Below are 144179 nucleotides of genomic sequence, written 5' to 3'. Positions count from 1 at the left end.
TAGTTGTGTTACCGCATTTCTTTTAATTCTTGATTTCTAACTTATAAACTTCACGTGTATACCTTAGATTCTATAGTAACAATCTTCTCCCTTACACTTTCAATATATCACTATTTATACATTATGGTCGTAGGGTTCATTTGCAGTGTCTCTTGTCCATAATACCTAATATAATATCTTTTTACTTGAAGTGTTTCACTTCAATCCTTTTTCATTCTTTATTCGTTTACTTACAGTTATTATATATACATTAGCATTTGATTGTTCGTATTTGGGCGTTCGTCATACACTGGTGCGCAAAACTTAAGGATCAGCACTATTTCTAAAGGTTACAACCACAAAATCGGCCCGTGGCGATTTGCATAACTGTGGCTGTTCAGTAGAAAGCTGGTGCACATGCAAAAATTTGAATCGTGATGAGAGCTCACATAAACAGAAAAAAGTAGCAGTTCAGCAGTTATGTGCAAATTACCGAATGGTGAGCACGATTGTTACAAACGTTCGATTGGTTTCATACAGTGCTACAGACAACGAAATGGCCAGTAGACAACATCTTGATGACTTTACCCGGGGTCGAATAACTGGGAAGATCGAAGTGCGAGGAGTGTGGCTAAAGAGTTGGGTATCGCCCATAGCATCGTCTCACGTGCGTGATCGGCCTTCAGAACAACAGGTACGGCTGTTCGAAGGACCAGTGGTGGTCATCCATGAAAAACAACGCTCAATGATGACCTCTGTATACTCCTACAGGCCAAGAGGGACCGACACCAGACAGTGAGATCCATTGCAAACCAGCTGTACAGGACATCGCGGTTTACTGTGGCCAGGCGACTCCACAAAGGTGGACTGTTTGCCCGACGGCCAGTACCCTGTTCCCTTTAACACCTGCCCATCGGAGACACCGTTTACAGTGGTGCATCGAATACAAGGACTGGACAGCAGCGCAATGGGGCAAGGTACTCTTTACTGATGAGAGTAGATTCAGTCTCAGCAGCGATTCTGGACGTCAGCTAATCTGGCGAGAGGTTGGCACACGGTATCATCCCGCAAATATCACTGAAAGGGATCGATATGGCGGTCGAGGTGTTCTCGTTTGCGAAGGCATTATCTTGAATGGACGTACACAACTCCAGATACTGGAAGGCGGTACTGTAACCGGTGCACGCTACTGTAATGAGGCAATCCTTCCCCATGTGCGTCTGTTCCGATGTGCCATTGGCCCCGAGTTCGTGTTTATGGATGATAACGTCGTCACACCCCATCGCACTGCAGCTGTTGATATGCTTTTGGAAAGTGAGGACTTTTTTTCGTATGGATTGGCCTGCCTGTTCCGGCGATCCAAATCCCATCGAAAACATATGGGACGCTCTGGGGAGACGCCTAGCGGCACATCCACACCCACCAGAAAATGTTCAACAGCTGAAGATGGCGTTGACAGAGGAATGGGCGATGTTACCGCAAGAACTTATCAATAACATTGTTCTAAATATGGACAGGCGGTGCAAAGCCTGCATCGACATTAGGGGTGGCCATAGCTCCTACTGTGGAACACCTCTTCCCTTTGTTCCCTCTTTGGCAGTGATGCATCTGTATGATGGCAGCCAGTGCTGTGTTGCCATTTTTGAATAAAATCCCTCTGTACCGTTTTGTTTCTGTTGTTGTATCGGTGTTGTTTCCTTCATCATTTCTTGTACCTCACGAGGATTTTGGATGCTTTTCCCATATCTAGGCCACTCCTACGAGAAGCTACAGGTGAAAACCTGACTGGTCCTTAAATTTTGCACACCAGTGTATTTTTACGGTTTCTTTATGCAGCTTTTCCTTTTCATAACAAGTTCATATGATAAATACAATTTCAAAGGAAAGAACGAAGACAGTGTTGGTTGCAGCTTCGAAGTACGAACAGCTGGCAATGTCAGACATTGTCAGCAGTTCCAGAAATAGGGGGTTATTCAGAAATAGAAAAAAGTGACAGTCAGATATTCACATCATACTTGGACATCGGATTCTTGTATTCTTGTGGAAACTACTTAATTATTTCAATTATCAGTAAGGTTATAAAACTTTCTCTTTGTTTTAATTTATTCATTTTGGTACCCTGTATTATAATGAAAATGTTTTTTTTTTTCAGAAGAAAAATTAATACAGTATTACTTTCTCTTTACAATTACTTCTTTATTATTCGGAAATATGTATTTGAATAAATATATATATGTAATTATTTTTAATTTGAAATGGAGCTTTCTAAATCCAGCTTTGCATCTGGGGACCCCAGGTACTCTTGTATGGCCCTGTCTTGTAGTGGTGGTTAGAATGCTGACCTTCCACCTCCTTAATAACATGATTGATTTAATCGGTTTCGGGCTAAAGTTACATTGTTTTTCTTTTTTTCCTCCACCCTGGGGGCTTAGGTGTTTTCATCCAGAAAACCGACCACCTTACAGACAGAGTGCACTAGCTTTCCATTGCTTTAGTTACCTTATCGAAAATTCAATGTACCACAAGTTTTTTTTTTTTTGAAGAAAAATTAGTTTTTTTTTTAAGTTGGAAGTATTTTAAGAAAAATGAGCGTATAAGTTTTCAAGTTTTTTTTTTTTTTTTTTTTAAAGAAAAGTAATATAACAGTAGAATATTTACAAGACCCTTTATAGTTTCCCAAGCACCTCTTATACTTAAAAAAAAAAAAAAAAAAAATTTTTTTAGTAACATTAATATTAAGAATTATTAAAGTTCTAAATTATTAAAATTATTAACAATCAAACGGTTGGTTTCAACTGTTTGTTATTTATTCAAGATACAAAACTTCTACTAGCTCCATTCCAAAAAGTCGCCATAAACGCATTTTTAAAACAATAAATAAAAATTAGAGTACCATATGTTTACTTCGCAGCACATTCTCTGCCTATCTGGAAGGACCATTTCACTGTGTTGAGGAAATTGGTGATTAAATTATTCTTATTCTGTTGGATGAAAGTTGTACTTGAGACTGAAAGGAGGAAGTGCGTAGTTAGTTATTCTCATGCTCTCAGATGGTGTAAATTCAAGTCTCATTATTCACTTAGAACTCATTATTCGTTATAATAAAATTCACGAAGCTATGTCTTTAGGTGAAGGCCAAGCTGAATGTCGTTCATTGCTGTCATGATTACCTTATAGCAGTTAAATGGATCACATACGCAGCAATAATTAACATCAAGGACTACAATACTTGCTTATTTCAATATGTCATTGGATTCTCGGCCTTTCTGCTAAAGGAGCATAAATTCTTTCGATAATGTTTTAGAGGCCAACGTTAGACGATATTTGTTCAACTTTTACTGTTGCGATCTCAGTTTTCTTTCAAGAGATTGTTTTTTTAAGGTAAAAGGGCTTGCTATCAGTTTCATTTTTTGGAATCGTAAGGGGTTGCTTTTATTTAATGTCTAAGACAGTGGTAATCAAAAAATGATAAGTAAAAAGAAATAAAAGTATTTTCTGATGAACTTTCTGACACACACACAAACGCTTGCACAGACTTGAACACAGCTTCATAAGCAAAAACGTTAAGGTTGAATCGCCCTAAGATTGTTGAAATTAATGAGTGCAAAAGTGGGATTAATCACATAATGAACCATTCAAGAAAATCATAAAACAAAATGAGGTTCAAATTCGTAAAATATTTACAAATAAAAACAAAATATTATTAAGAGTTTTAAGGCACATTGTAGGCGACATCAGGTGAAGAAGATAGTAAAAAGCAATAACAATAATTGTTCACCTGAATTGTCCTTGAAAGACGCATTGTATATATTTTCAAAATTTCAAGGGATGAAGTTTCACCGCGAAAAATAAGTAAGTGTTGGACTCAGACTGGACTTATCGAAAAAGATCATTTGAATGAAATAGATTGATTCCATTCAGATGAGGGCAGTTAGGTTAATTAATGATTCATCTCTAACAGAGTTTCTCCATTCGCTGTCTCATAGACGTACTGTTTCTGCTGCATGCTTCTTCTACAGATACTTCCATGGGCACTGTTCTTCTGAATTGGCTTCTATAATTCCCGCTCTCTCTTTCAACAGTCCGAACACGTGCAGCCACCAGCCAACATCCATTTACTGTCTAACTTCAAACTCACAGAACCAACTTTTCATCTTCGTTGTTTATTCATCCAACAGCCGTTTTCTGGAACAACCTTCCTTCGTACGGATTTCCTGAAAATTAGTCTACAGAAGCTCAAGAAGTACTATAGGTTCTAATACCTCTCGTGTTTAGAATGCACATAAAAAGAAAAAAAAAAAAAAAAAAAAAGGACAATCCTATCCAGGAGTTGTTGCAATGGATGATCTTCCAATTGAATGGGTGATTGCATTTATGTCTCCCGAAATATTTCTTGCAGTTGATTAAGAAGAACCTGCTTTTGGAGAAATGACAACCGAGGAAACTGTGGAATTAATACAAAGAAATGAGCTTTCATTTGACAGTGATAGCGAAGAAGATGAGATGGAAGTTTGTGTTGTTGTTGTTGAAGTAGGATTTTAGGAGCATCAGCGACTGAGGCCATATTGTACATTGTCTGTGAATTGCGTGTGTTCTATGGTCAATTTGCTGTTTGCCGGACAAAAAAACCGAGTTGCTGGGAGAAAAAATCACGCTACCCACTCCCGAGACCGAGTTAGTCGGTCTCGGGGGGTTGGTAGCGTGACGCTTCTGGGCTTGTTTAATTGAACAAAGTGTAGCAATATGTGGTTCGACAGAAGATAGTCTTAAATCTGGATCTACATCAAGTTTGTTGTGGTATTTAGATTTTAAGGAAAATGGCAAAGAGGATTTTACAAGCTTTGTCTCTAAGTGATGGATATTCATTTTTCAGTTCAAGCCAAAAATTGATATGATTTTTATTAGTCCAAAATCCATTGAAATATCACTAAGATTTTCTTTTTTGGTCCGTAGTTAAGCATCAGCCAGAGTGTCCTCATCGAATGGATTACGAATCTAATTTAATTTATTAGAAATTTTAGGAAAATATTCCCTAAAAGTCACTTCTAAAAATTTGAGATGGTTATTGATATCTTTCTTGACAGTTTGGTCCAAAGTTAGTTATTTTTTTGTCAAAAAAAATTATATATACTAAACGCACTCGGTACTCGTCTCAATTGTGTTTTTCCAAAATTTTAATTTCTTTATCATGCTTTCAGCCATTGTCTTCAACATTGAACCTTGTAATGACAGATTTAAGTTAGTTTATTTTTGTAAAGATATCTACTAAATACGGTAATCTTTGTAGCTGTGTTCTTTTTTTTTTCCCTCCCATCTGTTGTACACCCACTAGGTGAAAAGGATGATCAGTGAAGAAAACTACTAATTCTCGTCTCAACTGGAATAAAAGTAATTACTTTGCCACGAGAAAGCCACCCAGGCCGCGCGCGCGCATGTGTGTGTGTGTGTGTCAAAAGGATAACAAGCTCGCTGATAATTTCTTTTCATAAAGTAGTAAATAATCTAAAAATATTCCTTGGCTAAATGCTAAGAGTATAAAGGAGTTGGTTTATGCGTGGGTACTGCACTTCATCATTTCTACTACCCAGGTAGTGTGAAAAACCAACTCCTTCAAGTAGTAAATAGTCAAAAGAGTTATTTGATCTTATAAAATTAACTATTTTGATAGCATCATCTAGCATACTTTTCAATTATTGTGGCATTCGTCTCGATGCAGAAGCTTGCCAATGTAAGAGCTGCAATATGTCCATAATATACAGTATTTGAATTAATATTTTTTATGCGAGTAACTAAGCCTACAAATTTTGGTCCGTCTGTGCAAATCCCACAAAAAAAAAAAAAAAAAAAAAAAAGACTAATTTATTTGTTTTTCTTCAGAATACGAATTAATTAGATTAAAAATCTTCACCAGTTGTACATTTGGTTCAAGGGCGACAAAAGAGCATATTTTCCCCACTTTACCATCATTCAGGTATCTTATAAATACAATTAAAATTGCCAGATTATAAACGTCAGTGGTCATAGAAGAAGAACCCTCTATTGCATACAAAAGGCACACACCTACACAATACTCTTCTCTTCATGGCTACAAGACAGGGGTTTACTCGCCGGGAGGAACTAGACCTTGCTCGGCTACGCATAGGACATTGTCACCTTACACATTCCTATTTGCTGAGGGCTGTCCTTTGTGTAGACATTGTAAAGCAACTTTAACTATTCCTCATATTTTAGTAGAATGTACGTCTTTTAGTAATGAACGCCGTTTGTTTTATCCACCTGTCTGAGCCTTATACACTCAGGCAGATTTTAATGCAGTATTGTTAGTTTTAGATTCCTTGTGTATGTTGTGTAAGACTCGTGAACTCGTATGCTGCTTTTGAAGAGATACAGGGTTGCCTCAAAAATATTGGTACAAACGTTTAGTGGAGTGTAGAGTGTATTTAGTGTCAAGCGGCACCAGGAGTTTCCCCCATCTCCGCGTTGCTTTCATTGTAGGTGTGTCAGTTCACTGGAAAGGCCAGAGATTTAAAAGTGTGTGGATATTGTATACGTATAGTGCTATGTACCGTTGTTCTTCTGGCCATTTAGCCACTGGACCTCTGCTGAGGCCCAACGTTGTCCACACTCAGCCCAGTGGAGGCAGGCCAGGTATATCAGCATTATAATTAATTACTCTGGCAGGTCCTGCCACCTAATTTCCTGAGATTTCAGTGGCTAGGACCTAAAAAAAAAAAAAAAAAATTTTGATCTTTCGCGTGGCGGGGGGTAAGTGTCCTAGGATTTGAAAGGCCGAAACTATTGGCAAACAGTAATTTGGACATGATTAAATTTGGACGTGTAGGGCAATCGCTTGTGTATAGATAGAGTAGGGGAGTGAGACTGAAGGCTGGGGGTGAGAGACAGAAATATGGAGTCAATAGGGAAGGCGACCCCAATAGGTGTCAGTGGGGCATGCCCATGCCCCACAAGAAGGAAAATTGGGGTTGGCGAGGAAGTATGTATGTATGTATGTATGTATGTATTTAACTGTCGAAGGGTGGCACCCGGACATACATCCATCTCCACCAATTTATCATATAACATATTCTCATAATGGCCTGTTAGTGTAAGTGTGTGTACACGTGTGTGTAATGTGTTATAAGTGAAACAGGCTACTCTGTCACCAGGTGATAGTCCATTGGGCAATTACCACCTGGTGCCCATCCCTGGCACGAGGAGCTATGCCTGGATCTATTAGCTCTGGCTGTGCATATTGCACCTAAATCCCGCACCCACCAGTAAGGGTGCAAGACTGGTGGGTGCCAGCAGTCCCGCTCCTGGGGTGCCCACACCCAAAAGCCAGCAAAAAAAAAAAAAAAAATGCACCAACTAGGAGAATACATCTTACTAGTGAGTGCAACAATCCCGCCTCATGGTCATTCCACAAGGCCAGCCAAAAAAAAAAAAAAAAAAAAATTTTTTTTTTTTTTTTTCCCTTCCTCTCCCCGCCTCCAAGACAGAATGCCTATCCATCCAGAGGAGGGGAAAAAAAAAAAAAAAAAAAGGTCTTTAGTCAGTATTAGTAACAACATGTATACTCCTTTTATTAAATGTCAACCTGCAAAACCGTTGAAATTCTACAAAATTCCTTTCATTAGACAGCCAAATTAATTCAGAACCCCTAATAAAATTAGGTACCAAATTAAATAAGTCTAATCTAAATTCATCATACAAATTGCATTCATATAAGATATGATCCCATGTTTCCAACCTTCCACAAACACAGTAAGGATCTTCCACTAAACTAAACTGATGCAACTTACTTTTTAAGGAACCATGCCCCGTAATCAAATATGAGCATTCCATACTTGGATAAAACCAGCGATGCAATTTGTTATTAAAATTAAATTCAACACTAGGTATAAATAAATAAGTTACTCTACCAGTACTACTGGAATCCCAACGGTCCTGCCATAATTTAATTAATTTCACCAAAATTTCTTTCTTCTGTTTGCTGACTGCAGAAGAAACTTCATTAGTAATCCCCAGAAATGTAATTTGTATTCCTTTTCTTATAAAATAACAAAAAGCTCTATACACAACTGTTAAATCCAAAGGCAATACCCCCGCAATCACCTGTAGAGCATTAGTCGAAACAGTCTTACAAACACGCAAAATAGTTAACAACATTATTCTTTGTATTGATAATAGTTTTTGTTTAAATTTTACATTGACAGTACGAACATACCAAATTGATGCAGCATACGACACAATCGGAATAAAAATAGCTTTATAATATAGATACAAAATGCGTTTACCTAATCCCCAATCTTTTCTGGTAACCCTAACTATAGAAGCAGTGTAATTTTTTATTTTCCTACTTAAATAATTCAAATGTTGGAAAAATAATAACTTGTCATCCAAGATAACCCCTAAATATTTTACCTGGGAAACAAGAGGAATTTGTTTACTGTTTACGGGTTGGCGAGGAAGGGAGGAGACAAGAGGACAGGCACCTTTTCCCCCTGCCAGGGAAGTGGAGTGGAAAGAAAGCCAGGAAAGAGTGCCCAGCTCGGTCGCCAATTGGCGCATTGGCAGAAAATCTGCTGTTCAAGGTGGGGAAAAAGATATGGGTCCAACGAAGCAGTCGGAACCAGTTCCCCGATGTCATTCATTGGCTGTGTCCATCCAGGTAGGTTGAGGTCAGTCACATTTATGGGTTACATACACGACCAAGGTAGTCTCGTGGAGTGTCTATTTTGCATCCCGGATGGGTTTGGTCCGTTGATCCTGTTTCCATCATCAGGAAGGGTGGTCTAGTGCTGCTTATAGTCCGGTGTTGTGGAAGTTTAATGTCTGCTACAAGGCATACTGTGCCCTTAGTTCCTGATCGCAGAACAGGTTCTTCTTCTGGCAAAGAGTTCCTGTGCAAATCTGGTGAGGTTCTTATATTTTCGCTTGTGTCCAAGAGATGATGCTCCTGGCCTCGCGGCCAGGAGCATCATCTCTTAGTGGAGGTAGGTAACATCTAAACAGGTAGGTAACAACGTTTAGTGGAGGTAGGTAACATCTAAAGGAATGTGAATTGCATAGGAACCATAACCGGAAACGTCACCGTAAGTCGGTAGACGGCGCGGTAGTCGCCGCATGAAGAGCATGCATCGATATACGAACTGTGAGCTGGCAGACATGCACCTAGTGTATGGATTAGAAGAGGGCAATAAACGAGCCAATCAACGAATTTATGGAGAACGCTTCCCAGACAGACATGTATTTAGGCCTGACGGAGCCCAGTGGTCAGGAGCGAGAGTGCATAGCATGCGTTCCTTGAGTGGACCGGGATTCAAGCCCGCGACTACTAAATACGATAAATATTTAAATATTTGTATTAACGATTTATTGTAAACTCTACTGACTTGGTTGTCGTGCCGGAGTATAAACAGAAAATTTAATGTACCGGACCACCGTTTGTTTGCGCGTATGCATCAAAATTTGTGCGATTATAGGTCATTTAGAGGTAACAGGAGTAGTGCGGGCAGACCACGTTCGACGCGAACTCCCGCCATGGAAGAAAGTGTGTTGAATGCCTTCCAGAATAATCCTACTACCAGCACACGTGCCTCTGCCTTAGGAGTGTCTCGTTGCAGTGTACAGCATGTCTGGCATGACGATTCCTTACACGGCTTTCATCGCCAAAGGATTCAGTTACTGCTCCCCCAAGATCATCCTGCACGTGTGGCTTTTGCGCAGTAGATTCTCCAAGAAAGTGTTCAAGACTTGAATTTTCCAGCCTATGTTTTGTTCACGGATGAGGCTTATTTCACTCGGGAAGGCTTATTCAATCAGCACAATGCTCATATGTAGGCTCACGACAACCCGCACGGTGTGCGGCACAACATCGCTTCGTAATAAATGTGTGGGCAGGTATGGTCGGTGACTGCTTAGTTGGCCCATACCTGTTACCATCCCGCATGAACTCCGCTAAATATCGGATCTTTCTTGAACGAGTTCTACCAGGGTTACTTGACGAGACAATCCCCAAGTTTCTCACTCAAGGAATCACATATCTGAAGCCTAAAGACGAAGATAAAAGAAACCCGGAGATATATAGGCCAATCACCTGCCTCCCAACAATGTACAAGAACCTGCCATCTGCATAACCAGGAAGATATCAGACCACTTAGAGAGCCAGAACATAATGGCTGAATAGCAGAAAAGATGCAAGGAAAAATTAACCATAGATGTCGCGGTTATGGAGCAAGCCTACAAGAAGCGCTGCAACATGTACATAGCCTACATCGATTACCGCAAGTCCTTCAACTCCGTGCCTCATAGCTGGCTAATAGAGGCGCTGGACATCTGCAAAGTCAATCCTATAGTGACAAACTTCCTGGGAGAAGCTATGGCGAAACGGACTATTAAGGTCGAAAACATCACAACCAGGCTAATCCCCCACCAGGAGAGGAATCTTTCAGGGAGATGCCCTGAGCCCACTGTGGTTCTGTCTAGCACTTAACCCGCTATCCACCATGCTCAACGGTAGAAAGTACGGATATAACCTCAAAGAAGGAAGGAAGAACCTGTACACCCTCACCCACCTGATGTACAGGGATGACATCAAGCTCTACGCTGGAACCGCGTAGAGCACCTCCAGAACTACTCCAGATCACCTAAGAATTCAGCAATGATATGGAATTTGGTCTAGACAAATGCAAGACCCACGGATTGCATCAGGGAAAATTAGTAAACCGTAACTACCAGCTGCAGACTGGTAAAGAGATCGAAGCCATTGCAAAGGGAGAGGCCTACAAATAATTGGGGATGATGCAGTTACAGCACAAGGAAATTAAGGCCTGCCTGACTGAAAAATACCATCAGAGACTCAGAAGCCTGCTGAAAGCGAATCTGAACGGAGGGAACACAGTTAAAGCCATAAACACCTATGCAGTACCAGTGCTAACATACACCTTTGGGGTCATAGATTGGACTAACACCGAGCTGGAGGATATCATGAGAAAGACAAGGACAATGATGACCAAGAGCCGCCAACACCACTTGAAAATTGCCTGGAAAGAAGGAGCTGCTAGACCTCATTCAGCAACAGAAGACAGCGGTAGTTAACCTGAAGGATTACTTCCAGAAACACACAGCAACACTCCAGTAGCCATAAGGAAGATAGGCAAGAGGTATATCCCACTCAAACCAAAGCGAGGAGTCCCCCCCCCCCTCTTCCAGAAGGCACAAACCAAGCTAGATAAATAGAAGACACTCCTTGGCAGACACTACAATGATCTCCATCAAGCTCACATAGATAAAATTGCTTCCAATGCATGGCTCACGAGCGGGACGCTCTTCCCCGAGACTGAAGGATTCATGCTCGCCATCCAGGACCACGTAATCAACACCAGGAACTATAGAAAATACATCACCAAGGAACCTGGAGTGTTCGATGACCCATGTCGACTATGCCACCTGGCCTCAGAAACTATCCAACACATCACCGCGGGATGCAAGGTGATCACCCAGACTGAGTACACTCTGGACACGACCAGCCAGCCAGTTTAATACATCAGAAGCTAGCAAGGAAATACTAGTTGATCGAAGAAAGTGTTCCGTTCTACAAGTACGAGTCCCAGGTAGTACTAGAGACCCAACCCACAAGCTGTACTGGGACCGCACCATAATAACGTATAGGACAATCCCGCACAACAGACCAGACATAACCCCTGTGGACAGAAGGAAAAGGTTACTTATCTGGTTAACATAGCGGCACCCAACCCTGGCAACTTGAAGAAAACCCATGGGGAAAAAAATCAGGAAGTACACGAACCTAAAACAGGAGATCCAAGAGATGTGGCATATGCAACAAGTAACGACCATCCCGATCATCGTGTCAACCACAGGTATGGTGCCAAAGACCCTACATAACAGCTTAGCAGCAATAAGTCTCTCAGCAAACACCTACAAGGAACTCCAGAAATTTGCAATCCTGAACACCTGTAGGATAATCAGAATTCCTCGACCAACAATAACATCAGACATAACAACAACCACTCTATGTACTTGGTAGCAATACTCGCCACGATGTGGAACCCCCGATCAGGGAGAAATAATATAAGAGTAATAATATACATAAGTGCTTCAACTACAATATATCATATATGGAAAGTGATATGTATGAAAAAAAAAAAAAATAATAATAATATTTGCCGGATTTCTATATGTCCCATTTTAATGAAATTTGGGAAGGGTTAATGAAACGTTCTAAAGAGCGAAATATGAAATATAACGAAAATCCATTCACTGAGAGACGAGTTATTACATAAATAAATTAATTTTCTGTTTATACTCCAGGACGACCAAACGGTCAGAAGAGTTTACAGGATACACAGAATACAAGAAACAGCACCGTATTCAGCAGTCACGGGCTTGAACCCCGGTCACTGCTGAATGCGGAGTCAGAGACAAAGAAATAATAATTGTCGATTTATATTGATTCGATTCGATTTGAATGAAATTTGCAATGGCTCAACAAATCTTTTTTGAAAGAGCCAAATATAAAATTTTATGGTACTCGATCCACTACGTCTACGAGTTGAGTTTTTACAAGTGAATGGACGGACAGTAGGCGCTTTACGCATGCGTGTTGGCGTGCTTAAAAAAACGAAGTCGACGTACCTCACTGACTGAAATTTCCTTTCAATCAACAGAATATTTGTACGTACATTAAAATGTTTCTCCACAAATGCTTTGTTAAATTTAGTTGTAATTTTTGAAATACATGTACGTATATAAACATTTGGTACATTTTTGTGAAAATTTCACATTTTATTTGTAGTTTATAATAGACTGCACAAATTTAAATATAATTTGTTTAGCGAATCATAGCACCCTATTTCAATGTGACCGATAACACAGATAACGCGAATTATATACTGTATATATTTTTTAAAAATTGACAAACATTACGTTAGCTTGAAGGATTGACGTGGATAGAGAGAGAATGCGCACCACGTTAGATGATGCATGCAGTACGCAGTAAAACAGCTGAAGGAAGGACATTCTTTTCACAGATGGCTCCATTATTTACTGATACTGTCGTTCGTTCTTCCCAATTAAAGTCAGAACAACGAACGACACGTGTTCATTGTTTCAGTGGGTCATAGGACAGATGGTAGTGTACTGGTGATGACTACCTCTGAATTTTCGTTTAATTTATTTATTTGATTATTAGTTGTCTGCGCTTAGTAAATTCATGTTAACAGTTAATTAGTATCAGCACTCATGCATTTATTTTCAAAATGCGAAGCCACCTTAGGAAGGAATTTGCAATTAGTTCTTTTAATTCAGTAGTTAATATTTTCTCCAAACCTATTTCAACTTAATGCATCATTTGCTTTTCATAGATTGAAAGCGCAAACAGGTTTTTCGCCTTCAGTTTCTTTCTTTAATGAAGACAATTGGAGAAATTCTTCTTTTATAAATTATACCGAATCCACCAGTCGAGTAAATTGAGTGAAGTTAAAAGGGCAAAAACACTCATAAAGAGTAATTGTTAGACCGATAATCAGTTCTTACTCGCATTTTCTTCGTACACCTCAGTCATTTCCTTCTCAGTTCACTGCTAGATGCAAACTGCTGCCGTACTAGAATGTGTGTTCATCAACTCATTTACTAACCAAGCGAATGGGGAAACTGATGTATTCCAAAGTTCCTGAAAATAGTTGGGACTATTTCAATGCTCAAAATATTAACTAGTTAAAGTTAAAATTTTGCAACATTAAAGACCGTTAAATTAATTTAGCTGTTTAAATTAGGTTGCCAGATGTGCTTTAGAATGTGCTCTAATTTTAGAATAAAATTAAAATATTCTAATTTTAAAATTATTTGTACCCAGAATATGCTCTAATTTTGGAAATTCTTCAATCGACGCTATATATAGTTAGCCGATTTCAAACGGGAGGGAAGCAGGGTTTTCCAGCCCGCACAACATGTAAAAGAACACATTCTTTTACAGATATAATACACTTATGTCTGTAGAAGTTATGCTTGGGAGCCATCAACACAATTGTTATTACTCACAATGACTGCAAACTATCGCGTATTTCCGACTACTTTTTAGCAGGTTAATATTCCACACGTGGCATCAGGATCACTCTCTTTCTCGCGAAACGTTCAACGATCATATACAGTACATTCTCTTATCACTACTACTACTATTGCTGTGCGTACAGTGGCGAAATTACCATAGCACCAGGTTCCCCATCATGCGAGAGTCCACGACTGCTCGTCCGGCATGGTTGTTAAAGATCACCTGGGGACGTTTGCAATCGTGCCGGTGAGGGTAGGGCTTAGAATTTACAGTTTCACCTTTGTGCATGACTGTGAACTTCAGGTAGTGTAACTAGGTTATGAAAACTGTGGTTATAAGAGTCATAAAATGGAGTTATCGAAAAGGCCCAGGATAACAAAATTTATGATTTATTTTAAAAGTATAACTACAGTTTTTATTATCCGAATTTGTTATTATAAAGGTCTATAGTTTTCTTTTATATTTTTTATAAAAGAACTATAAAAATTAGAATTTTTTTATAAAAATTATTATAAAATGAAATAGCTAATGCTATTTGGCCATATTGAAATTATATAGTTAGGCGAACTGTCCTAGCCTTGGTTATTCATTAATTTGATTTTATTATATATATATATATATACTGTGCTGCCACTTTATTGGGTACACCCCTGCTGTGCAACAAATGGTTTGTCCCACAACGTTGCAAGTCACATGACCACAGTTATGGATATAAATGCAGCAGAGCAACCTCTCTAGTATCAGTTAAGCATACAAACCGTAGCAAGAATGGGAAAAGGAGTGATCTAATGGACTTCGAACGTGGCATGGTAATAGGTACAAGACGTGCTGGACACAGCATCTCTGAAACGGCAGTTCTCCTGAACTTTTCACGCACCACAGTTTCAAGGGTGTATCGAGAATGGCGCAACGAACAGAAAACATCCTCTCAACGGCACTCCTGTGGAAGAAAATCGCTTGTTGATAAGAGAGGTCAGAGGAGGTTGGCTAGAATTGTGCAAGCAAACAGACAGGCCACTATGTCGCACATCACGTCAGAATACAACCCTGGTGCACAGAACAAAATGTCGCAACGGACCACTAGTCGCACTTTGTCGCGAATGGGCTACAACAGCCGACGGCCACATCGTGTACCTTTGTTATCAATTGTAAGATGTAAAATCTTACAAATATAATATTTTGTGGAAGAGGGAGATTTATTTAAAGTAAAACTTATAATAAAGCAATATGGAGGAGCAGAACATTACAAGTCAAGAGTATTACTAAGATCACTGGCAAGGATTAAATTAGACAACGTCTATACAAGGGGAGCGGTAAGTGAAAAGCTATTAGCAACCTAGGGACACTCGACTCTCAGCTCACACAAACAAACCAAACAATAGAAACTAGTAGCAACTGCTATTAGTAGAAGGGTCAACTCTGGTAAACAATAGTGCGGTGGACCATGTGTTGTCGGGACATTTCTTTAATCGGTGACACCTGAAGAGGATAATAAGGTGGTAAAAACGGAACAAATGCTGGGAATTAGATTTAAGTCTGTCTGGCTGGAAGTGATGGCAAGTTTTATAGATCGTGGGAAATTAGTCTGCTACAGTATAACTATAAGCGGCTGACGTCAAAGGTACTGACAACCACGTTCTGCTACCAGGGTTAGTGTGAGATGCCCTATGAGTTTTCCTTGTGATAGGTTTTAAGAAGGTGGAGAGAAAGGGAGCGAAATCCGCAGAATCAGTAGCTCGAGAGAAAGGAGCGAAAATGCGAAATTAGTAGCTCTATGAGTAGGAAGGAAGCAGCGAATGGATGGTAGCCCGAATAAGGTGGAGAAAGAACGCCAGTCCCAGTGCAGCAAAGAGTTCCTAAAAATCATCTGTAGCAAATTCAGGTGTAGCTGATGAAAGAGATCCCCAGAAGGTACCCTGAGAGCCAGGAAAGCTTGGAACCTCCCCGGAAAGGAAAGAAAAAAGATAGAAGTAGGTGAGATATTATTAAGTACTGTAAGTTAACAAGGACTGTTAGTGAAACAATATAGTGATTAATTAATGAAAAACTGAGTTTAATTAATACAAGAAGGTTATTGTAAAATGCAAGAGAAACGAAAGATAAGTAATAGAGTAAATTGTTGTTCAAATGATTATAATATGTTAGAAGGATAATTGAACTATATAAAAAACCTTGAATGTTTTAAGGACAGATAATTGAATCCTATGAGAAGTTTTGATTATGTTTTAAGGATAGGTAATTGAATATAGTATTTGTATTAATGAAGAATTGTTGGTCCAACTGAAAGACTAATAACAAACAGAGACTTTAGGAAAGTTAAGATTGGTCTTCAGTGTATTGTAACAGAATGGCGAGAACACAGAGTATAATGATGAAAATAGCATATTGATTGTTAATATAAGAATAATATATGCAAGGTATCCTTGACTTAACCTTGTATGCATATTACATGTTTTTTTTTTTTCAATTGTATATTATGTTGTATATATAAGTGTAAATAAACTATGTTATGTTATATATTAATGTGTGTGTTGTTTGTCATTCCTGAACACTCAGCCTTTCCGAAGGGAATTATACACAATTGAGAAGTTCCCACGAATCTGGAATTCTCCTGTAAAGCAAAGTCAGATGTGTACGTGGGGGTGTAAGAAATAGAGGTCTATAGTTATAAGGGAACAGAACAAATGAGGAATATTTAATATAGCATTATTATTATACATATTAAAAATAAAATTTAAAGAAAAGTGTAAAGACATATTTACAAGCATATGTATATATATTATGTATATAAATTAAGGACTCTTTTTCCACCCCCCACAACTGGCGAGCCAGCCAGGAATTGCAGCATGGCTATTAATAATAAAATCCGCCTCACCACATTAGTTTTCCAAGTTAAGTATCACAAATAATCTTGGAGTGCTTCACGTAGGGAAATTGTGTAGTAAGGTTGAAGGTAATATTTTCGCAAAAACTTTCCGTCCTCGTGGTAATACAGTTGGTAGGATCGCCGTCCTCCCCACATGGAATGCAAATTATGACGTATATATGACTACTTTTTTCAGGTTAATATTCCACACATGGTCTCTCTCGATCTCTCTCGAAATGTTCAACGAACATTTCGGAAAAAGACCAGAGTTTGAGTCCCGTTGATCACGGGAGGAATGTTTATGAGCCTTTTTCACAACGTGGCTGAATTAGTCGTTAGGTAGCGTGGATTTTTTCCCTGGAAACTGGGTTTTTTTGTCCAGCAGACAGAAAACATTCACGGCTTGTTTCACTCTCGTCGAGAAGCCACCAAGAATGCTGAAACAAGACATCCTCTTCAAAGCAACTTAAAAAACCTGGACAGCCCAAGTCGCTTTTTTCCAGCAAACACAACGGAACTCTTCAATCAACTAAGAATTGAACCGGATAAGCTCTGTAACGAAAAAGCCTACAGATTGAAAGTCTTTGCCGACTCCTATCATCTTGTGCAACTGTAGTGCACAACCACTCGGCTCAAAAACTGCATTTAATTTTGATCCCTTTTAACTATATATTCTCAGTATTCTAGATGTCAAAATTTTAAATATTCTATTATAAAATCATAATTCCTCATGTATTTCAAAATTCTGTATACAGCCTTTCAGGGTGAACGTCCCATGTACTTTGTAACCTTTTGCTCATGGGGTCCTCTTCACACTTTAGAATTGATAATAGAGAGCTATTAAGTGCTCGATAATTCCTATATTGTATTATATTATGAAACAACAGGGATTACCTTTTATTTTAGATATAGGAAGCTTCTTTTCCAACCAACTCCCCTTGTCCAACGCGCTAATAATTCTTTGGGAAGGCGATATCAATTTCACAAAACATGTCGGACATCTTCCCCACTGTCAGAACCGTAGTGTTCAGACCCCTCGGTCTCAACCTTGAGCGCTCAAGACTTTTGTCTTCAAACACCATACCTCTGGCAGCAAGGAAACCATTACGCGGATTGACATAAAATTAAATTTTGAAGGTCTAAACCCCTTAATAAATATGGACCGATTATTTTCTTCGGTCCAGTAGCTTGACATTAGAGTTAAATTTAGGGGTATAAAAAGTTTAATGGATATGGGGGGGATTATTCTCTACATTCCTTAAGTCGGACTAGAACATTTCGGGGCGTCATGTTCACAGGAATGAAGCAAGCAACTCACAATTAATCCGAAACTTTTGTCTTATGTTGTAGTGTTTGTTCTTCACGCATGCATATAAGTGACCAATCGTCGGACAATAGGAATGGTCTACGGATATTGATTGAAGTTTCATCTCTAAGGTTTCCGCAGTAAGTAGTTTGTGGTAGTTGTGTTGAATATTTATAATTTTTGTTTCATTAAAGCCGAATGAATGTCGTTCATTTATTGCGTGGAACGAAAGTTCCGATGCATTTGAACGACCCGCCCGCACCGAAGCTTGGTGTTGTTTTGCTCGAAGCTGTGCCACTCCCATGGTAGATCCTACTTAAACAGCGTCACATTTTTTGCATGGGATGCTGTATACTAGATCATGCTATGATTGGAATGTGGTGTTTGAAGGTAAATTTCTGAAGAATGTGTATAATTTGTTCATGGGTTTTGCTATGATTTTCATGTCGGTTCCCTTGCATATTTGGTTAAGTTTATTGTACCAGTACTCGACATATGGAATGGTGATGAAATGTATTTTGGTCTTGTCGGATTTTTGTGCAATGTTTGTTGCGAGGTTGTTGTTGTTATTTATTTTATCACGGGCTATTGTTTTAACTTTGTTTATATAGGTTAGCGGGTAACCCCTATTTGAGAATCTTCTAGTTAATTCATTTATTTCTGTCGTTAGAGAAATCTGGATGGAAGAATATTTAAAGGCGTTAAGAAATTGATTCAGCATGACCGATTTTTTGTATGGGTTGGGGATGATAACTGTGGAAATGCAAAAGCATCCCCTTATTACTGGGTTTTCTATATATGCTGAAATTTAGTTTTTGGTCTAATCTGTGTATGGTGAAATTAAGGAAATGTATGGAGTGGGTTTTTGCTTTAATTTCTAATTCAAATTTTAATCTCTGATGGATGTTATTAAAAACCTGTAGAATATTTTTTATGGTGAAATGATCTGTGATAATTAGGATGTCACCCAGATATCTTCTGTAATATGTGATGTGTCGTATAGATGGATCTTTTCTAATTTGTCTAAGTATAGTTCAGCGATGAGTCCACTGATGTTTAGGGCCCATTGGGAGGCCGAAAATCTGTCTGTATATTTTTCCTTGAAAGAGAATGTAATTAGTTTTGTGTAAATTATACAAAAATAAAATTATAATTTAAACGGTAAATTATAATTTAAACCTTTGTTAGTGCGAAGATTCTGTTTTTGGGGAGGCTGGTGTTATTCATTTTTGTGTTATCATCGTTTAAGTAAGCCCAGACTATGTCTACGGCGTAAGGTACATTTACGTTAGTGTATAGTGAAGTCACATCCAGTGAATATAACTTCATATCCTCCTTGATATGGAGATCTTTAAGGTTCATGAATAAAGCATCGTAGTTTTTTATGTTATATGTTAGGAGTTCTCGAAGTGGTTTTAGAATTGGGTAGATGAACATGGCTAAGGAAGCAAAAGCTGAATTCTTATATGACACGATTGGACGTATTGGGTATCCTGTTTTGTGTAATTTTACTTGGCCGAATAAGGTTGGGATATTGCATGTGCGGGCTTTAATTTGTTTAAGTTGGGCCATAGTGATGTGGTCCTATAGGTGGTGAGCATTTTGTTATATTTGTTAACTAGGCTGTTGAACTCTGATGGTGCAACCTCTTCGTATGTCGTTGTGTCTGAAATGATGGTGTATAATTTATTTATATAGTCCCCTTTATTGAGAATAACTACTGTATCGCCTTTGTCGGCCTTTTGAATAATGATATCGCGATTTTGTCTAAGTGTGTGTAAAGCTTTAGCTTCTTCTCTATGTCATTTTGATATTGAGGGGATAGTTTGGTTTATGATTCGATTAGTCTGTTGGATTAATACGTTTTTTTGAGGCAAGTCTCTAAAAGCCAACTCAAGATCAATAATAATTTGTTTCTTGGGCGAGAATCTCGGCTGTAAATTATAATTTAAACCTTTATTTAATAGGGCTATTTGCTGAAAAGTTAGCGTAACAGATGATAAGTTCTTTACATTATCTGACGGATTAGGGTCGTTATGGGAACCAATGTGTAAATAGACATTGTCTGTTTGTTTGTTCACGCGGAAGTCATTAATATGTGGTAGATTTCTATTGGGAAAGGTGTCGGAATTTTTATCTGCGTTATTGGTGTTTCGGTATGCACTCTGATTCTCAAAACGATTGTGTGACGAATAATGACCTCTGTTATGAGGAAAACCCCTAAGGGCTTGTAATTTTAGGTTATGTCTATTCTCTAATGTGGTGGATTGGGCGTCAATTTTTAATTGAATGGCCTGCTTTAGATTATTCCAATCAATACTGTTTAGGTGTTTTCTAAAAATATTGCGATATCGTTGAATCTGTTTAAAATATATCTTTTTTAGATTAAATCGAGATTTTAAAGCTAGTCTTACTATGTTGCTTGGCGTAGTAAGAACTAATTTTTGTATTCCTTGGATTTTCAAACCTAGCCGAAATTTAGCAAATTTCGGTATTAAATTTTCAGAAAGACACTGTTTTAAAAATTGGATATGATATTTTTGGGCCGCATATTTCAATGTAATTCTAGTATAGTCTTGTTTTAACCCTGTTAATCATTCAGCCATGGTGTTGTATATTAATGTATAACTTGAGTGGTCAATTAAGTCAATATACACGTATGTGTGAAGTAAAGATCTAAAAGGTGGCAATCAAATTTTGAATTTTGAGCAGACAGGGAGAAGTGAAGTGTAAAGTCGACAATCTGTGGTATTTAATAGATTTGATAATAGAGAGCTATTAAGTGCTCGATAATTCCTATATTCTATTATATTATGAAACAACATGGATTACCTTTTATTTTAGATATAGGAAGCTTGTTTTCCAACCAACTCTCCTGGTCCAACGCGCTAATAATTCTTTGGGAAGGCGATATCAATTTTACAAAACACGTCGGACATCTTCCCCACTGTCAGAACCGTAGTGTTCAGACCCCTCGGTCTCAACCTTGAGCGCTCAAGACTTCTGTCTTCAAACACCATACCTCTGGCAGCATGGAAACCATTAGGTGGATTGACATAAAATTAAATTTTGAAGGTCTAAACCGCTTAATAAATATGGACCGATTATTTTCTTCGGTCCAGTAGCTTAATATTAGAATTAAATTTAGGAGTCTAAAAAAGTTTAATGGATATGGGGGGGGTGATTATTCTTTACATTCCTTAAGTCGGACTAGAACTAGTCGGGAGTCATATTCAAAGGGATTGGGCAACTCACAATTAATCCGAAACTTTTGTCTTATGTTGTAGTGTTCTTTTATAAATAAAAATATATAAATATTCAACGCAATTACCACAAACTACTTATTGCGGAAACCTTAGAGATGAAACTTCAATCAATATCCGTAGACCATTCCTATTGTCCGACGATTGGTCACTTATACGTGACCAATCGTCGCAAGCGTGAAGAACAAACACTACAACATAAGACAAAAGTTTCGGATTAATTGTGAGTTGCTCTATTCCTGTGAACATGACTCCCCGAAAAGTTCTAGTCCGACTTAAGGAATGTAAAGAATAATCCCCCCCCCCCATATCCATTAAACTTTTTTAGACCCCTAAATTTAACTCTAATGTCAAGCCACTGGACCGAAGAATATAATCGGTCCATATTTATTAAGCGGTTTAGACCTTCAAAATTTAATTTTATGTCAATCCACGTAATGGTTTCCTTGCTGCCAGAGGTATGGTGTTTGAAGACAGAAGTCTTGAGCGCTCAAGGTTGAGACCGATGGGTCTGAACACTACGGTTCTGACAGTGGGGAAGATGTCCGACATGTTTTGTAAAATTGATATCGCCTTCCCAAAGAATTATTAGCGCGTTGGACCAGGAGAGTTGATTGGAAAAGAAGCTTCCTATATCTAAAATAAAGGTAAGCCCTGTTGTTTCATAACAACTTAGAATGTAACTCACACCCTTCTAGCCAATAGCTATCCCAGGTGTGTCTCCTCAACAGAGAAATAAACTGATAATAATAATAATAACCGACCTCCGAACACACACAGTTTACGGACAATATACACGGGGCAATATGGCCTTAGTCGCTGATGCTACTAAAACTCTAACAACAGCAGAAAATTTCCTGAAAGATAATCAGTAAAGGAACTTGAAAGCTGAAAAATGCATAGTCAAGTTCACTCGGGAAAGGAATTTAATTTCAGAACAGTTTTTTTTTTTTTTTTTTTTTTTGTGAATAAATTATATTTACAAGATATCTATAAATTAAAATTTTATTGTAATAGGTATCCAAATGGCGCCTTTGTACATGTAGAATGTGAAGACGGTAGAAGATTTCATATGAAGTGTTTTAAAGCATCACGGAAATCACTGAATGTTCATTCCGGTGTTTTTAACTTTATATTAGCGGGTCTCGACTACACAAGTTGTCAGTTCAACATGTCTAGTATCAAGTTTCGAGACTATAGGATTCCCGTAATGTTTTTTACGTGACGTTGTTAATTTTTTCTTGCATACCCCTTGTCCTTTACGTAGCCCCATATAAAGAAATCCATTGGTATGATATCCGGGGAACGAGGAGGTCATGAAATGAGACCATCCCGGATGATCCATCTGTTAGAATATTTTATTTATATATATATATATATATATATATATATATAGAGAGAGAGAGAGAGAGAGAGGAAATCGCGCACATGCAAGCTCCAGTGAGGTGGTGTCCAATCTTGCTGATAGAACGTGTGGTTGCATATCTTCCATCTGAGGTGCAGCATGCAATTCGGGCATATCTAGGTAATTTCGGAGTTCTGTTTTTTGTGGAAGAAAAATATCCCAGTCACCTGGCAGAAGGACATTGCCAACCACGCTTTCAGGACTATCACGCTGGTGTTCACGAATTGAGTTGGGATTTTCAGATCCTCATATGCGACAATTGTTTGGTTTTTTTTTTTTTTTTTTTTTTTTTTTAAGGAGCATTAGCAACTAAGGCCGTATTGCTACGGGATATGCGGTGGTCATTCCCTGACCTTTCCGTATTTGGTGGTGACGGGCTCGAACCCCGGTCTAATTAAGAAGCGTGTGCTACGCACTGCTGCTCCTTCCCACCTGGCTACGGAGGCGCCCGCGACAATTGTGTCGGCTGACTTTACCAGACAGGTGACATGTCGCTTCATCACTGAAAACTACATTTTCAGGAAATGCTCTCTTCGTCTACACGGTTGAAAATATGAAAAGCGATTTCCTTGCGTTGTGGTTTGTCGTGAGGCTTAATTTCCTGGACGATTTTTTCTTTGTAAGCATAAAGTTTCAATCTCTTGCGAACCACCAATGTTGCTTGCGGTATTTGCAGATTGCAGGCTTGTCTGGCGGATAGATTTGGGTAAACACTTCCTGAATTTACGACACTTTTTCTGCAGATACACTAGGCCTACCTGCCCCTTTCTGGTGCAACTGTTTGAAACATTGCGTCATTGATTGCCCCGTAGATGGAGCTTTCTGGAATTCCGGTTGAAAACGTCTCTTTACAGTCACCGGAGATTTAGTTTGTGGATAGGCGAGATATGTGTCGCTTACTGGCAACAGTTCAAGAGGGCACGGAAATTTTTTCGATATTATTTTTGATTGGTTAACGCTTATCAGTATTCAACATTTAGGGCGGCAAATTTTATTTTGCTTACTGGCGGCACATAGGAATGCAGCGCTACTGATACCTATTACAATAAAAATTTAATCGAGCTTCGTAATCAGGTGAATAATTTATAGACACCCTGTATATGAACTTGTTCCAGCTTAAAGTTCTGAAAAGAACTAGTTCATATGCACTCGTTGTTCCCAGTAGGGCTTACAATACCGAGATCCCGGCCATTTTTTCCGGTATTGATACAAAAAATACCGGTTTTTCGTCCTAATTTAAAAAAAATAATTGTTTACAATTCAATCACATAAAGGTTATAAAATCATCTTTATGTGATTATGACGTCATTATCTCTACTAGCAAATGTTCGATGAATCATCGATAGTACACCATGCAACATTGCAACCAGTCTACAATGTTCGGAGAACTTCATGTCTGACCGTATCGTAATACCAAAGGCCCTTTCCTCCACTACAGGCTTTAGTTCAACTCCACCTAGTGTATAAGTTATTTTGGGGTTGCTGTTCCCCGGGCGTAAGACCTTGCATTTTGCTGAATTAAAGCATAGCTGCCACTTTTCTGACCATCCCGGAAGTCTATCTAGGTCACTCTGAAGAAGTTCTGCTTGGCGGCTGCAAGTTTAGACTTCACACTCTCCATCCCTTCACAGATGTCATTTAAGATAATCAAAAACAACAGTGGTCCCAATACTGATCCTTGGGGAACCCCACTTCTTACGTTAACCCAATCTGTGATAACCATTTATCACAACCCTCTGTCTGGTGCCCTCAAGCCATCGTGCTATCCATCTAAGGATTTTCCCTATGATTCCACCTTGCTCCAACTTATGAAGTAACCACTCATGTGGAATTGAGTCAAATGCTTTTCTGAAATCCAAATAAACAATGTCGAAATTATTCCCAAAATCCAGCTCACGAGTGACCTGTAAAAATGCCTAACTAGATTTGTTAAACAAGATTTTCCCTTTACAAAACCATGCTGTGTATCCTACAGAATTCCATTTCCATCTAATTGATCCTGAAACCCACGCTTCAACATTGCCTCCATGATTTTCTCTACTACTAAAGTTAGACTGGCCGGTCGGTAATTTCCCGTTACACGCCTAGAACCGCCTTTATGTTCCAATTTACACCAATCCAAAGGAATCTCTCCTCAGTCCAGTGATGCTCTCATAATTAGCCTTAATGGTTCAAAGCACTCACTTGCTGCCTCCTTTAGATTATAAGGTATATGCCATCAACCACAGCAGCCTTACTCGCCTATAGGCACGAAAGTTTTTTCATTAAATAATCATTTGAAATTTCAACATCATTAATTACATTTTTTCAACTTCACTTCCATAATATCTCATTGACCCAAAGGTTTTTTTTTTTTATGGAAATATCGATAAAAGTAACTGTTGAGTTCATCTGGAACTTCAGCTATGGTATCTAATACTGTCCCACGTCTGTTACATAACGGTCTAATCTGATTTGTCATTCTGTTCTTTATATTTATATATGCGAAGAATTCCTTAACTACACTCTTTGCTCTCTCCCAGACTCAGTAAAGATACTATAGTGAAAATTATGCTTCGCTTAATAAAACGTCTTTCTCCTTCAGAAAATGACGAACATAATTCAACCATGGAAGACCAACGTGGAACAGAACATCAGTGTCCCGCAAATACTTTCCAAAATAAGAAATTGCCTGACTCCCATGAGATTTTAAAAGATGAACTTGAGTCGGAAATTAATGAAATACTTTTATTTGTGCTAAAGAAGTTCAAAGCCTAGAAAATATGGACTGAGAGCGTCTACGATTATCTCAGTACAATAGTACCAGAATAGAATCCGAAAGGGCGTTTTCTGCCGCTAATCAAATATGTACAAAAATTAGATCCATTTTAAACGATGATAATAATGATTGCTTATGTTTCTTAAGAGCTCACTTTATTCGGACAGGTAGTGTGGATGCTTAAACATACTAAACTTTGCAGTAACAATATGCATTTCTTTATTTTAAGAAAAACTGTATTTTTAATGATTTTTTTTTTCAGAATGTTTATTATTGGGGTTGGTCCTTGAGGTTATCACAGGCATTCTCTCAGATATGCCAGACAAGCTGCACTTTATACCTGGGAGTCTAAAACGCTGATGGAACTGATATTCGGGTGACACTCAAGTCAAGTGGACCCAATTTCGGCGAAGTCCGGACGGTCTCTGACAGCCATTTGGCTGTCAGAGACCGTCTGCTTGCACCTTCACGGTGGCGGGACTGTTAATAATCCTGGGTATAACCTCCATGCACAAGTACATGGTGAGTGACCACCATGTACTTGTGCATTGTACTTATGTGAACCAACATAAGCAGGGGTCGAGGTGCTACGCACTGCATTGTACTTATGTGAACCAACATAAGCAGGGCCCACACCACATGGAGGAATGCCGCCCCTCTATGTTACCAGGCAGTACTAGGTGGTAGTTGACTCTCATCAACCGGTGCAATACCACCACTTTGCTTATTGGAGACTTGAAGTGGTGGAATCCATGTTTACTCTCTAGAGCTAAACATGGGTTGCCTATCTCTGCTCCCACCTCTGTCCAAACCAGATGGTTCTGTTCTCACTTCAGCCAAGGATAAAGCTGACCTGCTAGCATCCCATTTTTCTTCCACCTCATATATTAATGATCTTGATAAAACACCTCTCACCATTCCCAGTATGCTCCATTCAATGCCTCGTGTGGTCTTCCGTCAAAAGGATGTCAGAACGATTTTGACGAATCTTGATGCTAAGAAAGCTCCAGGTCCCGATGGTATTTCTCCACTTGTTTTCAAAACCTGTGTTCCTATTCGTTGCCGCCTTTTTTTCACTTTCTTATTCCAAATGTGTTTTTCCTTCTGCTTGGAAATTTTCTCATATCCAACCAGTTCTAAAAAGGATGACAAATCCCTCCCGTCCAATTATCGTCCCATTTCAATTACTTCTACTCTTTTTAAAGTAATGGAGAAATCAATTAACCGCCAACCCTTAAACTACCTAGAAACCTTCCGTGTGATCAACGATCGCCAGTATGGATTCCGTCAGTGTCGACCTACTGCTGATATTCTGGCTTATGTTATCCATTTATGGACTAATTCAATGGAAAGGTTCTGTGAAACACAAGTAACTCAAAGGCTTTCGATCGTGTTTGGCATAAAGGTCTTCTAAAGAAGCTTCCATCTTATGGTTTACCAACTGTTTTTAGTAATTGGCTGACCTGTTTTCTCTCTGATCGCTCACTGAGGGTGATGGTAGATAGCTCTGTGTCTTCTAACTTCTTCACTAACGCCGGTGTCCCCCACGGTTCAGTTCTTTCCCCCACTCTTTTCCTCTTGTATATTAATGACCTTCTTCCATTGACTGGAAATCCTATCCATAGTTTTGCCGATGATAGCACATTGCATTTTGAGAAACCTTGCCTGTTCAATCAGCTTCAACTTCTCGAAAATCTGCTACCAATGCCGATCTTCAGATAATTCTCCAGTGGGGCAAAGACAACTTAGTTGATTTCAACCCCTCTAAAACTCAGTCTTGTCTTATATCTTGCAAAAAGGATTCTTCTGCTCCTATGCTTATCTTTAGTGACAGTCCGATTTCTAGGCAAAATGATATATCTCTTTTGGGGATTACCCTGACTTCTAATCTCTCTTGGCACAAGGACATTACAAATATTGCTTCCTCTGCATCTAAAAAACTTGGTTTTCTCTTTCGCTCTCGGCGTTATTTTTCTTCCAAACAGTTGCTCACTCTGTATAAATCGCAAATTCGCCCTGCCATGGAATATTGTTCCCGCATCTGGGGTGGTGCCCCAAAACCTCTCTCAGGCTTCTTGATTCCATTCAGAAGGGGGCAGTTAGGTTAATTAATGATTCATCTCTAAAAGAGTATCTCCACTCGCTGTCTCATAGATTTACTGTTTCTGCTTATGCCTCTTCTACATATACTTCCATGGGCGCTGTGATTCTGAATTGGCTTCTATAATTCCCGCTCTCTCTTTCAAAACAGTTCGAACACGTGCCGCCACCAGCCAGCATCCATTTACTGTCCAACTTCAAACTCACAGGACCAACTTTTCATCTTCCTCGTTTATTCATTCAACTGCCGTTTTCTGGAACAACCTTCCTTCATACGTATTTCCAGAAAATTACAATCTACAGAAGTTCAAGTCCAATGTCAACAAATATCTCTTTCGTCTTCTCAACCTCCAACCCAAGCATGGTACTAAGTACTATAGGTTCTAATACCTCTCGTGTTTGGGGTTTACATGAAAAAAAAAAAAAAAAAAATTATTGCAGTAAACGTTTATTTAAAACATGAATTCAAGTATACAGTACTTGTCTTTTCCTTACTTTATTGCACCTAATTGTCATCAAAATTTAGTGAGAAAAACAAACGTTTATGAAACCGGGATACCGGTATCATAAATTAAAAATACCGAAATACCGGTATTGTAAGCCCTCGTTCTAAGTCGGTTAGCGAAATGTGAAACTCCCTGCTCGTCTTTTCAAATGAAAAGACGTAATAAGTTTGCTCGTCGTTTACAGATTTAAGCCCGCATCTTTCCAAGTGGATGTCAACTGATATAATAGCTACTTGACAAGGAGACCCATATTTATTTATTTAAATGAATAAATATTTTTTTCTGTTTATACTACGATCACTTACGTATCGTCGTGCTTGAGCACTTGGCTACGGAAACCTTGTTTATTTATTTATTTATATATTTTTTGCGTTTCGTTGATAGGATTCTCTTAATTTATTATTTTTTGTGAAACACCTGCAAGTGACTGCAGTAAGTATTCGAAACAGACTAAACGGAATAGTGTAAAGTTTCCTTTATAAATTTACTTTTATGTTCCAGAAATGTTTGTCATTTATGGCTGAAAGTTTCGGAATGCGGAAGACGTTTTCCAGTGTAATTTGTCATGCTTAAGCTTGCATGTATTTGATAGCAATGTATAAATTACTTTAAAGCGATATTCAGTTTTTTAAGAATTAACGTTTGCAAACTCATTTGTTGGACTCATTTGCAAACTTGTTCTCCTATGTCTTACCCTCAATTTTTGTATCTACAAAGGACATATCATTCAAAAGGGGTTGATGAGGAATTTAGTTTTTGAAATTAACTGGCATTAAATAAATTAATTTTAATTGAATAATCCTTTGTTTCCAAGTTCCGTAATTCCCCACTTCACTATTCTGATAGGAGTGTCAGTATAAAGTAGCGTGACGCCCGGTAAATGAGTTATATACGTCACAGAGTAGTAACATACAGAGTGGACACTCCCATAGACGACAATGGCAATTCCGGCTACATGTTAAAACGCATAGACAGTGGAGGCCCGACTTTCAGGGCATAGAAACAGGCCGGAACATTGCGAATTTCTTCGCAATGTTCCTGGCACATTTTCCAAAGTTTTGTTATTGCGTTGAACAATATATGAATTCGCAGATTATTAGTATATAATTTTTATAATTTATTGTTAAAGAACGGCGGATGAATAGCAAACACCTAAGTAAAGGTTTCGGCAACTTTATACAAATGGTTATAGTTGCCGTGGTAACGTAACATGTGGCCGTTTTCTCTTTCCGCGGTTGAAATCTCACGTTTTCAATTCATTTCTCTGGTAAAATATGGAAACTTACTTGTTTTCACCAAAATAAAATTATTTAATTAGTAATAAATTTTATTATTTTTATAAGTCATGGCCAAACATCCATAATGTAGCTTAGGAGGAGGAGGTTAAGATGCCATTTGCAATAGACATTAATAAATACAGATTTTTTATTTACACTACGATGTAAATAATTAGGTGGCTAATTATAGCAGGTTTCTGTACAATTCTGTGAGTACAATGGGGCCAGTACACCTGTCTCACTGTATTGAAACCTTTTTATTTTTACCCACCTCAATCCAGTAGCGTTTACATAAAATTCTGTATTTATTAATGTTTATTGCAAATGGCACACATCGCTGTCATCTTAATATCCTTGTATGCTGCATTTTAGGCAATGTCTGACCATTATACTTTTAAATATTACTTTTTTGACCTTAACTCCATAAATTTACATCTGTCATTTTGAGTGATCTTAACTGTTGTTTTAGGTTTCGATGTAATGAATGAATTGAACTGCTTTTAACTTCGGTTCTAATTTTTATTTAATTCTTTTCCTTTATTTATTTATTGTTTTATGTTTGGCATCCTATGAACACTGCATCATTTACCTGCTAACCAGAGCCACTAATACATTTTTTTTTTATACTTCACAGAAATACAAAAAATCTGGAATGAAGAAAAAATTTGGAAGACAATTCTCTGTGACTAAATTTTGACCTTTTTTTTGCTGGGTTAGTTATTTTCTTTAACAAAAGGAATTTAGCATTCTTTCATTTAGATCACTATTTGAGTTGGCATTACAATAACAAAAAAAAAAAAAAAAATCACATTATATAATTGAAATTCTTTTTATTTATGAATTTTCTCATTTCATATGAAAGATATTTTAATTAAGTGTAGTCCAATGCAAACTGAATTAATAATATCTTCACATGAAATGTCCTGTAATATATATATATATAAAAAGGGCATGCTGACTTAATATATAAAATTAAAAGCAAGACTAAAGACTTATATGCACAGTACATGAAACAAAAATAAATTAATTAATAATAAAAATAACTCCACAGAGACCCTATTGAATCCAGACAGACCTATCAGTTGTATCCCAACGATATACAAGATTATGACCAGCTGCATAACCAAGAAGATATCACACCACTTGGAGAGCCAGAACATAATAGCCGAACGTAGTGTATAGTGTTAATTGTATGGTGCCAAAGACCCTAGCAGCACTAGGTCCCCCAGAGAACATATACAAGGAATTTCAGAAAGTGGCAATCCTGAATACATGTAGGATAGTCAGAGTTTCTGGATCTACAGTAACATGACACATAACAGCCACCCTGTGCACTTGGTAGTAATACTAGTAATAATAGTATTTTATTACTGATTGGGTGGATCTAGCCAATCAGTAATAATATAAGAACAACAATACTACTGATAATAAAGCACTGTGTCCCAGTCCATAATCCAATCATTGATTTCATAATCTGTAGAGATGGCATCACACATTTTGTGAAGTATTGCACTGAGTTAGATAAAAGGTTTAAAAATCACTTGGTAGATGATGACACTATGGGAACGTTGCATTATATAGCTTCAGCATCAAGAGCAATGTGACCCTACATACCACCCTAGCAGCAATGAGTACACAGAGAACAGATATATACAAATACACTGAGTTAGATTAATGATTTCACTTGATTGATAATGACATTGTGGTAACATTGCATTATATGGCTCCTGAGCCGCAAGAGCAATGTGATCCTTCATGACAGCAATAGGGTTCCCAGAGAACACGTACATACATATACACTGAGTTGAATAAAAGGTTCAGACTTCACCTGTTTGTTAATGACAATGTGGAAACATTGCATTATATAGTTCCTCAGACTCCAGAGAGCAGTGTGACCCAACCTAACAGCAATAGGGCTCCTAGAGAACATACACAAACATATACACTGAGTTGGATAAAAAATTGACTTCACTTGATTATTAATGACACTGGAAACTTGCATTATATAGCTTCTCAGACACAAGAGCAAGGCGCCTCTGTAGCCAGGTGCACTACTACGCAGCAGTGTGTAGCACACGCTTCTTGATTAGACCGGGGTTCGAGCCCGTCACCACCAAATACGGAGGATGCGGAAAGGTCAGGGAATGACCACCACGTATCCCGGAGCAATATGGCCTTAGTTGCCAATGCTCCTAAAAACTAAACAACAACAACAACAACACAAGAGCAATGTGACCCTACATAGCAGCCTAATAGCAATATGTTCACAGAGAACACATACATATATATACACAGAGTTGGATAAATGGTTCAGGCTTCACTTGGTGGATGATGACACTGTTCGAACATTGTATTATACAGCTCCTTAGCCACAACAGCAATGTGACCTAAGTTTTCTCTGGGAGTCCTTCAGCAATAGGACTCCCAGAGAAAACTTACATACACGTGCTGACTTTCCACGACCAAAGCAATGTTGATTTTGATATATGTAAGGCTTGAAAAAATTTGAAAATTTGTTTATGCACTACTGTGTCAAATAGTTTAGAAAGGCTTTTTTTTTTTACTGGGGAGTGGTCTGAAATCTTATACAGACCACTTGTCACCTGTTTTTGAATACCAGAAGTATGTTAATCTGATTGAAATGCTTGGGTAAATGCCCAGTCTCAGAGATAAGTTGCAAATATGAAGCATGATAGGATTAAGAGTAGTGATAGACTTTTTCCAAAATATGGTTGGTGAGTCATCTGGGTCTTTTGTATTGTCATTTTTCATATTCTTCAATGCTGAGTTTTGGTCATCCTTATCGACCAACAGATCTCAACCAGGAAATGAAACCAAAGGCTCCGTATCAATAGTCTCAATCCTTCACAAATATTTGGCAAATACTTCAGTGGTGTGTAATTCATCAGACAATAGAATTCAAACCGAATTATGGAGCTATATGTTATTTATCATTAAGTTATATGTAGTTCAGAATGGTCAGTTAATCCAGTATTGATCTTAATATTGCTTTGATACAAGTGATCTCTAAAAAAGAGAAATCATGACAATTTTCCCCTCTGTCTTTCACAGCACATGCTTAACATTTCCCAGTTACATATGTTTAACGTGCTTGAATAGTTTTAAAGTGAGTTTCATGCTTGACTGGACAGGTAAGCCAAATTCATATTTTTCACTTTTTGTTTTTCCATAATTTACAAGATAGACTGAATAAGCACTTTTTGTACATGTGCTTGGTACTCCTGGTTCCCAAACCACTCTAAGTCAATAAAACTTGTTTTAGCATAAAGTTTTTGTAGAACTTTTTCCTGTGAAATACCAAATAGACTTCAGAAAAGCAAAATATCTGACACACTTCTCTTTATATTTAACAATTCCTTTGATAGCCATTTTAATCTATAATCTCTCTCTCACATTAACATCTTTAATACAACAACAATTTGTCCATATCATAATCTTTTTGGTTTAATAGTAAATATTTACATGTTTCACAATTATTGCTCTTTAAAATATTTCTAGCTAGGTAACCAGAGACATATGCCAATACATTTTCATCATAAATATCCATATCCTCACAGTACATGGGCAATTATAACTCTTTCACTTTGTCAGTGAGACTCTGGCTGACTTGACTTGATTTTGGAAACAGTAAAGATGCTATGACATATTTCATGAAGTTTTTTTATGAAATAATTTAATTATTTCATAAACTATTACTTTGGTTAATATCAATACACTATTCATATAAATAAATTATAAGTTATATAAATAATATAACAGTCATATATATATAATATTCATATAAATAAGTTAAATGTAATAAGTTATTAATTAGCTATTCAGTATTTATTTTTTAAACATTTCCAGGTTCTATCAATTCTGAAAAATTATCTTAAATGTTCTTTCAGAAATCGGTACAATCGAACTCCAGATTTATCGCATACGAAACACTTATTTCCGTGCATGATGATAGCAGATAATTATAATAATACAGGCATACCTCAGTTAACGTTACCTCTGATAACGAAGCTTCGATATAACGAAGTCCGCAATTTCAAGCCCCATTTAACATAAAAAAAATATTCCAGTTTAATCACCTGAAATCTAAACAAACTGAAGAAATTACGGAAACCTTTGGGGCTTCTCGTAGTTGGTTCGAGAAATTTAAAAAACGGGCCAGGATTCATAGTGTAAAATTAACAGGAGAAGTTTCCAGAAAAACTAAAGGAAATAATTGAACGTGAAAAATTTCCACCAAATTTGGTGTTCAATGTTGACGAAAGCGGTTTGTTCTGGAAACGGCTACCAACAAAAAAGCTTCATTTCTATTGAAGAAAAATCAGCTGCTGGGTTCAAAGCAGCCAAAGACCGTTTAACGTTACTCTTTGGATCAAATGTCTCTGGCGATTATAAATTAAAATTGTTATTAGTTTACCATTCAGAAAATCCGAGGGCATTAAAAGGTAACATAAAAATGAATTTACCTGTAATATGGAAAGCAAATAGAAAAGCGTGGGTTACCAAGGGGTTATTTACTGATTGGTTTGTTAACCACTTTTGTCCTGAAGTAAAACGGTATTGTCAAAAAAACAACTTTGAAGAAAAAGCTCTTTTGTTGTTAGACAATGCTCCGGGACATCCTACTGACCATAACACGTTGGACACATGCATTCCTGTCAAAGTTGTGTTTCTTCCAGCAAACAACTTCCCTGATTCAACCATTGGATCAGGGAGTAATAGCATCATTTAAAGCTTATTATCTGCGTCGAACATCAAGCAATTTAACTGAACTAGAGGATAAAGAGGAAATGACAGTTAAAACTTTTTAAACTACACCATTAAAAATGCAATTGAAAACATTGATAGTTCTTGGAAAGAAGGCACTAAGAAATGCTTAAATGGAGTTTGGCGCAAAATATGGCCAGAAGTTGTACTAGAAGAAGAAAATAACATCCAAGAAATTAGAAATGAAGTTATCCAGATGGCTCAATCAATAGGTTTCGAAAATGTCGATGAAGAGGATGTTAGAAATTTATTGAATGCAGAAGATGATGGTTTTTCAGTGGAAGATTTAGAAAACCTTGTTAGCAACGAAGACAAAGATAATGAAGACGAAGTTAAAGAAGTTCCTGCCGAAAAAGTGTTAACAAGCAAAGATTTAAAAAGGTGCTTAAATGACATTTAAAACGTTTTAAATTTTTTTAGTGAAAATGATCCTGATTTAGGAAGAAGTGTTATTTTTTAAGCGATCAGTGTTAAATGCAATAACTCCGTATAGGCAATTGTCAAATGAAAGAGAAAAACAGCATAAGCAATCAACTTTAGACTCATATTTTAAAATGTGATTTCACTTTGTATGTAAGATGACTGTTTATTTAATAAAACTTTTCATTGTTCGAAAAAAAAGCTTTTCGTTTTCTTTACGTAGGAACGTATCCCTATTCTGGCCATAGTATTTTTACCTCTGAAAACGAAGTTTCGCTTAACGAAGTAATTTCGTGGAACGCATCCTATTCGTTATTCGAGGTATGCCTGTAGTTTCTAAAAAAAAAAAAAAAAACTATGTAAAACAAAATTGCTATGTTCAACGAACACTAGAACTCAAAAGAAAGTAGCAACCACGTGTTATTAATTAGCTATTCAGTTTTTTTTTTTTTTACATTTCATTAAACATTTCCTGATCCTATGGATTCTGATAAATTACATTAAATGTTCTTTCAGAAATTAGTACAATCGCAGTCCACATTTATTGCACACGAAACACCTATTTCTGTGCATGACAGAAGATAATTATAATAATGAACTTCCTAATTCATTTCACAAATATGTGGTCTCAATTCTAATTTCAACGATGTCCATTTCCACTTGCAGTCTGCCAAACGCCATGTACTTTTTCTGACAGAATCTCAGTTATCGGTTGATTCAACTACTGCTCATCTCAGATGCCCAAATTATTCGCTGTATGATTCCTTTCGCCTCAAAGGTGGTACTTGTGCATATGTCCGTTCTGATATTCCCTGTCAGAGACTTGGCAATTTGGAATCTACTCTCTTTCATCTTCTCTGGCTTAAAATCTCTCTACCTCATTGTGTCAAATTCATCTGTTGTCTCTACTGTTCTCCCAACTCCACTAATCACTTGGAGCTCTTTGACCTCCTCTCTTTACAACTTTACTTTCTCCAGTCCAACTTTCCTAACAGGGAGGTAATTTTCCTTGGTGATTTTAATGTTCACAACTCCAGCTAGCTTCTGTTTTTTTATCACACCGACCCAGCAGGTCAAGATGCTGAGGCTTTTGCAATTACTAATGACCTAGCACAGATTGTTCATTTACCTACAAGAATACCGGACAATCCTAATCATACAACCAATTTGTTTGATCTTTTTCTCACAAACAACCCTTCTAAGTACACGGTCGAAGTGAGAGATCCTTTAGGCACTTCAGATCACAACTTGGTGATTGTCTCTTCTCCAATGGAACCTTTATCTTATGGCTATTCCCAACCTCATATTGTTTGGCATTACAAGAATGCAAAATGGGATGACCTGCGAGACTTCTTTTCCGTAGTCGGATTACTGTTTCAAAACTTCTGATGTCAACGTTTGCTCAACTCGTGTCAGTGAAATTATTCTTGCAGGAATGGAATCTTTTATCCCAAACTCAACTTTAAAATCTCGTCCTTTATCTAAACCTTGGTTTTCCAATAAATGTGCTAAGGCTGTTCAAGAGAAGAATGTTGCATATCGTAATTGGCCTGTTTCTAATTCTTCAGTTTCATTTTCTGCCTACACCAAAGCTAGCAACAGTTGTAAAGCAGTTATTAATCAGTCCAAACTAGATTTTGAACAGGCTAAGAGTAGAAAACTTGCTTCTTGCCCTAATGGTAGCCAAGCATTCTGGTCTCTTGCCAAAGCTATTGGCCGCAACTTTTGCCCATCTCTGCTCCCACCTCTGTCCAAACCAGATGGGTGTGTTGTCACTTCAGCCAAGGATAAAGCTGACCTGCTAGCATCCCATTTTTCTTCCAGCTCATGTATTAATGATCTTGGTAAAACACCTCCCTCCATTCCCAACACGCTCCATTCAATGCCTCCTGTGGTCTTCCGTCAAAAGGATATCAGAAGGATTTTGATGAATCTTGATGCTAAGAAAGCTCCAGGTCCTGATGGTATTTCTCCACTTGTTTTCAAAACCTGTGCTCGTGAATTTACTCCTATTCTTTGCCGCCTTTTTTCACTTTCTTATTCCAAAGGTGCTTTTTCTTCTTGGAAATGTGCTCACATCCAGCCAGTTCCTAAAAAGGGTGACAAATCCCTCCCATCCAATTATCGTCCCTTTGCAATTACTTCTACTTTTTCTAAAGTAATGGAGAAATCAATTAACCGCCAACTCTTAAACTACCTAGAAACCTTCCGTGTGATCAACGATCGCCAGTATGGATTCATGGATTCCGTCAGTGTCGATCCACTGGTGATATTCTGGCTTATGTTACCCATTTATGGACTAATTCAATGGAAAGGTTTGGTGAAACACAAGTAGTTGCTCTTTACATCTCAAAGGCTTTTGATCGTGTTTGGCATAAAGGTCTTCTAAAGAAGCTTCCATCTTATGGTTTGCCAACTGTTTTTAGTAATGGTTATCCAGTTTTCTCTCTGATCGCTCACTGAGGGTGATGGTAGATGGCTTTCTGTCTTCTAACTTCTCCACTAATGCCGGTCTCCCCTAAGGTTCAGTTCTTTCCCCCACTCTTTTCCTCTTGTATATTAATGACTTGTATATTAATGGAAATGCTATCCATAGTTTTGCCAATGATAGCACATTGCATTCCACTTTCCATTTTGAGAAACCTTATCCTGCTCAATCAGCTTCAACTTCTCGAAAATCTGCTACCAATTCCTTAAATGCCGATCTTCAGGTAATTCTCCAGTGGGGCAAAGACAACTTAGTTGATTTCAATCCTTCTAAAACTCAGTCTTGTCTTATATCTCTCAAAAAGGATTCTTCTGCTCCTATGCTTATCTTTAGTGACAGTCCGATTTCTAGGCAAAATGATATATCTCTTTTGGGGATTACCCTGACTTCTAATCTCTCTTGGCACAAGCACATTACAAATATTGCTTCCTCTGCATCTAAAAAACTTGGTTTTCTCTTTCGCTCTCAGCGTTACTTTTCTTCCAAACAGCTGCTCACTCTGTATAAATCGCAAATCCGCCCTGCCATGGAATATTGTTCCCACATCTGGGGTGGTGCCCCCAAAACATCTCTTAGGCTTCTTGATTCCATTCAGAAGAGGGCAGTTAGGTTAATTAATGATTCATCTCTAACAGAGTCTCTCCACTCGCTTTCTCATAGACGTACTGTTTCTGCTGCATGCCTCTTTTACAGATACTTCCATGGGCACTGTTCTTCTGAATTGGCTTCTATAATTCCCGCTCTCTCTTTCAAAACAGTTCGAACACGTGCCGCCACCAGCCAATATCTATTTACTGGCCAAGTTCATACTCACAGAACCAACTTTTCATCTTCCTCATTTATTCATTCAACTGCCGTTTTCTGGAACAACCTTCCTTCATACGTTTTTCCTGAAAATTACAATCTACAGAAGTTCAAGTCCAATGTCAACAAATATCTTCTTTCGTCTTCTCAACCTCCAACCCAAGCATGGCTCTAAGTACTAGATGTTCTAATACCTCTCGTGTTTGGGGTTCACATAAAAAAAAAACAAATAATTATAACAATAGTAAAAAAAAAGACTACATAAAACAAAATTTCTACGTTCAACAAACACTAGAACTCGAGACACAGAAGCAGCCACGTGTTAGCAACTTTATTAGCGTTGTGCATGCGCATTATTACTCTGAGTTTTGATGGCCACAGATTGCACGTTAGTTTCATGCCCTGAAAGTGAGGGTGCTGGGAGGAATTGAGCAAGAGTCCACTCTGTATCTTACTTCTCTGTGATATACGTTGTAGTATAGCTTCCATTTCCCTCCTTTTTTCTTTTGACAAAAAAAAAAAAAAAAAACGGTAAAGGAACTGATATCAGTGAGAGATATAAATGAGAAAGCTCAAAATTGTACAGATTAAAGAAACACTGAACGTTTAATTGCTTGCAATCTAATATTGGGTCCTCACGGCTTGGCCATGTTTTTAGAAAAAATTCTGGCAGTAACCTCGTTCTGGCTCCTGATCTTATGGGTGGAAATATGAATAGTATGAGTGCGAATGCTTTTCATATAGTGGGAAAATGAAGCATTTTCTTATTTGTAACGGAGAATATGGCCTCGCATCCTGGAGAAATGGTGGAAATTTTGTGTACAATATATGCGAATACGTCCTCTTTGTTTAAACGAATACATTTTGTAACACTGGGAAGTCGGTCCTCCGATTTAGATACTATTTTCGTGCATTTATAAAACACAATATCAGTGGCATAGCCAGGATTTTGACATTGTAAGTGGGAGGAACAGAAGTAAATACTCTGAGTGACTGGTTAAATTACCAAATAAGGGCATGTTCTTGTATCTATCTTGTTGAATCCTTCTGACCTAATGTGATCATCCCAGATTATAAAAAAATAATCTTCAACAGATGATACAAACATATTTAAAACATATTAAGGGGCTTTGCTCCCTGCTTGCTTTGTTCACCAATCCCTGCACACGCTTTTCTACGTAATATGTAGAGGTATGATGGAGTAAGTGAAATCTTTTCTACGTAAAAGACACACCTGTCAAAACGCACTGATCGATATCTAATCTAATATATAAAAGAAAATAGAAAGTGTAAGAAAAAATTATAAACAGTAAAATTGTGTGAATGTTGAGCAAATGAAAGTTATTATTAATTGCATGTTCTATCTTAGCCTCTTCACTGCACAGATTGATGGCAATGCAGGCCCTCAGTGGCCTCATGGTTATCCAAGTTGACACCATGCTGTAGCTTTCCTAGCTGACATGGTGTGGGATACTGACACTGGCCATTAGGGTAACTCCCATGCCAGTGCGGGATAGAACTGCAAAAGGCATGCTCCACCATAGGAGTCTCTTTCCCTATGTTCTTTTATTCCTACCACCTGGAGCAGTTGAGTCTCCTTCCCCCCATCCTGAGTGGTCCTAGGTGGCCTACCCCACCACCCAATTCAACTCTCACCCCCTGAACCAGGATGGGCATCCTGTACCAGGGGCATTCTTACAGTCCCCTCCCCCTTTTAAATCAGGTAAGTGCCTCAAAACTGTCTCCTCTGTTCTCTACCTCTCCCTCTTTCCCCATTATCTCCTTTCCAATATTTTTTTTTTTTTTTTTTTTTTTTTTTTTGAGGTCTCCTTGGATGCCTAGGCTACACCAGGGATCACCCCGCCAGAGCTTTTTTCTCTCATAATGTGTCCTGGCCTGCCTCTCCGTGGCAGTGATGGAAAGTGGAGAGACACTAACACAAAGTTGTCAGTGTCTCTCCATGGCCCCCCCCCCAGGCTAAATGGCCAGAGGAACTACACAACCCACACTAATACTTCACAGAATACACACTAACACACACCCTAGCCTTATGCAGAGTACTGTATTCTACACAGAGTTGGGGGAGACTCCTGGTGCCACCAGACAAAAAAACACTGTCACTGTGATCGACATCTATTCAGAAAATGACCTTTTAATTATTTACATGTGCATTTGTAGTCCACGGCATTTTTGAGGTCAAATAAATATCACTATGTAATTATTTACCTGAGATTACATAGGTCACTTAGGAAAAGGCCTTTTGCTTCGAGTTTTAATGCATGAAGAATATTGTTGCAACCCAAAGAGCAGGACTAAAATATTTCACTGAAATATTTACAAACTGTACAAATATTTAAAATATTTACAAAATGCTAAATTACTGTATTTACAAACTGTACAAATATTTAAAATATTTACAAAATGTCAGATTACTGTATTTACAAATATACAATATTCATTAATATACAAAAAACGTTACAATGAAACATTAAATGTTAGAGAGCGAACCATTAAACATTATGTTCACCAACCATGTGCACGAGGTTGGTGAACATAATGGCAGTTGGCAATAATTAATTGTATTTCTAGTGACGTAATTGCCTCGTATTCTACTCCCATTGGCTTGAATAAATATCACTAGGAGGAAAACGTGTTTAATGTATAGAGAGATGTTTTTTCTTGCATCCTTTGCCACTGCAAAGGATGCAAGAAAGCAAACTTACACCGATGAGGCAAAACATTACAACCACCTACCTAATATGATGTTGGTCCTCCACGTGCAGCCAAAACAGCTCATACCGGCGAGGCATGGATACTACAAGATTTCTCAATGTGTCTTGTGGTATCTGGTACCAAAATGTAACCAGCAGATCCTTTGTAACTCCCATAAGGTCTGTGGTTAAGATGCCGCAGATCGGAATTGCTGTTCCAAAAAACCGCACATGCTCGATGGGATTGATGTCTGGGTTATTTGGAGGCCAGGGCAATCCTGGAAGTCTTCCTCATGATCCTCGAACCACTCTCGAACAATCCAGGCGGTGTGAAATGGCTCATTATCCTGCTGAAAGATGGGACAGCCAGAGGGGAAGACCGTTGCCACAAAAGGGTGTACCTGGTCAGCAATGATGTTTAGGTAGGTGGTAGATGTCAGAGTGCCTGGCACATTGATGACTTTCTCTGATTCCCAGTGGAACATCTCCCAAAGCACGACACCGCCTCCGGCTTGTTTTTGTCCCACAGTGCATCCAGGCGCCATCACTTTCCCAGGTAAATGACACACATACCTGGCCATCTACATGGTGCAACAGGAAACGTGATTCATCGGACAAGACGACCTTCTTCCAATCACTCAAGGCCCAGTTTCGATGCTCACGTGCGCAATGTAGGCGCTGTCACTAGTAAACCATGGTTAGGATGGGCACTCGGAGCGGCCTGTGGCTACACAGCCCCATTTTCACAGGGTTTGATGTACTGTGTGTTGTGACGCATTACTCCTGTCACCAGCATTCCAATTACTGGTGAGTTGCACCACAGTCGTCCTTCTGTTGCCATGTACCATCTGGGAGAGCCTTCGCTCACCTCGAGCATCAACGAGCCGTGGTTGTCCAACACCTCGCCAGCGGTTTGTGGGTTCCCCCCTCCTCGGACCACATTCAGTAGGTACTAACCTCGGCTGACTGTGAGCACCCCACCAGCTGTGCCGTTTCGGACATGCTCTGATCCAGTCGTCTGGCCATTACAATTTGGCCTTTGTCAAACTTGCTTAAGTCCGCTGCCTTTCCCATCTGAAGAACAAGAGTAACACTAATTAACAGAGCTCAGTATCAGGTGTTTTTTATACTGTGTCCCGACCCGTGCACACGCCACAGTTCACCCGCAATTGCTTTGATTTGAATAATGACTCACTGGTCATAATGTTTTGGCTCATCGGTGTATATAGCATTAGGGGGGAAAAAAATCTCACACTACACACATCCATATCCTCCAAGAATTTGTCTAGTTCTTCCTTGAATTTATTCAAACTGCCCACTTCCAGAACAGTAGATGGAAGCCTATTCCAACAATCAACCACCTTCTGGCTGAAGGCAAACTTCTGCACATCTATCCTGCAACCATCCTTCCTCAATTTGAATTTGTGCCCCTTTGTGTGTAGTCTCAGCAAGAGGAAGAATACCATCAACATTTAGCTTACTCAATCTATTCAAGGACTTAAAACACTCAGTCAGATCTCCTCCACGGTTGCCTATCTTCAGATGCTGCAATTTGCAGAACTGAAGCCTTTCTTGGTAAGAGCACCCTTTTGTTCTCTTCACCAATCTGGTTTGCCCATCTCTCCACCCATTTCTGCAGATCTATAACCTTCCTAAAGTGAGGCCTTCAGACTTGTATACAGAACTCAAGATGTGGACTAACCATGGCCTTGGGATAAAGGGATAATCACCTCCTTATCCCTGTTAATATAGTTTCTGTATATCACTGACAATCCTCATGAACTATTCTTGCAGCCTGTGCGCACTGCTCTGAGATCTTTATATCTGACTGCACAATTATGCCCAGGTCTTTTTCATTTTCCACTACCCTGAATGTAGTACCATAAAGTATGTTACTCTGAGATTACTGCTACCTATATACAGTACCTTGCATTTGTCAATGACGTTAAACTTCAATTGCCAATTATTCAGCCCATCTGCTTAATTTTTCTATATCTTATTGCAGTAACATACTGTCACCCTGCCAACCTTTGTATTATCTGCAAACTTAGACATTGAGCTTGATATACCTTCATCAATATTATTAAAAAATATTGAAAACAAAAGTGGGCCCACCACTGAACCCTGCGGAACTCCACTAATAACATTAGTTCATCAAGAGCAGTGCCCATTGATAACCACTCTGTCTTCTTCCACTCAACCATCCCTTTATCCATAGCAATAATTCGCCCTTAATACCACATGGTTCCAGTTTGTACAACAATCGTTTATGTGCAACAGTATCAAAAGCCTTTCTGAAATCCAAGTGTATGATATCAAAATTATTTTTTGCATCCAGTTCGTTGGTCACTGCATCATAGTATCCAATCAGATTGGTTAGACAAGACTGCCTCTTAAAAAATTCATGCTGTGACTGCAGTGTAATTGCATTCCTGTCTAGATAGTCCTGCATTACTTCTTTAACCAGTGACTCAAGTTATTTTCCCTGGATGAACAGACATTAAGGTAACAGGTCTGTAATTACTCGTGTGACCTTTTGATCTCCCTTTGTAAATTGGGATACATTTGACATCTCCATAGGTACCTCTCCTGAATCTAAAGATGCTCTCATAATTATAGCTAAGGGTTTGCTTTCCTCCTCTGCTGCCTCCTTTAATTTAATTGGATAGATTCCATCCGCCCCAGTTGCCTTTTGTATGTTGAGCTTCAACAATTTCTCTTCCACTTTCATCTCACTCACAAAATCATTTAGCTCCCTGTTTCGAGTTTGATAAACTTCTGGCATCCCGCTCTCCTAAACAATTGCTCACATGTGAATGTAGATGCTAAATACTTATTCAATTTCTCCGCAACCTGAGCAGGGTCATCGACAGTTAATATCAAGTGGCCCAATGGGATTCATCTGTTAATATAAGCATAGAAGTTTGATGCTGTTCTTTGCTAGAGACTTCCCATAATGTGACTTAGCTTGCCTAACTTTCTTTGACTTGATTACAAGCTAATTTAAATGTACCATTGGCTTCTGAATCACCTGATAATTTATGCATCACATGCACTTTTCTTCTCTGCTGTACATCTCAATAGTTCTCTAATAAGTCAATGCATCACATCATTAATGCATCGTATTTTCTGTAATTATTCATAATGCAGCTAATAAATTTATTCATAATTTTATTACAACAGTTGAACAGAAATTATTATTACTTAGGTTAGGCACTAGATACTCTTCATTCTGAGGCCTCAGTGTATTATATGAAATATTAAAATGACCTTGCATTAAATCAAATTTCTTGTTTTTAAAGAAATCTGAAAGCAGTTCTATAAGTCTGGTTTTGAAGTTATTTCCACACCACTAAATAACAGTACAAACTTTGATGTTAATGAATTTGCTAACAGAAAAAGCTAAAGAAACAATTTAATTTAGAAATCTCTGTTTAAAATTTAGTTTGCAGAGTTTTATAGTGGAATAAAATCATTGAATTCTATTTTTTTGGGGGTTCATATTTTTTTTCATATGCCCTAAAACTTAGATAAAAAAGAATATCTGATTTCTATCATAATTCATTTACTGTTAAACCAAAACATAGTAAACCGGTGAGTAAACTTTCTCTATTCTTCATTCAGAAATGCCTAGAAAATGCTGCTGGTCTACTCAAAATGGTAAAGAGCTGCAGATGTACAAATCCTATTCCACTTGTGCAAAAAGGATAGGTGGAATAGAACCAGGGTATTACTAGAGGCAAACGCTGATGACATTGTACAGCAGATATTATCTTTTAAGGGCACAAAAGGTGATATCATTGTACATGTTGGCACTAATGACATTAAGTGTAGGAGATCTTCAGATTTACTTAGCAAGTATAGGTCAATATTGAAAAAAAGTTGCGAGTTGGGGTTAAATTTGAAAGTGTCTGCAATCCTACCCAGACACGATAGGAGGGAGTATATGATGAGAGCCTTGTCAATCAATTTAACCCCGGGGCTCACATCTGGTGAGTATGGGCTTGGCACACCCAGGGTCCTGAGCTGGATATCATCATTCTTCTCTTTCTTGGTGATTCCCTTCTACTTTTGACTCTCTCTCTCTCTCTCTCTCTCTCTCAGGGTAACTTGGGAATTTTTTTTTTCCTGGTGCAGCATAAGCCTCAGGCTTCCTTGCACCATATGGCTCTTAATAATAATAATAATAATAACAATTCTGCCCTGGAGAGGTGGTGCAGGGCTCATGGAGTAGAATTTTTCTCAGCATGGTCTGTGCTTGTTAACAGGAGAGATTGCTTCTATAGGGATGGGATACACTTAAATAAAAAGGGTGCAAGAATATTTGCTGATGCTATTGAGGCAATGTTAGGTGTGTTGGATAATTGCTAGCTTGGGGGGATTCACAGACTAATGGATTAACAGTAGCTGCAGGTAGAGGTGGAAGTGATTCTTGCAATGCTTCTATTGGAATCAGCAGCCGCCTGGAAAGCAAGTTGCTGGGGATTTCAGGAATTGCTGGGATTCATGAAACAAGTAAATACATGGGCTGTATTAGAGTAACCAATAGTAAGAACAGGTGCATGCACACTAATGCTAGGAGTATAGTAAATACATTTGATGAATTTGAAGTGTTGGTTAAGACATCCAAGGCAGATATTGTTGAGATATCAGAGATGTGGTGTCACTCAGATATAAGGGATGCAGAATTGGAATTTGGGGAGTACAATGTGTACAGACAGGGTAGGAAGGGAGGAGGAGTTATGCTGTTAGTTAAGAAACACATAAAATCTAAGGAAGTGCATCCAGTTGACATAGATGGACAGAGCAATGTTCAGTCTTTTTTTTGTTAGTTGTTGGTGCATCGGCTTCTGTGGCCATAATGCACCTCCCAAAGTTTTTGCATTTTACTCTGATCCAAGCCCGAGGCGGGATTTGAACCCGCAAACTTTTGGTTGCCAAGCAGACACTTTGCCTACCTGGCTAGCCGGTCGGCGTTCAGTCAGTGTGGTGTGACATAAGCATTGGGAAAAGAAAAAGGGTAGAAGTTTGTTATAGGCATAATGACTCTGAGTACAGTGAACAATTATATAGAGATATATATTGCGCCAGTAAATCAGAGTGTCTTATAATCGGGAATTTTAACTTCACAGATATAGACTGGAACTTGTGGATAGTTACTCGCACACTAGCAAGGCTTTTATGTATTTATATGATAATTGTTTTCTACAGCAGAATGTTAGAGAGATAACAAGAGAGAGTAACACTCTTGATTAATTATCAGCAGTGATTATTCTTGCATTAAGAATTTACAGATAAAGGGACCACAATGTTCTGATGTGGGATTTACTTAAAGATGTAACTACCCTCAGGAGTGAAGGGAAAGGTTTTTGCTTTCATAAAGGTGACTACAGTGGCCTCAGATTTTTTAAGTTCTGTAAAGTGGGACCAATTAATGATGTCACCAACAACAAATTCTAAATGGGAAGCATTCAAGGAAGTAATTTTGGAAGCTACTAGGCTTTCTATTTCAACTAAGAAATGTTGTTCTAGGTTTAGGCCCAAATGGATGTCAGATGAACTAATGAGACTCTTGGCAGTGAAGAAAAATGCATTGGATGCACATAAATTGTCAGACAACACAGAAGCCTATGGTAGATACAAACTAGTGTGTAGTCAAGTCACATAGGAGGTTAGGCAAGCGAAGGCAGATTATAAGAAATTTTTGGCAAAGGATGCAAAGAAAAACAGCAAAGACTTCTTTACTTACATAAACTCTAAAAGGAAGGGGATGAATCAGATTGGTCCACTTAATATCAGTGGTTTGACTGTAGATGATCATTCTTAGATAGATGCCAAACTAAATGAGTATTTTGCATCTGCGTTCAGACATGAATAGTTATTCAAGGAGGAGAGAGACAGATGTTTATTAAACTCTGACAGGGAGTTAAATGACTTTGTAATAACTGAGAGCAAAGTGGAGGAGAAATTGTTGAAGATAAGCATAAGAAATGCACCTGGGATCTATCCAGTTTTATTAAAGGAGATGGCGAAGGAAATAAGCAAACCGATAGCCATAATTATGAGAACATCCTTGGACTCAGGTGACTGGAGATGTGCAAATGTATCTCCAATTTACAAAGAGTGATAAGAGTAATTACAGACCTGTTAGTTTGACTTCTGTTCCAGGGAAAATAATGGAGTCACTGGTTAAAGATGCATTGCAGGATCATCTAGACAAGACAGCAATAATAATTCAGACACAGCATGGGTTTGTTAAGGGGAAGTCTTGTCTGACCAATTTGATTGGATATTATGATGTTGGTCACAAAGGAACTGGATGCAAAAAATAATTTTGATATCATATACTTGGATTTCAGGAAAGCTTTTGATACTGCTGCACATGGAAGACTACTGTACAAATTGGAGTGTTACGCATTAAGGTCAAGTTGCTACAATGGATAAAAGGATGGTTGAGTGGGAGAAGACAGAGAGTGGTAATCAGTGGACACTGCTCTTCGTGTGCTATTGTTATTAGTGATGCCCCTCAGGGTTATAATTTTGTATTGATGTATCAATGATATTGATGAAGGTATACTAAGCTTGATGTCAAAGTTTGCAGATGATACAAAGTTTGGCAGGGTTGTTAATAACAGTATGCTGCTGCAACAGGATCTGGAAAAGTTATACAGATGGGCTGAGATGTGGCAACTGAAGTTTTAAATTGACAAATGCAAAGTACTGTACTGCATATGTCCAGCAGTAACCCAGAGAAATGTACCAACTGGGTGGTGTTACACTCGGGGTAGTGGAGAATGAAAGAGACCAGGGGGTAATTGTGCAGTGAGATATAGTTTTCTGAGCAGTGCAGACAGGCTGCCAGAGCAGCTCATGGCATCTTGTCAATGATATACAGGAATTTTGCTAGCAGGAATAAGGAAGTGGTTATCCGCTTGTATAAGCTAATGGTCAGGCCACACTTTGAGTACTGGGGCAGTTCTTGAAGCCTTGTTTTAGGAAGGATGTAGAGTTGCTAGAATGGGTACAGAGAATGGCAATAAGACTGGTGAGGGGAACAAAGGGGGCTCTTACAAAGAAAGGCTTAAGTTCTGCAAATTGCAGAATCTGGACACTATGCACCTACAAGGTCTTCCATGCGCAACAGTGTCAAAAGCTTTCCTGAAATCCAAATATATGATATCAAAATTATTTTTCGCATCCAGTTCCTTTGTAACCACATCATAATATCCTATCAAATTTGTCAGACAAGACTTTCCCTTAACAAACCCATGCTGTGTCTGAATTATTGCTGCAGTCTTGTCTAGATGATCCTGCAATGCATCCTTAACCAGCGACTCCATTATTTTACCCGGAACAGAAGTTAAACTAACTGGTCTGTAATTACTCGTGTCACCCTTCGATCCCCCTTTGTGAATTGGGGATACATTTTCACATCTCCAGTCCGTGGGAACCTCCCCTGAGTCCAAGGATGCTCTCATAATTATGGCTAAAGGTTTGCTTAGTTGCTTTGCCGTCTCTTTAGCATTACATTAGCATTAGTAGAGGCATTTGATGCAAGAAAGCAAGCTTATGCAGCATCAGCCAAAAAAAAAAAAAAAAAAAAACCCACTTCCACTTCACCCCTCTGTTCGTTCAAAATACCTGTCCAGCTGAGCCTTAAACTTATTTAGGCTATCAACCTCCACCACAAGTGATGGCAGTCTGTTCCACCAACCAACCACCCGCTGGCTAAAGGCAAATTTCCGCACGTCTATCCTACATCTGTCTTTCCTCAATTTGAATTTATGCCCTCTCAGGTGATTTTTCTGAGCTAGAGGAAGAATCCCATCAGCATTGAGCATGCTTAAACCATTCAAGGCTTTATACACCTCTATCAGATCACCTCGCTGGTGCCTAGTCTCCAGACACTGTAATTTGCAAAACTTAAGCCTTTCTTTGTAAGAGCACCCCTTTGTTCCATTCACTAATCTTGTTGCCCTTCTCTGTACTCGTTCCAGCAGCTCTACATCCTTCTTGAAATGAGGCCTCCAGACCTGTATACAGTACTCTACGTGTGGCCTGACCATTGCCTTGTACAATGGAATAATCACCTCCTTATCCCTGCTGGAAAAATTCCTGTATATCATTGACAATACTCCATGAGCTACTCTTGCAGCCCGTCTGCACTGCTCAGAGAACTTCATATCTGCCTGCACAATCACCCCCAAGTCCCTTTCATTCTCTACCACTGTCAGTGTAGTACCACAGAGTTGATACGTTGCTCTGGGGGTTGCTGTTTCCCATGTGTAGTACTTTACATTTGTCAATGTTAAACTTCATTTGCCACCTCTCAGCCCATCTGCTCAACCTTTCCAGATCCTGTTGCAGCAGTGTAGTGTCAGTAGTGTCCTTGACAACCCTGCCAACCTTTGTATCATCTGCAGACTTGGACATTAAGCTTGATATACCATCATCAATATCATTTATAAATACAGAAAACAATAATGGACCCAACACTGAGCCCTGAGGGACTCCACTAATAACATTAGTGCACGATGAGCAGTGTCCATTGATTACCACTCTCTGTCTTCTCCCACTCAACCACCCCTTTATCCATAGCAGCAATTTGCCTCCAATGTCACACTGCTCCAATTTGTGTAGCAGTCTTCCATGTGCAACAGTATCAAAAGCCTTTCTAAGATCCAAGTATATAATATCAAAGTTATTCCCTGCATCCAGTTCTTTTGTGACTGCATCATAGTATCCAATCAAGTTGGTCAGGCAAGACTTCCCCTTAACAAAACCATGCTGTGTCTGAGCTATAACTGAAGTCTTGTCTAAATGATCCTGCAGTGCTTCTTTAACCAGTGCCTCCATTAATTTTCCTGGAACAGAAGTTAAGCTCACAGGTCTATAGTTACTTGTGTCAGCCTTTGATCCTCCTTTGTGAATTGGGGTCACATTTGCACATTTCCAGTCTATGGGTACCTCCCCTGAGTCCAAGGAAGCTCTCATAATTATGGCTAAGGGTTTGCTTACTTCCTTTGCTGCCTCCTTTAATATAACTGGATAGATCCCATCCACCCCGGGTGCCTTTCTTGTGTTTATCTTCAACAGTTTCTCCTCCACTTTACTCCCAGTTATTTCAAGATTCTGTAGCTTACTGCTAGAGTTGAATACACCTCTGGCATTCCCCTTGCTGAATAACTCCTCATGTGTGAATGTCGATGCAAAATATTCATTTAGTTTGTTAGCTACCTGAGCAGGATCATCAACAGTTGACCCATCAATATCAAGTGGACCAATCTGATTCATCCCCTTCCTTCTAGAGTTTACATAAGTAAAGAACTCTTTGCTGTTTTTCTTTGCATCCCTTGCCAAGGATTTCTCGTAATCTGCCTTCGCCTGCCTAACCTCCTTTGTAGCTTGGTTGCATATCAACTTGTATCTATCATAGGCTTCTGTGTCATGTGTTAATTTGTAAGTATCCCATGCATTTTTCTTCTCTGCCATATGCCTCATTAGTTCATCTGACATCCATTTTGGCCTAAACCTTGAACAATATTTCTTAGTTGGTATGTAAAGCCTAGTAGCTTCCAAGATACGTTCTTTGAATGCTTCCCATTTTGAATTTGCTGTTGGTAACATCATCAGTTGGTCCCACTGTATAGAATTTCTCAGTCCATCGTAGTCACCATTACGGAAGCAATAACCCTTCCCTTTACCCCTAATGGTAGTTACCTCTTTCAGTAAATCCCACTTCAGCACACTGTGATCACTGCCACCTAGTGGTTCATTTATCTGCAGATTCTTAATGCATGAAGAATCACTGCTGATAATCAAATCAAGAGTATTACTCCCTCTAGTTGCCTCCTGAACATGCTGATGTAGAAAATTATACTCATTCATTAGGCTCATTCATTACTCATTCATTATATTCATTAGGCCTATAGCACACTCCTACTCTCAATTTTGATCTCCCACTGCTTATGTCACACCAAACTGACTCAACACTGCACTGTCCAGCGATGTCGACTGGCTTCACTTCCTTGGTTTTTATGTGTTTCTTAACTAATAGCATAACCCCTCCCCCCTTCCTATCCTGTCTATCCTTTCTGTAGACGTTGTACTCCCAAAATTGCAGTTCTGCATCCCTTATATCTGTGTGACACCATGTCTCTGATATCCCAACAATATCTGCCTTTGATGTTTTGAGCAATACCTCAAATTCATCAAATTTATTTACTAAACTCCTAGCATTGGTGTACACGCAAGTATACCTGCACCTGTTTCTATTCTTAGCTACCCTAACACAACCCATGTGTTTATTTGTACCGCAATGGCTCCCAGCAGTCTCTGAAATACCATGCATCTTGTTTTTCAGGCTTCTGCTCATTCTAATAGAAGCAGTGCAAGAATCTCTTTCACCTCTGCCAGTGGCTACTGTCAATCTATTGGTCTTTGTCTCCCCCCAAGCTAGCAGTTTTCCGACCCACCTAGCACTGCCTCGATAGCATCAGCAAATATTCTTGCACCCTTTCTATTTAAGTGTATCCCATCCCTGTAGAAGCAATCTCTCCTGTTAACAAGTACAGTCCAGGCTGAAAAAAATTCTACCCCTTGAGCCTTGCACAATCTTTCCAGGGCCGAATTGATCGACAAGGCTCTCATCATATACTCCCTCCTATCGTGTCTGGGCAGAATTGCAGACACTTTCAAATTCAACCCTAATTCTCGGCTTTTGTTCAACAGTAACCTGTACTTGTTAAGTAATTCTGCCGGTCTCCTACTCTTAATATTATTAGTGCCAACGTGTACAACTATATCACCTTTTGTGCCCTTAAAAGATGATATTCGCTCTACAACGTCATCAACCTTTGCCCCTGGCAGACATACCCTGGTCCTGTTCCACCTATATTTTTTACAAAGCATGTTCCCCATTTCCCTGACAATAGAGTCACCAACAACTACTAGTTCCTTCGGGACCAGCGCATTCTGCCTTGGGGGTTGTCTCTGTGTCACGCGATGCCCAAGTGCAAGCTCTGGCGTTGATGTGGGCAGCTGAGAGCTTGATGGGCCCCTCAATTTAGTTTCTTCGAGGGCATCCACCCTGTCCTTCAAGCTCTCATATAGGCCCACAAGAACGCCGAGTTGTTGCCTGATATCGATACACTCCTTGCATCGCGCACACATAAAGACATCCCCCCTTGGCAGTATCATGTCCCGTACCCGATTGCTCTGCAAACGTCAAGCAAACAGTGCATTTTATAAGGCTGTGAGTCAGAGGACAACTGCCCCCCTCAGTTCTGCTCTGAGCCACAGCACTTCCATTAGCTTGAGCCTTTTGCTTTGCTGCTCTGGTCTGAGTCATGATTCTATTAATTTATTAATTAATTATAATTAATTATGTTATGTTATTAATTATATTACGTTTGTAACCTAAGTCATTATATGTATTTATTTAAACGTACAATTTAACTGCTAACGAAGTTCAACTAACGCTATCTAGTACGGCATACAACTATCGTATCACAATGGCGGGAAAATTACGAACGCTAGCGGAGTTGAAACACGTGGAAACCTTTACCGATACTTTTATGCAATTACAAGGCCGAGTAAAGAATAAATACACCAAGTTAATCAGAAAATCACAAAATAATGTTATACTACTAAATTTAAATCAAAAGTTTTAGAAAAACAATAATTTCAAATCAATAAATAAGAAAAATCCACTTAGCGGCTTGGAACACGACCGTCTCTAGTAGCCTCGTGATCTGATTGAAGTGTATAATTCCTTGAATGGATTTAGCAGGCTCAATGCTGATGGGATTCTTCCTCTTGCTGAGATTACAAACCTGAGGGGGCATAAACTGAAATTGAGGAAAGACAGTTGTTGAATAGATGTGCAGAAATTTGCCTTTAGCCAGCGGGTAGTTGATTGCTAGAACAAACTTCCATCTGTTCTTGTGGAAGTTGATAGCTTAATAAATTGAAGGAAGAAGTGAACAAACATTTGGAACGAATGGATCAGTGAAATGGGAAGCGTTTTTTTTTTTTTTTTTGAATGATGCTATATAAGCTTGCTTTCTTGCATCATATACTAATGTTAAAGTAACAAAACAGAATCTTAGAATAATTACTTAGAGTTTTTAATTTTCATAAAATTCCCATCACAGTACCCTACATGTGCTGCTGAACACATTGGAACACACAAGGTATCATAGTTGAATGTGATTTGATGAATGTGACTCAAGGAGAAATAGTAGAACAGTTAAGGGATCAGGAAGTCATACAAATAGAGAGAATACTGATAAGAAAGGAAGGCAAATTAGTTCCTACACAGAACATCACCCTTAGCTTCAATATGCCTAATCTCAAGAATACTGTTAATGCAGATTATCTGAAATCACATATGTTCTTTATTCCTAATTCTATAAGGTGTTACAAGTACCAAACGTTTGACCAATGACAAAAACCACCTATCAAGGAGTTTCAATAAAGAACAATATTCTATTATTATTATTATTATTTTTTTTTTTTTTTGGTTGTTGTTGGCGCATCAGCTTCTGTGGCCATAAAGCACCTCCCAAGGTTTTTGCAGTACTTTGATCCAAGCCCGAGGCGGGAATCGAACCAGCGACCTTTGGGTTGCCGGGCAGGCACTTTACAATATTCTATGAAAAAGCAGCATTATGCTCTTTCAACCCTAAATGTGGGTTGAAAGAGCATAATACTACAATGTATAACGGTCCAAATCTAGTCCAAGTCCTATAAGTCCAAATCTTAAGGGGTTCAGTTGACTTATTCTAAAGATTGTGCACTGTAGTAGATATGAAAAAAGGATATAAAAATACAGGGTTTAGCCCAAAGTAACATATCAAGAGGCAAGAAAGCAAATCCTGCAGGACAAGACAAGAAATGCTTATGATGTAGCTAGAGAAATATATCAATTGGTTGCAATTAAAACAGACACATCATATAAACGGAACTCGTAGATAATACTCGATACTGAAAAATATATATCTCGTTATAACTGTGTTGGGATACAAGTTTAGGGTTATAATTTTGTATTGAAATTGAAATTTTATTGAAATTAAATCAAAATCATGACTTAGACCAGAGCAGCAAAGCAAAAGGCTAAAGCTAATGGGAGTGCTGTGGCTCAGGGGAGAACCGAGGGGGCCAGTTGCCCTCTGAATCACAGCCTTTTAAAATGCACTGTTTACATAATGTTTGTGGAGCAATCGGGTACGGGACATGATATTGCCATGGGGTGTGTGATGCAAGGTGTGTAATGAAATCGGGCGACAACTCATCGTTGTTATGGGCCTATATGAGAGCTTGAAGGACATGGTGGATGCTCTCGAAGGATCTGAATTGAGGGCCCATCAAGCTCTCAGCTGCCCACATCAAAGCCAGAGCTTGCACGTCATCGTGCAACACAGCGGCAACCCCCAAGGCAGAATGCACGGGTCCCACAGAAACTAGTAGTTGTTGGTGACTCTATTGTCAGGGAAATGGGGAACATGCTTTGTAAAAAGGATAGGTGGAACAGGACCAGAGTATGTCTGCCAGGGGCAAAGGTTGATGACGTTGTAGAGCAGATATCATCTTTTAAGGGCACAAAAGGTGATATAGTTGTACACGTTGGCACTAATAATATCAAGAGTAGGAGACCGGCAGAATTACTTAACAAGTACAGGTCACTGTTGAAAAAAAAGCCGTGAATTAGGGTTGAATTTGAAAGTGTCTGCAATTCTGCCCAGACCCGATAGGAGGACAAGTTTAGGGTTATAATTAAATAGTATATGATGAGAGCCTTGTCGATCAATTCAGCCCTGGAAAGGTTGTGCAAGGCTCAAGGGGTAGAATTTTTTTTTCACCCTGGTCTGTACTTGTCAACAGGAGAGACTGCTTCTACAGGGATGGGATACACTCATATAGAAAGGGTGCAAGAATATTTTCTGATGCTATCGAGGCAGTGTTAGGTGGGTCGGAAAACTGCTAGCTTGGGGGGGGGATACAAGGAATAATAGATTAACAGAAGCCACTGGCAGAGGTGAAAGTGATTCTTGCACTGCTTCTATTAGAATGAGCAGTAGCCTGAAAAACAAGATGCAGGATATTTCAGAGTGTTGGGAGTCATTGCGGTACAAGTAAACACATGGGTTGTGTTAGGGTAGCTAAGAATAGGAACAGGTGCAGGTATACTTGCGTGTACACCAATGGTAGGAGTTTGGTAAATAAATTTGATAAATTTGAGGTATTGCTCAAAACATGAAATGCAGATATTGTTGGGATATCAGAGACGTGGTGTCACACAGTAGGAGACCGGCAGAATTACTTATAATTACTTAATATAAGGAATGCAGAACTGGAATTTGGGTAGTAAGATGTGTACAGAAAGGATAGGAAGGTAGAAGGGATTATGCTATTAGTTAAGAAACATAAAATCCAAGGAAGTGAAGCCAGTCAACATCTCTGGACAGTGCACTGTCGAGTCAGTTTGGTGTGACATAAGCATTGGGAGATCAAAATTGAGAGTAGGAGTGTGCTATAGGCCTAATGACTCTGATGAGTATAATAAGAAACTGTACAGGGAAATAGAGTGGGCCAGTAAATCAGATTGTCTTATATGGGGGATTTTAATTTCCCAGATATTGACTGGAATTTGTGGGTTGGTGACTCACACACTAGCAAGGCTTTTCTGGATTTATTGGATGACTTCTTTTTTTCTACATCAGCATGTTCGGGAGGCAACTAGAGGGAGTAATACTCTTGATCTGATTGTCAGTAGTGATTCTTCTTGAATTAAGAATCTGCAGATAAAGGAACCACTAGGTGGCAGTGATCACAGTGTGCTGAAGTGGTTGTTGTTATTTGGTGTTTTAGGAGCATTAGCAACTAAGGCCATATTGCTCCGGGATATGCGGTGGTCATTCCCTGACCTTTCCGTATCTTCCGTATTTGGTGGTGACGGGCTCGAACCCCCGGTATAATCAAGAAGCGTGTGCTACGCACTGCTGCTCCTTCCCACCTGGCTACGGAGGCTCCGTTCAAGTGGGATTTACTCAAAGAGGTAATTACCATCAGGGGTAAAGGGAAGGGTTTTTGCTTTCATAAAGGCGACTACGATGGTCTGAGACAGTCTTTAAATTCTATACAGTGGGACCAACTGACGATGTTACCAAAAACAAATTCAAAATGGGAAGCATTCAAAGAATTCTTCTTGGCAGCTACTAGGCGTTACATGCCAACTAAGAAATATTGTTTAAGGTTTAGGCCTAAAAATGGATGTCAGATGAACTAATGAGACATATGGCAGAGAAGAAAAATGCATGGGATACATATAAATTAACATGTGATACAGAAGCCTATGATAGATATAAGCTGCTCTGTAACCAAGTTAGAAAGGAGTTTAGGTAGGCAAATGCAGATTATGAGAAATCTGGCAAAGGATGCAAAGAAAAACAGCAAAGAGCTCTTTACTTATGTAAATGCTAGAAGGAAGGGGATGAATCAGATTGGTCCACTTGATATAGATGGTTCAACTGTTGATGATCCTGCTCAGGTAGCTAACAAACTAAATGAATATTTTGCATCGACATTCACACATGAGGAGTTATTCAGTGAGGGGAATGTCAGAGGTGTATTCAACTCTGGCAGTAAGCTAGATAATCTTGTAATAACTGAGAGTAAAGTGGAGGAGAAATTGTTGAAGATAAACACAAAAAAGCACCTGTGTTGAATGGGATCTATCCAGTTATATTAAAGGAGGCAGTAAAGGAAGTAAGCAAACCCTTAGCCATAATTATGAGAGCCTCCTTGGACTCAGGGGAAGTACCCATAGGCTGGAGATGTGCAAATGTGACCCCAATTCACAAAGGAGGGTCAAATGCTGACACAAGTAATTATAGACCTGTGAGTTTAACTTCTGTTCCAGGAAAATTAATGGAGGCACTGGTTAAAGAAGCACTGCAGGATCATCTAGACAAGACTTCAGTTATAGCTCGGATACAGCATGGTTTTGTTAAGGGAAAGTCTTGCCTGACCAGTTTGATTGGATACTATCATGAAGTCACAAAAGAACTGGATGCAGGGAATAACTTTGATATTATATACTTGGATCTTAGAAAGACTTTTGATACTGTTGCACAAGGAAGACTGCTGCACAGATTGGAGTAGTGTGGCATTGGAGGCAAATTGTTGCTATGGATAAATGGCTGGTTGGGGGGGAGAAGACAGAGTGGTAATCAATGGACACTGCTTATCATGGACTAATGTTATTAGTGGAGTCCCTCAGGGTTCAGTGTTGGGTCCATTATTGTTTTCTGTATTTATAAATTATATTGATGATGGTATATCAAGCTTAATGGCCAAGTTTGCAGACAATACAAAGGTTGGCAGGTTGTTAAGGACACTACTGATGCTATGCTGCTGCAACAGGATCTGGATAGGTTGAGCAGATGGGCTGAGAGGTGGCAAATGAAGTTTAAGATTGACAAATGTAAAGTACTACGTATGGGGAAACAGTAACCCCAGAGCAACGTATCAACTCTGTGGTACTACACTGACAGTGGTAGAGAATGAAAAGGACCTGGGGGTAATTGTGCAGTCAGATATGAAGTTCTCTGAGCAGTGCAGACGGGCTGCAAGAGTAGCTCATGGTGTCTTGTCAATGATATACAGGAAATTTTCTACCAGGGATAAGGAGGTGATTATTCCCTTGTATAAGGCAATGGTCAGGCCACACCTTGAGTATTGTATACAGGTCTGGAGGCCTCATTTCAAGAAGGATGTAGAGCTGCTGGAACGAGTACAGAGAAGGGCAACAAGATTAGTGAATGGAACAAAGGGTTGCTCTTACGAAGAAAGGCTTAAGTTTTGCAAATTACAGTGTTTGGAGACTAGGCACCGGCAAGGTGATCTGATAGAGGTGTATAAAGCCTTGAATGGTTTGAGCATGCTCAATGCCGATGGGATTCTTCCTCTTTCTCAGAATAATCATCTGAGAGGGCATAAATTCAGATTGAGGATAGACAGATGTTGGATAGATGTGCGGAAATTTGTCTTTAGCCAGTGGGTAGTTGGTTGGAGGAACAGACTTCCATCCCTTGTTGTGGAAGTTGATAGCCTAAATAAATTTAAGGCTCAGCTGGACAGGTATTTCGAATGAACGGAGGGGTGAAATGAGAGTTGTTTTTTTTTTTTTTTTTTATTTAATTTTAATTTTTTTGGCTGATGCTGCATAACTTGCTTTCTTGCATCATATGCTTTTACTAATGCTAATTCCCATAAATATCTCCCTTCAAATATGGGCTCAAGCTTTGCTCATTGAATCACAAAGATCATTAATCTGCCTAGCAATGATCAAGCTTAACAATACTTCAGTATAAATTATGCCAATCATCACTTTGCTCAAGGGAGTTAAAAGCTAAAAAATCAGATTGTGCTGCATGACTTAAGACATATTTATTATGTAATTAAATTAAAGCCATCCTCTAATTCAAAAGTCATATTATGTAATGCATAATATTGTTTCATGAATCAGGCTTGTATAGCAACACTGATGATATATATGATTAATTGTTATCCATCCTGCAAGAATTTGCAAGAAACAGATTTAATCCTTCGAGTGTTCTATTCCATTGAACACTATGTGATCTACCAAAAAGATAAGATGTATTGCAGTTGCTGCATGTGGTGTCACCATCTTATTAAACTAGAGAGCCCTTCAAGACCCATTCCTCTGTGGACTTCCTTAGAAGCTTTTGCTGTTCAATCCAATGTTGCTGTGAGCTGTTAATCCCTCCTTTCTTTGGGGTACACCTGTGATGTCTATCCTGCTTCAAATGTTCAATTGGTTAGGACAAAAAATCCAAGCCCTCCACAATCAAGGGTTTTAATTACTCCTGATTGCTACAGAAACAGATTGCATTGTGTTTTGTAATGGAAGGATCACTTAGTGTCTTTCCACCCCGCAAAAATCCGTTTTCTTTGTTTATTTATCCTGGCGTGTTTCAAGATGCTGACAGAGAGAATGCAACATACAAATAACACACAACAACATTTATTACAAAAAAAAAAAAAAAAAAAAAAAAGGTCACATATACAATATACTTTCATTCAGTATTAATACAATGAATAAAGATAGTTGCAGAATTGAGGAAAGATAGTTGTAGAATAGATGTGTAGAAATTTGCCTTTAGCCAGTGGGTAGTTGATTGATGAAACAGGCTTCCATTTTTTTGTTGTGGAAGCTAATGGCCTAAATAAATTTAAGGCTGAGCTGGACAGGCATTTGAAACGAATGGAGGAGAGAAATGGGAGGGTTTTTTTTTGGCTGATGCTGCATAAGCTCACTTTCTTGCATCGTATGCCTCTACTAATTCTAATAAAGCATGCATTGCTTCCAAGTACAACCATATACTAACAACAGGACATAGTTAAAGTTATAAGTTCCAATGGTCTAGTGATTTCACAAAGTTCTGTGTTCTACCTTTTCTAGACATGTCCCTTCTTTCACTTTTTTCACTTTCTAAATAACTCTAGAATGGATAAACTATGATATACCGAAAGCAACTCCATATCTTATTTATTATTAGGAAGGCTCAGAGTATTGAGGAGTTATCCTTTTGGATGGCCTATGGCATCTTATCAAATATTCTTACTATACTTAAGGGACTAATATCTAATTATGTTTAACTATTTTATTCTCTTTTGCGTTTGGTTTACTAGGAGGAAAGAAAAAGTATTGTTGGTATCTTCGACAATCATAGTTATTCCATACCTTATTGAATAAACACTATCTCCACAAGCAAAAGTTTGATGATTTATTGAACATTTACTTTCAGAGATAGGGTGGTTATAAGCAAATGTGCAATAAATCACTGATAGGACACCATGGGCCTTTCTTGCTATGCTGATTGGAGAACTTCATGTCCATCTGTATCATAACTCCCAAATCCCTATATTTCCTACTACTTCTTTTAATTCAAAACAACAGTACAGTAATATCCCGACTTACACGAACTCGGAGTTATGCGGTTCTTGATTTTTTCGTTTGGTGTTTATCTAAAATTAGCTTACCAGTGATTTGGAAGTCAAATCATAAAGGTTGGGTGACAGCTTCCGTTTTTGAGGACTGGTTTGGTCACCACTTCATACCCGAAGTCGAACGTTATTGCAAGTCTAAACAGATTCCATTTAAAGTGATGCTTCTTATTGACAATGCACCTGGTCACCCTCCTGCCACCCTAATTAATTTCGACCCACGTGTGAAAGTTGTGTTTTTGTCTCCAAACATAACCAGCTTGCTTCAACCAATGGACCAGGGAGTTATCAAAACATTCAAGGCTACTACACGAGGTGTTTGTTTGCACGTCTGAATAAAGCTATGAGACAAAATAGTGAGATATCTGTTAAAGACTTTTGGAAACAATTCAATGTTTTAGATGCCGTAAGAATCATTGAAGAATCTTGGGATGAAATTCACAAAAAAACATTGAATGGTGTCTGGGAGAAACTTTGTCTTTTTTTTTTTTTTTTTTCAAAAACGAGACAAAAACAACGCCAGAAACTGATCATGTTGCTCATGTGATAGAAGAAGTTGTTAATCTTGCCAGGCAATTAGATTTGGAAGTCAATGGTGATAATGTCAACGAGCTGTTGGATTCACATAGTCAGGAGCTGACAATGAATGAGCTCATAGAGATGTGTGAGCAAAACATCACTGAAGTATCCGACACTTCAGACCCAGTTCCACCAGAAAAGCACATGACAATTGCAAGCTTGACAGAAGGTCTCAGCTCGATTGAAAAGGGTTTAAAAATTTTAGAAAACATAGACTCCAACGAAGAACGCATTATAGCTACAAAGCAAAGAATAAAAAAATATTAGCTTGTTACGAAGAAATTCTGCATGAAAAAAAGAAGGCGCTGTGTTGTCAGATGAATTTCTTAGATTTTATGAAGCCATCGACATCGAAATAACTTTGTTACATAACTCATTTATTTTTTTTAATACATCTTTTGTATTAATATGTATAAAGAACTGCAATTTTATTAAATATTTTTCTTCTAAACTAGTGTTTTTGTTAGTCCTTGGTTCCAATTAAACAAAATTTATATGTATTTATATGCAAAGTTGTACCCCGACTTACGCAAATTCCACTTAAGCGATTTTCGTTGGACCCACCTATCGCGTAACTTCGGGGTATTACTGTATATAAACTATTGTCAAAACCAGATGGAACCCCAACCCTGTGTTGGGTGGATTCTGTAAATAACATGCTAGACAGTATCATTGAAACTGAAACTGGGAATCATTCCCCCACCCAGCTAAACATTATAAAAGAAAACACTGAATATGACAATGCCAATATTGAACCTCTCTTCACCATACAAGACTTAGAAATAGCACTATCTAAAACAAAAAACAATAAATGCCCAGGTTTTGACCTCTTAGAGGTTGAGATTATCAAAAAATTAGCAGATATAGCACCAGATAAATTAATAGCACTATATAATAACTGTATGACAGAATGTATATTCCCAAAAATATGGAAACAAGCTGTGTTAAGATTAATTCTCAAAACCCTGAAAAACTCCCTACTGATGCCAAATCATATAGACCAATAGCCCTACTCCCTGTACTAGGGAATATATATGAAAGACTAATATATAGTAGATTAGCTCAATATTACACAGAAGCAGGTTTGATTCCAACAATCAGTACGGTTTTAAGCAGGGCAATTCCACGGAGGATGCCATGCACCACCTACTGACAACAGTTAAAAACACAGAGGAGAAATATATGCTGGCAATCCCCATTGACTTTGCTGGGGCATTTGACTCACTCTGGTGGCCTAGTGTCCTTAGGAGACTTCGCCAGGCAAATGCCCCACAGATAGAAGTGTCTCAATACGCACAAGGTTCCAGGAATTGACATGCCCTGTGAATAAAGGCTGCCCGCAGAGTTCAATCCTTGGCCTTTCTTTTGGAACATTGTTCTGGACAAATTTCTGGCCTTGGATCTGGGAAGCCCGTGGAAAGCCTGGCCTTTGCAGATGACATGATTTTCCTTGTAAAAGGTAACTCACGAGTGGTTGTAGAACAAAGAGCAAACGCCGCCCTCTTGCAGCTGCAGGAGTGGGCACAAATGCACATGCTCAAAATATCGCATGAAAAAACCAAACAAATTGGTAGAGTAGTTAATGATTGGTAGAGTAGTTAATGTTAAAATTGGTAGAGTAGTTAATGATCACTGTCAAGCTGAGCTTCTTCAGAGAGACCTAGATAGACTTCAAGAATGGTCAGAAAAATGGCAGCTGTGCTTTAATCCAACAAAGTGTAAGGTATTACACCTGGGAAACAGTAATCCCAAAATAACTTATTCACTTGGTGGAGTTCAACTAAACCCAGTACTGGAGGAAAGGGACTTGGGTGTTACGATACGGTCAGACATGAAATTCTCTGAGCATTGTAAACAGGTTGCAAGGAAGGCCCATGGTGTCCTATCGATGATCTATCGAACTTTTGCAAGTAGAGATAGGGACGTGATAATCCCATTATATAAGGCCTATGTTAGACCACACTTGGAATACTGTGTTCAAGTATGGAGACCGCACCTAAAGAAAGACATCGAGCTTCTTGAAAGGGTGCAAAGAAGGGTAACTCGCCTGGTGAGATCGGCAAAAGGGCGTCCTTATGAAGAAAGACTTCGAATATGTGGGTTGCAGAGTTTGGAAACTAGACACCTTAGAGGAGATTTGATTGAGGTGTTTAAGGCTCTGAGAGGCATCAGTAAAATGAATGAGGACAAAATTTTCAAGATTATAAATGATGCTAGAACTAGGGGACATAAATTCAAGTTACGCGGGGAAATGTTTAGATTGGACTGCAGGAAGTTTTATTTTAGCCAGCGAGTTATAAATTACTGGAATAAGTTGCCTTCATGGGTGGTAGAGGCCGACAGTTTGGGGAAATTCAAAGGTCATCTGGATAGTACTTTCGGGTAAGGGAAGCGCATAGGATGATAGGATTAATTTCCTTTTTATTTAATTTTTAATTTCATTTTATTATTTTTATTTATTTATTAATTATTATTATTTATTTATTTATTTAATTTTTGTTTTTATCATTGTTTTGTTCGGATTTTTTTTTTTTTTTTTTTTTTTTTTGGCTGGTGCAGCATAAGCCATAGGCTTTCTTGCACCATACGGCCGTTACAAATACTAAATACTAAATACTTCTAAAAGGCATTTGACATAAGCAGACGTCCACAAATCAAAATTAACACAACCACTATAAAAATGGTAACAGAACTAAAATATCTTGGAGTGGTCTTTGATTCAAAACTAGCTTTTTACCCCCGTTTGATCAACTTGGCGAAGAAAGTGAGAAATTATGCAGGTATGATTGTCAGGATCAGTCAAGCAGACTGGGGGCTCAAAAGAAAGACCCTGGCGGTCATATACCGTGCAATGTTCCTACCTGTTATCACCAATGGAGCCGGTGCGTGGTTTATTCGCTCAGCCATAGTAAGAAATAGGAATAAATTAGAATCAATACAAAGGACAATACTACTCACTATTACCAGAGCATGTCGCACAGTAAGCACACCTGCACTACAGTTGCTGGCCGGAACTCTCCCACTTTACCTGGAAGTATTATAGATTTAAAAAGGGCATACCCACAGAATTTCTGGGGATAGCCCTTGACACAACCAACACCTTCAATGATGAAAGAAAAAAGAATAGCCACAAAGCTCCATGAGCTATGGCAAACAAAGTGGGAGCAAGAAACCAGAGGTCTGGTTACCAAATGGTTTCTGCCACGGGTGTCAATGGTTAGCCCAGAGCCAAGTGGTATGACCCTGGACTTTTTACATTTATATTAACAGGTCACGGCTCCCTAAAGGCAAAACTAACCTCCTTAGGCTTGACCGATGACCCAAACTGCACCTGTGGTGAAAGTGAAGACTGGGCACACATTCTATATGAATGTATAATATATGACATCCCCAGAACAGAGCTAATAGCACAGATTGGTCCCCTTCCCAGGGGAGAAGAACATCTGTTCATCATAGAAGAGGAAAATTATAAAGCTTTTACATCTTTCACACAGAAAGTATTCGAAATGTGCAGAGCAATCCAAAGAATGGCAATTCAACCCCCCCAGCAATTAGACAATAATCAATAGTAAAATTGCCCAAGTTCCCCACCACGCCCAGATGATGACTTAAAAACTGTTAGGACAGCAGTATTCTGCACCCTGACAGAAACCTGATACAACAAAACTCCCTAGGACTACCCTGCCATGTGTAGGAACCTGGGGCCCCACACCAAATAAGTAACGATGCAGGGGAGGGAGATGTACAGGCAGCCAGGGAAGCAGATTAACTGAAAAATATCAGTAAGCTAGTAGCAAGGGGATCAAATGTAGAATGAAAGAAGAATGAATGAAAATGAAAGATAGAATGAATAGGCTGGGCACTGAGTGAACTAGGAATTATGCTAAAAGGGAATAAATGGCAGTTTTGGTGAAAGAAAGAGTGACCTAGCATGAGGGAAAGAGAGAGTGAATGGGAATGAGTGGAAGAGCAAAGGTAATTGGCCGAAAGAATAAAAAGTTAAAAATAACTTACATTACATATACTGTACTAACAAATATTTACTAACCGCATAAACACTATCACTGCATTCCCCCCTGGCCTGCAAAAAAAAAAAAAAAAAAATGCAAGTAGAGTGAGAATGCAGATTACGAATGAAATAACCCCTGCAGATTACGAATGAAATGAAATAACATATCCCCTCGCCTAGTGGGGTCCCCACTGCCAGCTAACATATCCCATCCCCGAAGCGGGATGGGCAGCTTGACCGGGCAGCTTGACCTTCATACCAGACTCGACACTGCTTGGACATGACACTGACGACTACATTCTGAGGCTTTGCTGCCAACACGCCATTGGCGATCTGAACTGGGTACTCTAACCTGGTTCCCTTTAATCTCTGTCTGCCCCCTCCCTGCATACCCCCCATACTTCGCCTGGTGGGCTCGTTTCCACTGACCTCTTTGGGGATGCCTACTGTATCATCCCTATTCTTTTATTTGTTTTCCCCCAGTCTTCAGTCTCCTCCCCCCTCACTAAATCGACCAAGGTACACCCTTAACAATGCTGCCAAATTCTAATCAACGTCTAAATTCCGCCAGTTTCGTCTAAATCTCTAAGACAACAAATACTATTAGCTTTTTATCTAGCGTATAACCTCATGTCTAAATTTAATAACATCAAAATTTTGCCCGACCTATTAGGCCTTTAACGCATCTCGTTAGCATTCAACCCCAACCAGCGATTTCCAAACAGCAATCCCATTAAGCACTAATGTCAAATGCGTAAAATTTTTTTTTAAGGTCCTAGCCACTGAAATCCCAGGAAACTAGGTGGCAGCACCTGCCAGAGCAATTTGTTGTGATACTGGATACACCCGGTTAGCCTCCACGTGGCAGGGTATGGGCAACGTCAGGCCCTACTAGGGGCCTGGTGGCCAATAAGCCGGTCAAACAATGGGCACAACATATCACACTGCACTGCACTGACACGGCCCACACACTTTCAAGTCTCTGGCTTGACAGTGTATTGTCCTCGATACAGCGAAACACACGCGGAGTTGGGAAAAATCCCAGGTGCCGTTTGACACAAACATACCTTATACCTTATATAAACTATTTTAGGATTGTTGTTTCACAGGCCGACCGGGCTAGCTGGTTGGGTAAAGTGCCTACCTAGCAACCCAAAGGTCGCGGGTTCGAATCCCGCCTCGGGCTTAGATCAAAGTACTGCAAAAACCTTGGGAGGTGCATTATGGCCACAGAAGCCGATGTGCCAACAACTACCAAAAAAAAAAAAAAAAAAAAATTGTTTCTCAAGTGTAAGACCTTGCATTTTGCTGCATTAAAAGATAGCTGCCACTTTTCTGACCATCCTTGAAGTCTATTCAAGTTGTCCTGAAGAAGTGGTGCTTGGCACTTATCATTAATTATTCTTCCATTCTTGACATCAAGCCCTGTATACTTTCATCAGTGTCATTTAAAAATGTTAAAAACGACAGTGGTATCAGTACCGATCCTTGAGAACACTTCTTTTTACATTAGCCCAATTTGAAGAATAATCATTAATCACAACACTGTGCTTCCTGCCTTGCAGCAACCTTATTATCCATTTTAGAATCTTACCCGTGATACTAACATGTTCCAGCTTATACAGTAACTACTTATGTGGGATTGAGTCAAGTGCATTGCTGAAATCCAAGCAATGTCCAATTATTTCCTACATACAGATCATGAGCAGCTCTGTAAAAAAAAAAATAACTGACCAAGTTTGTTAAACATGATTTTCCTCTTATAAAACCATGCTGTGTTCACTTCAGAATTTCATTTCTATAAATGATACTGTATTACACTTTTGACCATTGCATCCACGATTTTTCCTATTACTGAATTCAGACTGACCAGTCAGCAGTTAGTTGCTTCATTCTTAGAACAACCTTTGTGTATTGGCAATAACATATAAAGGCATTTCTCCAATCTAAGGTATTTTTTCCCCGATTCAATGATGCTATCATAATTAACTTTAATGGTTTAATACTTTCTCTCTTGCCACTGCCCTCAAAATTATGGACTATATGTCATTGGTTCTAGGAGCATTAATCATCTTCAGGCTTAAAGGTTTGTCTAATAAAGAACCTTCTGAAATTTCAATATCCCTAATTTCATGCTTTCCAGTTTCAATTGCACAATTTCTTCATACCATAAAGAGTCTTTCTTTTGTAAATATTGATGCAAAATACTTATTCAATTCATCCATAATATCAAATGGGTTATATAAGCCTTTCTTGCAATCATTACAGAAGGGACTAATCTGATTCACTCTTTTTCTTCTTTGCATTCACATAATACATGAACAATTCCTTGACCTTGTTTTTTGCTTTCTTAACCAGCAATTTTATAATCTGCTTTTGCCGGCCGACCTTTTCCGTGACACTGTTACAGATCAGTTTTTAGCTGTTAATGGACTCAGTATTTTTGATTGTCCAGTATCTTTCCCATGCCATCTTTTTATGATATATTAAACTGTAGCTCCTTATTCTCAAAATATAATTTCTGCACTGTTTTTATTATTAGCATTAGTAGGGTATATGATGCAAGAAAGCAAGCTTATACAACATCAGCCAAAAAAAAAAAAAAAAAAAGCTTCCCATTTCAGTGATCCATTCATTCCAAATGTTTATTCACTTCTTCCTTCAATTTATTAAGCTATCAACTTCCACAAGAACAAATGGAAGTTTGTTCTAGCAATCAACTACCCGCTGGCTAAAGGCAAATTTCTGCCCATCTATTCAACAACTGTCTTTCCTCAATTTCAGTTTATGCCCCCTCAGGTTTGTAATCTGAACAAGAGGAAGAATCCCATCAGCATTGAGCCTGCTAAATCCATTCAAGGAATTATACACCTCAATCAGATCACCTTGCAGGTGCATAGTCTCCAGATTCTGCAATTTGCAGAACTTAAGCCTTTCTTTGTAAGAGCCCCCTTTGTTCCCCTCACCAGTCTTATTGCCATTCTCTGTACCCATTCTAGCAACTCTACATCCTTCCTAAAATGAGGCTTCACGACCTGCCCCCAGTACTCAAAGTGTGGCCTGACCATTACGTTATACTAGGGGATAATCACCTCCTTATCCCTGCTAGCAAAATTCCTGCATATCATTGGCAAGACCCCCATTAGCTGCTCTGACAGCCTGTCTGCACTGCTCAGAAAACTTCATATCTGACTGCACAGTTACCCCTGCTCTCTTTCATTCTCCACTACCCCGAGTGTAACACCACCCAGTTGGTACATTTCTCTGGGGTTACTGCTACCCATATGTAGTAGAGTACTTTGCATTTGTCAGCGTTAAACTTCAGTTGCCATGTCTCAGCCCATCTGTCCAATTTTTCCAAATCCTGTTGCAGCAGCATACTGTTATTAACAACCCTGCCAACCTTTGTATCATCTGCAAACTTTGACATTAAGCTTGATATACCTTCATCAATATCATTGATAATATACAACACAACAATGGGCCCAATACTGAACCCCGAGGGACATCACTAATAATGCTAGTACACGAAGAGCAGTGTCCACTGATTACCACTCTCTGTCTTCTCCCACTCAACCATCCTTTTATCCATTGTAGCAACTTGACCTTAATCCCTACCGCTCCAATTTGTACAGTAGTCTTCCATGTGCAACAGTATCAAAATCTTTCCTGAAATCCAAGTATATGTTATCAAAATTATTTTTTGCATCCAGTTCCTTTGTGACCACGTCATACTATCTAATCAGATTGGTCAGACAAGACTTCCCCTTAACAACTCCATGTTGTGTCTGAATTATTACTGCTGTCTTGTCTAGATGATCCTGCAATGCTTCTTTAACCAGTGATTCCATTATTTTCCCTGTAACAGAAGTGAAACAGGTCTGTAATTACTCGTGTCACCCTTTGATCCCCTTTTGTGAATTGGAGATACATTTGCACATCTCCAGTTTGTGAGGACTTAGGCCTCTAAGTCCAAAGGTTTGCTTGGATTTAGAGGCCTAAGTCCTCTTATTATGACTAAGGGTTTGCTTACTTCCTTTGCTGTATCCTTTAATATAACTGGATAGATCCCAGGTGCCTTTCTTATGTTTAACTTCAACAATTAGGCGCCTCCGTAGCCAGGTGGGAAGGAGCAGCAGTGCGTAGCACACGCTTCTTGATTAGACCGGGGTTCGAGCCCGTCACCACCAAATACGGAGGATGCGGAAAGGTTAAGGAATGACCGCCGCATATCCTGGAGCAATATGGCCTTAGTTGCTAATGCTCCTAAAAACCAAACAACAACAACTTCAACAATTTCTCCTCGACTTTCCTCCCAGTTATTACAAAATCATTTAGCTCCCTGTTAGAGTTTGATAAACATCTGACTTTCTCCTCCTTGATTAACTCCTCATGTGTGAATGTAGATGCAAAATACTCATTTAATTTGGCAGCTATCTGAGAATGATCATCTACAGTCAAACCATTGATATCAAATGGACCAATTTGATTCATCCCCTTCCTTTTAGAGTTTATATAAGTAAAGAAGTATTTGCTATTTTTCTTTGCATCTTTTGCCAAAGATTTCTCATAATGTGCATTCACTTGCCTAACCTCCTTTGTGACTTGACTAAAGCCTAGCTTGTATCTACCATAGGCTTCTGTGTCGCCTGACAATGTGCATCCCATACATTCTTCTTCACTGCCACGAGTCTCATTAGTTCATCTGACATTCATTTGGGCCTAAACCTAGAACAGTATTTCTTAATTGGAACAAAAAGCCTAGTAGCTACCAAGATTATTTCCTTGAATGCTTCCCATTTAGAATTTGCTGTTGGTAACATCATCAGTTGGTCCCACTGATATAGAATATAAAAAATCCGAGACTACTGCAGTCACCTTTACAAAAGCAATAACCCTTCCCTTTACCCCTGATGGTAGTTACATCAGGCTTATGTTGCGCACCAGGCAAAAAAAAAATTTCTCTCTCTCTCTCTCTCTGTGTGTGTGTGTGTGTGTGTGTGTGTGTGTGTGTGTGTGTGTGTGTGTGTGTGTGTGTGTGTGTGTGTGTGTGTGTGTGTGTGTGTGTGTGTGTGTGAGAGAGAGAGCAGTAGAAGGAAATCACCAAGAAAGAGAAGAATGATGATATCCAGTTCAGGATCCTGGGTGTGCCAAAAGCCCATATTCACAAAGTAAATACCACATCAGTACATTGTGGTCACTGCCACTTAGTGGTTCCTTTATCTGTAAATTCCTAATGCATGAATAATCACTGCTGATAATTAGATCAAGAGTGTTACTCCCTCTGGTTGCCTTCTTAATATGCTGCTATTGAAAACAGTCATCCAATAAATCCACAAAAGCCTTTCTAGTGTGCAAGTGACCAACCCACAAGTTCCAGTCAATACCTGGGAAGTTAAAATCTCCCATTATAAGACACTCTGATGTATTGGCCCACTCTATTTCTCTGTATAATTGTTCATTGTACTCATCAGGCCTATAACCAACTCCTACCCTCATTTTTTTGCTTTCTGAGTGCTTATGTCACACTACACTAACTCAACATTGCTCTGTCCATCTATGTCAACTGGATGTACTTCCTTACATTTTGTGTTTCTTAACTAACAGCATAACCCCTCCTCCCTTTCTATCCTGTCTATCCTTTCCATACAAATTGTACTCCTCATATTCCAGTTCCATATTCCTTATATCTGTGTGACACCACATCTCTGATATCCCAACAGTATGCATCTTTGGTGTCTTGACCAGCACTTCAAATTTATCAAATTTATTTACTATACTCCTAACATTTGTGTATATGCAAGTATACATGCACCTGTTCATACTCTTAGTTACTCTTAACACAGCATTTCACAAACTGGGGTCCTCTGACTCCTGGGGGTCCAGTTCCAGAGGGTCCCCAAAATGTTCAGAAGGTATAAAGTAATGTGTTTATTTTCTTAACAAATATACTAATAGAATCACAATGAATTTCGTTATAGAATGTTACTTATGTTCCATAAGATTAGTATATATAGTTGTATACATATTTCAAATTATTCTTTATATGTATAGCAAATTGACGATAAATAAAAAAGTTTTTATTATATATTTATATAAAAATAAGAATAAAGTTGTGTTGTTTCACATAAAACTTTAAATTTTCTCTTCAGAAAACCCAGATCATTCTCACGCACTCTTGTGCGTGCGCGCGCACACACACACACTCTGTAGGGGTCCGCAACCGATTTTGAAGGGGTCCATAAATCTCTGTAGTTTGAGAATCGCTGCTCTAATACAGCCCATTTACTTGCTTCATGACTCCCAGCAGTTCCTGAAATCCCCAGCAGCTTGCTTTCTGGGCTGCTGCTCATTCCAATAGAAGCAGTGCAAGAAATACTTCCACCTCTGCCTCTGGCTACTATTAGTCTGTGAATTCCCCCCCCCCCCCCACAAGCTAGCAGTTTTCCAACCCACTTAACATTGTCTTGATAGCATCAGTGAATATTCTTGCACTCTTTCTATTTAAGTGTATCCTCATCCCTGTAGAAGCAATCTCTCCTGTGCTTGTTAAAACACAGACCAAAGAGAAAAATTTTACCCCATGAGCCTTGCACATAGGGTAGAATGTAAAATTAAAATCTGTAATAATCTGTAAAATACAATCAGCAGCTACATTACAGCTAATGACGTGAACAAAATGGAAATACTTCAAGGCAGACTGGATTAAATACAACTTGTATCTTTCCTTTGATGATCAGCTTATTCAACATCAAGTTATTACTAATGTTACCGAGCATATTGTTAAATGGATACTAGTTGAAGCCTCTGTATCTCATGCACACACAGCTAACATGGTATCTTAATTCTAATGGGCCGATGAATTGTAATCAGTATGGATTTCAGAAAAATAGATCCTCTTCAGACCTCATAGTTAAAGTTGAGTCAAATATACAAATGCATTTATAAAAAAGAAACATCTTGTCTTGGTTAGTTTGGATACCAAAAAAAAAAAAAAAAGCATTTGACACCACATAGTGCCATGATAACCTTAATTATCACTTTTTTATACTTTCTTATTCCACTTTTGTTTTTCTTTCTGCTTAAAAATTTGCTTATATTCAGCCATTTTCTAATAAGATGAGTGACAAATTCACAGATCCCTCCCATCCACTTTTACATATCTTAGGGGCTGCAGGGTCATTTGCTATTCCTAATTCAATGCTTTCTACAGTCCAGATCATTCAAATTGTTTGCTACTAAAATGTTCCCTCCCAATCTTTTGTCCAGTTAGGAATCCCATAGGGATCTGTGCTTATCAGAACGTTATATTCTCCATTAGAACAAATCACGACTCTGGTTATTCAAAGCATTGTGAAAGCATATCATTATGCTGCTGACCTCCATTTCATCTCACTCACAGAATGTCTACAATTGAGAAGCAAGTTCAAATTGATATAAATAAAATAGAACTGTGGACATAACAAAATGATTATCATCTTTCTGAACAGAAATCTACTGTTATCCACTTTTGCAAGAAATGCAGACTACACCATGAACCTGAATATAGATGTGAAACTGTCTTCTACCTCTCAACAATAACATACACTTCTTGCATTTAATCCTTGACAGCAAACTCAACTTTTTGAAATGCATATATGAAATATATATGCATATATGAAAACCATCTTTCAAAGGTGGCACTTGTGCATATGTTCGCTCTGATATTTTCTGCCAGAGACTTAATAGCTTGCAACTTCCTCTTTTCAATCTTCTTTGGCTTAAAATCCCTCTATCTCATTCTGTTAATAAATTTAGCTGTTACCTCTGTCAATCTGCCAACTCCACTTGGAAAGTCTTTGACCTCCTTTCTTTGAAACTCTTTTCTCTAGTCCAAATTTCCTAAGAATGAGATAATTTTCTTTGGCAATTTTTGACATTCTCAGTCCAGCTGACTTCTGTTTTATAGTCACACAGACCCAGCCGGTCGAGGTGCCGAGAATTTTGCAATTTCTACTGACCTTGCACAGATTATTCATTTACCTACCTTAATACCAGACAATCCTAACCACACATACTCAATACTCTTGATCTGTTTCTCAACCACAATCCTTCCAAGTATAGGGTTGAAGTAGTGGTCCCCTAGGTACCTGAGATCATAATTTGGTGTTATGATCTCCAATGGAGCCTTTCTCTCATGGCAATCCTCAGCCTCATTGGAAGAATGCAAAATGGGATGATCTAAGAGATTTTTATTTTATTCCTCTTTTGGATTACTGTTTTAAATCTTCTGATGCCAATGTTTGCTCAGATTGTGTCAGTGAATTTATCCTTGTAGGGATGAAATTCTTTTTCTACACTCCACCTTAAATCTTATCCCTTGTCTAAACCTTGGTTTATCAGTAAATGTGTTAAGCTGTTCAAGATAAGAATGCTGCATATCACAACTGACTTGCATCCAAATCTCCAGGTTCATTTTCTGCCTACAGTAAAGCTCACAACAATTAGAAAGCAGTTATTAATTAGTCCAAACTAGATTTTAAAAAGGCCAAGAATAGAAAGGTTGCTTCTTGTCCAAATGGTAGTCAAGCACTCTACTCTCTTGCCAAAGATATTGGCCACCACTTTTGCCTAGCTATACTTCCACTTCTGTTAAAACCTGATGGTTCTATTACTTCCTCAGCTAAGGTTAAAGCTGACTCACTAGTATCCTAATTTTTTTCTAATTCTTGTATTGAAAATCTTGGAAAACCACCTACCATTCCCAGTACATTCCACTGCCTGTAATCTTCTGTCAGAAGAATTTTGAACAATCTTGATGCCAAGAAAGCTCCAGGTCCTAATGCTATTTCTCTACTTGTTCTCAAACCTGTGCTCCTGTTCTATTGCTTTTTTATACTTTCTTATTCCACTTTTTTTTTCCTTCTGCTTGAAAATTTGCTCATATTCAGCCATTTCCTAATAAGATGAGTGACAAATCCACAAATCCCTCCCATCCAGATATTGTCCCATTGCACTTACCTCCATTAAAAATAAATTAAAAAAAAAACCCCATTTATTGCCAACTCTCAAACTATCTAAACCTTCCATCTCATCAATGATTGCCAGTATGGGCTCTGTCAGTGTTGAGCCACTGCTGATAGTTTGACTTATGCAACAATGGATGAAATCAGTGGAAATGTTTGGTGAAACTCAAGCAGTTGCCCTTGATATTTCAAAGCCTTTTGATCATGTCAGGCTTAAAGCTTTTCGGAATAAGCTTCCATCTTTTAGCATTAGCATTAGTAGAGGCATATGATGCAAGAAAGCAAGCTTATTCAGCATCAGCCAAAAAAAAAAAAAAAACACACCACTCCCATTTCACCCCTCCGTTCGCTCGAAATACCTGTCCAGTTGAGCCTTAAATTTGTTTAGGCTATCAACTTCAACAACAAGTGATGGAAATCGGTTCCACCAACCAACCACCCGCTGGCCAAAGGCAAATTTCCGCACATCTATCCGACATCCGTCCTTCCTCAATTTGAATTTATGCCCTCTGAGCTGATTATTCTGAGCAAGATGAAGAATCCCATTGGCATCGAGCATTCTCAAACCATTCAAAGCCTTATACACCTCTATCAGATCACCTCGCCAGTGCCTAGTCTCCAGACTCTGTAATTTGCAAAACTTAAGCCTTTCTTCGTAAGAGCAACCCTTTGTTCCATTCACTAATCTTGTTGCCCTTCTCTGTACCTGTTCCAGCAGCTCTACATCCTTCTTGAAATGAGGCCTCCAGACCTGTATACAGTACTCAAGATGTGGCCTAACCATTGCCTTATACAAGGGAATAATCACCTCCTTATCCCTGCTAGAAAAATTCCTGTGTATCATTGACAAGACACCATGAGCTACTCTTGCAGCTTGTATGCACTGCTCAGAGAACTTCATATCTGCCTGCACAATTACCCCCAGGTCCTTTTCATTCTCCACCACTGTCAGTGTAGTACCGCAGAGTTGATACATTGCTCTGGGGTTACTGTTTCCCATATGTAATACTTTACATTTGCCAATGTTAAACTTCATTTGCCACTTCTCAGCCCATCTGTTCAACCTTTCCAGATCCTGTTGCAGCAGCATAGCGTCAGTGGTGTCCTTAACAACCCTGCCAACCTTTGTATCATCTGCAAACTTGGACATTAAACTTGATATCCCATCATCAATATCATTCATAAACACCGAAAACAACAACGGACCCAACACTGAACCCTGAGGAACTCCACTAATAACATTAGTCCACGTTGAGCAGTGTCCATTGATTACCACTCTCTGTCTTCTGCCACTCAACCATCCCCTTATCCATAGCAGCAATTTGCCTCCAATGCCACACTGCTCCAATTTGTGCAGCAGTCTTCCATGTGCAACAGTATCAAAAGCCTTTCTAAGATCCAAATATATAATATCAAAGTTATTCCCTGCATCCAGTTCTTTTGTGACTACATCATAGTATCCAATCAAATTGGTCGGGCAGGTCTTGCCTGACAAAACCTCATGACCTGCCCTGGCAGCCTGTCTGCATTGCTCAGAATTCAGTTATAGCTCAGACCATGCTGCTTCTGAGCTATAACTGAATTCTTGTTTAGATGATCCTGCAGTGCTTCTTTAACCAGTGCTTCCATTAATTTACCTGGAACAGAAGTTAAACTAACAGGTCTATAATTACTTGTGTCAGCCTTTGATCCTCCTTTGTGAATTGGGGTTACATTTGCACATCTCCAGTCTATGGGTACTTCCCCTGAGTCCAAAGAAGCTCTCATAATTATGGCTAGGGGTTTGGTTACTTCCTTTGCTGCCTCCTTTAATATAACTGGATAGATCCCATCCACCCCAGGTGCCTTAGTCGTAGTAGTGGCACATGATGCAAGAAAGCAAGTGTAGGAGCTTATGCAGCATCAGCCAAAAAAAAAAAAAAAAAAAATCACACCATTCCCTCCAAATGCCTGTCCAGTTCCTCCTTAAATTTATTTAACCTATCAACTTCCACAACGACAGATGGAAGTTTGTTTCAGAAATTAACCACCCGCTGGCTAAAGGCAAATTTCCGCACATCTATTCTACATCTGTCCTTTCTTAATTTGAACTTATGTCCCCGTAGGTTGGTAATTTGAACAAGTGGAAGGATCCCATCAGAATTCAGCTTGCTCAACCCATTCAAGGCCTTGTAGACCTCAATCAGATCACCGCGCAGGTGTCTAGTCTCCAGCCACTGCAATTTGCAGAACTTAAGCCTCTCTTGGTAAGAGAATCCCTTCATTCCCCTCACCAATCGTGTTGCTCTTCTCTGTACACGCTCAAGCAAATCTACATCCTTCCTAAAATGAGGCCTCCAGACCTGTACGCAGTACTCAAGGCGTGGCCTGACCATTGCCTTATACAGAGGGACAATCACCTCCTTTTCCCTGCTAGCAAAATTCCTATATATCATTGACAAAACCCCATGACCCGCCCTAGCAGCCTGTCTGCACTGCTCAGAAAACTTCATATCTGACTGCACAATTACTCCCAGGTCTTTTTCATTTTCTACCACCTTAAGTGTAGTACCACACAGTTGGTACGTTTCTCTGGGGTTACTTCTACCCATATGCAGTACTTTGCATTTGTCAAGGTTGAACTTCAGTTGCCACTTCTTAGCCCATCTGCCCAAATTATCTAGATCCTGTTGCAGTAGCACACTGCCATTACTGTCATTAACAACCCTGCCAACCTTTGTGTCATCTGCAAACTTCGACATTAAGCCTGATATACCTTCATCAATATCATTGATAAATACACAAAACAACAGTGGACGCAACACCGAACCCTGTGGGACTCCACTAATAACATTAGTCCACGAAGAGCAGCACCCATTGATTACCACCCTCTGTCTTCTCCCACTTAACCATCCTTTTATCCATTGTAGCAACTTACCCTTAATACCATTCTGCTCCAATTTGTACAGTAGTCTTTCATGTGCAACAGTGTCAAAAGCTTTCCTGAAATCCAAGTATATGATATCAAAATTATTTTTTGCATCCAGTTCCTTTGTGACCTCATCATAATAACCAATCAAATTTGTCAGACAAGACTTTCCCTTAACAAACCCATGCTGTGTTTGAATTATTGCTGCAGTCTTGTCTAGATGATCCTGCAATGCATCTTTAACCAGCTACTCCATTATTTTACCCGGAACAGAAGTTAAACTAACTGGTCTGTAATTACTCGTGTCACCCTTCGATCCACCTTTGTGAATTGGGGACATATTTGCACATCTCCAGTCCGTGGGAACCTTCCCTGAGTCCAAGGATGCTCTCATAATTATGGGTAAGGGTTTGCTTAGTTGCTTTGCCGCCTCCTTTAAAATAACTGGATAGATCCCATCCACCCCAGGTGCCTTTCTTGTGTTTAACTTCAACAATTTCTCCTCCACTTTGCTCTCAGTTATTACAAAATCATTAAGCACACTGCTAGAATTTGATAACCTTCTTCCATTTTCAAATTGTAATAATTCCTCACGTGTGAATGTAGATGCAAAATACTCATTCAGTTTGTTTGCTATCTGAGCAGGATCATCAACAGTCGAACCATCGATGTCAAGTGGACCAATCATATTCATCCCCTTCCTTTTAGAGTTTATATAAGTAAAGAAATCCTTGCTGTTTTTCTTAGCATCTTTTGCCAAAGATTTCTCGTAATCCGCCTTCGCCTGCCGAACCTCCTTTGTGACCTGATTACAGACAAGCTTATATCTGCCACAGGCTTCTGCGTCACCTGATAATTTATATGCATCCCATGCATTTTTCTTCTCTGTCACGAGTCTCATTAGTTCATTTGATAACCATTTAGGCCTAAACCTTGAACGATATTTCTTAATCGGTATATAAAGTCTAGTAGCTTCCACGATTAATTCTTTGAATGCTTCCCACTTAGAATTTACTGTTTGTAACATCGTCAGTTGATCCCACTGTACAGAACTTAAAAACTGATAACCATTTAGGCCTAAACCTTGAACGATATTTCTTAATCGGTATATAAAGTCTAGTAGCTTCCACGATTAATTCTTTGAATGCTTCCCACTTAGAATTTACTGTTTGTAACATCGTCAGTTGATCCCACTGTACAGAACTTAAAAACTGTCTGAGACCACTGTACTCCCCTTTACGGAAGCAAAAACCCTTTCCTTTACCCCTGACGGTAGTTACCTCTTTGAGTAAATCCCACTTCAGCACACTGTGATCACTGCCACCTAGTGGTTCCTTTATCTGCAAATTCGTAATACACGAATGATCACTGCTGATAACCAGATCAAGAGTGTTACTTTCTCTGGTTGCCTCTCGAACATGCTGCTGCAGAAAACAATCATCCAATAAATCCACAAAAGTCTGACTAGTGTGTGAGTGACCAACCCACAAGTTCCAGTCAATATCTGGGAAGTTAAAATCCTCCATTATAAGACATTCAGATTTACTGGCCCACTCTATTTCTCTGTACAATTGTTCATTGTACTCATTCGAGTCATTAGGCCTATAACACACTCCTACGTCAACAACCTCTCCTCCACTTTCCTCTCAGTTATTACAAAATCATCCAGCTCACTGCCATTGTTTACTTTACCTACATCATTCTCCTTCCTGAATAACTCCTCATGCGTGAATGTAGATGCAAAATACTCGTTTAGATTGTTAGCCACCTGAGCAGGATCCTCAACTGTTGAACCATCAATATCCAGTGGACCAATCTGATTCATCCCTTTCCTTCTTGAGTTTAAATAGGTAAAGAACTCTTTTCTGTTTTTCTTTGCATCCTTTGCCAAGGATTTTTCGTAGTCTGCCTTTGCCTGCCTAATCTCCTTTGTGACTTTGTTACAGACCAACATATCTATCATAGGCTAACATGTCACCCATTAATTTGTATGTATCCCATGCATTTTTCTTCTCTGCCACATGTCTCATTAATTCATCTGACAACCATTTAGGCCTAAACCTTGAACAATATTTCTTAGTTGGTATGTAAAGCCTGGTAGCCTCCAAGATTAGTTCCTTGAATGCTTCCTATTTTGAGTTTGCTGTTGGTAACATCATCAGTTGGTCCCACTGTATAGAATTTAAATTCTGTCTCAGACCATCATAGTCGCCTTTACGAAAACAAAAACCCTTCCCTATACCTCTGATGGTAGTTACCTCCTTGAGTAAATCCCACTTCAACACACTGTGATCACTGCCACCTAGTGGTTCATTTATCTACAGATTCTTAATGCATGAAGAATCACTACTGATAATAAGATCAAGAGTATTGCTCCCTCTTGTTGCCTCACGAACATGCTGATGTAGAAAACAATCATCCAATAAATCCACAAAAGCCTTGCTAGTGTGCGAGTGACCAACTCACAAATTCCAGTCAATATCTGGGAAATTAAAATCCCCCATTATAAGACTCTCTGATTTACTGGCCCACTCTATTTCCCTGTACAATATCTTATTATACTCATCAGAGTCATTAGGCCTATAGCACACTCCTACTCTCAATTTTGATTTCCCTATGCTTATGTCACACCAAACTGACTCGACACTACCCTGTCCATCGATGTCGACTGGCTTTACTTCCTTGGACTTTATGTGTTTCTTAACTAATAGCATAACCCCTCCTCCCCTCCTGTCCTGTGTATCCTTTCTATACACATTGTATTCCCCAAATTCCAGTTCTGCATTCCTTATATCTGTGTGACACCACGTCTCTGATATCCCAACAATATCTGCCTTTGATGTTTTGAGCAATACCTCAAATTCATCAAATTTATTTACCAAACTCCTAGCATTGATGTACATGCAGGTATACATGCACCTGTTTCTATTCTTGGCTACCCTAACACAACCCCATGTGTTTACTTGTACCGCAATGACTCCCAGCAGTCTCTGAAATATCCTGCATCTTGTTTTTCAGGCTTCTGCTCATTTCAATAGAAGCAGTGCAAGAATCACTTCCACCTCTACCAGTGGCTACTGTTAATCTATCAGTCCTTGTATCCCCCCCAACTAGCAGTTTTCCGACCCACCTAACTCTGCCTCGACAGCATCAGCAAAAATTCTTGCACCCTTTCTATTTAAGTGTATCCCATCCCTGTAGAAGCAATCTCTCCTGTTAACAAGTACAGTCCAGGCTGAAAAAAATCTTATGGTTCACCAACCCCAGGGGCTCACATCTGGTAAGCATGGGCTTGGCACACCCAGTTATTACAAAATCATCCAGATTCTCTCTCTCTCTCTCGGGGTAATTCAGAATTTTTTTTTTTCAGCTGGTGCAGCATAAGCCTCAGGCTTCCTTGCACCTTATGGCTAATAATAATAACTGTTTTCTGCAATTGGGTATCCAGTTTTCTCTTCGATCACTCAATGTGGGCGATGGCTCTCTGTATTCTAACTTCTCCACTAATGCAGGTGTTCTCCAGGGTACACTTCTTTCTCCCACTCTTTTCCTCTTTTATATTAATGATCTTCAACTGAAATCCTATCCATAGTTTTGCTGATGATAGCACTTTATACATAACCTTCCAGTTTGTGAAACTTTGCCCTTCACAAACAGCTTCAACTTCTCAGATATCCAGCACCAGTTTCTTAAATGCTCCATGTTCGGGTAATTGTCTAATAGGGCAAAGATAACTTAGTTAATTTTGATCTTTCTAAAACTCAGTCTTATCTTACTATTCTACTGTTTTTATGCTTACCTTCGATGATGCTCAGATTTCTAGACGAGATCATCTATTAGAGATTACCCTGGCTTATCTCTCTTAACATGAGCACATCACAAATATTGCTTCCTCGGCATCTAAAACACTGGGTTTGCTCTTGGCAACACTTTTTTCTAAATAACTACTCACTCTGTACAAATTTCAATCTGTCCTATTGTGGAATATTATTTACACATATGGGGTAGTGTCCCCAAAACCTCTCTCTGGCTTCTAGACTCTGTTCAAAAGAGGATAATGAGGTTAATTAATGACCCTTCTCTTGTGAATTCTCTCCACTCTTAGGCTCACAGAAATTCTGTTTTTCAGCATGTCTTTTCTATAGATACTTTCACGGATACTGCTGTTCTGGATTGGCTTCTGTAATCGCCCCCCTCTTCCAAACTTGCCCAAACATGTACTGCAACCAGTCATCATCCATTTACTGTTCAGCTTCAAACTCACAGAACCAACTTTACTTCTTCCTCATTTATCCAATTTGATTGGATATTATGATGTGGTCACAAAGGAACGGGATGCAAAAAATAATTTTGATATCATATACTTGGATTTCAGGAAAGCTTGAAGACTACTTTACAAATTGGAGCAGTATGGCATTAAGGGAAAGTTGCTACAATGGATAAAAAGATGATCGAGTGGCAGAAGACAGAGTGGTAATCAATGGACACTGCTCTTCGTGGACTAATGTTATTAGTGGAGTTCCCCAGGGTTCGGTGGTGCCTCTGTAGCCAGGTGGGCAGGAGCAGCAGTGTGTAGCACGCGCTTCTTGATTAGACTGGGGGTCGAGCCCATGCCCACCAAATACGGAGGATGCGGAAAGGTCAGGGAATGACCACCGCATATCCCCGGAGCAATATGGCCTTAGTTGCTAATGCTCCTAAAAACCAAATAATAAACAAACAACAACAGGGTTCGGTTTGGGACCATTGTTGTTTTGTATATTTATCAATGATATTGATGAAGGTATATTGGACTTAATGTCGGAAGTTTTTTTCAGATGATACAAAGTTGGCAGGGTTGTTAATAATAGCAATGACAGTATGCTACTACAACAGGGTCTAGAAAAGTTGGTGCAGATGGGCTGAGAAGTGGCAACTGAAATTTAACATTGACTAATGCAAAGTACTGCTTATGGGTAGCAAGTAACCCCAAGAGGACTGTACCAACTGTATGGGTCTCCATTTCTACCCCAGCCCTGTTAGTTTTAACTGGGAAATTACCAATTCAATATGAGGTTATTCAAAATTTTCTTATGTTCCATAAAAGTCGAGGTATTCTTGTCCAATTGAACCAGTATTCTAACAATTTGGATCTTACCTATAAGGAGGAATGTAAAAGGTTGACAGCACTCTTTAAAGATTCCTGGCAACAGGATTGGAATCTTAATACAAAAGGAAGAGTAACTTATAGTTTTAAACCTACAGTAGAAATTTTTACTAGGGATAACTTTCCCTGGTTTACGCCAGGTCTATATCTCACCTTTCTTCTTTCTGGGCACGGTAGCATTAATTTTAAGCTTTTTCATTTCGGTCTTGCTAACTCTCCAAACTGTTTGTGTGGTGAATTGGAAACAGTTCCACACATAATATTAGACTGTCCTTTATATGTTGATTTACGGCTTCCTTTTCAATTAATAACAAACGTGTTTGATGTTTCTGAGTTTCCTCTTTTGGTTTCCTCTTTGGAATTGTTTGGGGCTTTTTCAACTTTTGCGGATAAGGTTTTCAAACGTCGGAAAATCTTAATGTCAGATAGTTCTTAGATAACATCGACACCATTAGGAATCTAACTCTTGTGTTTTAGGTATAATAATGCACAGTTTTTGTTTTGCCCTGGTTAGGGTGGAGTCTTTCTTCTTGTACTTCTGTTGTAAATGAGATGTCTTAGCTCGTAGTTAAATGTAAATATGTAACAAAGTTTTAACTCTTCTAGAACTTTTGTATTATATTGTAACTTACAGTTATTACCTGGTTTTGTTTTTGGGTTTTTGAGTCTGTTCTGTGTTTGTTTTCTAGTTTTGTATATATGTATATCTCTTCTGAGAAATTGAGATTTTGTAAATTTCAGCCCCATTCGGGCTGGTGGTTGATTCATTAAGTTAAATGGTAAATGTAATTATTTACTTAAGTGTTGTTCCAATAGTTGCTGAATTTTGTTGTAATAAGTTAATTGGTGTTATTGAATCAAATTTAACTTAACTGTAGTTGAATATACTTACTTATTTTTGCTTTCAATTGGAAGATTTTATATAACAAAATATAAATAATATTTTGTAATAGTAAGAGTTTTAAAGCAATATTTGTTGAAATGTTTTTAATTATTTGCCACTAGTGTTGAGGAAATTCTTTTTTCCTCTTCTGTTTCCTTTTCTAACCTATTTCTTCCGTTTCTTTCTTCTAACTATTTTCCTACTAAGTCCTTCCCATTTATTCTTGATGTTTTGCATCAGTATGAAGTATAGTTGTTCCTGGCTGCCTCCACGTGGCTAGGGACGGGAGTCTGGGGGTAGAAGGAAATTGCTTCTGCCCCCAGACTGCGAAATGCCAGGAGCCGGCACACAACATACAACAGAACACACACTTACACACAGTAACGGGTTCAAACATTTTATTAGTTGTTCTTTCCTTGAAAAGTTTTTTTTTTTTTTTTTTTCTGCCGGCTCAGCGATATGCTTTTAGAGTACACTGCGGTGTATAGGGGAAACCCTGGATCCCGCCTAACAAACACAAATACTTGAATACTTGTATGGTTCTACACTCAGGGTAGTGGAGAATGAAAAAGACCTGGGGTATTTGTGCAGTCAGTTATGAAGTTTTCTCAGCAGTGCAGATAGGCTGACAGAGCAGCTCATGGGGTCTTGTTAGTGATATACAGGAATTTTGCCATCAGGGATAAGGAGGTAATTATCCCGTTGTATAAAGCAATGGTCAGGCCACACTTTGAGTACTGTGTACAGGTCTGGAGACCACATTTTAGAAAGGATGTGGAGTTGCTAGGACAAGTACAGAGAAGGGCAATAAGATTTGTGAGGGGAACAAATGGATACTGTTATGAAGAAAGGCTTAAGTTCTGCAAATTGCATCGTCTGGAGACTTAGGCACCTGTGAGGTGATTTGATCGAGGAATAAGGCCTTGAAATGGTTTGAGCAGGCTCAGTGTTAATGTGAGTCTTCCTCTTGTAAAGATTACGAACCTGAGGGGGCATAAACTTAAATTGAGGAAAGACAGTTGTAGAATAGATGTGTGCAAATTTGCTGTTAGCTAGCAGGTAGTTGATTGCTGGAACAGACTTCCATCTTCTGGACAAAATTATTATTATTATTTATTATTTATTTTTTTTTTTTCATTGTTAACATAGGATTTTCTTTATTTTTGCATTGTGGCTCAGCTATTTTCAACGGACTACAGTTGGAAACACTGATGCTAATGTGATCACCATTCTAGTGCACAAAATGGTGCCCCTCCTGTCATTTTTTTCTGGATCCGTCACTGACCCTGCCAACCTTTGTATTATCTGCAACCTGGGACATTAAGCCTGATATACCTTCATCAGTATCATTGATAAATATACAAAAAAACAACAGACCGAACACGGAACCCTGGGGACTCCACTAACATTAGTCCACAAAGAGCAGTGTCCATTGACTACAACTCTGTCTGCTCACAGTAACTTGCCCTTAATGCCATACTGCTACAATTTGTACAGTAGTCTTCCATCTAAAACAGTAGCAAAAGTTTCCTGAAATCGAAGTATATCCAAATTTCATTTTATGAAATTCAGCTTAAAAAAAATCGTTTAGCAAATTTTAAGCAGAAGCACTGTTCTTTATATATAAAGAATACAGGAACTCCCCGACTTACGCAAATTCGACTTTATGTAAGTTTTTTCCGGCCAGTGCAAAGTAAAAAAAAAAATATGGAAATGTATTTTGCATCTGTAAGGATAAATGGAGGTATTGTGAAAATATCGTAATGTGAACCTGATAACATATTGTGTTTTTTTTTTTTTTTTTTTGTAAGTTGTTCCAAGTCCTTGAAAGTTAAATTTCACTATATCACTCGGTTATTTATCTCTCTAAAAGGCCATTTTCATAATGGAAATTGCACTACACCTTCATCGCTACATGTGTTCTGTTATAAGAATCAGTTTTGAACACCTTTGTGATATTTTTCTAAAGCACGTTTCTGGAGATCACGACCAAAAAACAATTTGCACTTTCCGATTTATTAGGCTTTTTTGTTAGCGCAATCTATTATAAACGGGTAGAAAACTCTATCTTATTGCATTTGTGATACTCCCGATAACTGGAATTCTGTGGGTTTTTACGTTAGGTATTATAGTGAAATGTGTTACCCTTCATTGAAATCTTCAATTATATAAAAAAGAAATTTTCAGAAACTTCGCTTCATTCTTATTTATGGATTACAATGATGAAGGGAAAGGGACCAACGGAAAGTGCAAGTACTGGCAGTGCCAGGAAACAAAACAAAATTTATTTAGAAATGAAGATGAAAATGATTAAGAAGCATGAAGCAGGACACAGTTTGTCATCTATTGCAAGGGAATTAGGTCTTGCTGCTTCAGCAGTGAATACTATTTTAAAAGACAGTGCACATATAAAAGAACATGTCAAAGGATCAATGCACTTAAGATCAACAGTGATCACAAAATGGTGTTCAGGTGCTATATCGAAGATGGAACAGCTATTAATAATATGGATGGAAAATCAGATTCAGAAGCAAATGCCCCTGAGTCCAATGGCCATTCAAGCAAAAGCAAGAAGTATTTATAAAGATATTAAGGATAAGTACAGCGAACCCCAAGCCAAGTTCGTAGCAAGCAACAGGTGGTTTAATAGGTTCAAGCATCGCTGGTTTCCAAAACATTAAATTCTGCGGTGAAGTTGGCAGTGCCGATTCTGCAGCTGCAGAGAAATTTTGTGATGTGTTGGAAAAAATTATTGATGAAGGTGGCTATTCAACAGAGCAAGTTTTTAACGTTGACGAGACTGCTCTGTATTGGAAAAAAAATGCCAGATCGAACATATATTGCCAAAGAGGAAAAGACAATGCCATTTTTCAAGGCTTCAAAAGATAGGGCCACGCTCTTGCTTGGGGCTAATGCAGTGGGAGATTACAGATTAATCTCCACTGCTTGTGTACCATTCTGGAAATCCTTGTGCATTTAAGGGCATCAATAAAGCCACTCTACCTGCACATTTCCGATCAAACCAGAGAGCATAGATAACAATATCTATCTTTGAGGATTGATTTAAATGCTGCTTCATTTCCGAGGTTGAAAAATATTGTAAAGACAACGACATTTCTTTCAAGATTTTGCTTCTATTAGATAATGCTTCTGGACATCCTACACATCTAGATGATTTCAATTCGAACGTGAGAGTCATATTTCTACTGCCAAACACTACTTCACTCATCCAACCTATGGATCAGGATGTTATTTTGAATTTAAAAGCATACTATTTATGCACAACATTTGCTCAGACATTGTTTGCAGTAGACGATGAGAAAAATTTTAATTTAAGAGACTTTTGGAAATCTTACAATATTTATGATGCCATCTTAAACATTAATAAGGCCTGGGCGGAAATTACTAAAAGTTGTTTAAATGGCACATGGAAGAAAATATGCCCACGGCACGTAAAAGGCTGCGAAGGGTTTGGAAAAGATGAATTATATGAAGAGGTTACAGATAAGATTGTAAAGGTTGTAGAGCTACTTCAGTTGAAGGTTGTTGCCAAAGACTTGGAGGAGTTAATAGAGGAAGAAGAGAAGGAATTATCTAATGAAGAATTGCAGGCAGTGATAGTGAAAGAAGAAAATGCTGATGAAGCTCAAGATGAACCAAATGAGGAGCCGAGATGCTAGTGGCATTTTGTGAATTTGCGTTGGCAATGGCGAGGTTTGAGAAGATGGATCCTGACAGTGAATGATTCATAAAAGCAATAGAGGGGTGAATGATATGCTTGCTTGCTACAAAGAAATCTATGATGAAAAGAAAAAAGCCACCGTCCAGTCATTAGTATGTTCATTTGTATGGTTGAGCCGCCGACCCCTTCTAAATCTCCACAGCCCTCAACATCTGCAGTGGCATACTTATCAGCTGAAGATGTCGATTCTGGCAACGATGCTTGAGAGCTAAAACTTACTGGCCTTATGCCGGTCTCCTCTTTTTTTTTTTTTTTGTAATTTTATAATTTTGAAATTTTTTAAATTTCACGCTTTTGTAATTTTTCCTGCAGATGAGATAAATTGAATAAGTACAATAAATAATTCTGTTTATATGTTCATCGAACAATTCTTTTTTATTCAATTAGTTAGGCACACCCGGGGTCCTGAGCTTCATATTATCATTCTTCTCTTTCTTGGTGATTCCTTTCAACTTCTGACTCTCTCTCTCAGAATTTCCCGAATTACCCTGAGAGGGAGAGAGTGAGCCAGAAGTAAAAGGAATCACCAAGAAGGAGAAGAATGCTTTTATCCAGCTGAGGACCCTGGGTGTGCCAAGCCCATTCTCACCAGATGTTGAGCTCCTGGGGTTAGCTTGTGAAAATTATATATGGCAAAAGTTCCTTCAGTTTTACATACTTGTGCAAACGGTGAAAATGTGTTACTTCATTAACTTTTGCAAATGATTGCATATTAAAACTTGAAAATTTTTTTTAAACTTTTCATTTTTAAAATTTACGGACCCCTAAATTATTTTTACGTACTTAATAAATATATATATATATTTTTTTTTTTTTTTTTACTCAGTTTCCACCGCTGTTGTGTAACCAATCTGTTGTGATAAAAGATATACGAAGCAAAAACTATAGCTAAAAAAAAAAAAATTTAAGCTGAATTTTTTTTTTTAGGAAAAGAATGGGCCTTTATCAACATAACTAATAATAATCTTCAAAAGAATACAATTCTCCTGGCACTATAAATAGGGTGTTTTATCACCCTATTTATAGTGCACGCTCACTAACAGCTCTATCAGTATTGTAGTGATGAACAACGAATTACTAGTGCCAAAGCCCTATCTTCTAAATCATTAATATCGGCAGAATAATACATTTTACTTTCAAAAATTGTTAATTTTCCCCTACCACCATCATTTTATAACGTTGCTTAAAAAAAAAAAAAAAAATATATATATATATATATATATATATATATATGCGTATTTCTGAAACAAATGTGTGATTCCTTCTCTCAGCCATTACGGCCACCAGCCACAGTATATGAAATAATTTAATAATGCGTAGACTGCAACATAATTATGCCTTTCCGCGATGAATACCACATGCGCGTCTGCATGTGCACTGCAACGAGCAATAGCAAAGAAATTTTGTAGCAGCAGCGTGAGTAACGCCGTCTGTGTTCTGCCTTTGCAGAGAAAAAGGGAGCAGGCCTAATGTAAGTATTTACTGTGGTTGTGGCATAAAAAAAAATCTTGTTATTGCCCAGTAAAGGGATATTTTAAGTAGTCTTATTTTCTAATTGGTGCGTTGCTGTAGTCTTGTAAGCCGGCAAACTTCATTCCTTCCTTTTTTTATACTGGATTGGCGTATTGGAGTTCATGTAATCACACGAAAAGTTAGTGTTATAATGCCATATTGAAGTTGCAGGCAGGTAGGACTGATTTTTAAAAGAACTTGGAAGTAAAGAAAATATCGGTTGGAAGATATAAATTGATTTGGGCTGTATTTCCTTTTGCTGTTTTTTTTTTTTTTTTTTTTTCTCATTAGAAAAATTTAATTTTAGGGTTTCAAGTTGCTTTAATTTAGTGCTTTCAGGTCGTTAAAAGATTGGCAGTACGAGTATGCTTGCCAGTTGCATTGTATACTGTGTGGTACCCCGTAATTTTTGTTGAAATCCGACACTGATGAATTCCGTCGATATTGAAATTCTTTTGTGTGTTTGCTTTACCGAAAATGCTTGCATGTGGCCATAGACTAGCTCTGTAATGCTGTTAAAATTTTTATAATTTTTATGCAAAATAAAATTTACTTTGAAGCATATTCGAAAGTCTAATTATTGAAATTGCCTTATATGCTTTATCATTTGAGTCACATACACCCCTCTCTTTCTGTGTGATTATTTTGAATGCATTAAAATATACTCATTTTAGCTTTTTGTGTCAAACATGTTAGTCAGTGGTTTTCAAACCTTAGGGTGCCACGTAATTTGGGTTTAAGTTACTTGAACTTTTTTTTTTATTTATGTTTATTTCATTATAAAACGGTGTACAGTATCTTTTTAATTTTGTGGTCATTTATAATTGATGTTTACTTAGTACCTCTATATAAAGAATAAAATTATTATATACTGTGTGTGTGTGTGTATATATTTGTATTATGAAATGTAATTTTTATAATTATATTATTGTAATAACTATCTAGAGAGAGAGAATCGGATCTAACAGGCAGAAAATTGAGTAAGGGTGCCGCAAAATAAAATAATTACTTAGGGATGCCGTTATTAAAAAAAAAGTTGAAAACCACTGTGTTAGATTTTAGCTCTGCTTTGTGCCCATCTGGAGATCTGTGTTGTTGATATTTTTATGCCGTGTACCAATTTGGGTGAGTTAGTTTTTATGGAAATGATATATTGTCTGTAACTATCATAGAAAAGTTGAGGTATATCGCCAAGTACTGTACTGTTGAGAAATCTCTTTACTATTTTTATTTTAATCCCAGAGCCAGAACTATTTGGTTTTCTTCTCCCTCTCTTGCAAGGTTGAGCCTGAAGCTAATTTAATCTCATGTTATGGTGTGTTCTTCACTATTGTTTTATGTACAGCAAAACCACATGTATTTGCTGTTTTATGACATTTTCTTCATGAATTGCTATGTATTATTAGCTAATATACATACACAACCGTGGCTAAGGCTTGGGTGCAAGCTAAAATTTATTTCTGTGAATCAGAACAAATACCTTTCTAAGTACTGCATTGACTGTAACAAACCTATATTACCATCAGAACTGTGCTCACATTGGGCAAATAAACATTGGACCACTTGTATTTTGTACTCAGTCCATTTATCATTTAAAACCTTTCATATGCAGTAAGTAGTTAATTTGTGCAGTAGGCAGTAATATAAAATTATTTTTGCTAGTGTTATAAATACCTCCATCTTGTCATTAAGAGGTAGTAAATATGTGTATCATTCTGAGATTAATTCAGACCAATTGGAGGAATAAAAACTAAACAGATTAAACTATAAGAAGTGAATAGTTTAATTAATAATAAACATATTGATAACATTATTTATTTCTATGATTTTTGTAGTAAATTAATAAGCTCTTAGACATCTGATTTTAATTTGCTTTGGGCTTCTATCATCAGGCTTAAATAAAATTAACTTCAGTTGTTTAAAATATAGTATTTGAAGGATATGGTAGTATATGCAGCAGCTATTAAATGAAAGCTATACTACACTACAATATGTAGAATGGACATAATTTGAAGTATTTAATCAAAATATGTAAACATTAATTATTGTCAGACATTTAGGTCTGCAGCCCCTTGTTCTATGGTCTATAACTAAAAATATTAACTTTACACTAGATTTTATAGTTTTTTTTTTTTTTTTTTTCTCCAAGGTTTTTAATTTTTGATCACAGTAAAAAGAGCCAACAACCAACCAATTTCAGAGCTACAAAATATCAGGTTGTACTTAATTACAACCAGATATCTTTATTTATATTAAGTACCTTTTGATTAAATTAAGTCTACTAAATACCCTGTACTGTGATTTTTATTTATGTTAACTTCCAGTAGTAAACCATCAAAAGTATACATACACAACCATGGTTTTGTATGTATACTTAATAATGAAACAACGATTTTTGGTATCATTATTTCCCTGTAGTGATACCAAAAATCGTTGTTTCATTACCTGTAATACTGGTAAATTATTAGCAAATTCAATAAGATTTTAAGTTTTCATTTATTACATGATTTCTGGTTTCTATCAGAATCAATATTTTATTAAATAGTTTTTTAACAATTTTTAAATTCACTTTACCCATTAAATATGTTTATGATCAAAACCTTGATGCTTTATGCCAGCCCATTTTAGTATCTGAGGCAAGAATGAAAAATTATGCCCTACTTGTTAATTGATGGCAACGTTGACAATTATTTAATCTTTCTTTTGGCACCCCTTTCAGCTGAACCTGAGGCAAGAGCCTCTTTTGCCTCACCCTCGGCACAGCTCTGGCTTTATGCATCAAGATTTTCATCATTTAATTTTGATTTGCATTTGGTGCAGGTCAATCCTGCTGCTACAATTGCTCTTTCTGATTCATCACTTGTTAGCGGGATTGTCACTAAGTATTTATAAACCAGTTCTAAACACTTTCCTCACAAAATATCTTTATTTCCTTTTATATGTTTTTTTTTTTTTTTTCAATATCTTTTGTGTTATCTTGAACATTTGTTGGATTATTTTATCTTAGAGCTAATTCTGTGCTTAATGAGATGAACTCTTTCTTTCATTGTTAGTGAACTGGTGGGCACGTCTGACGTTAAACCAACGTCATTGTCATCTTCATAAGATTCATGGTCATTAGAATTTTTATTCTCATCAGTTATGTTCAAGCATTCTGCTGTTTCTGTTATTAGTTCTGTCATAGTCATTTTAGATGTTTTATTGAATTTATTGTGGTCATTATCTTTATAGATTTCATCTGGATTGTGAAGAAAGCACAAGACATCAGAATACTTGTCTGGGCATCAGAATACTACTCGGAAAACTGCTAGCTTGGGGGTGATACACAGACTAATAGATTAACAGTAGCCGCTGGCAGAGCTAAAAGTGATTCTTGCACTACTTCTATTGAAATGCAATTGGGCAGCAGCCTGGAAAGCAAGGCAATGGGAATTTCCAGGACTGCTGGGAGTCATAATGGAACAAGTAAATACATGAGCTGTGTTAGGGTAACTAAGAGTAGAAACAGGTGCATGTATACTTGCATGTACACCAGTGCTAGGAGTATAGTTAATAAATTTGATGTGCTTGAAGTGCTAGTTAAGACATCAAAGGCAGATATTATTGGGATATCAGAGGCATGGTGTCACATAGACATAAGAAGTGCAGAACTGGAATTTGGGGAGTACAATGTGTACAGAAAGGATAGACAGGACAGGAGGGGTTATGCCGTTAGTTAAGAAACACAATCTAAGGAGGTGCATCCAATTGATGTTGGTGGACAATGCAATGTTGAGTCTGTGTGGTGCTGGGAAAGGAAAAATGAGAGTAGGAGTGTGTTATAGGCCTAATGAATCTGATGAGTATAATGAGCAGTTGTGCAGAGAAATAGTGGGCCAGTAAATTAGTGTCTTATAATGGGGGATTTTAATTTCCCTGATATTCACTGGAATTTGTGGGTTGGTCACTCACACACTAGCAAGGCTTTTGTGGATTTATTGGATGATTGTTTTCTACAGCGACATGTTTGCGAGGCAACTAGAGGAAGTAATTCTCTTGATCTGATTATCAGTAGTGATTCTTCGTGCATAAAGAATCTGCAGATAAAGGAACCACTAGGTGGCAGTGATCAGTGTTGAAGTGGGATTTACTCAAAGAGGTAACTACCGTCAAGGGTAAAGGGAAGGGTTTTTGCTTTTGTAAAGGTGACTACGGTGGTCTGAGACAGTGTTTAAATTCTATGCGGTTGAACTAACTGATGATGTTACCAACAGCAAATTCAAAATGGGAAGCATTCAAAGAATTAATCTTGGAAGCCACTAGGCTTTTCATACCAACAAAAAAATATTGTTCAAGATTTAGGCATAAATGGATGTCAGATGAACTAATTAGACATGTAACAGAGAAGAAAAATGTATGGGATACATATAAATTAACATGTGACACAGAAGCCTATCATAGATATAAGCTGGTCTGTAACCAAGTTACAAAGGATTGTTTGTTTATTTGGTTTTTAGGAGCATTAGCAACTAAGGCCATATTGCTTCGGGATATGCAGTGGTGATTCCCTGACCTTTCCGCATCCTCCGTATTTGGTGGTGACGGGCTCGAACTCTGGTCTAATCAAGAAGTGTGTGTTACGCACTGCTGTTCCTTCCCACCTGGCTACAGAGCGCCAAGTTACAAAGGAGGTTAGGCAGGCGAAGGCAGATTATGAGAAATCTTTGGCAAAGGATGCAAAGAAAAACAGCAAAGAGTTCTTATGTAAACTCTAGAAGGAAGGGGATGAATCAGATTGGTCCACTTGATATTGATGGTTCAACTGTTGATGATCCTGCTCAGGTAGCTAACAAACTGAATGAATATTTTGCATCGACATTCACATGAGGAGTTATTCAGGGAGGGGAATGCCAGAGGGATATTCAACTCTGGCAGTAAGCTAGATAATCTTGTAATAACTGAGAGTAAAGTGGAGGAGAAATTCTTTAAGATAAACATAAGAAAGGCACCTGGGGTGGATGCAAATCTATCCAGTTATATTAAAGGAAGTAAGCAAACCCTTAGCCATAATTATGAGAGCTTCCCTGGACTCAGGGGAGGTAGCCATGAACTGGAGATATGCAAATGTGATCCCAATCCACAAAGGAGGATCAAAGGGAGACAGGTAATTACAGACCTGTTAGTTTAACTTCTGTTCCAGGGAAATTAATGGAGGCACTGGTTAAAGAAGCATTGCCAGATCATCTAGACAAGACTTCAGTTATAGCTTGGACACAGCATGGGTTTATTATTAACGGGAAGTCTTGTCTGACTAATTTGATTTGATACTATGATGTAGTCACAAAGGAACTGGATGCAAAGAATAACTTTGATATCATATATTTGGATCTTAGAAAAGCTTTTGATATTGCTGCACAAATTGGAGCAGTGTGGCATTGGAGGCAAATTGCTCCTATGGATAAAGGGATGGTTGAGTGGGAGAAGACAGAGAGTGGTAATCAATGGACACTGCTCTTTGTGGACTAATGTTATTAGTGGAGTCCCTCATGGTTCAGTGTTGGGTCCATTGTTGTTTTCTGTATTGATGATTGTATATCAGGCTTAATGTCCAAGTTTGCAGACGATATGAAGGTTGGCAGGGTTGTTAATGCCACTAATGACAGTACATTACTGCAACAGGATCTAGAAAAGTTGAGTAGATGGGCTGAGAGGTGGGAAATGAAGTTTAACAATGTAAATTACTACATATGGGAAGCTGTAATCCCAGAGTAAAGTATCAACTCTGTGGTACCACACTGACAGTGGTAGAGAATGAAAAGGACCTGGGGGTAATTGTGCAGGCAGATATGAAGTATTCTGAGCAGTGCAGATGGTCTGCAAGAGTAGCTCATGGTGTCTTGTGAATGATATACAGGAATTTTTCTAGCAGGGATAAGGAGGTGATTATCCCCTTGTATAAGGCAATGGTCAGGCCACACCTTGAGTGCTGTATACAGGTCTGGAGGCCTCATTTTAAGAAGGATGTAGAGCTGTTGGAACGAGTACAGAGAAGAGCAACAAGATTAGTGAATGGAACCAAGGGTATAAAGAAAGGCTTAAGTTTTGCAAATTAGTGTCTGGAGACAAGGCACCTGCGAGGTTATGTGATTGAAGTGTATGAAGCCTTGAATGGTTTGAGCATGTTTAATGCTGATGGGATTCTTCCTCTTGCTCAGAATAATCACCTGAGAGGGCATAAATTCAAATTGGGGAAAGATGGTTGTAGGATAGATGTGTGGAAGTTTGCCTTTAGCCAGCGGGTGGTTGATTGCTGGAACAAACTTCCATCTGTCATAGAAGTTGATAGCTTAAATAGATTCAAGGCAGAACTTGACAAACATTTGGAGCGAGTGGATGGGTGAATTGAGAGGGATTTTTTTTTTTTTTTTTTTGACTGATGCTATTAGCTTGCTTTCTTGCATCATGTACCTATGCTAATACTTGGTTCTTCTTTCTTTTATGCATTTTAATTAATTCTTCATTAAGTTCTTTGCTTAGAGTGTTATTCTGTCTTGATTCATCTAACAAATTTTAATATAACATTTGCACTAAATAAGTTTGCATTCTTGCAACAGTGTTTCTACAGCAACTTTTACTGGCTGTAGAGCAGATGTCACATTGTATAACAATTCCAATTAATCATGACTGAAGTTTAAATCAATAAGGCCCTTTCCTTTACAACCTAATTTTATAAAAATGCTTCAACATAGCCAATAAACTATTACACCTGGTTTTTGAGTCAGTTTCTTTTCCAAATTGTTCAACATTTTTACAACTTTTTGAATCTTGGCGATTAATATATTGATACTAGAATGCAACATATTATATTTAAATGCTACATCAGTTATCTCCATACCTTCAACTGAACCATTGTCATCGACTGAGTGTGTAGTTGCACTAGCTTCCTAAGTCAGCTGATGTCTTTTCTATAAAGAAATTTTATATTGGCCAACTGCACTCCATGATCTAAACACAACTGATGAACAATGTATGAAAGGTGACCAGATTTTTACATTAGTGATGTGGCATCTGTTATATTGCCAACAAAGTCTTTATGAAGAAGTGGAATATGGCCAACTTAGCTTTAATAATTTCTTGGCATTTTTCTGCTGACAACTTTTTATAGGCGCCTCCGTAGCCAGGTGGGAAGGAGCAGCAGTGCGTAGCACACGCTTCTTGATTAGACCGGGGTTCGAGCCCCTCACCACCAAATACGGAGGATGCAGAAAGGTCAGGGAATGACCACCGCATATCCCGGAGCAAAATGGCCTTAGTTGCTAATGCTCCTAAATAACAAATAACAACTTTTTATGAACTTTAGCAAGACCAAGATTCCAAAACTTAAAATGTTTTCATGTATATTAATATTCATATATCGACTATTTCATTTTGATATCCGTTTGTCTAAAGTTAAGCTAAATCTGGCTGTGCTGCCCAAGTGTTCGATGCTCCCTGGTGGCGAAGTGGCCTAGAGTTTCTATACTAACACAGAGAACAAAGGTGGAGATGGGCTACTGCCTTGGAGCCACCATGACACACACACGCCCTGGATGATTGAAATGTATATATAGTTGTATATAAATCTATGTAAGTTTTGTGTGTGTGTGTGTATACACACACACACACACACACACATGACTGTATGTAAACTGTGTGTATTAATAAATGGAAAAAAAGAAAATTTTATTTATTGAATGAACAACATCCATAACGCATCATCAACGACTTCATTTTTTGGCTTCTTCATAGTGCACCTGTTTGAGAGCACTTTATCTTGATTCTATTTGCGTACTGAAGTCTTAAAAGGATTTCCAGTTCATTGCATATCCGTTTTACAGGTTCTCCATTATCAATACATTCCAATGCTTTTAGTTTTGTTTCAGTAGTTAACATATTCAGTTTATGCTTGTTCGTGCCTATCATTTCACATTAACGTAATTTAAAAAACAAAAATTAACTATGAAAATATGTACACGTCGAGTAACTGCAATCCAAATGGCACAGATAGCAAAGACTACATGATATGAGAAAGGTTATAGGATTGTTACAGTGCACCATACTCTTTCCCAGAATTTTTAAATTTTGTTTTCATGCTGGGCCCATGACATCAGAAATCTTGACGAAAATATGGCTGGCTAGAGCGAGACCGGATAAGAGGGAGTCTACTGTAAGTACATAATGAAGTCAAGCTTTTTGTGATATTTTCTTATCACTTCTTCAGTGACAGCTGTCTTTGCAATGTCACCGTCACAAAAGGTTAACTAACAGCATAACCCCTCCTCCCTTCCCTTCCCTTCCTGTCCTGTCCTGTGTATCTTTTCTGTACACATTGTACTTCCCAATTTCCAATTCTCACTGCTTATGTCTGTATGACACCACGTCTCTGATATCCCAACAATATCTGCCTTTGATGTCTTAGATAACAAGAACTTATTCCATAGTTAACTAACTCATCTTCTTGATTAATGGGGAAGACCCATCCCAATGTTCAGTGTCACTCTCTGCTAACAGTAAAGCAATATCCAAGTCCTTATTGCATATTCAGCAATCCTTTGCACATCTAACAGGATGTTTTACATTTCTTAAACAGATTGGTCTTTATACTCATTTTTGTCATGTACATTTTATACTCATGACTGTCATAAAAGGTCACTTAGATCACAAGAACCTTTTGTTAGCAAAGACAGCTGTCACTTAAGAAGTGGTAAGAAAATACCTTGTAATATTTGACTCTTATGTATTCATTTCCAAATCAGAAATAAACATAATTAAACTACTGTAGGTTTGAGTACTTTATTATTTTCAAATATCAATGTTGTTTGCTGCAGACATTGGGTGGGCTTATGAACAGCTAGTTTGTGATCATCAATGCTGTTGCTCTAGGTATTGTGTGGACCAATATGATTGACTCTTTCCCTTTTATTGCTAACATAAACGAAGAGATCTTTGTTGCTTTTCTTTCCACTCTTAGCTAAGCAGTTAGATATGAACTACATGATAATTGTAGCAGATCGAGAGAGATTCTTCAGATGACATAGAGGAGGTGGTGAGTCCCTTACTAATGATGAACAGAGAAGTTTGATCTTTGTGTTTCATTTTGAGAAAATGCAAAATACTGAGTCCACTCTAGAGAGGGTTTTAATTATTGAAGTCACTGAAGTGTCACTTTCACTTCATGGCAGTGCATGAAATTTGTTACAGGAGCATGTCAGTGACTTTTGAGAATGAGTGTGTGTGAAGCAAGTTTGGAACCACTTATTTCAGTGCTGAAGACAAATTTTGGATAATAATCAAAAAGTCAAGCAAGTCCATCTTGGCTTTACTTTTCAGTAAGGGACTAAGCTACATATGTTCACAAAAAACTATGTATGCAGCATATGGTAGTGGTGTTTTTACAGTCCAAGCTAGTTCAGCATTTTGTTAATGGATTTCCCCACTGTAATTGTTTCCTTTAATGTTTGCCTTGTTGAAAAGTTTGAAAAAATGTTAAAATGTTTCTTTTAACTATTTTTTTTGGTAAAAAATAATACACATCAATCAATTTGATGCAATAAAATTGCATCAAATTGATTGTAGTAAAGTTATATATTATGTAATATATGTGAATGTAGTGTATTACAATTTATATGATGCAATTATGCATGATAATAATATAGTATTAATTTGTAAATTAAAATATTGTAACTTACTTGAAATAGTGCTATAATTCATAGTTTTGCTAATGCATGTAAAGAAGTTGGAAAACACATCTGCTTTGAAAAGGTTTCTAAATATGGACTCATTTAAGAATGAAATAAATGCCTGCTGGTTCCAGATTGTCTCTTCTCTTTATGCTTTACATATTCACAGAAACATTGGATGCTTCCCTTAACCGTAGATCTGCAGTCATCATAATTAACAGCCACAGTAATTTGTGATTACAAAAGTGGATTGATGACGTGAAAGAATATTGTTCTAAGTGAAGAATTGCTGTTAGTTGCTCAGACTAGAAAAATGAGAGTATGCATAAAAAGCAAGGGAAAGAGGCAGTCTTAGAATTGTCAGATTTATTTTCTCATATGCATGAGACCTTTTTAAAGCAATATTTTTCCAACTTATGCATTAGTGAGAAGTATAGATTATAGCAACACTGTAAGCTACCATATTGTTATAATTAATGTGCTTAATTGCGTTGTTAATAGAGGCATGCGATGCAAGAAAGCAAGCTTATGCAGCATTAGCCAAAAAAATAAATAAAAATCCTCCCATTTGTTCCAAATGCCTTTCCAGCTCAGCCTTAAGGCTATCAACTTCCACAACAAAAGATGGAAGTCCTTTTCACCAATCAACTACCTGCTGGCTAAAGGCAAATTTCCGCTCATCTATTCTACAACTGTGTTTCCACAATTTGAATCTGTGTCCCCGCAGGTTCTTAATCTGAGCAAGAGGAAGAATTCCATCAGCATTCAGCTTGCTCAACCCATTCAAGGCCTCAATCAGATCACCTCGCAGGTGCCTACTCTCCATATTCTGCAATTTGCAGATCTTAAGCCTTTCTTGGTAAGAGCACACCTTTGTTCCCCTCACCAATCTTGTTGCCCTTCTGTGTACTCTTTCTAGCAACTCTACATCCTTCCTAAAATGAGGCATCCAGACCTGTACACAGTACTCTAGGTGTGGCCTGACCATTGCCGTGTATAACGGGATAATCACCTCCCTGTCCCTGCTAGCAAAATTCCTATATATCATTGATAAGATTCCGTGACCTGCCCTGGCAGCCCCTCTGCATTGCTCAGCGAACTTCATATTTGACTGCACAATTACCCCCATGTCTTTTTCACGTTCCACTTCCCTGAGTATAGTACCACACAGTTGGTAAGTTTCTCTTTGGTTTTTGCTATCTGCAGTACTTTGCATTTGTCAAAGTTAAAACTTCAGTTGCGACTTTTCAGCCCATTTGCCCAACTTATCTAGATCCAGCTGGAGTAGCATACTGTTTTTACTGTCATTAACAACCCTACCAACCTTTGTATCATTTGCAAACTTGGACATTAAACCTGATATACCTTCATCAATATCATTGATAAATATACAAAACAACAATGGGTCCAACACCAAACCCTGGGGAACTCCACTAATAACATTTGTCCACGAAGAGCAGTGTCCATTGATTACCACTCTCTGTCGTCTCTCACTCAACCATCCCTTTAACCATTGTAGCAACTTATCCTTAATGCCATACCTCTCCAATTTGTATAGCAGTCTTCCATGTGCAACAGTATCAAAAGCTTTCCTGAAATCCAAGTATATGATATCAAAATTATTTTTGGCATGCAGTTCCTTTGTGACCACATAGTATCCAGTCAAATTGGTCAGACAAGCACTCCCTTTAACAAATGCATGCTGTGTCTTAACTATTACTGCAGTTTTGTCTAGATGATCCTGCAGTGCTTCTTTAACCAGTGATTCCATTATTTTCCCTGGAACAAAAGTTAAACTAACAGGTTTATAGTTACCTGTTTAACCTTTTGAAACCCCCCCTTTGTGAATTGGTGATATATTTGCACCATTCCAGTCCCTGAGCCCAAGGAAGCTCTCATAATTATGGTTAAGGGTTTGCTTATTTCCTTTGGTGTCTCCTTTAATATAACTGGATAGATCCTGTCCACCCCAGGTGTCTTTTTTATGTTCAAATTCAACAATTTCTCCTCCACTTTGCTCTCAGTTATTAGAAAATCATTTAGCTCCCTGTTAGAGTTTGATAAACTTCTGGCAATCTGAAAAATACTCATTCAGTTTATCAGCTACCTGAGCATGATATCAGTAGTCAACCCATCTATGTTAAGTGTTCCAATCTGATTCATTCCTTTCTTTCTAGAGTTTACATAAGTAAAGAACTCTTTGCTGTTTTTCTTTGCATCCTTTGCCAAGGATTTCTCGTAATTTGCCTTCGCCTGCCTAACCTTCTTTGTGACTTGATTACAGACTTGTTTATATCTGCCATAGGCTTCTGTGTCACCTGATACTTTATATGCATCCCATACATTTTTCTTCTCTGCCACAAGCCTCATTAGTTCATCTGACATCCATTTAGGTATTTCTTAGTTGGAATGATTTAAAAATTGTCTGAGACCCCTGGAGTCACCTTTACGAAAGCAAAAGCTATTCCCTTTAGCCTTGATGGTAGTTACATCCTTAAATAATTCCCACATCAGTACATTGTGATCATGTCACCTAGCAGTTCCTTTATCTGCAAATTCTTAATGCATGCATAATCACTGCTTATAATCAAGATTATTACTCCCTCTGGTTGCCTCTTGAACATGTTGGTGTAGAAAAGTCATCCAATAAATACACAAAAGTCTTGCTAGTGTGTAAGTGACCAAGCTGCAAATTCCAGTCGATATCTGGAAAGATATCAACACACACCTGCTCTCACTTTTCCTTTCCCAGTGCTTATGTCACACCAAACAGACTCAACATTGCATTGTCCACCAACATCAATTGGATGCACTTCCTTAGATTTTGTTTCTTAACTAACAGCATAACTCCTCCTCCCTTCCTGTCCTGTTTATCTTTTCTGTACACATTGTACTTCCCAATATCCAATTCTCACTGCTTATGTCTGTATGACACCACATCTCTGATATCCCAACAATATCTGCCTTTGATGTCTTGACTAGCACTTCAAGCTCATCAAATTTATTAACTATGCTCGTAGCATTGGTGTACATGCAATTATACATGCACCTGTTTCTACTCTTAGTAATACTTCCACTATGACTCTCAGCAGTCCTGTAAATCTCCATTGCCTTGCTTTCCAGGCTGCTGTTCATTCTAATAGAAGCAGTGCAAGAATCATGTTTGCTTATGTCTGCGGCCAATGTTAACCTTTTAGTCTGTGTATCCCTCAAGCTAGCAGTTTTCTGCCCCACCTAACGCGGCCTCGATAGCATCAGCAAATATTCTTGCACCCTTTCTATTTAACCACCCCCCCCTCCCTGTAGAGGCAGTCTCTCCTGTCAACAAGCACAGACCAGGCTGAAAACAATTCTGCCTCTTGAGCCTTGCACAATCTCTCCAGGGCCAAATTGATTGACAAGGCTCTCATCATATACTCCCTCCTATCCATATATGAACAAAATATGAGGAATATGAGGAATTGCATAAAAGTATTGGTAAGGGTATCCACGTGTTACAAGTCGCAACTCCGCCGAACGAGAAGTTTTTTTAGCCATATTTAGCCGCTTATTGAATATTTTTTACATCGGATTGTTTTTGTAAGTGGCTTATAGACGTAGTAAGGATCGTTAGTTATTCTGAATAGAGACAGCGAGATTTGAAAGTTAATTAATACTTAAAGTGTCCATAGATATACCGTTCGTAACTTCCCGCCTTTGTCTTTGTCATAAGATCGTTATATACCGAACCTAGATAGCTATAGTATAGGTTATAAAATTTTCAGTGATCGGTAAAATCTAAACTTGTTGAACTTTGTTGGCATTTAAATTGTACTTTTAACTAAATACATATACCGACTTAGATTACAAACGTAATATAATTAATTAATACATAACTGATACGGAAGTTATATAAAGGGAACTTGGAGATAATTAATACTTGACACTAAAAAATATATATCCCGTTATAACTGTGTGGGAGATAAGTTAGGGTTATAAACTGAAATTGAAATTTTATTTAAATTAAAAGAAATCATGACTCAGACCAGAGCAGCAAAACAAAAGGCTCAAGCTAATGGAAGTGCTGTGGCTCAGAGGATAACTGAGGGGGGGGCAGTTGCCTTTTGAATCACAGCCTTTTAAAATGCACAGCTTGCATGATGTTTGTGTAGCATTCAGGTACGGGACATAATATTGCCATGGGGGATGTCTTTGTGTGTGCGCAATGCAAGGAGTGTATTGAAATCAGGCAACAACTCAGCGTTCTTATGGGCCTATATGAGAGCTTGAAGGACAGGGTGGATGCCCTCGAAGGAACTAAATTGAAGGGGCCCATCAAGCTCACAGCTGCCCACATCAATGCCAGAGCTTGCACTTGGTCATCGCGCAACACAGCGGCAACCCCCCAAGGCAGAATGCGCTGATCCCAAAGGAACTAGTAGTAGTTGTTGGTGACTCTATTGTCAGGGAAACGGGGAACATGCTTTGTAAAAAGGATAGGTGGAACAGGACCAGGGTATGTCTGCCAGGGGCAAAGGTTGATGACGTTGTAGAGCAGATATCATCTTTTAAGGGCACAAAAGGTGATATAATTGTACACGTTGGCACTAATGGTATCAAGAGTAGGAGACCGGCAGAATTGCTTAACAAGTACAGGTCACTGTTGAAAAAAAGCCGTGAAATAGGGTTGAATTTGAAAGTGTCTGCAATTCTGCCCAGACACGATAGGAGGGAGTATATGATGAGAGCCTTGTCGATCAATTCGGCCCTGGAAAGATTGTGCAAGGCTCAAGGGGTAGAATTTTTTTCAGCCTGGACTGTACTTGTTAACAGGAGACATTGCTTCTACAGGGATAGGATACACTTAAATAGAAAGGGTGCAAGAATATTTGCTGATGCTATCGAGGCAGTGCTAGGTGGGTCGGAAAACTGCTAGCTTGGGGGGAGACAAAGACGAATAGATTAACAGTAGCCACTGGCAGAGGTGAAAGAGATTCTTGCACTGCTTCTATTGGAATGAGCAGAAGCCTGAAAAACAAGATGCAGGATATTTCAGAGACTGCTGGAAGTCATTGCGGTACAAGTAAACAGATGGGTTGTGTTAGGGTAGCTAAGAATAGAAATAGATGCAGGTATACTTGCGTGTACACCAATGCTAGGAGTTTAGTAAATAAATTTGATGAATTTGAGGTATTGCTCAAAACATCAAAGGCAGATATTGTTGGGATATCAGAGACGTGGTGTCACACAGATATAAGGAATGCAGAACTGGAATTTGGGGAGTACAACGTCTACAGAAAGGATAGACTGGATAGGAAGGGAGGAGGGATTATGCTTTTAGTTAAGAAATACATAAAATCCAAGGAAGTGAAGCCAGTGGACATCACTGGACAGTGCAATGTCGAGTCAGTTTGGTGCTATATAAGCATTGGGAGATGAAAATTGAGAGTAGGAGTGTGCTAAAGGCCTAATGACTCTGATGAGTATAATAAGAAACTGTATAGGGAAATAGAGTGGGCCAGTAAATCAGAGAGTCTTATAATGGGAGATTTTAATTTCCCAGATATTGACTGGAATTTTGGGGCTGGTCACTCACACACTAGCAAGGCTTTTGTGGATTTATTGGATGATTGTTTTCTACATCAGCATGTTCGGGAGGCAACTAGAGGGAGGAATACTCTTGATTTGATTATCAGCAGTGATTCTTCATGCATTAAGAATCTGCAGATAAATGAACCACTAGGTGGCGGTGATCACAGTGTGCTGAAGTGGGATTTACTCAAAGAGGTAACTACCATTAGGGGTAAAGGGAAGGGTTATTGCTTTCGTAAAGGCGACTACGATGGACCGAGACAGTATTTAAATTCTATACAGTGGGACCAACTGATGATGTTACCAACAGCAAATACAAAATGGGAAGCATTCAAAGAACGTATCTTGGAAGCTACTAGGCTTTACATACCAACTAAGAAATATTGTTCAAGGTTTAGGCCTAAATGGATGTCAGATGAACTAATGAGGCATATGGCACAGAAGAAACATGCATGGGATACATACAAATTAACACATGACACAGAAGCCTGTGATAGGTACAAGTTGATCTGTAACCAAGTTACAATGGAGGATAGGCAGGCGAAGGCAGATTACGAGAAATCTTTGGCAAGGGATGCAAAGAAAAACAGCAAAGAGTTCTTTACTTATGTAAACTCTAGAAGGAAGGGGATGAATCAGATTGGTCCACTTGATATCGATGGGTCAACTGTTGATGATCCTGCTCAGGTAGCTAATAAACTAAATGAATATTTTGCATCGACATTCACACATGAGGAGTTATTTATCGAGGGGAATGCCAGAGGTGTATTAAACTCTAGCAGTAAGCTAGAGAATCTTGTAATAACTGAGAGTAAAGTGGAGGAGAAATTGTTGAAGATAAACACAAGAAAGGCACCCGGGGTGGATGGGATCTATCCAGTTATATTAAAGGAGGCAGCAGAGGAAGTAAGCAAACCCTTAGCCATAATTATGAGAGCTTCCTTGGACTCAAGGGAGGTACCCACAGACTGGAGATGTGCAAATGTGACCCCAATTCACAAAGGAGGGTCAAAGGCTGATACAAGTAATTATAGACCTGTGAGTTTAACTTCTGTTCCAGGAAAATTAATGGCACTAGTTAAAGAAGCACTGCAGAATCATTTAGACAAAACTTCAGTTAAAGCTCGGACACAGCATGGATTTGTTAAGGGGAAGTCTTGCCTGACCAATTTGATTGGATACTATGATGCAGTCACAAAGGAACTGGATGCAGGGAATAACTTTGATATTATATACTTGGATCTTAGAAAGGCTTTTGATACTGTTGCACATGGAAGACTGCTGCGCAAAATGGAGCAGTGTGACATTGGAGGCAAATTGCTGCTATGGATAAAGGGGTGGCTGAGGGGGAGAAGACAGAGAGTGGTAATCAATGGACACTGCTCGTCGTGGACTAATGTTATTAGTGGAGTTCCTCAGGGTTCAGTGTTGGGTCCGTTGTTGTTTTCGGTGTTTATGAATGATATTGATGATGGTATATCAAGCTTAATGTCGAAGTTTGCAGACGATACAAAGGTAGGCAGGGTTGTCAAGTACACTACTGACACTATGCTGCTGCAACAGGATCTGGAAAGGTTGAGCAGATGGGCTGAGAGGTGGCAAATGAAGTTTAACGTTGACAAATGTAAAGTACTACACATGGGAAACAGCAACCCCAGAGCAACGTATCAACTCTGTGGTACTACACTGACAGTGATAGAGAATGAAAGGGACCTGGGAGTGGTTGTGCAGGCAGATATGAAGTTCTCTGAGCAGTGCAGATTGGCTGCAAGAGTAGCTCATGGTGTATTGTCAGTGATATATAGGAATTTTTCTAGCAGGGATAAGGAGGTGATTATTCCCTTGTATAAGGCAATGGTCAGGCCATACCTAGAGTACTGTATGCAGGTCTGGAGGCCTCATTTCAAGAAGGATGTAGAGCTGCTGGAACGAGTACAGAGAAGGGCAACAAGATTAGTGAATGGAACAAAGGGGTGCTCTTACGAAGAAAGGCTTAAGTTTTGCAAATTACAGTGTCTGGAGACTAGGCACCAGCGAGGTGATCTGGTAGAGGTGTATAAAGCCTTGAATGGTTTGAGCATGCTCAATGCTGATGGGATTCTTCCTGTCACTCAGAATAATCACCTGAGAGGGCATAAATTCAAATTGAGGAAAGATAGATGTAGGATAGACGTGCAGAAATTTGCCTTTAGCCAGCGGGTGGTTGGTTGGCGGAACAGACTTCCATCCCTTGTCGTGGAGGTTGATAGCCTGAATAAGTTTAAGGCTCAGCTGGACAGGTATTTCAAACGAACAGAGGGGTGAAGTGGAAGTGGTGTTTTTTTTTTTTTTTTTTTGCTGATGCTGCATAAGTTTGCTTTCTTGCATCAAATGCCTCTACTAATGCTAATGCTAAAATTGCAGACACTTTCACATTCAAACCTAACTCGCAACTTTTTTCAGTGTTTACAACGCTGTACTTGTTGAGTAAATCTACAGATCTCTTAACTCTTAATGTCATTATTTACAACGTCATCAACTTTTGCCCCTGGCAGACATACCCTGGTCCTGTTCCACCTATCCTTGCATAGTATATTCACCATTTCCCTGACAGTAGTCACCAACAATAACTAGTTCCTTTGGGAACTGTGCATTCTGCCTTGGAGATTGCCTCTGTATTGCCTGATGTACAGGAGTGAGCCCTGCCATTGAGCTGGGCAGCTGAGAGCTTGATGGGCTTTTCATATTAATTTCTTCGAGGGCATTTACCCTACACCTCAAGCTCTCATAGATGCCTATCAGAACACTGAGTTGGTGCCTAATTTCTTGACACCCTAGGCATTTAGCATACACAAAGACATCCTCCTTGGTTAGATCATGTCTTGTTTTAGAAAGTTCAGCAAACATTTCACATTTCGCAAATTTTTTGAGACTGTGATGCATTGGAGAATCTCCCCGAAGTTACAGCACTCTCACTAGTCTGTGATCTCTGCTTTGCAGCTCTAGTCTGGGTCATGATTTCCATTTAAATACAATTTAATTAACAATGAAATTTAATAAGATTAATAATATTTTTGATTAATCGATACTGCTATAATAAGCTACCAGATTCCTAATTGAGTGCTATGTATTACACTATCTAGTTTTACTTTATACCTTACGCTATCAGTTTAAGATATAAATATACGTTATGCTATTTCTTATAGACTACAATATGGCATTATTGTTAAAAATTATATTGTTATCAAAGCCAGGTGGGTAGGAGCAGCAGTGTGTAGCACACGCCTGTTGATTAGACCCGGATTCAAGCCCGTGACCACTAAATACGGATGATGCGGAAAGGTCAGGGAGTGACCACTGCATATCCTCGGAGCAATATGGCCTTAGTTGCTAATGCTCCTAAAAACCAAATAACAAACAAACAATATTATATTATTTATCCTCGGAGCAAATATGGCTTTAGTTGCTAATGCTCCTAAAAACCAAATAACAAACAAACAAAATTATATTGTTATTGTAGCCAGGTGGGTAGGAGCAGCAGTGCATAGCACACGCTTGTTGATTAGACCCGTGACCACTAAATACGGATGATGCGGAAAGGTCAGGGAGTGACCACTGTATATCCTTGGAGCATATGGCCTTAGTTGCTAATGCTCCTAAAAACCAAATAACAAACAAACAATATTATATTATTTATCCTCGGAGCAAATATGGCTTTAGTTGCTAATGCTCCTAAAAACCAAATAACAAACAAACAAAATTATATTGTTATTGTAGCCAGGTGGGTAGGAGCAGCAGTGCATAGTACACGCTTGTTGATTAGACCCGTGACCACTAAATACGGATGATGCGGAATGGTCAGGGAGTGACCACTATATATCCTTGGAGCATATGGCCTTAGTTGCTAATGCTCCTAAAAACCAAATAACAAACAAACAATATTATTTAAAAAAATAGTTGGTGACAGCTATTGACAAAATGTTGAACTGGCTTTTGTAAGATTATCCAATATAACTTTTTTTAACTTTTTTTTTTTACTTAAAATTGGTTGTCAGTCATATGCACACAGTTAAATGGAGTAAAAAGTTACCCCGTTATATCCTTAAAATCAACAAGAAGTAATTCAGAATTTTCGCTTTTTAATGCAACTTTTCTTTTTAATACACTAATGAATACAACTGTAAAAAATAATTTTTTTTGTATTAAAAAGCATTAAATTTGATTACTACTAGATACTGTACATGAAGTATATAATTAGTATATTGATATGAAAAGGACAAATTGATACATTGAGGCCAAAATAGTCCTGATAACTAAGTTGGCTGTGTTTCAAAAATCTGCATTGAAATTATATGGGCCTTGATTTTGGGTTTGTCAGGTTAATTTTTTTTTGTGGGGGGGGGGGGGACATCTTCAGCACTTCAGACATTTCTCTTCATCACCTCTTGTTTGGGAGATTTGAATGCCATTTCCCTTATCTTGACTGACAATGAGCAAGATGTCAATCAAAAAATCGAAATGTTTCAACAGTTGGAGGTCAGCTAGACTCTTCTATGGTGTAAAGCCAGTAGATTATGTCACCATAAACTGTAAAGAGCAGCTGCTCCAATAATTGAATGTAAGAAATGCCACCAATTTAAATTCATGTTTTTTCAGCATGTGTATATAATTATTGAGAATAGGCTTTACTTGATCCTGCATTTTCCCTGTCAACATGTTAGTAAAAGTACTAGGGCAAGAACTTTCTAGACCCGATCACATCCACAAACCAGATGATATCATATAGCTGGGAGTACAGGAACAATTGGCAGGGGGTGATGATAGAGTTCCAAGTTGGGTGGAGAGAGAGAGAGAGAGTGCAGTTAAATGCAAAGAATGGGTTTTAATTTCAGGAAAGGAGGTTGAGAGCTTAAGGTTCTACTCGGCCTTTTTCAGCTGACTGATAGCATACAGAGCATGAATATTATTAGAATTATTGTTTACCTTTAAAATTATAGTCAGAGAAACCATGAATGCATATCTTTATACATTAAAGTTTTCCTCCTAGTGATATTTATTCGAGGCACTGGGAGAAGAGGGCGAGGCAATTAAGTCACTACGAATGCAATTAATTATTCACTTCTGCCTCCATAACATTCACCAGCCTAGTGTACATGATTCACTGTCTAACATTTGATGTTCCACTGTAACATTTTTTTGTATATTAATGAATATTCTATATTTGTAAATACTGTAGTTTAGTATTTTGTAAATATTTGTATAGTTTGTAAATATTTTAGTCCTGCTCTTTCGGATGTAACAATATTCATGTATTATGGAACCCGAAGCAAAAGGCCTTTTTCTAAGTGACCTATTAATTACATAGCGATATTGGCTGAAGTCCAGTATAGTATACACCAGCAGGTACTTTGATGAAAGCAAGGAAGACAGCAATAATTGACAGGTGAAGGCACCTCCCTTTTCTGATTGTTTTGTGTCGTGGAGGAGGAGGGGGGCTTAGCTTAGGTAGGGTGTTTATCCTTCCATCCTGCTGTTTTAAAATGGGAAAATGAGTTCCCGATTTAAAAACAGTGGCAAATGTGGGGAAAAGCACCTTAGGCATATCAACCTACGACAGGGGTCAGGGAAAGCAGTGGCATCTGCCAATCACTGCTTTCCCACTGTTTTGCTTGCTGCCATGTTGGAGGGTTTATACCGTTCTGGAGTTTTACCATGATATTTATTCGACCTTGTGAATGCTGTGTGCTACAAATGCACAGGTAAATGATTACATAGGTCATTACCCAATTAAATTAAAACCAGTGTATTTTGACAGGTGTCTTTTACGTAGAAAGGATTTGACTTGCTCTGTGTATCTCTACATTTTACATAGAAAAGTGGGTGAGCAGGGGGCAAAGCCCCCTAGTATACCATTAAGAAAATATGGCACATGGTGGCACAAGAAGGTTACTAATAGTGATAAAAAGTACTGAAGCCTATAACAGCTACAAGTTGATTTGTAATAGTACCACAGAAAAGTTTTTAAACTGGTAAAGGCAGATTTTGAGAAATCAGTGGTTAAAAGAGCAAAGAATAAGAACAAGGAGTTTTCACATATATGAATACAAAGAAAGAATCAATTAGACTATTGGCATGATTTGTGCAAGAAAATCTTAGATAACCCAACTGATGCTGGGGATGAATTTGAACACACTTCACAATATACTGACAAAAGACACTTCGTGGTGAGGAGAAACCATGTGAGTGAAGCTGGGAACAACAGAATTAGTGATATTGAAATTTCAGATTATTTTTTCAAAAATCTTTCAAGCTTAAATGCCAGTAAGGTTTATGAATTTTATAGTATATACTCAGCAGGTCTGAGGTAGTCAGGAAGAGTTTTAATTGAACCATTAAGGTTAATTATAAGGCTTCACTGGACTCACTAGAGATTCCCTTGGATTGGAGATATGCCAATGTATAAAGATGGCTCTAAGAGGTAGGCCATTGACTCAGTAGTAGGGAAAGTCATGGAGGCAATAATCAAGAATGCAATACAGTATCTGTGTATAGAAATGGAATTCTTTATGAAACACAGCATGGTTTTGTAAACAGAATATCATGTTTAATCAGCCTGGTTAAGCTGTTTTCACAGTCACTCAGTGAGCTGGAACATCTTAGAATCATGAAAATCTTAGATAGATTGCAGGTTAGCTGAAGAGTAAGGATTTTGATTGATGGTTACTCTTCAGATTGGGCTAATGTAAGAAGTGGGATTCCACAAGGGTCTGTATAGGGACTACTGTTTTTGATTTTTTTAGAAAATTTGGTTGCTTTATCTGTGTGCTAAAGCAACCAAATGCAAGGTCTTACACTTGGGGCATAGCAACCCCAAAATAATAAATATACTTGGTGGGGTTGAATTAAATACAGTAGAGGAAGAAAGTGATTTGGGAGTTATGATACAGTTGTACACAAAATTCTCCAAGTAATGTAGACAGGTGAGGCCATAATCCCACTCTGTAAGCCAATTGGAATGGAGACTGCAACTAAAAAAAAAAAAAAATTGAGCTTCACAGAAGGGCCTAAAGATAGGCAGTGCATCTGGTGAGGTTGGCTAAAGGGCAAACCCATATATGAGAAAATACTTTGAATATATAGGTTACAGGGCTTGGTAACTGGGCACCTTAAATGCAAGGCCTAATGAGATTTGTAAGGCTGTGAGAGAAAGTAAAATGAATGAGGATGAAAAATTCACTGTTAAATTCCAGAAATGGGAGCTGAAGTCATAAATTCAAATTATAGTGGAAGTGGTTTAGACTGGATTGCAAAAATTTGTTTTTTTTTTTATCCAGAGAGTTGATAATTACATTAATAAGTTAACTCCATAGTTGGTTGAGGCTGACAGTTATTGAAATTCGAAGGTCAGCTGGATAGGTGGTGGTGGGGGAAGTCCGCTGTTTTATTTTATTATCTTTATTTGAATTTCAGAAAAGCATTAGCCAATTTTTGGGCTGAGCTCTAAATTAGAACAAAGCTCAGTTTTATTGTAAGTTTATTCCATGTACATAAACTAACCATGTACATTCAACACAAGCAGAAAACTAAACTGTGTACCAAGCTTTGTATACTGTTTTGTACCTAGAGTCCAATCAGCGTGGCAACAGAATCGAGCAGTTGATTTCGTGTGCCTTTACTTTTACGCCACTCATATTTGACCACTTAAGAGCAGCTGCTAATGAGCAACTCTTACAGCACAAAACTTGTAGTACCATTTAATGCTTGTGTAAAACTCAGAAAACATGTTAAGTACAACTAATCAATGTATAAATGATAAGTAATGATTAATCTTTTTCTGTTTACCTCATACAGCCTTACATAGGCTTAAATATGACAGCTTTGAATAACTGCTTTTATATTGGTGTGTTGATATACTATTGCCATTAATCAGCCCGTGTGAAAAGGTTTGTTCCTTTTCTAATCGCATGGAATCACTTAGACCAGTGTGATTCCCAAATTACCGAGATCCATGGACCCCTTCAAAAATAAAAAAAAAAGGTTTGCAGGCCCCTATATATAACATGTATATACAGGGTGTCTCAAAAATATTGGTACAAACGTTTAGGGGAGGTAGGTAACATCTAAAGGAATGTGAATCGCATAGGAACCCATAACCGGAAATGTCACCATAAGTCGGTACACGGCGCTGTTCATCAGTTCGCGAGAGGGAAAATTTCTGGTTTACTCATTCAAGCAGTAGTCGCCGCACGAAGAGCATGCATTGATATACGAACTGTCAGCTGTCAGACATGCACCTAGTGTGTGGATTAGCAGAGGGCCCACACAGTGTGACTGCTTAGTCGGCCCATACCTGTTACCATCCCTCATGAACTCCACTAAATATCAGATCTTTCTTGAACAAGTTCTACCAGGGTTACTTGACGATGTTTCAGCAAACGTGAGATGCAACATTTGGTTTCAACATGACGGGGTGCCTGCCCATTATTAAAGGTGTGTTCGTGACCATTTGAACAGGCGTTTTGGGCGTCGATGGATTGGCCGTGGTGGACCCGTTGCCTGGCCCCCACGCTCACCTGATTTATCGAGCCTTGATTTCTTTCTGTGGGGGACCCTCAAATCTATCGTGTAAGAATCGCCTGTGGAGACAGAAATGAATCTCTTGGCGAGACTCATCTGCGCTGCTGCTACTGTCAAAGAAACTCCAGGTGTGTTCGACTGTGTCTGCCAATCCATGCTGCGTCGGTGTCACGCATGCATCGCTTCTCATGGTGGAACCTTCAAGCATCTGTTATAACATCATGAAATGCATCCATCTCGTACTCCATTGTTAATATTATGTCAAATAAACGTTTGCCACTAATTACTGTCTTGTGTCATTTCTGCTTCTTGTGCCTCTGCTACTACTTTCCCGTGACGTGTCCGGTTATTGGTTACTATGCGATTCACATTCCTTTAGATGTTACCTACGTCCCCTAAACATTTGAACCAATATTTTTGAGATCCCCTGGTATACAGGTACTATATACCTGTATATGGTGGTCGACCACCATTTTGCAGACCCCCTGGAACTGATCTACAGACCCCAAGGGGTCTGCTGACCCCAGTTTGGGAAACACTGACTTTTACCATCACACACTTACATTTGAAAAATCAGCAAAAAATAATTCAGTTGTTCACTTTTTTGATACCACCTTTATTTTTTGATGTTTTCTGAACACATCTGTGAAAATTTCATTTTTTATATTAAAAGCTTATATTTTTAATTTTTGAAATTGAAATTTCTTTTTGACAAGTGAAATGCAAATTTAAAAACAGTGTGCATCAGTGATCGTTGGATGCCAACCTGTCAGTAACAGGAGTGCCTGCTGAATAAAACAGTGTGTGCATCAACTGTTTCATTCCAGGTGATGCTTCAATGTTTTGAGGTTGGATAGCATTTCTGATCAGACTAAAGCATATGCCAGTAAAGCCAGCTTACTGTTAATAACTGTAAGTGATAGATGCCAATCAGCATGTGCATATAATTAGGTTTAACTTAATTTGAATTTTTTCTGATTGCATGATAATTAGTATTTCTGGAATTTTCATTGGAGAAATCAAAGAAGACATTTTCAAAAACAGCTATTTGGGGTTTCAGATATGTGGATGGAGTAGATGAGCTCTGGGGTTTCATCGACACCATGCGCTCATGGCATACATAATAAAAATATTTTAAATGCTTGGAGGGCCTGATTTTGCTATAATCTTTGTGTAAAGGAACTGTTGGTCCAAGATAGTAAATCTAATTTAAAAAAAAAAAAAAAAAAAAATTATATAGGTGGGATTGTAGTGTTACAACCCCATTTATATAAATCGTGTGTACCACTGTGTGTCCTCAAAAGTAAAGGCCAAATGTATGATTTGAAGTTGCTGCTGTGTGAGCATTTATGCACCTTCCTTAATTTATTCACTGATTTGTGTATTTTGCCTAAATGTTGTGTGATGTGGACATGGCAGTGATATAGCAGTTTTGCTAACAGGAGGTAAAATTTGCTAAAGAATTAGATAGAAATACACTCCACCCCTCAGGTATTCTAATAGTTGAGTGGTGAAATAAATAATTGAACGAAAGTGCAAAATATACAAATAAAGATTATAAAGCTTGTACTCTGGTTATCTGGTAATTCCTGTCTATGCTGGAACAATATGGACTAAATCACTGTTGCACCTAAAACCTTCCAACCATAACCTATCCAAGCTAGTGACAGCTCTGGATGAAGTTATGTTGATCAGGAAATGGATGTGTGTATTTTAAAATGCTAGGGAGAGTTTTTATGCAAATTCATAATGCTATATATTGACCTTGCAGGATATCCTTTGAGATCCTCTGCTTGGCTTAGAATCACCACCTTAAAGTTTTTTATTATGTAGTCCTATTTGAAATTAAGAACAGAATTTCACATTAAATAACAAATTATTTTGTTTACAATAGTTTGATTTTCTTCCTTTTCATTCCAAATCTTAATTCACAATGTTTTCTTACAGTTAATTCTTGAGGGAGAATCAGCTGACATCTGTCTTTTAAAATTATATCTGGAGTTGTGCTGCTCAGGCCCCACCCATTAGGATGGGGAAGCAAAACAGTAAATTGAAACCAGAGGTCTTGGAAGACCTTCGACAAAACACTGAATTTACTGATGCTGAGATACAGGAATGGTATAAAGGATTTCTAAAAGACTGTCCCACTGGACATCTATCAATTGAAGAATTTAAGAAAATTTATGGAAACTTTTTTCCTTATGGTGATGCTTCAAAATTTGCGGAGCATGTATTTCGTACCTTTGATGCAAATGGAGATGGTACAATAGACTTCAGAGAATTTTTGTGTGCATTGAGTGTTACATCAAGAGGAAAGCTTGAGCAAAAATTAAAGTGGGCCTTTAGTATGTATGATCTTGATGGTAATGGATATATTTCTAGGCAGGAAATGTTGGAAATTGTTACAGTAAGTGTTTCTCTTCTTATTTGATTAAGTAAATTTTAGTGCTAAGTGGTTTTTTTTTTTTTTTTTTTTTTTTTACTTGATTCGTGAACAGCTTGACAAGAAAACAGTGTGTAATGTTTTTAATTTTAAGTTAATATTTTAAAGCTGGTTTCAGATTTATATAGTGGACATATATAAAATTAGCAGAAATTAACCTTTTTTGTCATGTTTCATAAATGTTAACTTGCATTGTATCCATAAAGATGCTTATCAGTTCATTATCTGCATGTTTATTTGTGATGGATGAATACATGCATGTACTCATTCATGGGTACACATGAATATAGATTATAGTTACTTTTATGTGTACATTCTTTAAGTTTGTTTTAAATAATGTTACAAATATTACAATATATTAAAATAAGTGCTTCCATTTCTTATCTGTGTTTCTAAGTAATTGTAGACACAGATAATAATAGATTGCAGCAAGAAAATAATTTTGAAATACGAAGAGGCATTTACTCCTTGTTTGCCATTATCTGATTTTGGATTACAAAAGTTAACATTCAGATTCAGAAGTTGATGAAATTGAATCATCACATACATAAATAGATGTAGAAGATAGTATTACATAAAAAAAAATAGTGAGTTTGTTACAAATTCTTCAAATTTTGTGATGACTCAGACTACAATTTTTCACTTTCTTTTTTAAATTCTGATTTGATTTTTTTATAATTTAACTCTTAATATTGAAAAACTAGGCCAAAATATCATTGTTTATAAGCAGTTTAAATTTATTTTTAAAGCATTTGTATACATTTATATTTTTAGAATTTTAAAAATTTTGAAAAAATTCTTTCATTGAGGCCCAAATGGGTTCTTAAAGAGTGCACATCCAGTTTTGGTAACTTTGACTTAACATTTAAAAAAAAAAAAAAAAAAAAAATTTTTTTTTTTTTGCAATAAAAAAAATTGAGTTTTTTGGAGAAGAAATTACTAGAAAGTATGTTCAGAAAATGTATTTATCTTACTTTTAAGAACCATTCCTGTTAATATTGGTCTGCTTCTTTTAACCCTTAATTGGTCACAAGGGTTGACTAGAAATTTGGCACAGCTAGTTAAGGATTAAGGTTTTTCATTTCGACAATGATTCTTCAAATTTCATGCCAATCTTCAAGAACCGTCCAGGGTGCCAAGTGAGAAACTGTAGTGGTTGCACAGCGATTTCAAAGTGCCTTCTATGAATCGGCTGTTCATAGTTTCATATTTATTAATTTGCCAAGTTATTTTATTTCTACTCTTCTAAATGAAGAAGTAAGCTTTCTAAAAGAAAGTAAAGACACTTCTTTTTTTCATGTATATACATAACTAACCCTGCTAACTACTAACTTTATTGCTTCGTTACTGTTCCTGCCTCCGTGTGATGGGGCCAGAAACTCGTAAGAAAAACTTATCTATCCTGGGGCAAGTCAGTGAGATGTCATCCTTTTGGAGACAAGTTATTTTATTTCTACTCGTCTAAATGAAGAAGTAAGTTATAAACACTGAACAACGGTTATGATAGCCATGTGGTAGTGTTAAACAAAGCCGTTTTCTCCTTCCTCAGTTCCAGTCCAAGCTATTTTTAATCTCTGGCTTAGTGCCGTGAAGGGTATTGTAAAGTCTGGGTACTTGTGTGTACTTTTGCACATTACAATAAAATAGAGATACTCCCAAAAATCTGACCCTTATTTCTTATACACTCCACTGGAGAGTAGATAATTGGAGCAATGCCTCCATTCTTCTTACAGAAAGAGCTGGAAGTCAGTGAGATGTCTATTCCAGATCCTAGTAGAGACAGTGATTATAAACACTGAACAACTGTTGAAAGTGGCATACTTTGGAATGCCTGTAATGGTCATCCTGCACACAGTACTGAAAGCTTTGGAGTCAAAATGAGGAGTCATATTGGAATGAGATTTACTCCATGTTGCAGAAGAAATCTGTAACTAATTAAAACACTTTAAGAAGTAACAACTGTCAAAAGAATAACAATCCAGAGAAATGTGGTAATATAAAATCCCTACTACAAATCTGGTTCTCACTTTTGACATGCCTTGACTTTCAGCAACCATAAAAGTGGGATACCTGAACTGCCCGGTAAGAGTATACATCCTAAACCTCTCTAAGGTGTTTTAGATGCCAAAGATATGGGTGCTTGTATGGCTTGCAGGGGTCTACCTGTTTGTGCTCAATGTGTATTGACTGACCATGACACCACTTCCATAGTTAGTGTATAAACTTAAAGGGAATCATCCATCTATTCTAGAATGTGCAATCACTGAAAACAAGAGAAAGCTATTCAGAAGTATAAAACTGAACATGATGTCACCTATCAAGAAGCAGGAAAAATTATTCAATTGATCACAAAAAAGAAACAAACCTCATGTTCAAGTAGTAGCAAAACACAGTTCAGTCATAATCCAAATAGACTATTCCATCTCTCTCTCTCTGCATAATTGTTTTTCCCTCTGGCTAGACACCTACTGAATACCTCTTGATCATCAAAACAAGAAGTTAATGTAAACCCATCACAGTACCCCCGGATATCACAACCGTGCATAGCAAAAAATCAAGGAGAGAAATCTCCCCGAGTCTCTCTCCCTTGAGAGATGGATATAGAAAGGAAAGAAACTGATGATTCAGTTTTTTAGAAGTCTTAGTTTTAGTTTGCTGTCTGTCTGTTGCAGTAAGTTCTTTTTCTGCTTTTTCTTCTTGTTCTTCTGTTGAACTTCTGATAGACCAGTACACACCAATCTGTGTACCACTTTACCACTGGAGCTGATACCTACTATGATGAACTGGATGAGCTTATTCTACAGCTGTTCACTCCATTCTACATAGTAGGTGACTTGAATGGCCATAACCATTTATGGACTAGCAGAGATATCAACAGACAATGACAGATTGTGGGGTGAATACTCGATCATTGCAATCTCTCCTTCCTGAATGATGAAAGCAACACCTTTTTTTTTTTTTTTTCATTTTCCAACTTGCACCTCCTCTGCCAATATGTTCCCTGTCTCTGTTCCCTGCTTTCAGCTGGATAGTCAATGAAAATCCACTGAGTAGTAGCCATTATCATTATCCAGTAATCTCTACCCTTGCTGTCAGCACATCTTGTCATTCCAGAAGAGTACCCATTGGAAATTTGAACATGTCGATTGGGAGTCTTACAGTAAACTAGCCTGATTTAATGCAAAAATAATTAGTCAAGAGTCTCACTGAATGATGCAGTAACTCATGTCACAAAAGGTATAGTGCAAACAGCCACACAGTCTAATTCAAAAACCTCTGCACATTTCCCTCTATTCAAATCACATCAGACTGTCGAGTGCACAGAAGCAAGAAAGGCACAAAAAGTGTAAACAGGTTTCGTCAATATCTCACCACAGAACTTAATACATTGAAATGAGCACATGCAAAAGCAAGATGTGTAAGATATCAAAGCCGGAATGATTTCTATATCTGTTTTGTATAATCAATAAACCAGTCCACTATTATGAAATCTGTTTGGAACAAAATCTCTAAAGTGTAAGATAAATACAGAAGCTCTATCTCCCAAATATCATAGTATAATGGGTTTACTCTTCTTGCTGAACCTACTGCATTAGCAGTAGGTTCTGCAATATGCGCTAGGTGAGACATTTGTTTGTGTAACAGCAAGGATGTCTTGCTACTAGAAGTTCTTAGTACATGAAGGCTGATTAGAAAAAATAAGCTAAACATTTGTTCTGATGGAATGGAATCATACAATACATCTTTTATGCTGAAAGAACTCTGTACAGCACTATCACGAGCGAGCATGATCACACCTGATATGTTATAGGATGTTAAAACACCTAACATCTATGGTTTCTCTCCTTGTTCTCTATAACCGGATATTTATGGAGGATGTTTTTCCTAAACCTTGCCTTCGGCCAGTAGTCCTATTGTTCCAAAAAAGATAGCAGATATCCTACCATCTCAAATAACTACTGCCCCTTATATTGTATCTGCAAAATCCTGGAAAGACTAGTTAATGCTAGTTTAGTGTGGTATCTATAAGAGAACTAAATTTTCACCAATACCAATACTTTAGATGAAATAGATCTAGAATTAATAAGAATGCCTTTATCGAATCAGAACATCTGGTATCTGTGTTCTTCAATATTGAAATATATGGCCTGGAAATATAGAATCCTTCAAGATCTCTAACTTTGGGCTCAGAGGACATTGCTCACTCTTAATTAAACTTCCTGCCAAGCGAAACTCTTCAGGTCCAGGTTACAATCCTCTCTTGTGTGAACTTTTTTACAGGAAGAAGAAATTTCCTAAGAAGTTTACCTTTCTTGACCATATCTGCCAGCTGTGAACAAACTGTACAAAGAAACTTGCATGTTATGTGTCCTGTTGTTAACTTTTGGGCAGTAATTGCCATATTTTACTTCAGTTATATTGGGCTCTTATTCAATCCAAACTGGATTAAGATGCCCCAGTGTATGACTCAGCTAAGAAAAGTGCTCTTAGATGTTTGGACACCCATCCATCATAGTGCCATCTGTATTGCCAAGGAGGTTTCTGTACATCTCTTATTCACAGTTTGTATAGAAGCTAACAAACCACACCTCTGTCCACCAGGCTTTTGACAGCTAGCACTGCAATTATTCATTTAAACTGAGATCCCTCCTAAGTCACCCAACATGGTTAACCTTATTTATTTCCTTCTGGGAGAATCTGTATAATATTTGTGAAAGTGCCAATAGACCTATAGGAATTAGAGTATGAGAACTCCTAATTTAACAAAATCTGGCCATAGACCAAGTTTCCCTTATGCCAAATCATTCTCTTCCACCATGGAGTATTTAAACACAATTTTGCAATCTTTCATTTTTGAAGTGTGGGAAAAATGATATACCTACTCTTGGCTTCCAGCAGCAACATGCAGCCCACTGTTCTCAGTTTGTTGATTATTAGGCATTAGGAGTGACATAAGCAAGCTTATACAGCATCAGCCAAAAAAAATATTCCTATTTCACCTATCCATTCACTCCAAATGTTTGTCCAGTTATTCCTTGAATATATTTAAGCTATCAACTTCCACAACAACAGATGAAGTTTGTTCCAGCAATCAACCACCTGCTGCCTAAAGGCAAATTTCTGTGCATCTATTCTACAACTGTCTTTCCTCAGTTTGAATTTATGCCCCCTCAGGTGTGCAACCTGAGCAAGAGGAAAAACCACATTAGCATCGAGCTTGTTCAAACCATTCAAGGCCTTATACACCTCAGTCAGACCACCCAGCAGGTTCCTAGTCTCCAGGTGTTGCAATTTGCAGAACTTAAGTCAGTCTTATTCTTGGTGAGAGCAACCCTTTGTTCCCCTCACCAATCTTGTTGCCCTTCTCTGTACTCTTTCCAGCAGTTCTACATTCTGCATTATACATGAATGCACGAGTTGTCTCAAAATTTCAAACTAACTGGTGCAGCAGCACTCTTTCAAGACAACTATCACGGTCATTTCCCCTTAGAGTGCAGCATATATAGCTGAATTATATGCAGTGCAACTTACGATAAAATATCTCATGACCAAACGTCAACAAAAATACTTCATGTACTTAGCCAGGTGGGCAGGAGCAGCAGTGCATAGCACATGCTTCTTGATTAGACCGGGGTTTGAGCCCGTGACCACCAAATACGGAGGATGCGGAAAGGTCAGGGAATGACCACCGCATATTCCCGGAGCAATATGGCCTTAGTTGTTAATGCTCCTAAAAACCAAACAATAACAACTTCGTGTACTTCTTTAGTATGCTACAAGCTTTACAAAGTGAAAAATGTCACTCATCCAAATTTTTTCCGGATCCAGTTCAACTTGTCGTCTTTGTTCATAATAAAATAGGCATAATTCCTTTTGAGGAATTATGGTGTTTATTTTTGTTAGATCCCAGGCCATATTGGGATCAAAGGGAACATATTGGCCAATCAAGTAGCAAAATTTCTACTTTCTTTTAATTCAGACTTTCCCATTCCATACACAGATTATAAATGTACAGTCCAAAATAGTTGGCAGCCATCATGGAATGAGCAAATTTCAAACAAACTATGCCAGCAGTTGACCCATGGCAGCCTAGCACATGTTAAATCCACTGAATAGTCCCCACTTGACTCAAGATTGGTCATACAAATCTTATTCATTCCCACCTGCAGAGGAAGCCCACTATGTTTAAATTGCAATACCATTTTGATGATGAAACATTCTCTCACTGAATATCCTCTCTTCAATAACGAGCATCAATTATCTTTTAAATCTTCAAGCCAACTAGGGGAACTAAATACTTCAGCAACTGTTGATGAAGAAAACACAAATAATATTTTTTGCTTTTTGCAGGCAGTGAATATCTACCATACCATCTAGTTGTGCTACTATTTTCTAGATGCTTGCCTCCAAACCTTTTTAATATAGACTTGTAAAAACTTCCTCTAGTTTTCTGCTTCTGTAGATCTGCATTTATCTGGTGATATAGGTCAAAGTAATACACTTAATCATGAATTCTTGTTTGTTGCCACAACAACAGCAGTTGTTGCTAAGATGTTCTTGAGGGTGGCAACATTTCAAATGAGGGGGAGGATAAAGCTAGGGAAACAAACCTAAGTAACTTCTAGGGGTGGGGCAACTATAGAAAATTACTTAGTCTTAACTGTGTCTACAGTAATGTCAGGTGTGTTGTCAATAAAATGGCTGAATTTGAACCGGTTAGGACAACTAATGCTGACATAATAGGGCTAACAGAAACATGGTGCCATGAAAATTGGGGATGATGAGTTCTGCTAAGGAATGTATAATGTATTTAGGGAAGGTAGAAGAATCATGCTGCTTATCAAAAGCAGCCTGAGTGCAAAAAGAGCTTTCTCTGAGTCTGTAGTTATATTTACCAGCATAGAATCTGTGTGATGTGAGTTTGTTGGAAGAAAAGGTATAATGAGAGTGGGAATAATCTACAGACCAGAATATTGTGAAGTGTATGACAAGTCTCTACGTTCATATTGAATGAGCAAGCAAGTGGCATTGTTTTATTTTGGGTGACTTACTTCTACCCTAGAGAGATAGGAATAAGTGGGATGGAGCCTCAAAATGGAGAAAAAATGTTTTTAAGCTAGTTGATTATTATTTGTAACAGCATGTTAGAGAAAGTATGAGGAGTGAGTATATTCTTGACCTCGTCATTACTCACGAATCAGATGGCATTACAGTGCTCAAAGTAGAGGAACCATTGTTAGGTGGTGATCATGCAGTCTTCAGTTGGAAGATAAAGAAAGATGCTGCAATAGTAAAAGGTAAAGGCATGGGTTTTAACTTCAGAAGAGGGGATTTTGGTAGTTTGAGCTGCAGTATGGCATCTATTAATTGGGTGATTGCTGAGTGAAGGTGAATACATATGAATAATGGAATACTTTTAAAGAAAAAATTACAGAAGCCATGAACATATACATAACATTAAGAAAATAATGCAAGAGGAAGGGGATACTGAAATAGAAGACTTCGAGCTGGCTGGGCAAACAGAGCAGAAAAGAATAGCATGGAATAGTTAGAGCAACAAAAAGTACTGAAACCTACAACAATTAATCTATAATATACCAAAAATAAGATTAGGGAAGTCAAGGCTGTTTTTAAGTGTGTGAATACAACGAAGAAGAAAGCTAATTGGATCAGACTCTTGTATGTGATTGTGGGGAAGTCTTAGATAGTACAGCTTGATGTTGCTGGTGAAAGACCCTTTATGCTGAGAAGAGGTTGAGCGGGTGAGGGTGAGCCATATGAAATTAATGATTTTGTAGTCGAAGCTCTTTATAGCAACCCTCTTTTTAGCATCCCAACATGTTATAATGTTGTATGTGGTTGGTTCTGGCCAATTTCTGATTAACGTAATGCTATTTTACATTCAATGTAATGACATTAAAAATAAAAGAATTTCTCTATAATGACCATAAATTAAGTAAATTACCTCTTAATTTGAATTTTTACTTTATTACAATATTTGCATTTAAAAATGACTCACTGCTTCAAATATATTGAAGTAGTTGACGAGTTGCAGCCTAACTGAGAAATCATTTTTTAAAATTTCCCACACTCTTTTCTCGCAGTGTGGTAACGAAATGAACATCGGCTGGAAGTTCATTTCATTAATTAGATGTATGTTTATTGGATGGCTCCAAGAAAGTGGATAGCTTTGCCAATTGCATAAAATTAGGATTTTGCAAGCTGGGGATAATGGTGTGCATTCTAAGACTGACATTGCCAAACATTTTGCTATTCTGAAAGATCGGAAAAAGTTTGAAAGTTTAGAAAAATCTGCTGCAGCACTGGGTAGTATTCAAGCATGAAAGGTGAAGTATCCGGATCTTGAAAAGGTACTTTTGGAATGACTAATGATAATATGTGCACAGAATGTTCCCATAGATAGTAAGCTTTTAAAAGCTAATGCTGAATAGCATCGAATGGATATTGAAGAATTTAAGTTTAGATGGATGGTTCCAGAAATTTAAGACTCTTCATGGCCTATCTTTCACAAAGGTGTGTGGCAAAAGTGCACCATGGACATTGATGTTACAAAGGAATGGAAGGAAAATTTTTTTCAAAGTGTTTTGACATCTTCAAAGCTGATGACACTGGATGCTTTTTTTTTTTTTTTTTTCCAAATTGCTACCGGATAAAACACATTTAAAGGCGAGAAATGTAGTGATGGAAAAAAGGCCGAACAACAGATTACCATTCTCCTAGTAGCAAACATGCCTGGTACAGAGAAGCTTCCTCTTTTAAGCATTGGGAAAGCCCAGAAGCCTTAATGTTTTCAAGATTTGAAGACATTACCGACTGTGTATCGATCAAACCAAAAGGCATGGATGACATCACACATCTATGAAGAGTAGATCAGAGACTTAGATCACAGGATTTTTGAAAAAAAAATTTGCTGTTTGTGAATAACTGCCTCCCTCACTGTCAAGTAAACGACCTACTTACAATCGCTGTGGAGTACCTACCACCAAATATGACATCATATTTGGTTGTAGATACTCTTAAAAATTACCATCATATTTGGTGGTGGGTTTTAAGAAAAACCACTGAAGAATGCTATTAAACAAAATTGTGCTGTGCTATCTTGAAAGCAAAATTCAGTGTGGAATCAACATCCTTCAGGCAATGTATTTATGTTTCAGTTAGAAGTTGATGAAAAAGTGATCACCATTTGCTTCAAGCATGCTGGATTTTACCGCCTTGAATGATGCAATGTGCGAAGGTTTGCATGCTTCTTCCTCTGTTAAATGTGAGGAACAGTGCGATAATAGGGAAGAGATATTTAAGCATGTGTGTGATCACCTAAACTTACAGGAAAACGTAAGCTTCAAAGATTATGCAGAAGTAGATGTGGACATTGACTGTTTCAGGATATGCACAAATGAAGAGGTTGAACAAGAAATTTCAGTGAAAGATGCTCATTAAGAATTAGAACTTTTAAGTTGATTTTTTTTTTTTTTTTTTTTTTTCTTCTTGAGTGCAGCCTAACTGCAAAAGTGAAATAACTGCCATTGCCCACCTTCATAATCCTCTTTTAAAGTATGAAACAATTCTCTTGTTAGGTCTTGATAGGTGTGTAGCCTATGTAGTGAAATTGCAATTTAATTGTAACTCTGCAATCAATTGAAAAATTTACAATCATAATTTTCTTGTTTAATACTATAGTACATCTTATAAATAAGATTATACTATATTGTATTAGTAGAAATTTTAAATGTTCAAGCTTTACTTGTTTTCTTAATGATTTTATGAATGATCAATATAACTGTTTTTCTCATTCCCTCCAAGGATCGTTATATAGAGCTTTGACTGTAATTACAGAGACTTTATTAGAAAAACTTTCGAGCATAAAGGCAAGTAAAGCTCGTAGAGTTGATCGCATATACCCAATAATTTTAAGGGAGGGTGCCAGGGAACCTGTTGACCCATTAAGGTTAATTATGAGGGCATCTTTGGACTCAGGAGATTCTATGGATGGGAGAAATGCCAACGTATTGCCTATACATTAAGGTGGTTCTAAGAGTAAAGTTGATACTACTGACTGGTTAGTTTGACTTCGGTGGTAGGGATAACCAGAATTAAGAGTGCGATCCAGGGATATTTAGATTCATATGGCATTCTGAAGGACTCACATGGTTTTGTTAAGAGAAAATCATACTTAATTAACTTTCATAGGGTATCTTGACACAGCTACTCAATAGCTGGATGTAGGGAATAATTTAAATATTGTTTATTTGGGTTTTAGCAAAGCATTTGATTCAGTCCCACATGGGAGGTTACTATAAGCTGGAACAGGTTGGAATTACTGGAAAGATTCCAAGATGAATTGCTGGGTAGTTGCAGGGCAGAGGGCAAAGGTGTGTGATTAATGGATATTATTGTTTCCCACTCCTGACATTGGTGTAATATCAGGAATGGAGTATCCCAAGTGGTCCAAGAATCAGTTCTTGGACCACTTGTTTCTCATTTTCATAAATGACATTGATAAAGGGATAGAAGGTGTGATGTCAAAATTTGCAGACAGTGTAAAGATTGGTAGAGTCATTAATGATCAGTACCAAGCAGCACTCCTTCGGGATGACTTGAACAGGCTGCAAGAATGGTCAGAGAAGCGACGGCTGTTTTAATGCAGCAAAATGCAATGTCTTACACTGGTGAATGACCCCAAAATAAATTATGCACTTGTTGGGGTTGAATTAAAAACAGTGGAGGAAGAAAGGAATCTGGGAGTTACGATACAGGCAGATATGAAGTTTTCTAAACAGTGTAAAGAGCCCATGGTTTTCCTATAGATTATTTATTGAACATTATCTTGTGGAGATGGGGAAGTCATCTGAATGTATAGGGCCACAGTTGTAAGACCACATTTGGAATACCGTATTCAAGTATGGAGACTTAATCTGCCTTATTTTAAGGCAGATTAAGTCTGCCTTTTAGCCTTATTTTAAGCTTATACAGGGTGTCTCAAAAATATTGGTACAAACGTTTAGGGAAGGTAGGTACCATCTAAAGGAATGTGAATCGCACAGGAACTCATTACCGGAAACGTCACCATAAGTCAGTAGACGGCGCTGTTCATCAGTTTGCGAGAGGGAAAATTTCTGGTTTTATTTCAAGCAATAGTCGCCGCACGAAGAGCATGCATCGATATACGAACTGTGAGCTGGCAGACACACCTAGTGTATGGATTAGCAGAGGGCAATGGACACGCCACTCATTGAGTTTATGGAGAATTCCCAGACAGGCATGTACCGGACCACGCGTGTGCATCAATATTTGTGCGATTATGGGTCATTTAGAGGTAACAGGAGTAGTACGGGCAGACCACGTTCGACACAAACTCTCGCCATGGAAGAAAGTGTGTTGAATGCCGTCCAGAATAATCCTACTACCAGCACACGTGCCATTGCCTCTGCCTTGGGAGTGTCTCGTTGCAGTGTACAGCGTGTCTGGCACGACGATTCCTTACACCCCTTTCATCTCCAAAGGGTTCAGTTACTGCTCTCCCAAGATTATCCTGCACGTGTGGCTTTTGCGCAGTGGATTCTCAAAGAAAGTGTTCAAGACTTGAATTTTCCAGCCTATGTTTTGGTCATGGATGAGGCTTATTTCACTCAGGAAGGCATTATTCAATCAGCACAATGCTCGTGTAGGCTCACGACAACCCACACAGTGTGCGCTCCCATGTGGCACAACATCGCTTCGCAATAAATGAGTGGGCAGGTATGGTCGGGGCGCCTCCGTAGCCAGGTGGGAAGGAGCTGCAGTGCGTAGCACACGCTTCTTGATTAGACTGGGGTTCGAGCCCATCACCACCAAATACGGAGGATGCGGAAAGGTCAGGGAATGACCACCGCATATCCTGGAGCAATATGGACTTAGCTGCTAATGCTCCTAAAAACCAGACAAACAACAACAACAACAGGTATGGTCGGTGACTGCTTAGTCGGCCCATACCTGTTACCATCCCGCATGAACTCCGCTAAATATTGGATATTTCTTGAACAAGTTCTACCAGGGTTACTTGACGATGTTCCAAATGTGAGACGCAACATTTGGTTTCAACATGACGGGGTATCTGCCCATTATGGAAGGTGTGTTCTTCACCATTTGAACAGGCGTTTTGGCCATGGTGGACCCATTGCCTGGCCTGGCCTGGCCCCCATGCTCACCTGATTTATCGAGCCTTGATTTCTTTCTGTGGGTGAACCCTCAAATCTATCGTGTATGAATTGCCTGTGGAGACAGAAATGGATCTCGTCTGCGCTGCTGCTACTGTCAAAGAAACTCCATGTGTGTTTGACCGTGTCTGCCAATCCATGCTGCGTCGGTGTCACGCATTTATTGCGTCTCATGGTGGAACCTTCGAGCATCTGTTTTAACATTTTTGGTCCTTGAGGCTGTCACAGACATTCTCTCAGATATGCCAGACAAGCTGTACTTGCTACCTGGGAGTCTAAAACGCTGATGGAACTGATATTCGGGTGACACTCAAGTAAAGGGGACCCAATTTCGGCGAAGTCTGGACGGTCTGTGACAGCCAAATCCTCTGCTTGCACCTTCACGATGGTGGGACTGTTAGTAATCCTGGGTATAACCTCCATGCACAAGTACATGGTGGGTGACCACTCGGGTGTGAACCAGCATAAGCAGGGTTCGAGGTGTGGCACCCACACCACATGGAGGAATGCCGACCCTCTATGTCACCAGGCAGTACTAGGTGGTAGATGACTCTTATCAACCGGTGAAATACCACCACTTTGCTTATTGGAGGCTTGAAGTGGTGGAACCCTTGTTTAGTCTCTAGAGCTAAGTTCTGGTCAACCCTTCCCTATCTCTTCCATCATGCAGTATGATTGATGACCTTTGAGGTTATGATGAACATCGTGCCTTGATCCAGTATTCCTTACATTTCCAGGGTACAGCTCTAAAATGGTGTTCGCAGGCCAGCCGCTAGTTAACACCGGACCGAACCTATTGGTAACTCTCTAGGAGGCTTCCGGATCAGCTAGTGTATAATCTTGCTACCTCTACTCTGCCAGATAGTGACTGGAGGGAGTCCGAGTAGTGTGTATTCGGGGAGCATTGTCGAGGCCATGTTATGTCAAGGATCTGGGTATATTCTTACCACGTGTACGCCATATCCAAAAATTTCATTACTTCATACAGCATGTCCCCACTTTTTCTCACCATTGAATACTCATGAATTGTCAAACTAATAGAGCAAGCTTATCTGGGAAAGATATAAACCTTGCTTTCCACTTGCTTTCTCATAGACGTACTGTTTCTGCTGCATGCCTCTTCTACAGATACAGTCAGTCCTCGTATAACACGTGTTTACACTACACAAATTCGATCATACACGATTTATAAATAGGGGAATGATATCTTATACAGTAATACCCCGACTTACGTGAACTCGGAGTTACGCACTTACACTGCTGCCCACTGTCTTCAAGGTCGTTTTTCATATGCTATCGATATACGGTGCGACGGCGAAGAGTGAGAGCGAAAGATGAACAAAATTCAACTTTGCTGCTGCATGAGCTGCACACATACAAGAATTTGCATTTCAACTGTCATATTTATATGTGTGCGTTCGAATTCGTGCTCAACTTTTGTCGGAAATTACATCGTTTTCACGAATAAAAAAACTTTCCAGGCTTTAAGGTTTCCAAAGACCGATTGACAATGATGGTCGGCGGGAATGCAGCTGGTGACTGCAAGTTAAAACCTCTTCATTTATCACTCCGAAAACCCAAGAGTTTTAAAAAATATATCTAAAATTAGCTTACCAGTGATTTGGAAGTCAAATCATAAAGCTTGGGTGACAGCTTCCGTTTTTGAGGACTGGTTTGGTCACCACTTCATACCCGAAGTCGAACGTTATTGCAAGTCTAAACAGATTCCATTTAAATTGATCCTTCTTATTAACAATGCATCTGGTCACCCTCCTGCCACCCTAATTAATTTCGACCGATGTGTGAAAGTTATGTTTTTTCCTCCAAACAACCAGCTTTCTTCAATCGATGGACCAGGGAGTCATCAAAACATTCAGGCCTACTACACGAGGCGTTCGTTTGCACGTCTGAATGAAGCTATGAGACAAAATAGTGAGATATCTGTTAAAGACTTTTGGAAACAATTCAATGTTTTAGATGCTGTAAGAATCATTGAAGAATCTTGGGATGAAATTCACAAAAAAACATTGAATGGTGTCTGGAAGAAACTTTGTCCATTTTTTTTTCAAAAACGAGACGAAAACAATGCCAGAAACTGATCATGTCGCTCATATGATAGAAGTTGTTAATCTTGCCAGGCAATTAGATTTGGAAGTCAATGGTGATGATGTCAACGAGCTGTTGGATTCACATAGTGAATCCAACTGCAATTGTATAACCAACTGTATAAATAACTATAATTTTATTAAATATTTTTCTTTTAAACAATGAATGAGCTCGTAGAGATTCGGGAGCAAAACGTTACTGAATTATCCGACACTTCAAACCCAGTTCCACCAGAAAAGCACGTGACAATTGCAAGCTTGACAGAAGGTCTCAGCTCAATTGAAAAGGGCTTAAAAATTTTAGAAAACATACTCCAATGAAGAACGCGTTATAACTACAAAGCAAGGAATAAAAAATTGTTAGCTTGCTACGAAGAAATTCTGCATGAAAAAAAGGCGCTGTGTCGTCAGACGAATTTGTTAGATTTTATGAAGCCATCGACATCGAAATAACTTTTTTACGTAATTCATTTATTTTTTTTAATACATAATTTGTATTAATATGTATAAATAACTGCAATTTTATTAAATATTTTTTATTTTAAACCAGTGTTTTTGTTAGTCCTTGGTCCCAATTAAACAAAATTTATATGTATTTATATGCAAAGTTATACCCCGACTTACGAGAATTCGACTTAAGCGATTTTCGTCAGACCCACCCTATCGCGTAACTTCGGGGTATTACTGTATAACACAAACTGAATTCGCTTATGCACGATTCGCCTTTGTGTTTACAAGAAATGGCAGTTGAACGCGGAATCACCCGAACTGAATGCAACACGATAGGAATGAAGAGGATTTTCTGAAAATGTATTTATGTTTCTTATATCAGTGAAGGGGAAACACATTTCACCATAATAACGTAAAAACCCATACAATTCCAGCAATTGGTATTATTGCAAATGCAATTAGATAGTTTACTACCAGTTTATAACAGATTCCACTAGCAGAAACGCAACTGGAAATTGTTTTTATTGTTTTATGGTAGTAACCCCTAGAAATGTGTTTTAGTAAAATGTGAGGTATTAATAGTGTATCTCTGCCTTAACGGTTTTGTTTATTTAGTTGCTACACGCGCGCAGCTTTGTTTATGTGTATCAAGCGTGCCTCCTTGTTTTGTAATTGTGCTTTATTCCCTAAAAATGAGTAAAATACTTAAAAGGTATGGAAAGGAAGCATCCTGGTGAAGACACTACAGATTCACAGAGAAAAAGAAAAGCAATATCGATAAACAGAGGCGGACTGGGTCAAAAATTCTTACCCGGGAAAATTTATAGTGGCTTTATACTATGGTTTATGGCCAAAATAACACCAACCTCTGGCCCGCCGGGGTTTTCCCAGTAAGGCTAATGGCCAGTCTGCCTCTGTCAATAGAGAAAAAATATGAAATTATGAAACGCTTTGAGCGAAATGAAAGACTATGTGATATTGCACGTGCTACAGACCTAAATGAGGCAATGCCGAGAATTACAAAGAATGCAGAGAAAATACAAACAACTTTCATAGCAGGAACAACTCAAAGTGTAATTAAACTTCATTAGATTAAGACACAAAGAATTGGAAGAGATGGAACGGCTTCATCTGTTTGGATAGAAAATCAAACAAAAAAATTTGCTTACAATAGAAGCAAAAGCATTAGCAATATTTTATTACATAATAAAATACTTACGTATTACTTAAAATAATTAAAATGCTTACGTATTACGTATAATAATAACTGTAATAAAATACGTAAGTATTTTATTACGATTATTTATCTTGTTTGGTAATGTTTTGGTTACAAATGTGTGTTCAATCTTGGGTGGTCGGCACCTAACCCTATTTTTCCCATTGGGCCTGTTGTTTATATTACACAATTTTGCATTGCACGAGGGTTTTTAGGAACACAACTATTGTGCTATACGAGGACTGACTGTACTTCCATGGGCACTGTTCTTCTGAATTGGCTTCTATAATTCCCGCTCTCTCTTTCAAAACAGTCCGAACACGTGCCGCCACCAGCCAACATCCATTTACTGTCCAACTTCAAACCCACAGAACCAACTTTTCATATTCCTCATTTGTTCATTCAACTGCCGTTTTCTGGAACAACCTTCCTTCATACGTATTTCCTGAAAATTATTATGAGTATTTCCTGAAAAAATCTACAGAAGTTCAAGTCCAATGTCAACAAATATCTTCTTTCGTCTTCTCAACCTCCAACCAAAGCACGGTACTAAGTACTATAGGTTCTAATACCTCTCGTGTTTGGGGTTCACATAAAAAAAACATCATGAAATGCATCCATCTTGTCCTCCATTGTTAAGATTATGTCAAATGAATGTTTGCCACTGATTACTGTCTTGCGTAATTTGTGCTTCTCCATTGTACCCTCTAAGAATTTGTATAGTTCTTCCTTGAATTTATTCAACCCATCCACTTCCATGACAACAGATGGAAGCCTGGTTAACCAACCACTAGCTAAAGGAAAACTTCTGCATATCTATCCTGCAACCATCCTTTCTCAAGTTGAATTTATATCCCCTTGTGTGTAGTGATCAAGTGGAAGAATTCAGCTTACTCAGTTCATTCAGTGCATTAAACACATCAACCAGATCTCCATGCAGGTATCTAGGCTCAAGATGCTGCAGTTTGCAGAACTGAAGCTTTTCTAGGTAAGAACAGCCTTTTGTTCCCTTCACCAATCTGGTTATCTTTCTCTACACCTACACCTACACCTATTCCAGCAGATCTGCATTCTTCCTAAACTAAAGCCTCCAGACCTGTATACAATACTCAAGATGCAGCCCGACCATGGCTTTGTACAAGTGGGTAATCACCTCGTTAACCCTGATAGCAAAGTTTCTGTATATCATTAACAAAACTGCATGAGCTGTCCTGCCGTCATGTTTGGTAGTTCCTGCGATCTCTCCTACTCTTAGTATCATTGTAACCAATCTGCACAACAGTATTACATTTTGTGCCCTTAAAAGATGATAGCTGCTCTACGTTATCATCTTTTGCCCCTTGTAGACATATCCTGGTCCTTCTACACCTATTCTTTTTTTACAAAATATATTTTGTTTCCCTGACAATAGAGTTATACTATATATATACCGGGTGGTTATAAAATGTTTCCCTATTCAGGAGACCCTATGGTCAAAATGGTTAGAGATAGCACTGTGAAAATCGGTGGGTGTGCCATTTAGGGTATGGGGAGTGATTTGTAGTAGGGGGAAAATAGTTCAAATTTCTGCCACCAGGGGAGAAATTGGCACTCTAAACATGAGATGGAATGCTTAACTTAGGATTAAATTTTAATATCAGAACTTAGAAATTACAGATATTGTTCTGTGTGCTTTCCTTCACTTGAGATGACATAGGTGCCTCTGTAGCCAGGTGGGCAGGAGCAGCAGCAGTGTGTAGCACATGCTTCTTGATTAGACTGGGGTTCGAGCCCGTGACCATCAAATACGGAGGATGCGAAAAGGTCAGGGAATGACCACCGGAGCAATATGGCCTTAGTTGCCAATGCGCCTAAACAACAACAACAACATTATCTATATATTACAGGATGTTTTTTAGCCTTAGTTGCTAATGCTCCTAAAAACCAAATAACAAACAACATTGAGATGACATTCTGAAAACAGAGGACTGTGTGCGATACAGTTTCGTGCAGCATCTCATTGGGGATGTTGGCTACATGCTGTTTAATGCTTGCTTTCAAATCTACAAGCGTCTGTATGCTGCCACGGTAAACTCTGTCTTTCAGGTATCCCCATAGCCAGAAATCACAGGGTGATTGAGTTGGCAAGAACTGCGGAAAGTCTCTAGAAATGATGCGGTCATTTCCGAATGTTGAATGAAACAGTTCCTTCACTTGCTGACCAATGTGGGGAGATGCACCATCTTGCATGAACACTACAGTCTCCAAGCATTGCATTTCTTGTGATCTCTTAGAAGAGTGCAGTACCGTTCACCAGTTACTGTACACCTTATGGGGCCATGATGTGTAGACTCTTCAAAGAAAAATGGTCCGATTATAAACTCTGCTGTGAATCCACACCATACTGTAATGTATGGACTTTGTAGTGGTCTTTCATGCACAGCAGATGGAAGAGAAGTTCCCCAATTGGCAGTTTTGTGCATTTACAGTCCCATTAAGAGTGAAATGTCCCTTGTCAGACCACAAGATCATTCAAGCCCATGTATTGTCAAGTTCCATACGAGTCAGAAATCGTAGAGCAGTCTATTCATTGTTACTGATCACAAGACTTTAGTTCTTGCACTATGTGAATCTTGTACAGGAACCAGCGTACAATTATTCGAAGCACTTTATGTACAGTAGACCAAGGAAGGTTCAAGTCTCTTGATACACCTCTGGCACTACTGACTGGCAGTGTTACGACTGGAGTTGCTGGTAGTGTAGTGACTAGAGGCCATTGCAGCCGCCACTTCATCTACTACCTCTGTTCCGATATGTGGTCATCCCCTGCCTGGAATAACACCTAACTCCTCGGTTGTTTCAAATTTTTTTATTAGTTTTTGAAGCCCCACTGACGTCAAAGAGCGTTTATGCAAACCCTTTAAGTTTCCGATATTCATGTAGTGCTTCATTAGCATTATTATTATTCTGGTAGAACAGTTTTACTAAAAGAGTGTTCTTTTTTTTGGGCCATAATGGTTATTGACAGTGGCATTGGCCTTTCTACTTTTATCTGACACAATGTTATTTGAGTATGCAGCGTGTCTTGAAGTAAATGACAACTTTTACATATGTGCAGCACAGTTTTCCCCTGGTGGTAGAAATTTGAACTAATATTTTTTCTTTCTACAAATCGCTTCCCCATACTCTAAATGACATACCCACAGATTTTCGCAGTGCTAACTCTTAACCGTTTTGACACCATGGTCTGCTGAATAGGGAAACTTATTTTATAACCACCCAGTGTGTGTGGGTATATATATATATTGATTTTTTGCATACTATAAATTATATCTAATTATATACTAGAATTTCTAATGTATCAATTCTTTACGTGCAACTAAAGATAATTGTGAAGAATGGTAATAGGGATATTAAAACTAATCTTAACATTGAATGCTATAAATATTTAAAATTTTGACATTTAAATTTATCACCTAATTACTACTTGTATACTTTGATGGGCACTCATGGACCAACAGCCATCAGTGTACAAGTGAATGCAATCAGCCAAATCCTATTTCTATGATCCATATTTCAGTTTTGACGTTTTTTTTTATTAATAGGTACAGAAATTATATCAAATGGGGAGTTAATTTAGTTGTAAGCTTGAGATAATGGGGGTTTAATTTGGTTGTGAACTGGAGATAGTGGACTGTTGATCCTGCAGATAGTGGTGCAATTAATTAAAATTATAGAATTAACCTGAAGACATCCTTACCGTTGTGTAACTAAATGAGAAAAGACCATGTGTGTTTTTTTGTTTTTCCTCTGTGTGTGTGTTGCAATGCCCTCTAACCTATTTTGTTTATGTTAGTATTATATGAAATAATGTTGAGGGACATATGTATGTTGTATTTAGGATTGATTTAAAGGAATAACGGGGAATGAACATGAAATAAAATGTGGAAAATTAAAAATAATAATAAGAAGTAAATTTAAATAAAATATAAAAAATAATAAAATAAAATCGGGGTCTAACCCTTGCTAGTATAGTAGATGTCACCAAAGGTTGTTCATCATACCATCCAAGTGAAAAAGGACCATGCCAGTGCTATATGTGTACAGTGGTTCCAATACTGTAAGATGTATGTAGAGAACGCTTATGACATATCCGATATAGAGCCAGCTCATAGGATATGAAATATAGGATTTAACAATAGGTAAGATATTTGAAGGCCTCCGTAGCCGAGTGGGAAGGAGCGGGAGTGCAGTAGCACACGCTCTTTGAGTAGACCGGGGTTCAAGCCCCTGACTGCTGAATACGGTCGATCTGCCAACCCGCACTGGACCAGCGTGGCAGATTATGGTCCATTTCCCTCAGCATGAATTGTTGAGGAGGCTTCCACCCTGCAGTGGGTTGATAATGGCTGCACTTTACTTTTACTTTAAGATATTTGAATACAATTAAAGTGTCACTGCCCATATCTGCAATAAACAAAGTGGTGGAAAAACCTGGCCATATGTATATATGTAGCATTCTGTTAATGTGATATTTAATGAATTTTAAGGGTATCACGTTATGCTGTAGTTAACTGATTAACTTTATGCATTCACTTTTAATATAATTATCCCTATTACATATATTTATAATTCTTAAGCTTGTGTTCTTATTATATTTCCATGTATGTTTTTAGAGATGTTAACCCTCCACTTTGGGAGGCTAATGGTATTAAAACTGAAGGCATTTATCATATATTTTAGTTTCCATGTGTTCCGGTTCAATAGTGATGAGAAAATCCAGGTATGTGGCTCAAGTGTGGTTGTTGGGGTTGTGCGAGTAATGGCCAAATCTGATGGGTGTGTGTTGGTAGCGATATTATCCAATTCTGGGTGACTGATGGTAAGTGGGTCATCTACACAATGGTACGTTATAACACTGCTGTTAATCTTCATTTCCATAGTTGATGTAGGTATGGATTAACAATACCATTGTAATAGCAGATGCCCATAGCTACTCCCCCATTCTGAAAAAATTACCTCATAATTCTATAATTTTAATTAATTGCACCACTGTCTGATGGCCCAACGATCCACTATTTCCAGTTTATAACCAAATTAAACCCCCATTATCTCTAGCTTACAACTAAATTAACTCCTCATGTGGTATTATTTCTATGCCTATTAATAAAAATCTGTTAACTGGAATATGGATCATAGAAACAGGTTTTGGCTGATTGCTTTCACTTATACATTGATGGTTGTTGAGTGCCTATCAATGTATACAGGCAGTAATCAGCAGGTGATAAATTGAAATATTAACAATTACCCTTAGTTGCACATAGGTAATTGATATGTTAGAAATTCTAGTACATGAACACAATTTATAGTTTAGCTATGGCTTGTATGACTTATAAAATTTCAACTGCATAGTAACAATGCATTTCTACCTTTTGTCTTTACCTTAAATTAGGTGTCATATTACCTTTTGTTATAGTAAGAACTGTGTGTGTGTGTGTGTGTGTGTGTGAGAGAGAGAGAGAGAGATGCCAGGTGGGTAAAGTGCCTGCCTGGCAACCCAAAGGTCGTGGGTTCGAATCCCGCCTCGGGCTTGGATCAAAGTAAAATTCAAAAACTTTGGGAGATGAATTATGGCCACAGAAGCCGATGCGCGCCAACTAACAAAAAAAAAAATATATATATATATATATATATGAAATAAGTATATTGGGTTAAAAAGTTGCAACAGAGAGATAAAAATAAAGATATGACAGATGCACCTGAACGTGCAAAGCAGCAGCAAAGGATGCAAAAGTTTATATATGCAAGGTGGAATTAAGAGTTCTGTTAAAAAAAAAAAAAGTGTGAAGACGGAAGCGTAAATTACACAAAACGCCATAACTTATAGGAGAAGAATAGCAGAAGAAGAAAGTATAGTAGGCGTGAAAAAGAGAAAGAATGTGAAAATCATATTTGTTATAATGAATTAAGCAAAATTATAGGCCGAATCAAAAAGCCAATTAGAGAGAAGGTGAGTTTTTTGCTTTACACAGTTACCTTCTCTCTAATTGGATTTTCAACTCGGCCTATAATTTTGCTTAATTCTTTATAACAAATAGGATTTTCACATTCTTTCTCTTTTTCATGCCTACTATACTTTCTTTTTCTGTCATCTTTCTCTTGTTAGTTATGGCATTTTGTGTAATTTATACTTCCATCTTCACACTTTTTTTTTTTTTAAAAGACTTATTAATTCCACCTTGTGTGTATATGTATGTATGTATATAAGTATGTAAGTCAGCATTTCCCACTCATAATTCCATAATTATGAGTGGGAAATGCTGACCTGTCAGATGTCTTGATGAATTAATAAACCTGTCTGATTTAATTTACAATGGAAAAAATAAAATACAGTCAGGCCTCACATAACACGAGTTCGATTAACATGTTTTTCAGTTGCCACTATTTGAAAAAAATATTACACAATGCAAATTTACAGTTAATGCGATCTTTTTTTCTTATTTTTTTTTTTTATGCAATAGTTGAAAAAGATTTGAATCGCACATTAAGCTCGGACGGGCAATAAACAAACGTTTGCCTGCTGCCGGCCTCAGTGTGTTCCATCAACCATTGGAAGTAGATGTGTTACTTGTTTGTCTCCCGCTAATAAAGTCAATGCAAACTTGCATTTAAAAATTCAAATTTTTAAATGAGCCAGATGAAAATGTTACTGCGAAGGAGATTATGGCAAAAGAACTAGATGAAATCTTTCGTGTCACAGAGATTGTCATAGAAAGCTCCTGAATGTTCTAGGAAAAAAAATAAAATAAATAGATAAAATAGATGAAGAAGATGATTAAACCAAACTACAGGTCTTGGTTTTCAGGCATTAACCTACCATATTTGAAAACTGAGGTGATAAGAACTTTTTAAGCACATATCTGAGTTCTTTGAACATATATGCAAGGTTCCCAAAGTAGTATATGCACTTTGTAGCGTTGAATAAAAAATAGTAGAGGAAGAAATGGATCTGAGAGTTTAAGATGTTTACAGATAGAAATTCACTGAGCAGTGTAAACAGGTGGCCAGGAAAGCCCATGGTGCCCTGTGAATGATTTATTGAACATGATCCTGTAGAGATAGGGAGGTCATAATCCTATATATATATATATGACAACTCTAAGACTGCATTTGGAATAGTGTTCAGATACGGAAATCTCCTCTAAAAAAGACATTGAGATTCTTGAAAGGGGCCGAAGATGGGAAACTCATATGATGAGATCATCAAAAGGGCAGTCGTACAAGGAAAGACTCCAATTATGCGAGCTTGGCAACCAGAAACCTAAGAGGTGACCTGATTGAGGTAATAAGGCTCTTCGAGGGGGTGAGTAAAATGAATGAAGGTAGAATTTTTACTGTTATAAAGAATTCTAGAAGCAGGGGCCATAAATTCAAATTAAAAGGAAATTAGGGAAAGAGATTTAGATTAGATTGTAGCAAGTTTTCTATTACAGAGTTGTTTATTTCTGGAACAAGTTGCTTTCACAGGTAGTGAGGCTGACAATTAGAAGAAATTCAGAGTCTGCTGGATAGTTGCTTACGCGAAGAAGGAAGCACATAATTTGTCTAGTTTTCTTATCTACTCTTTTTAGGCTGGTGTATCAAAAACCTGTGGCTTCCTTGCACTGTATAGCTACTACTAACGGAATTACTGACAATAGCTACATCCTGTGGGACTAGCACATGCTGCTGCTGTGTAGAATGTCGTAATGTGTTATGCACGAGTGTAGTGTTCATTGATGTGCTGGGCAGCTGAGTGCTTGATGGGCCCTTTTATTTGTGTGACGATATCAACTCTGCTCTCCAAGCTCTCATAGTATGAGCCCATTAGAATAATAAATTCATGCTTAATTTCCTCACACACTCTGTGCAATAAAAGCAAACAAAACATACCCTTTGGACATGCGTTCTGCTGGAATGCCATTTAGGCCATCCATTTAGATTCTAGATCTAAATGGATGCAAGATTAACTGATAATGTATTTTATATGCATTTTTATTCTGGCAGAGAAGAAAAATGCATGGAATGCATATAAATTATCATTATACAGAAAGTGATACAGAAGCCTATGGTAAATATAAAATGATCTGTAATCAAGTCACAAAGTCACTTAGGCAAGTTAAGGCAGATTATGAGAAGTCTTTGGCAGAAATGCCAAGAACAGCAGCAAGACCTTCTTTGACTGATGCTGCATAAGCTCATACACTTGCTTTCTTGCATCACATGCCACTACTACTACTACTTATATTAACAGTAGAAGGAAGAAGTTGAATCACATTGGTCCACTTGATATTGATGGCTTAAATGTTGATGATTCTGCTCAGTTTTCAGAAAAACTGATTGTGTATTTTGTCTACATTCACGCATCAGTTCTTTACAGAGGGGAGTGCTAGAAGTTCAAAATATAACAGGGAATCAAATGATTTTGTCATAACTGAGAGGAAAGTGGAAGAGAAATTGTTGAAGTTTAACATAAGAAAAGTGCCTGGGGTGGATGGGATCTATCTAATTATATTAAGGGAGGCAGCGTAGGAGGTAAGCAAATCCCTAGTCATAATTATGAGAATATCTTTGGATTTAGGAGAGGTTACCATGGACTGAAGATGTACAAATATAACTCTAATTCAGAAAGAGGAATCACAAGGTGACATGAGTAATTACAGACCTGTTAGTTTAGCCTTTTTTTCAGGGAAAATAATGGAGTCTTTGGTTAAAAGAAGTAATGCAGGACCATCTAGACAAGAATACAGTTATACTGTAGTCATAGCATGCATTTGTTAAGATGCTAAAAATAATTTGATGCTATACTTGGATTTCTGGAAAGCTTTTGATACTGTTGCGGATAAAAAAGCCTATTGTACAAATTGGAGCAATATGGCATTAATGGCAAGTCACCGCTCTGGATAAAGGAATAATGGAGTGGGAGAAGACAGAGAAAGAGTGGTTATTAATGGACACTGCTCTTCATGGACTAATGTTATTTGAGTACCCCAGGGATCAGTGCAGGGCCCATTGTTGTTTTCTATATTCATTAATGATGTCGATGAAGGTACATCAGGCTTAAAGTTCGCAATTGACAAAGGTTGGCAGTGTGGTTAATGTCAGTAATCAAAGGTAGGTTACTGCAACAAGGTCTAGAAAAATTAGGTAGATGGACTGAGAAATGGCAATTGAAGTTTAACATTGACAAATGCAGGGTACTGCATGTGGGTAGCAGTAATCCCAAATTAATGTACCAGCTGTGTGCTACTACACTCGTAGAAAGTAAAAAGACCTGGGGGTAATTGTGTAGTCAGATATGAAGTTCTCTGAGCAGTGCAGTCAGGCTGCGAGGATAGCTCATTGAGTTTTCTCTATGATGTACAGGAAATTCGCTAGCAGTGATAAGGAAGTGATTATCCCACTGTATAAGGCAATGGCTCGGCCACACCTTGAGTACTGCATGCAGGTCTGGAGCCCTCATTTTAGAATGGATGTAGATCTGCTGGTGTGGATGTAGAGAAGGATGAGATGAAAGGGTTGGGTTGAATAAATTCAAGAGAGAACTAGACAAAAAAATTTTTTGCCTTATGCTGTATAAGCTTGCTTGCTTTCACCATTTTCCTTTACTATTACTTCTCTCCCACTTGTAACCTGAAAGCTGTTGCAATTAGTCTTTCATTTGGGATCCCCTGCAGTCTGTTTCATCAACACATGGAAAGACCTTGCTGACCTTATATGCATATTTTTTCAGTAATTTCCTCTTGATTTAATATTGGGTGACCTTAATGGACGTACTAGCTGAGTGGTCAGGAGTTTGAGTGCAGTAACACATGCTCTTTGAGTAGACCGGGGTTCAAGTCCCTGACTGCTAAATATGGTCGACCTGCCAACCCACACTGGATCAGCGTGGCAGATCCATTTCCCTCAACATGAATTGTTGAGGAGCAGTGGGTTGATAATGGCTGCAGTTTAATGGACGTACTACCCTTTGGGGAAGTATTCGTGTTAATGAACATGGCTAGGTTATCGAAAATGCATGCTTGACCTTAACAATCTCTTCTTGCTAAACAAGGTATTAACATTTTAATTCATAAAAAAGGACTTTCTCTGCCATTGATTTATCTCTATGCTCTCTTCCCAATAATAATTTGATTAATTGACTATCTTATAAATTCTGTGATACATCATGGTGGAACTTATCTGCTAGATTGCTTTGATACCACTGTTGTTAGTAACTAGTCAGTTTTGTAATAACACCCTCAAATGTTTTGTTTAAGTTTGGACAGATACAAAAACCTTCTGTACAATCTCCCATCTTTTCCAAAACCATAAAGAAACCCTGATTATATATTATCCACAGGCTGGTACATCCCCTGCTCTTTCTGTAAATATTATGTTACAGTTAAGAAAACTTCATATGGATGGCAGGCTAGATGTGCAAATCAGTGGAATTCATGGATTCAGTTTGCATCATCTGTAACAGCCAACTAGTCCTGATGTATTATGGAATAAAATCCATAGAATGAGGGTTTAAATACCTTTCCAGTTCGGTCCTACAGCATAGTGTATGTGCAATTGCTGATATACTAGGAGAAAGTTTTTCAGCAAAAGATTCTTACTGTCAAGATTTATTGTCTTGAAGCACAGAGTGAAAAGTAGAAATTAATTTTACTACTAAATCTGAACTATATAACAGGACTCCCATTAAAGATGAATTACAAATTGAAATTCATTGTACAAAAGCAAGTACAATTGTCCAGATGTCCACTATAATATTTTGTCATTACCAAGTGGAGTGTTTGTCTGTATAACTGAATATTTCTTTGATATTTTCTAGACTCTCAGAGAAAGGCAGTTGCACTAGTAATTGTCACTTGTCAGGGAAGTAATTACTTTCCTGACAAGCGGCATCTGCAATTTGTTGGTGCTTAGTTATTATAGTACTTAGAAATAAATTTATGAACTTTCTAAATCTCAATGTGGCTCAACCAGCTCATCTAGACTTCAAACACATGAGATGATATATATGTATATATTTTTTTTTATTTTGAAAAAGCATATATACTGTTTGGTGATCAAAGTTAGACTGTGGTTTCTCGGTGTATGCCTCTGATTGAGAAACTGCTCGTGATGGCTGGACTCATATTTGAATTGTGAGAATAGTCAAAAGGTGCCAAATTGGGTGAATAAGGTGGTTGTGGTATAATGGGAATTTTTTTTTTTTTTTTGGCCAAAAATAGTGTCTTGACTTGAAAAACAGATTAACATTAATATTAGGCTGCATTAATAATAAACACTGCCAAACAAATTGTGATGTCATTGTCCTTGTAAAAAAATGCAATAAGCATTGACCTTCACGTGTGATTTTGGCTGCTGTCCCCCCCCCCCCCCCCAAGTGACAACATATTTTCCATTGGGAGCTTTGAACCCTGCCCTCTGCTGCTCCCATGGCTCATCACCTGTTAATTTTTGTTAATGTTCAAAATTCAGGATCTGACATGGCTTGCTTGCAACTCGTTTCTCACTGTCTCATGATCAAATCCTCATTCAAAATATTGCCTGAATTGAACCAGATAAAAAAGGTGTCTCCTTAAAAGTTTTTGCAATGAGCAGTCATGAATTTGACCATATGAACTTCATTGATGTTTGATCCCTTGTGGATATTGATCAGTGACTACATGTTCATTTTCAAGCAAAGAAAGTTTCCTTGTGTAATTTTTTAAATTACTTCAACTGTTGTTATTGTATGTTATGTTATTTTTAGTACGTGCAGCTGGGGATTGGGGGGGGGGGCAAATATTAATCAAAACCAGCTTTCTGTCAGCCAGTGTTTTGAGCATCTGTAAAAAATTAAAACTTGATGTGCACATTCAAAACTTCTAAGTCCCACTCACAATTTTGACTATCATTATGTTCATTCAAGATTTGTACACGCATTCACTGATATTATTATTATTTTTATTTATTTTTTTATCAAAATTTGTATATCCATTTAACCCGATAAGGTACAGAAATGAAAAACATTACTCTTTTTATATTTTCATTGCAGGCCATTTATAAAATGGTTGGATCAGTTATGAAAATGCCTGAAGATGAAAGTACTCCAGAGAAGAGGACAGACAAAATATTCCGGCAGATGGACAAAAACATGGATGGCAAATTGTCTCTTGAAGAATTTATAGAAGGTGCTAAAAGTGATCCTTCAATTGTGCGGCTGTTGCAGTGTGATCCCCAATCCTCTCATTGACATTGGATTTGCCTACACATCCCATAATTCTCTGCAACATTGCCAAGCTCACTAATAAAAGTGCCCTGTAGTAGATGGCAGCAGCAGCAACACACTATCTGCTGCATTAAATGGCAGCATCCTTGGTTTACTTTAATTTGTACAGGAGTGTAATGGATTGATTACATATTGAAGTTGGATTTCACTCATTGCCTGAATCTAGGAATGAATTATGGGATATATACAAGTGTGTTAATAATACATTTCCTGATACTGCTGTAATGACTGTTCATGTACATTTTTATAGCTTATAAATCAATTCATTTTTCATTGGCACCCAGATCTGTATTAAGTGTAATGAATTTTCAGTAATCTGAGTTCTTTAATTAGGACTTTATTTACTGGTTTTGCATTATTTTTAAGCTAGCTAATCAAGAATTATTAATTTTATGATGTTAAAAAATCAGCATGTTACAAATCTATCTAATTTTTGCATTCATTTCAAGTGATGCTTTCAGTTAAAGGCTCTGCTGTGTATGTTTGTTGATAGCAATTTTAATTTTGAAAGGGCAAAACTATAGCTTTTACCATGTACTTATGTAATAGTAAAGAAATAAGTACAACTTTGCTCTTATAAGTCATAAATTGTTTATTTATGTTTTATAATTTGCTTTATTAAGATATAGATATTAGTTGCTCTCAGCCAGTTACTGATTGATGCTGTCCAGCATTCATTCATTCATTCATTCATTAGATCAGAAATATCCACCTACTCGTATAGACAGCTTGGAGGGGTCTTTGAATAGAACAGTATTTTTATAGCTTGTGATAAAATACAATTTTTTTTTCCCCCAAGTAATTGCTAAGATGCATTTCATATATGTATAATTTTTTTCTAAAGCTCTTGAAGTCTAATACTTAATGCTGCTAATATAATTTTATCTAGTTTTTGAATTTTCATTTTGGCAATATTGTTGGAATTTGCAGTTTTTAATTCATTCTTGCCTTTTTTACTATTTTATCCAAAGTTGCAATTTTATTATGCAAATGGAGAAATGGCTTATATTAGCTTTCTTCCCTATTAAAACCACTTATTTACTTAATTTTTAGGTCCTTGTTTGCCTGGCTCTGAATTGCAGAAGTATAACCCATTTAATTAAACATGTTTAATAGAATTCATCAATACAACAGGGACAGTGAATTTCCAAGTCTTTCACTTGAATATTTTGCCTTGCTGTAAAACTTACTGCAGTGGTCACAGCATGTGTAATATTTAAAAATAGTACTTTTATGGAATATGCTTTAAATGATGTGGTAGTGTGATGATGGGTAACGAGACAGTAGATTTTTAAGAATTTTGCTGAAATCAGAAATATTTTAAATTAAAGTTCTTGCTATAATGGCCTTAATATTATTTATTTATGAATTTGGTAAAAATTGTTTTCACTCAGCGCAGGTTATTAGATCTCAATCTTGCTCCTAATGCTATGTAAAGCTTAAGTTTAGATTATACGTAGTAGAGATTTTAGGGCTCTAGAACCAGATTAGAAATTTCATGCCAAAATTTTTCCATGATATCTCTTTTCTCTTCATTAATATTCTTGAATAAATTATGCAGAAGCTTCCAGGCATTATTCAGTTTATTAACAGTAGATAATTTTTTTTGATAACAGTGATAATTCTTGATCTCCCAACATAAACTTGGCACATCATAGCCATAAGTCACTGATGCACTGGTAAAACTATAAGCAAAAAAACAAACAGAAAAAAAAATGATAATTCCTGATCCTTAGATGTATGTAGGTTGTGTTTTCCTTGCTATAAATTATTGCTTAGCTTGTAAAAAAAAAAAACAAAAAAAAAACTTGTTACTAAAAATATTTTATTCAAATATTTTTGTTTGAAGTGAAGAAATGAGAATTCACATTGAGGAGAGGAAGATTCTGAAATAAGTTTCTCATTTAACATATAATTTCAATGTGTGTATTATTTCTTTACCCAGAAGTCTAACTTGCATTTAGTCATTTACTGATCACTGAACTGAATTGTTGTAATTAGATACAGAAACCGATAAGTACAGTTTAAAAAAATTATTTGTTCCATTTCTGATGCAATTTTATGCATTTTAAAATGTTATTTTC

The 144179-nt window shown here is 38.1% G+C and overlaps 1 protein-coding gene across 2 annotated transcripts; it reads left to right on the top strand.

Moving 5' to 3' along the window:
* The first annotated feature begins 87415 nt into the window (after window positions 1-87415).
* On the top strand, window positions 87416-143452 carry LOC150081004 (neurocalcin homolog). 2 transcript variants are annotated; one of them, XM_090381744.1, is made up of 3 exons: window positions 87416-87514; window positions 113328-113787; window positions 141862-143452. In XM_090381744.1, exons 2-3 carry the CDS (start codon window positions 113410-113412, stop codon window positions 142057-142059), a joined length of 576 nt encoding a protein of 191 aa, XP_090237870.1. In that variant the 5' UTR covers window positions 87416-87514; window positions 113328-113409; the 3' UTR covers window positions 142060-143452. The 2 variants fall into 2 exon arrangements, with proteins under 2 accessions (XP_090237870.1, XP_090237871.1); XM_090381745.1 differs by lacking the exon at window positions 87416-87514 and adding an exon at window positions 87619-87730.
* Window positions 143453-144179: the final 727 nt, after the last annotated feature.

Source organism: Mastigoproctus giganteus, chromosome 9 (genome assembly GCF_048544385.1).
Source record: "Mastigoproctus giganteus isolate SK-2022 chromosome 9, ASM4854438v1, whole genome shotgun sequence".
Taxonomy (NCBI): Eukaryota; Metazoa; Arthropoda; class Arachnida; order Uropygi; family Thelyphonidae; genus Mastigoproctus; species Mastigoproctus giganteus.
Note: the sequence above shows the minus strand (reverse complement) of the source record. Positions and strands in the feature narration are given on the sequence as shown.

What these genes read in the sequence shown, in the direction of transcription:
- LOC150081004 (XM_090381744.1), top strand. Translation starts at nt 113,410, where the DNA reads ATGGGGAAGCAAAACAGTAAATTGAAACCAGAGGTCTTGGAAGACCTT. An exon ending in AAATGTTGGAAATTGTTACA is followed by an intron (nt 113,788 to 141,861) that starts GTAAGTGTTTCT and finishes TTTTCATTGCAG; the next exon opens with GCCATTTATAAAATGGTTGG.